The 144,179-nt window shown below is 44.5% G+C and overlaps 3 protein-coding genes and 1 long non-coding RNA gene across 4 annotated transcripts in view; 3 read left to right on the top strand and 1 right to left on the bottom strand.

Annotated features, from left to right (window-relative positions):
* The window catches only part of LOC139535424 (potassium voltage-gated channel subfamily A member 3-like), a 25,147-nt gene extending 2,820 nt beyond the window's left edge, over positions 1-22,327 (top strand). Inside the window, exons 2-3 of the mRNA XM_071334817.1 lie at positions 19,535-19,620; positions 19,803-22,327. The gene's annotated coding sequence lies outside the window, so the exon portion shown is untranslated. The remainder of the gene's footprint in view (positions 1-19,534; positions 19,621-19,802) is intronic.
* A 6,416-nt stretch (positions 22,328-28,743) lies between these two features.
* On the top strand, positions 28,744-38,936 carry LOC139535423 (potassium voltage-gated channel subfamily A member 2-like). The gene is made up of 2 exons (XM_071334816.1): positions 28,744-29,203; positions 31,595-38,936. The coding sequence occupies exon 2, from the start codon at positions 31,735-31,737 to the stop codon at positions 33,217-33,219; it is 1,485 nt and encodes a 494-aa protein (XP_071190917.1). The 5' UTR covers positions 28,744-29,203; positions 31,595-31,734; the 3' UTR covers positions 33,220-38,936.
* A 29,214-nt stretch (positions 38,937-68,150) lies between these two features.
* On the top strand, positions 68,151-75,403 carry LOC139535421 (potassium voltage-gated channel subfamily A member 10-like). The gene has a single exon (XM_071334815.1). The coding sequence runs from the start codon at positions 68,368-68,370 to the stop codon at positions 70,045-70,047; it is 1,680 nt and encodes a 559-aa protein (XP_071190916.1). The 5' UTR covers positions 68,151-68,367; the 3' UTR covers positions 70,048-75,403.
* Positions 75,404-77,707: 2,304 nt separating this feature from the next.
* LOC139535214 (uncharacterized) lies at positions 77,708-132,890 on the bottom strand. Its single transcript, XR_011667078.1, has 4 exons — positions 132,736-132,890; positions 132,443-132,657; positions 115,080-115,209; positions 77,708-78,372 (listed from the first exon to the last, which is right to left on the bottom strand). It is a non-coding gene; the product is annotated as an uncharacterized lncRNA (long non-coding RNA).
* Positions 132,891-144,179: the final 11,289 nt, after the last annotated feature.

Genomic DNA, 144,179 nt, shown 5'->3' with positions numbered 1-144,179 from the left:
ATTGTTTTTTTTTAATTATAGGAAAAAATGGTAGGCCTAGGTCACAGAATGAAGGGTACCCTAACAGCTTTCCATGGGCTAGGTTCATTTTAATCCTGCCCACAACTCGCAGCACGCTAGTAATCATCAATCATCAATTCGGAGTGCACATAATCATAATGCCCATGGTCAATTTGGTTTGACATTTGATATCCCTATGGGGGTAGTTAGGCACAATTGGTAAATTACACAATGTACATGGGACAATAGTTTTAAATGTCAATAGCTCCAAATTCCAATGACTTAAACACCTCAAACCAACGAAATTGTAGAAATTCATATACAAATATTGAACGCATTGAATGAGACAACTAAAATATGGGCAACATGAAAATATTGGCCCATTTACGTTGTGTTATATATTGACGTCCCTAACTATCCCCAGAGATAGGCTATCCAAAGTCAAACCAATTTTGCCACAGTTGCACGCCAGCCTGCTGAAGCTAATTGCCTAGATAATTTGGTTAACTCTTCCCACCTGCGAACACATACAAGATACACTCACATAAAACCACACCCTGAACGTGTTTCAATTCAGTCACGGTCGCTAGCATTTGTAAATGAACCAAATCTAAAATGAAGCCAAATCAGGAAGTGCAGTCACCCTTTAATGTTATCACTTTGCGACATGACCGTCGGGAAACGTGTGGCGAGGTGACTTGCGCCACAGCACTTTTGATTTAGTTTGATAAGATATATCGACGAAAAGGGTCCAAGTGTTGTTTTTTTAAAACTGATTTGCCTCATGATTTGTCAACTCGTGTACATTTTCTCTGTCCTTCACATCGGAGTGATGCTGCAGTTTTGCATGGAAACAAGACTATTTTTGAGTCTGATCAACTGTAGGCTACTAACAACAGCCGATGCATAGTTTAGCCTACTATGGGGAGTTTTTCCTAGCCACCGTGCCTCTACATCAGCATTGTTTGCTGTTTGGGGTTTTAGGCTGGGCTTCTGAATAAACACTTTGTGACATCTGCTGATGTACAAAGAGCTTTATAAATACATTTTATTTGAGTTTTTTTGGCCAATCCTCAAAAAGGGTTTTAGTTTTTGAGATACCTCTACCTACCCGAGGTAGAACAAAACACAACCACATTTTTTCACACATCTTACAGTATGTCTCCCATTTATGAAATGGATGGTTGTGTAAAAATATTTTACTTCAAAAGGGGTTAAAAACACAACATTTATTTTTGTCAGGCAGGACCATACAGAACTGACAGCCCAGCCTCACATTCAATTCGCGCATATATGTACAAAATGTATTTCAGCAGATTTCGTGCGTTTTTGTGCATTTTTGGGGTGGTTCAATTCGTTTGAAAATACACGAATTTCTGTGCTACTTAATTCGTGCGAAAATACACGAATTTCTGTGCTACTTAATTCGTGCGAAAAGACACGAATTTAACCAGTTGGCGACACATAAGCCGTTGCAACAACCATAGACGCGATCGCCTGTATTTATTTATTTTACGTTATGAATATATAGATATTTTGTCTTTTTTTTAACCATATAACCATAAGAGGTTATATATATATTGTCTTTATTTAATCACTATTAAAACATTGTGGTTTTATGCCTATATGTACTGTTTTCGATTTTTCTGAACAGACTTCAGTATAGAATGAATCATGCAATGCATGATGGCTAATGGTGTTTTATTCGGTTGTAGTTCCATGTATTTCTTAAAAAACAAACGTGTAAACCATTTTTATTGACCAGAATGTAACTGAAAATACAATGGCAGCCTTGCCATTGTCCATCAATAACAAAACAATTTTTTTTCGTATAACATTTGGGGAAACGTATGCAGTCATTGTAGTCTTACATTTTGTTGGCCAACCAAAATTACCAAAACGTTAACCCGTAATAAGGCTAGGGTGGCTGAGTGTAAATACATGGCTCTGAGTGTAAGCACCTTTTCACTAGAAACGTTCTTGTGTTCAAATTACCGTCAGTGCGAAATAGCTAGAAAGCTTTCGTATTTCCACTTGGCTGCACCTACGGTTACGATAACGATAAATCAAGTGCAATACCTGCGTCGACCTGTGTCGAGCAGCAAAACACCGGAAAGCTTCTAGCCTACCGGAAAGTTACAAGAAGAACAAGAATAGTTACCTCATCCGGTCATGTGACACTCTGGATGCCCCCTAAAAGCAATTTCAACCGTTTTGAAAAATGACGCCTGGTAACCCCCAAAAAATACCAGGTGCATGAAAAGTTTGGACTTAGAATATTTTTTGAAAACCTCCATAAATCACTCAGGCCATTGACTCGAGAAGAAAAAACATAAAATATTTTCCAGAAGAAAAAACAGAATATTTTTTGAAAACCTCCATAAATCACTCAGGCCAGCACCCATTGATTTGGGGCGGTAGTATAGTGCTCCCAGAGCGGGTATGGAAGTCTGGATCCCCCCTAAAAGCATTTAAGGCTCTGTGTGTCTTTAAGCACCATACTTTTTCACTCCGTCCTTGCTGTGTGTGTGTGTGTGTGTGTGTGTGTGTGTGTGTGTGTGTGTGTGTGTGTGTGTGAGAGAGAGCTTTTCTTTGACATCTGTTTAGCGAAATTACTGATTTACAGTTCATGAGGGTTGACCGATTCACACATTTAAAGTTTTGGAAAGATCTGACTTTTTTAAACCTTCGAAACAGCACCTATGACCCCATTTTAAGGCACTTCCGGTTGGCACAGGAAGCTATAAGTAAATACATATCCTGATCGGGGTATGCTTTTACAGAATCCTGAGTTTTAAGTCTATACGTTAAGAACTGACTGATTTACACAGGGTTGAATGCACTATATATCACAAACTGCTGGTTGGGTATGGCAAAACACTTTTAGGGTGATTTTATCACTTCCGGTTGCTCCAGGAAGCTTAGAATCAACACAGGTAGACCTCATAGTGGCTTGATGGATTGTCATTGAAGACAGGTTCATAAGACATTCATAACCCACATAGGCTTCAGGTTGAATTTAGGGGTGCAGGCAATGTGTTCCTATGGGGTGAGATGTCATTGTAAACTGTTTGATGTAAACACCTTCTTTTAACTGTTAAGGGTTAATGCCACACGGTCAAGGTTAGGCTTGCACAGAGACCTTAGGAACGTTCCTGAGGTCAAATTGTGCTTCTAAACCTTAACAGTTCTCTCTCTGTCTCCCAAAAGCAAAAGACTTGAAATGTAGGTCAAGGGTCATCTTCTTGTCACTGTCGCTGCGCTCAGACCGAGCAAGCTACGGTCAAGCGGGGCATCTCGTTGAACTCGGCACGGCTATGTTGATGTCATTTTTAGTGGTGATTTCAGAATGCTATTTTGGTGGTTTTTCACTGTTGAAACATATTGCAAATGCACAAAAGTCAACTAGCAAGTCAGTGTCCATCAGCCAATTAGATATTTTCAGACACCAAACTGATACCATCTGACTCCAAACTCACTTTTTCCAACTCGTTTAGAGCCAACTATCACATATTTCAGAGCAGGCCCAAAATTCACAGCGCCTTCCATTTAAACCATAATAAAACAAATAATACGTAGTTATGTTCTAGCTGCGGGTCCAGTTTTCACATTATGTTTAGCCCTATGTGAGGCGACCTCGAATCCCAAGTTTCGGCTCGATAGGTCATTCGGTGCCCGAGCAAAACCTTAATTGGTGCTGAAATTACACTTTTTTTCCATGCCTTGCTACGGGGTCCTTGAATGAGCTATCGGACAGAAATGTCGGGGTCCGTCTCTATGGGCCGAGCCGGTTTCAATGCACCTAGTCTTGCAACTCTGGGACTTTTCTAAATGTCACCATTTTGTAATGCTCAAAATGAATTGAAGTCAATGCAAATGCACCGAGGCTTTTTATCGGTCCGAGAACCTTCTAGAGCCACATAACTCACCGTGCTTAATCGACCTGAGCTCTAGAACAGGTTTGTAAAGTTTCAGAACTCTAGGTCTGACGGTTCTTTAAAAGTTCAAACAAAAGTAACTATTGCAGGCACTGTCTGCCTCTAAGCCCCTCAGTGTGTCACTCCATCCTTTCTGTGTGGGTGTGTAAATTTTTCCTTGAAATCTGATGGGATGAATGACTGATTTACAGTTCATGAGGGTTGCCTATTCACATATATTAAGTTTTGGAAAGATTTGACTTTTTTAACCCTTCGAAACAGCCCTTTTGACACCAATTATGGCACTTCCGGTTGGCACAGGAAGCTGAAAGTAAACACATATCCTCATTGGAGTGGGCTTTTTACAGAATCCTGAGTTTTAAGTCTATACGTTAAGAACTCACTGATTTACATAGGGTTGAATGCACTATTTCTCTCAAACTGCAGGTTGGGTATGGCAAACACTTTTAGGGTGATTTAACCACTTCCGGTTGCTCCAAGAAGCTTAGAATCGACACAGGTAGACCTCATAGTGGCCTGATGGACTGTCATCGAAGACAGGTTCATAAGGCATTATTAACCCACATAGGCTTCAGGTTGAATTTAGGGGAGCAGGCAATTACTTCCTGTGGGGAGACATGTCATTGTAAACTGTTTGATGTAAACACCTTCTTTTAACTATTAAGGGTTAATGCCACACGGTCAATGTTAGGCTTGTACAGATCGGAGGACCTTAGGAACGTTCCTGAGGTCAAATTGTGCTTCTAACCTTAACGGTTCTCTCTCTGTCTCCCAAAAGCAAAAAAATATGAAATTGAGGTCAAAGGGTCATTTGGGTCCTTCTTCTTGTCCCTGTCGCTGCACTCAGACCGAGCTAGCTACGGTCAAGCGGGGCATCTCGTTGAACTCGGCACGGCCTGGAGATAATGGCAATGCCATTGCAGGCTTTGTGTGTCTTTAAGCACCGTACTTTTTCACTCCATCCTTTTATCCCCTTTTCTTCGTGGTATCCAATCGCTAGTAATTACTATCTTGTCTCATCGCTACAACTCCCGTATGGGCTCAGGAGAGACGAAGGTCGAAAGCCACGTGTCCTCCGAAGCACAACCCAACCAAGCCGCACTGCTTCTTAACACAGCGCGCCTCCAACCCGGAAGCCAGCCGCACAAATGTGTCGGAGGAAACACCGTGCACATGGCCCCCTTGGCTAGCGCGCACTGACCCCGGCCCGCCACAGGAGTCGCTGGAGCGCGATGAGACAAGGATATCCCTACCGGCCAAACCCTCCCTAACCCGGACGACGCTAGGCCAACGGACCTCCCGGTCGCGGCCGGCTGCGGCAGAGCCTGGGCACGAACCCAGAGACTCTGGTGGCGCAGCTAGCACTGCGATGCAGTGCCCTAGACCACTGCGCCACCCGGGAGGCAGATCTGACCTTTTTAACCCTTCGAAACTGACCCTGTGGCACCATTTGAAGGTACTTCCGGTTGACATAGGAAGCTGAAAGTGAACACATATCCTCCTTGGGGTAGGCTCTTATATAATATTGAGTTTTAAGTCTTTATGTTAAGAACTGACTTATTTACAGAGGGTTAAATGAGTGTGTGTTATTTCATAAAATCACATAAAATCACAGAATTCTGGCAGAGCTTCGAGACCCACTTAAAAAATGTTCGTCTGAACACACTGCAACTGGATCTGTAATTTTTTTTTTTTTTACTCCTTTTTGTGAACATGACCAATTTGTCAATGTACGATTTCTCTTAAATTACGATAGATAAATGGCTGGTTCTTTTTTTCCTGACACCGTATGCTTATGTACTTTGACGTGAAGCGGTCAAATTAGCACCCTACTTTGCGTTTTTGACCTTTAATCCCAGAAAAATGGCCATAACTCAAAAAGCGTTGAGGCCTCGACGCCATCTTGTTCGGGGCCAACTGTCCATTACGTCTTCGAAATATTTTCCGTTTAGGAGAAAAGGCCACATGCATTTGCAATGTGCTTGTGCATTTGCAATATTATTTATTTTCCCTCTGGTGGGAATTTCCGAGACTGCGGAAAAATGACCAAAATGTGTTATTTTTATAAAACGGAAACCGAACGTCTGAGAGATTTAGTTTGATGACTTCCTGAAAGATCTCTCCCCCGCGCACGGCCCGACGCCGTCCACGAATTTTAGAAACGTTGCAGGACGTCTAGTAAGGGACCTTACATTTGCAATGTGGCGTTTCTCACTCACCATATGGTGAGTGCTAAAATGTTCCCTTAAGGTATGGAAAGGCCTTGGAAAGGCCATAAGTGTAAGCCAACACAATTCATTATTTTACATTAACATGTAATACATGCATTATGAAGAAAATTGTGTAATTTAGGCTTCACGAAATATGAAATGGGTTATGAAGAAAATCGTGTATGGTTGCCTACATGACAAAAAGGCGTTCTGATTACAAGTGCACCAGTATCCAAAGTATTAAGCAAAATCAAGCACAGAAAACAGCATTGGCATTAATAAAACAATATTTCCCACGAATTAAGTCGCACTTAAATGTGCGTCTTTTCTCAAAAATTCTGTTCAGCAAGTCTAAAACAGTACATATAGGCATACAACGACACATTTTAAAACATGGTTAAACAAAGACAACATTTCTGTATATTCATGACGTTGAATTAGCCATTAAGAAGAACAAAAATGAAATACAAATTATCGCGTCTATATGGTTGTTGCAAAGGCTTGTGTCGCCTACTGGTTAAATTCGTGTCTTTTCGCACTAATTAAGTAGCACAGAAATTCGTGTATTTTCGCACGAATTAAGTAGCACAGAAATTCGTGTATTTTCGCACGAATTGAACCACCCCAAAAATGCACAAAAAGGCACGAAATCTGCTGAAATACATTTTGTACATATATGCGCGAATTGAATGTGAGACTGTGTTGGAACTGAATGAGTGCAAATTCAACTTAGAAAGTTGGTTATTATTCAGCTACCAAGAGTTAATGCTTACATTCATCAGAAATACATCTATGGTTGCTAGCTAAGCCGCCTGGCCGTTCATTCTATCGTTTAGGTTGCCAGAGACGTGACCCAGTCTTTTTGTTCTATAGCTATGGACGCGACCCAGTCATTCTAAATGTTCCGTGCAACACTATTATCATTTAGATTTTAGTCATTTAGCAGACACTCTTATCCAGAGTGACTTACAGTAGTGAGTGCAGACATTTTTATACTTCTCCGTGGGAATCAAACCCACAACCCTGGTGTTGCAAGCACCATGCTCTACCATCTGAGCCACACAACCGAACACGGGACACACTTACTTGCTAGCTAGCCAAGCTAGAATAGCTGCATTTGATTTAGTTTGACCTGTTTTTCTATTAAACAAATGTGTATACATTGACATAACAATTATGCTGATTCATGATTTCAACTGGTTGAGAAAAGATGTCTTGTCCTGAAACGTTAATTCTCTATAGGACAGCGGAGATCGGATTTCAATATTGAAACAATGTTGCACATTTCGAGAGACAGAGAGCAATGTTTGTATAAACCGCGGTTGTTGCGAACCAAGTGTTAGGCTAGAAGCAAGGTGAAATAATGTCTAGATGCTTTTTACAGTGGAGATCAAGTTAATTAACTGTCCGGGTGAGCTGATGGGACACTGGATGCGCAGGGATTAGTCTGATGGAACAGAAAACAAAATTTTTGCATCATAGGCTTACCCGTGCTAAACTGATTTTTTTAGTGTGGCTTAGTGGTACTAACAATGCTTGTTTTGATCAACCCGTCGTAGAAAACCTGCGCAAAGTAAGCGCGGCCCTGTCAGTTTTATTGTCCAATCATGTTGCTTTCTCTGTGTCTGAGTATAGGAAACACCCCCTAGTCCATCTTTAAAATATAATGAATATGAACAAGTACAGGGTTTCTGTAGTTTGACAGAGTTTTCCCCCTCCCCAAGGCCAGGAGTATTTCCAGGAGTTTTTTGTGACCTGATTAGAAAAACTCTGGTCCCATCATAGCCTATATATAGCCTATATACGTCATACCATATAAGGTCCGGAGTTTTACCTTGTTAAGTTACCAGATCAGGAAAAAACTATGGCCCCCAGAAACGTTCTTTTCACCACACCACTCTGGGACCTCTGGTGCCACCTCTGCGTTGCGATCCCACAGATGGATTACCAGCCCGCCTTGAAGGAGAGAGCAAAGAGCCCTCCTTGAGCCTTAATGTGATAAATAGGTTGACCTATAGACTAATGAAACAAGCATTTACATAAAAATCTACTTTGTAGAATGGTTTCATAGTTTTTGTGTAGCCTATATCCGAGACAACAAATTGATGAGACACAATCAATTATGCATTCAACTAATAAACGTGTTTTTGGTTGTGTTATTGTGTAACGCGCTTCCTCCTTCTCCTCATCAGAAGAGGAGTAGCATGGATTTGACCAACGTGCAGCGGGTTTTGAATACATCATGAAACTTTATTTACAAGACAAAACTAAACACACGAAGAACACTTGAATATTTTACAAAACAACAAAACGAAGAAGACAGACCTGAACGAGAGTACTTACATAAAACACGAAGAACGCACGGACAGGGAAAACAGACTACACAAAAACCGAACAAACGCTACAGTCCCGTGTGGTACACCGACAAGGACACAGGAGACAATCACCCACACCCAAACAGTGAGAACAACCTACCTTAATATGACTCTCAATTAGAGGAAAATGCAAAACACCTGCCTCTAATTAAGAGCCATACCAGGCAACCCAAAACCAACATAGAAACAGCAAACATAGACTGCCCACCCAAAACTCACGCCCTGACCATCACACACATACAAAACAACAGAAAACAGGTCAGGAACGTGACAGAACCCCCCCCTCAAGGTGCGAACGCCGGGCGCACCAGCACAAAGTCCAGGGGAGGGTCTGGGTGGGCATCTGACCACGGTGGTGGCTCAGGCTCCGGACGCTGTCCCCACACCACCATAGTCACTCCCCGCTTCTGTATCCCCCTCCCAATGACCACCCTCCAACTAAAACCACCTAAATGAAGGGGCAGCACCGGGATAAGGGCCAGCACCGGGATAAGGGGCAGCACCGGGATAAGGGGCAGCTCCGGGCTGAGGGACTCTGGCAGGTCCTGGCTGAGAGACTCCGGCAGGTCCTGGCTGAGGGACTCCGGCAGGTCCTGGCTGAGGGACTCCGGCAGGTCCTGGCTGAGGGACTCCGGCAGGTCCTGGCTGGACGGCTCTGGCAGGTCCTGGCTGGACGGCTCTGGCAGGTCCTGGCTGGACGGCTCTGGCTGGTCCTGGCTGGACGGCTCTGGCTGATCCGGTCTGGCGGAAGGCTCTGGCTGATCCGGTCTGGCGGAAGGCTCTGGCTGATCCGGTCTGGCGGAAGGCTCTGGCTGATCCGGTCTGGCGGAAGGCTCTGGCTGATCCGGTCTGGCGGAAGGCTCTGGCTGATCCGGTCTGGCGGAAGGCTCTGGCTGATCCGGTCTGGCGGAAGGCTCTGGCTGATCCGGTCTGGCGGAAGGCTCTGTAGGCTCTTGGCAGACGGGCGGCTTTGCAGGCTCATGGCAGACGGGCAGCTTTGCAGGCTCATGGCAGACGGGCAGTTCAGGCGCCGTTGGGCAGACGGGCAGTTCAGGCGCCGCTGGGCAGACGGGCAGTTCAGGTGCCGCTGGGCAGACGGATGGCTCAGACGGCGCTGGGCAGACAGATGGCTCCGACGGCGCTGGGCAGACAGATGGCTCCGACGGCGCTGGGCAGACAGGCAGTGCAGAAGGCGTTGGGCAGACGGCCGACTCTGCCCTGCTGAGGCGCACAGTAGGCCTGGTGCGTGGTATAGGCACTGGCTGCGCTGGAGAGGAGGAAAGCTCTGACAGCGCTGGACAGGTGGGAGCAGCTGGAGAGAGAACCCGGAGAGACAGCCTGGTGCGGGGGGCTGCCACCGGTGGACTGGTACTTGGAGGTGGCACCGGGTATACCGGACCGTGAAGGAGGACACGTGCTCTTGAGCACCGAGCCTGCCCAACCTTACCAGGTTGAATGGTGCCCGTAGCCCTGCCAGTGCGGCGAGGTGGAATAGCCCGCACTGGGCTATGCTGGCGAACCGGGGACACCATTCGTAAGGCTGGTGCCATGTATGCCGGCCCGAGGAGACGTACTGGAGACCAGATACGTTGGGCCGGCTTCATGACATCTGGCTCGATGCCCAACCTAGCCCTCCCAGTGCGGCAAGGTGGAATAGCCCGCACTGGGCTAAGCACGCGTACTGGGGACACCGTGCGCTTTACCGCATAACACGGTGTCTGACCAGTACGACGCTCTCTCACTCCACGGTAAGCACGGGGAGTTGGCTCAGGTATCCTACCCGGCTTTGCCACACTCCTCGTGTTCTCCCCCCCAAGAAATTTTTGGGTCTGACTCTCGGGCTCCCAACCGCGTCGCCGCGCTGCCTCCTCATACCAGCGCTCCTGGGCTGTGGCTGCCTCCTTCTCCTCCCGAGAGCGGCGATTCTCTCCCACCTTAGCCCAGGGTCCTTCTCCGTTGAATACTTGCTCCCAAGACCATAAATCCTGCTTCGTGCGCTGTCGTTGCTGTCCATTAACCCGCTGCTTGATCTGGGTTTGGTGGGTGATTCTGTAACGCGCTTCCTCCTTCTCCTCATCAGAAGAGGAGTAGCATGGATTTGACCAACGTGCAGCGGGTTTTGAATACATCATGAAACTTTATTTACAAGACAAAACTAAACACACGAAGAACACTTGAATATTTTACAAAACAACAAAACGAAGAAGACAGACCTGAACGAGAGTACTTACATAAAACACGAAGAACGCACGGACAGGGAAAACAGACTACACAAAAACCGAACAAACGCTACAGTCCCGTGTGGTACACCGACAAGGACACAGGAGACAATCACCCACACCCAAACAGTGAGAACAACCTACCTTAATATGACTCTCAATTAGAGGAAAACGCAAAACACCTGCCTCTAATTAAGAGCCATACCAGGCAACCCAAAACCAACATAGAAACAGCAAACATAGACTGCCCACCCAAAACTCACGCCCTGACCATCACACACATACAAAACAACAGAAAACAGGTCAGGAACGTGACATACTCGTAAGAGTAGGGGTGTTAACCCCGGTGTCCTGGCTAAATTCCCAATCTGGCCCTCAACCATCACGGTCACCTAATAATCCCCAGTTTACAATTGGCTCATTCATCCCCCTCCTCTCCCCTGTAACTATTCCCCAGGTCGTTGCTGCAAATGAGAACGTGTTCTCAGTCAACTTACCTGGTAAAATAACGGTAAAATAAATAAATAAATAAAAAATATTGCATGCAAAAAGAGGATCAACATAGACCTAACACCAAAGAGCAGCAATAATATCAATATAGGTCTACTTCAACTGCCCGTTCAAAATATTAGCCATATTTTATTATCTGAAATCTTGCAGTCCTGAGTCGTTCATTACCATTCCTTCTCATTACTAGTAGGCCATGGGCCAGAGAGACAAATTTCATTTTTATTCCACTTAGGGGTGGCAAAGTCTAATGATGATTTTCATTAAGGTCCATGTCTGTAGGTTATATTTTGATCTGATACCCAGGTATCGGAGGTAGATAAATGTGGTTATCACTGCGTTATATGTTATGACCCCTATGCGTTAGCTGGACCAACAGGCTGGGGGGTATGAAATGTAATTTTGTATTATCATGGAACAATCTTTTCATACTAATATAATTGATGGACAGTATTATTAACCTCATAATACAACACCAATTAAGGTATGAAACAATTGAAATGGTAATGACATCTCTATGGGCCCACCTTGGGGGAATCAAAGGTCATACATGTAAGCATTTTGGGGTACATCGAGACAGAAAGGTCACTATTTAGATGTGCTCTATTATCACATGGCACCCTAGATGATAACTACATCACATTTCACACAGAACAAGGAGACCCATTGGGATTTTTGTTGTTGTTGTCATTATAGATTTCAGTCCCAGCAGCCTATTTTCAAGATGGCCACCATTCATTTCAATGGGGAGGGACTGCATTGATTTTTCATGGCGATAACTGAATACATAATTGGTGTAATATGAACAATAATGGCTTAAAATGTGTGTTACAACGAGGACAAGACAACATAATGGCCCAAGTATGTCAGTTATATGTATTTAGCCAAATATGACCAGAATAGTGGTAGAAAAAATGCCAGAAATACAGTGGGGAGAACAAGTATTTGATACACTGACGATTTTGCAGGTTTTCCTACTTAGAAAGCACGTAGAGGTCTGTAATTTTTATCATAGGTACACTTCAACTGTGAGAGACGGAATCTAAAAAAAATCCAGAAAATCACATTGTATGATTTTTAAGTAATTAATTTGCATTTTATTGCATGACATAATGTCACGAATATTACCGAAGGTGACTCCCCTTCCCGTTCGGGTGGCACTCGGCGGTCGTCGTCGCCGGTCTACTAGCTGCCACCGATCCCTTTTTCCTTTTCGTTTATGTCTGTCTAATTGTTTTCACCTGTTTCTTGTTGGGGTTTTGGGAGGTGTACTATTTAGGTTAGTTTCGCCCGCTAGTGTTTGTGCGGGCTTATTTTGTGTATCCATGTTGGACGTCGTGAGTGATTCTTTGATTGTGGGATTTTCGCTATTCAGCTTTATTTTAAACAGTGGACTGTGGGTTGTTTTACGCCTGTGTTTTGGCACCACCCGTTTGTACCTGTTCCTGTTTTCATGCTGTGGAATTAAAGCGTTTTTTCCCTGGAATACTTTTGCTCTCTCTGCGCCTGACTCTGCACCCATCATTCACCTGACGTTACAGAAGCCCGCACCACCTGATGGAGTCAGCAGGAGCAGCGACCACCCCTCTCCCCACGATGGAGGAGAGAGTCCTGCATCATACGTCCATCCTACATCACATTGGTTCGGCAATGGATCAGATGATGGAGAGGATGGATCGTTGGGAGAGGAGTGGTCTCCCTACTACCCCACCTACCCTCCCACCAGCAACATTACCATCTCCTCCAGCGGGAGCCGGTGCCAGCGTCCTGCGCATCACGCCTCCGAGGGAGTACGATGGAGCAGCGGCCGGTTGCCAGGGATTTCTGCTCCAACTTGATCTCTACCTGGCCACCATTCGGCCTGCTCCCTCGGACGAGGAGAGTGTGAGTGTCCTCGTTTCCTGCCTGTCGGGTAGGGCCCTGGAGTGGGCCAACGCCGTATGGAATGGACCCGACTCAGCGAGGGGTCACTACCTGGAGTTCACCCGCCGTTTCCGGGCTGTGTTTGATCATCCCCCGGATGGCAGAGCGGCGGGTGAGAGGTTGTTCCATCTCCGGCAGGGGACGAGGAGCGCGCAGGATTTTGCACTGGATTTCCGTACTTTGGCTGCTGGAGCAGGGTGGAACGACAGGGCCCTGATAGACCACTACAGGTGTAGCCTAAGGGAGGACGTCCGCAGAGAGCTGGCTTGTCGGGACACTACGCTCAGTTTGGATGAGCTGATCGACATGTCAATCCGGCTAGACCATCTGCTGGCTGCTCGCGGACGTTCTGAGAGGGTCCTGTCAGTTCCACCTCCTGCCCCCCCCGCTCCCATTCCTATGGAGCTAGGAGGGGCTGCGTCTAGGGAGACCGGAGGAGGAGGCTCCTCCTGCACCCATTGTGGCCGGAGAGGGCACACTTCCGGTCGGTGCTGGAGGAGTCCATCTGGGATTCGAGAGGGCAGGCAGAACACTCCTCGGTCACCTCAGGTGAGTCAGCACCACACTCTCCCAGAGCTTCCTGTTGGTCACATGTTTTTGTTAATCTATTTTCTAAGGTTTTTCCCATCTCTCCAGCATAAGGCGCTAGTCGATTCAGGCGCAGCGGGGAATTTTATTGATCGCGGACTCGCTAAGAGGTTGAGGATTCCGCTCGTTAAGGTAGACCCCCCTTTCCCCGTGCACTCCTTAGATAGTCGACCATTAGGGTCAGGGCCGGTCAGGGAGGCCACGATACCTCTGGATATGATGACGCAGGGTAATCATAAGGAGCGGATTAGTCTGTTCCTTATTGATTCCCCTGCTTTCCCGGTGGTGTTAGGGATTCCCTGGCTGGCTATTCACAATCCTACGATTTCGTGGAGACAGGGAGCTCTCCAGGGGTGGTCTGATGAGTGTTCAGGCAGGTGTTTAGGAGTTTCCATCGGTGCGACAACGGTGGAGAGTCCAGACCAGGTTTCCACCGTGCGCATTCCTGCTGAGTATGCCGATTTGGCTATCGCCTTCAGTAAAAAGAAGGCGACCCAATTACCACCCCATCGACAGGGGGATTGCGTGATAAACCTCCAGGTAAACGCTGCACTTCCCAGGAGTCACGTGTATCCGTTGTCCCAGGAGGAGACGTTGGCTATGGAGACATACATCACGGAGGCTCTGGGACAGGGGTACATTCGGCCCTCCATGTCACCCGCCTCCTCGAGTTTCTTTTTTGTGAAGAAAAAGGAGGGTCGTAGGTATGTGCCGCTCGCTGTTCGTGATCAATTGATTCGATGGGCTCATAGTCTACCCTCGTCAGGTCACCCGGGTATTTCAAGGACGGTGCGAAGTCTTAGAGGGAAGTACTGGTGGCCTACCTTGGTGAGAGACGTGCGATTCTATGTCTCCTCCTGTTCGGTGTGCGCCCAGAGTAAGGCTCCTAGACATTTGCCACGAGGGAAATTACAACCCCTCCCCGTTCCACAACGGCCGTGGTCCCATCTATCGGTGGATTTTCTTACTGATCTTCCCTTGTCTCAGGGGAACACCACTATCCTGGTCGTTGTGGATCGGTTCTCTAAGTCCTGCCGGCTTATCCCGTTGCCCGGTCTCCCTACGGCCCTGCAGACTGCGGAGGCACTATTTACCCATGTCTTCCGGCACTACGGGGTGCCCGAGGATATCGTTTCTGATCGGGGTCCCCAGTTCACGTCCAGAGTATGGAAGGCGTTTATGGAACATCTGGGGGTCTCGGTCAGCCTGACCTCGGGGTATCACCCGGAGAGTAATGGGCAGGTGGAGAGAGTGAACCAGGAGGTGGGTAGGTTTCTGCGGTCGTATTGCCAGGACCGGCCAGGGGAGTGGTCAAGATACATCCCCTGGGCAGAGATCGCCCAGAACTCACTAAGCCACTCCTCTACCAACATGTCACCATTTGAGTGTGTGTTGGGGTACCAGCCGGTTCTGGCACCATGGCATCAGAGCCAGACCGAAGCTCCTGCGGTGGAGGAGTGGGTGCAGCGCTCTAAGGAGACCTGGAGAGCCGTCCAGGAGTCTTTGCGTCAGGCGAGTGGACGGCAGAAGAAGAGCGCTGACCGTCACCGCAGTGAGGCCCCCGTGTTTGCACCGGGGGACAGGGTCTGGCTCTCGACCCGAAACCTGCCCCTCCGCCTGCCCTGCCGGAAGCTGGGTCCGCAGTGTGTAGGGCCATTTAAAGTCCTGAGGAGAATAAACGAGGTGTGTTATCGATTGTTACTTCCTTCGTATTATCGTATTAACCCCTCGTTTCATGTGTCTCTCCTCAGGCCGGTGGTAGCTGGTCCCATGCAGGAAGGTGAGGTTCCGGAGGTCCCTCCGCCCCCTCTGGATATAGAGGGGACCCCGGCGTACACGATAAAGTCCATACTGGATTCCAGACGCCGGGTGAGGGGCCTGCAGTACCTCGTGGACTGGGAGGGGTACGGGCCGGAGGAGAGGTGCTGGGTCCCGGTGGGGGATATATTGGATCCAAATCTACTAAGGGAATTCCATCGCCTCCATCCGGATCGCCCTGCGCCTCGCCCCCGGGGTCGTCCCCGAGGCCGGCGTCGGCGCGCTGCGGGGGCCGCGCGTCAGGAGGGGGGTACTGTCACGAATATTACCGAAGGTGACTCCCCTTCCCGTTCGGGTGGCACTCGGCGGTCGTCGTCGCCGGTCTACTAGCTGCCACCGATCCCTTTTTCCTTTTCGTTTATGTCTGTCTAATTGTTTTCACCTGTTTCTTGTTGGGGTTTTGGGAGGTGTACTATTTAGGTTAGTTTCGCCCGCTAGTGTTTGTGCGGGCTTATTTTGTGTATCCATGTTGGACGTCGTGAGTGATTCTTTGATTGTGGGATTTTTGCTATTCAGCTTTATTTTAAACAGTGGACTGTGGGTTGTTTTACGCCTGTGTTTTGGCACCACCCGTTTGTACCTGTTCCTGTTTTCATGCTGTGGAATTAAAGCGTTTTTTCCCTGGAATACTTTTGCTCTCTCTGCGCCTGACTCTGCACCCATCATTCACCTGACGTTACACATAAGTATTTGATACATCAGAAAAGCAGAACTTAATATTTGGTACAGAAACCTTTGTTTGCAATTACAGAGATCATACGTTTCCTGTAGTTCTTGACCAGGTTTGCACACACTGCAGCAGGGATTTTGGCCCACTCCTCCATACAGACCTTCTCCAGATCCTTCAGATTTCGGGGCTGTCGCTGGGCAATACGGACTTTCAGCTCCCCCCAAAGATTTTCTATTGGGTTCAGGTCTGGAGACTGGCTACGCCACTCCAGGACCTTGAGATGCTTCTTACGGAGCCACTCCTTAGTTGCCCTGGCTGTGTGTTTCGGGTCGTTGTCATGCTGGAAGACCCAGCCACGACCCATCTTCAATGCTCTTACTGAGGGAAGGAGGTTGTTGGCCAAGATCTCGCGATACATGGTCCCATTAATCCTCCCCTCAATATGGTGCAGTCGTCCTGTCCCCTTTGCAGAAAAGCATCCCCAAAGAATGATGTTTCCACCTCCATGCTTCACGGTTGGGATGGTGATCTTGGGGTTGTACTCATCCTTCTACTTCCTCCAAACACAGCGAGTGGAGTTTAGACCAAAAAGCTATATTTTTGTCTCATCAGACCACATGACATTCTCCCATTCCTCCTCTGGATCATACAGATGGTCATTGGCAAACTTCACACGGGCCTGGACATGCGCTGGCTTGAGCAGGGGGACCTTGCGTGCGCTGCAGGATTTTAATCCATGACGGCGTAGTGTGTTACTAATGGTTTTCTTTGAGACTGTGGTCCCAGCTCTCTTCAGGTCATTGACCAGGTCCTGCCGTGTAGTTCTGGGCTGATCGCTCACCTTCCTCATGATCATTGATGCCCCACGAGGTGAGATCTTGCATGGAGCCCCAGACCGAGGGTGATTGACCGTCATCTTGAACTTCTTCCATTTTCTAATAATTGCGCCAACAGTTGTTGCCTTCTCACCAAGCTGCTTGCCTATTGTCCTGTAGCCCATCCCAGCCTTGTGCAGTTCTACAATTTTATCCCTGATGTCCTTACACAGCTCTCTGGTCTTGGCCATTGTGGAGAGGTTGGAGTCTGTTTGATTGAGTGTGTGGACAGGTGTCTTTTATACAGGTAACGAGTTCAAACAGGTGCAGTTAATACAGGTAATGAGTGGAGAACAGGAGGGCTTCTTAAAGAAAAACTAACAGGTCTGTGAGAGCCGGAATTCTTACTGGTTGGTAGGTGATCAAATACTTATGTCATGCAATAAAATGCAAATTAATTACTTAAAAATCATACAATGTGATTTTCTGGATTTTTGTTTTAGATTCCGTCTCTCACAGTTGAAGTGTACCTATGATAAACATTACAGACCTCTACATGCTTTGTAAGTAGGAAAACCTGCAAAATCAGCAGTGTATCAAATACTTGTTCTCCCCACTGTAGCTGTCTGAATTGTTGAGTTTTGTAGCCATTTCAAATGTATCACATTAAAACACTTAGAAAATGTTTTATAGGCATTTACTGATGTCTATTGATGAAAATGATATGCAATATGATTCTATAAATTGTGTTATCAAGAAATGTGATGTGAAACCTGCACCGTACATTGCACCCTATATGAAATCCCATAGGAATGCATTACGTCCAGCAAAGAGGTACCTGTACCCCAAAATGCCTTCATAACGAGCACACCAAACTTAACATAAAGCTAGGAAAAGTCTAAACAATGATGCCTAGATATTGCTGATGTAACCACAGGGTACACATTTTCCAATATGGCCGCCAAACAGGCTCGATTGGATTTAATTGGATGGGCAGCACCTAGCCTAGCTGTTAAGAGCATTGGGCCAGTAACAGAAATGTCGCTGGTTCAAATTCCAGAGCCAACTAGGGGGAAAATCTACCGTTGTGCCTTTGAGCAAGTCGCCCTGGATAAGAGCTTCTGATAAATGACTAAAATGTAAATGTCTGACATTGCCACAACTCTTTCAATAATGATAATTCCAAAATGATTGTGATTATACAGATTACACATCCAATTTATCCAGGTTTGCAAAATAGATCATCTTTGTAAAATATTAGCAGAAATATGCCAAAAAGTATGTCTAAAACACAATTCATACCTGGTTTTGGTCAGTATTTGCATCCCTCATTCTATATTTTATTTTCAAACAATTAAAAAGTATCTTTAATATTCCTAAAATGATATTTCACTGGTTTGTAGTGATTTTAATGATATATAATGTTATGTCTTGAATCCACCGTTAACTGTTCCTCTCACAACAAACAGAAAGGCCATATAGGCCTAAAGGCCAAAAAAAGGAGATGGCAGTGGACATAGACAACCCATGCACACACACCAGCATACATAGAAACAAATGTGCCAAATGTGCCAAACGAATGTAATAACACATGAACAAATAAAAAAAATACATGAATTATTATTATTGTCAATCTCTGATAACTAATCACTTATAACAACAATGAAGATGAGTAGGCTAATTATACTGATTCATAATGAATCATGATAATTAGGTCACGTCTTTTGAAAGTAAAAATGTGAGAAGGACAGTACATGCACAATGTAATGTCAACAAAATAACGTAAACAACATATTGATTTGTTTTTTCACTCTCACCGTCTGGGGGCTGTAGGGCTGGTCATTTGCACCGTACTCCCGCGGGGTATTGTCCCTGTTCTGCTCTACAGTCTCCCTCTCCATCCCGCAGTAAGAGCAGCTGTTACGATGAATCATAGCCATCACCAGCCATGGTGCACCGTGCCCTTCCACCAAGGCTGATCAGACCCAATTCACCTAGATTTAATCAGTTACGCACAATTTAGATTTAGTTGAAATCTAAATGGACATAATAGGGCCTGACTATCTCTGTTAAAAACACATCATCCTAGTTGAGAAACCATTTGACATTTGAAAGTGATAGTGCTGAATGCAGGAGAAAATTGTAGTAGCCTAATTAATTGCTTGTTAAAATGGGCTAGAGCAGAATTAGCTTCACAGATCTCTTTTTATGTCCTTATAAATTTACCCACCACTACTTGAAAGGGCCATTAACAAAACAACGCTCAGCACTGCCCTCAAGTGAGATAACTTATGTAGGACAGAGAGGATAGTTCATTGTTACGTTCCACATTATGATAGTCTAGACTCTTTTATTCCCATATCGAACATGCATAATTCAATCAAAGATGAATGAACTGATAATGGCAGTATATGTAAGGATGTATGACTAGACAGAATCCTAAATCACATGTAATTTCCCCTTTTTCACAGGATGGAAATTTTCATCACCCCATCTCAACCTGCCAACAACCATCACCCAACAGACAATGCAGCAGCAAAACACCTACACTCTGGAGGTCATTTATCACTATATTTTTCTTCCTTATGTAATGTGGTGGATTATGATGTAAACGAATGAGAGAACTTATCGTCTTGGACATACTGTACAGTCATAAAAACTGCCTGAGTTTCAACCAAAGTATTTTGACTGACCCATAATAGACTTTAACGTCAGTGTCTCAAACTCTTACCTCCAAAGGCCTTACAGGAGGATTACCCTGACACATCACTATGGGATTCAAGCTCCACCAGCACAACCCTCCACCAGCACAAATCGTCCGCACATACACACTGTACTGTACTGGCCCGGAGAGAGAAGCCAGAGGCAAGGTGCCACGGACACAGTGCCTTCAGCTGAGACCTCACCTCCCCTCCAATGGACTGCCTGGGGGAAATGAGTGTGTGCTGCACTCTGTCTCTTCCCTAGTGTCTTAGTTCTGGAATAAGATCCCAGAGAGACCAGTACAAGAGGACACACTGTGTATGTTGCCGTTATGTATCTCCCTAGTCTTCAGCAGGCCTGTGTTTGGTCTATAGCTACCCCCAGTGGAGTAGAGTACTGAGGTCATGTTTTGTAGCATCACAATGTATTCATGGTGTGTTGTCGTTGTCCCAGGACAAATGTAAGCACATAAATGTGTCTGCAAATCAGACAGCGTTTGCATGTTGTTACTTAAGTGAAAATAATTTCAGGGTCACAAATTGGGATTGTTCATCTCAAGAGGTGAATGTCTTTGAGAAAATGTATTTAACACACTCACACACGCGCAAGCACACACACACATATTATTGCATTCCTCCACAGGAGGTTGGTGGCACCTTAATTGGGGAGGACGGCCTTGTGGTAATGGCTGGAGCGGAATTTGTGGAATGGTATCAAATACATCAAACACATGGTTGCCATGTTTTTGATGCCATTCCATTCGCTCTGTACCAGCCATTATTATGAGCCGTCCTCCCCTCAGCAGCCTCCACTGCATTCCTCCTCTTTTTTCCTTCCTCCTCCTCTCTCTTCCCATTCTACACTCTCATCTCCTCTTTCCAACATTTTATCTTCTTCACCAACAGCGATAATAATTGCATGGGGAAAGTCATCAGATTATCTACTCTCAGAAGCAGTGGCCAAATGACGTCACAGCTGCAGGTTGTTCCAGGTGGCTTATCAGAAGTGCTGAGTGGCTTTGTTCTCTCTGACTTCTTTCTCGAAACATGGTCCACTCTTCGCTTCTCCCCACTTCTTTTTTTGTATCGTTGGGGAAATTAAAACTTGTCTGTGAGTTATCCTAGCAATAGATCACTTGTCAGTAAAACTCACCATTACTGCTAATGTGGAAAACCTCAAGCTGCAGTTCAGTGCATCTCCCAAGATTCCTAAATGAGTCATGTGATTCCATTTCTATTTAGTCAACCCCGCACATACATTACATACATTACATACATTACATACATTACATACATTATATCTATGTAATGTAACATGTTTGTGAGTTTGAGTCTGTGTGTGTGTGTGACTGTGAAAGTGTGGGACAGTGTGTGTGTGTCGGTGGGAATGTGTGCAGCATGTACAGTACTGAATACATGTACGCTTGAGCCGATACCCAGCTGTAAAATGTAGATAGTCTCAGCTGGTACTGTACGCCTGGCTGACTGCACTCTAGAACCCTTGGCATCGGAGTGCTGAGAGACACTTCTCAGGAACGGCACTCTCTCTATTGCCAGGAATGAGGAACAACCCCCCTTCATACATCCACCCACACACAAACCACACACACACACGTCATCCATATCATAGACTAGTTGCACAAAACGAAGCCAAGCCCCCTTGTTCTCTGTGGCTCGGTTGGGGCTCTGGCTGCAGGCAGACGTATGTGCGTGTGCATGTTTGTGTCATGCTCATGCAGAGGAGGAGAGGAGACCCCGAGCATACTCCTTCCACTCTCAGGCAGACGACATCTGCCACATGAAAAGAGTGATGCTGTGATGCAGTAAGGAGTGATGCAGATGGGGCGGCCGGTAGCCTAGCGGAGTGTTGGGCCAATAACCGAAAGGTCGCTGGTTCAAATCCCCAAGGCGGCTAGGTGAAGAGCCCAATTGCTCCTCCTGTATGTCACTCTGGATAAGAGCTTCTGCTAAAATGCAGCAGAAAGCTATAATGATATAGGGGATGCAGTACATTCTGGGGAGAGTACTTTTATGGTAGTACTAACTTCAACTGTATTGATGATTGTTTATATCTGCAACACCCCCTTTTTCATGTTGTCTTAGCCCTAAAACTGATATAAAAAGGTACAGTATATGGCATCAGCCAGTAATAGCATGCTTCAGACTTAGTGCTGTTATTACTCTGGGTGCAAACTGCAAAGCATCCATCTACTCTTCAGAGGATGTCTAATGACAGACCGGGGGGGGGGTATTTATAAAGTTCACTCTTCTATATCATGACTCTGCGTTCGACGCTTTGAGTCAAGACAAAGGGAAGCCCACCAATCATATCATGAGGAGTGTACACATACACACTTTTCTCTCAATGGATATAAATACCAAGCCAGTCATTAAAGAACGGGTTTTAGTATAGAATGTTTATTGTATACTGTGCTTAGCTCTTTGGCTGTATGTAAAACGATGATCCACTATCCGATCAGTTGAAGGAGCTCGAACGGGACCAAGCATACCAGAGATTACGGAAAATGTATAAATAAATTCATCAATCATTTAAAGGGGAAAGAAGACTCATATTACTTTCATTGCTAAGTATGAATACCACAGTTGCAAAACTGTTTCAATTTCTAACATTGTCATTGCCCCCAAATATCCCAGTCAACAAAGTCAGACAAATTCTTATGGTATTACAAGGCCTGTTTCAATAAACTGCTTTAGTGTTGTACTGGACACTGTAAAATGCATTTGTCTCTAGAAAGAAATTCAAAGTGCTGTGTCACTGTGCTTTGACTTTACCTCTAATATCCTGGATGTGAGGAGAGAGAGAGACTCTCCAGGAGTGATGTAACGACAGGGCTTCCTCTCCTCTGCCTTATGAATCCCTAGGAGCAGTCACCATAGCAACAATATTAGACTAAGCACAAGGCTGTTCAATGGTAGAGGAATTGTAGGTTGGAATGTAACAATATAGTCCTATTAAACACACTGGTTATATATAATCATGTTATTAAAACCGTCATAATTTAACGGCTCTCCATCTCGACAGTCCTTAAAACACATTGATGGAAGAGACCAGAAACACAAATAGACTTCAGAATCAATAAGCCCACGCGGAAAGGAACTCACTATTAACAGTCACCAGGAATTCACTATCAACAGTCACCAGGAATTCACTATCAAAAGTCACCAGGAATTCACTATCAACAGTCACCAGGAATTCACTATCAAAAGTCACCAGGAATTAACTATCAACAGTCACCATTAAAACAACCAGATTCAGTTGCATTCTGTTTCATTGTCATTGCCCCCAAAATGTTGCCCCCATTCATTGACAGCTGCCCAAAACCTCCCAGCTCAGGGGACGACGTGACCTCTAGGGATGCCTCTGTAATCCCCCAGATGTCTACACTGAATGCCAGGTCCAGCTTCCTAGCCTCACATACGCACCATCTAGACACACGCTCTGTCTCAAACAGGGCTCCTCACTCCTGCTCCTGGAGTGCTGCAGTACTGCAGGCTCTTGTCCCAACTCTGCAGTGAAACACCTGATTTAGCTACTCAAGGTGTGGGAAATCATTTGGTTAGTTGGTGAATCAGGTGTTATTTCACACTAAGTTTGGACCCCCCCCCCAAAAAAAAAAACTATACTGCAGAAACAACTCCTCAACCACAAAATACCTGTTCAGATCCAAATATATCCAAAAGGGCTAGGGGCTAGGAGGTAGAGGATAGCCAGTTGTTTCTGGCCCATACCCCAGTAACACACATGGAAGTTCCGTCATGGCACACAGGGAATCCCCTGCTATCAGTAGCACTGATTCATCCCTGCCTCTCACTGACTGGGCCTGAGTCATGCAGCAGCAGAGCCAAACTAAACTTTACATGAGCTCATAGAAAATGTTTCCCTGCAGCAATGGGATAGTTTACTGGTTGGTGTCTTCATTTATCCACTGTTCGTGCGGTCGTCAGAAATGCACATTTTATGAATGTGACCTTTTGAGTGAAATGTCACATTTCCATGGACCATAATCTTTGACCTATGCAAACTTATGATCAATAAAATACTGTTTTTTTTAATACAAACTGTCCCTACTGACAGCTTGTTGGTCTATAGCGGTATATGTGTTCACCTCTATCTGAGGTGAACTAGTCTGCTAGGCTGAGAGGGAGGCTACTGCTGATGCTGCTGCTGCTGTTGCCGCAGTGATATGAATGCCCTTGTGGTTCTCTCTCCTGGTGTCCTGGCTCAGCTCCAGTGTCTGCTCCGTGGCCACGCCCTCCATGCTGCCTGCCCTGCTGTGGCTGTACGTTGTCCAGGCTGCAGCGTGACTGGATCTCTCTGGATCTCCTCTCTCCTGCCCTTGCACACTACAGCACAGGGACACAGAGAAGGACAAGAGAATGTTTGACTATTACAGCACTTAACCTTGGGTCTCTTTGAGAACTGTTCACTCAGGGTGTCTACATTGCCAACGCCGCTTGTCTAGCAGCACTCTACAGTATGTATAGGCTACCTTGTTTTCTTTCAGTATCCTGTATGGTAAGTATACCACGTCCCCTAGCTGCAGTCCTTATGGTACCTCAAGAGAGCCCAGTAATAGTCTCTCTCTCCAAAACAATTGTGTTGAAATGACTCACATCCCAAGGGGATTGAAAATGTATCGGAAAAACCTTTTGCTCCAGGGTGCACAATCGCTAGTTGTCCTAAGAAAAAGAATGTTGAACTTAATCTGTTGACATTATACAGACTACAGGAAGGTCATTTCAGTCCGAGTTGCCCATGAGACTGAAGACAGACCGACACTAATGAGGGTATTGTTCAAAGGTGGGAATTACATCATCGTATCCAGTAGCAAGAGAATGTGTTTTCATGCATTTAACAAATGCAGGGAAGTACATGATATCATCTGTGCCCTCTCCGCTGGGATTCTCCTGGATGTGCTACCTGATCTTGGCTGATAAGCTATTACTGTAATACAATTCAGTACGTCTTTGAATGAAGGTGTCCTTGAATCCCTCTTTGAACCAAAACTGTCATTGAATCATTCTAAAGATAAACATTTCAAAGTACATATTTGGTGTACTTCATCAACCAATTACTGGGATTCTCTCTTTGCATTACGAACAGTGACATTTGTTTATTCTTTATATGCCATTTAGCAGACACTTTCATACAAAGCGATGTGGGCATACATTTCACATAGGGGTGGTCCTGGGAATTGAACCCATTACTCTGGCATTCCAAGTGCCATGCTCTACCAACTGAGCTACAGGGTAACATGTTGATTTTGTGTGTGTTTGTGTGCGTGTGAGTGTGTGCGTGCGTGTGCGCGTGCGTGCGTGCGCGCATGTGTGTGTGTGCGTGCGCATGTGTGTGTGTGATTAAGCTGCTGAGACTGGGCAGTAATAAGGCTGGCGTCGTCTTATAAGAGGAGGCTGTCAAGCGTGTGGCTGGTGCATTGCAGTGTCAATAGTCCTCCGCCTGGAACACCCCACTCCCTGCTCTCTGCTACCTGCCGCACAAATAGACAGCCCTCCAGAGAATTATAACACTACTCAGGCTGCGAGAGACATAAACGTATACTGCCTATTCAATACGTCTAATTAAGCTAACACGAGCTGTATGCAAATGACAGGAAACAGATGCATCAAGAACATCCACTGGAGTTAATATTGAACGATAGCCACTAACTGCATCGCATTTTGTACTGCCATACATACATAAACTGTATGTCAATGGGACAAAGGTCAGAAAACTGGGTTGCGCTACCAGGCGTTATCCGAAGAAAAAGCGGCCATACTGTAAGTGTCAAAGACAAAAAAGCCTTCGTTTCACCACTCAAGGTTATTCTCTCAACTCTCCTTTCATGCTGCGCGGTGGTATTGACAGATCAGGAGAAGAGGACGGGTGGGGAGCGAACGGAAATCGATACCCTTTAGACTCCATTCACTGTCGTTGGCCCCCAGCCCCCTCCTCCACCACCATGTGATTAAAACACACACCGTTAGAACGCTAGGTGCCTTCACGTTTAATTCAAGTGACAGCTAATGCAACATGAATTGAGTTTCAGAGACTGCATTAACAGTTTTGTCATGGGCCCCTCGCTCATAAATAATGTCTACGCTGTCATGGGGAACCTGGGAATGCCTTTAAGAGACAGTGGGAAAGGTGTGAGCATGTGTGGCGGGTTTATGGACGGAGCTGCAGGGGCAGCCTGGACGGTCCTCCTCCTACAATAGGGGCTGTAGCCAGCAGTAACCTTGATGAAGCCAAGTCTTACAATAATCACCACCTGGTCCTTCCCTCCCTAACACAACCAGTCAAGATGTTTTTGTCTTATCGTCAAACAAATCACTTCAAAAAGTAGGCTATGTTCGTCCACTCCAAAATAATTCCAGCATCTAAACACTGCACTGCGCACTTGCGCCATTTGATGAGTGGATATCTATCACAAAACAGCCAAAAGTGTGTCATGACATTTGGTGATTTTCATTGGGTCTACACTTTTGTAGCCTGAATTAATTGCTGACAAAAATAAATTTTTCTGTAGAAAGAAAAGTTGGGACACCCGAAAAATGCCTGAGATACGGGACTGTCCTGGGATGACAAGCGCAGCCACATATTTACCACTGTATCAGTACAAATGGCATTTGAAACAAATAGGAGAATGGTTGAATGAGAATTATTTAGAGACCCCCCAACGTTTGACTTTGTTGCATTTAAGGGGACTCATGTCTCATTCAGGGGGTCTGAGACCCCCCTTGGGCTCCCCTGTAATTCGCACTCTGATCCTCCCCGTGCACAGCATGCATTGTTTTGTAAGATATGAACAAGCGTCATTCTATTGTATTCTATGCATCCTGGTATCTCTCTTAACTTTAACTCTCACAGTCACACAACAATAATGTTTAGTCAATACCACCTGCAAACATTTGTTCATAAACTTTTCACTTGACATCATGTAAAGTGTATTTGTGGGCTTGAAATTGTGGAATAAAGCAGACTACAACTTCCTATGAGTCATCACATCCCAATAGGGCAGAACCAGAGTATACAAGGCTAGTTCACAAGGCTGTGAAATTGCAAAAACTAAAAACAATCTCTATGCACTCTCTCAAGGAACACGTCTGCCTTGTAACTCATATTTTCATTTAAAAAACCTATTAGAGGTTCTGGAAGTCCCTGATTAAATCCTTGCACATGGAATCACAGTTATAGTGTCCTGGTCGTGTGAGTCCTTCACAGTAGCTGGCTCTGTGAGTGTTACAGTGTTATGACTCGGTGGCTGTATTGTTTTCTGCCAGTATAAACTGTGGCCATACATGTTCACTGCCTTCTGATGACTGGAAAAGTGCTCCACACGAGAATGAAAAACATAGTATTATTTAATTGAATCGTTGTTATGTGGCTCTCTTTCCTTGAATGAATACAAATGTATCTATTTTGAAATGCCTTAAATGTATGTTGGATGCCCCTATTGATGACAATATGATGGTGCAGAACAGAACAAAACCCTAAATTGCTGCTGTGTCAAATAAAATGATGAAATCCTCAAACAATTATGAAACCACTCTCCCTAGCTATCACCCTCATGTTAGAGAAGTGTCACAGTTTCATATGACAGAATACGTTTTGGTGTATTACTTTCATATCAGAAGCATTTTGAAGTCATGCATGGGACTATGTCAGATAACAAAAGTGTCGTTTACAGTGTTAGGCCTGCTGCGTAATAAAATCAGAGAGTTGCACATTTACATAGTACACACTGTTAACTGGGTCGTGCATAGGTAATGATAGCCTGCATTTCATATTAATATACAATGATTAGCTATCATTTAAATCCAAGACCCGTTCCCTTTAAAACCCACGCTGCAGATAAGTGATGAGTGGCAGAGCTACAGTGCGTTTTCTCGCCCATTCTCCATCCCTAGTCTCTTTGTATGCATATCACTGCACGACTGAAGGTTTGAAGCTTTAGGTTACTCCAGGCTAATGGCTACTACTGATCCTTAGAAATACTGAGACCTAGGGTAATTAAGCATGTTTTACCCCCAGCTAAACAGAGAACCAGGAAAGTGATGCCACTGATTCGGGTTGTGGCACTGAGGAATTGCATAATCTGGCTCTCAATCCAGGGTGATTCTTCATGCACGTCATCTCAAATCAATGTCGGGAAAATGCAGTTCTCTTTACAATGTATAACGAGGCTGCAATGCATGCATGGTTTTAAGAACGATCCTCTATTCATAGACAAGCACAGTCATAGCCCCCTGCATTTGTATATCTGTGAGCATTCTGCGTTTTAAACGCTGTAGCGTTTTCAATTAAGGAGAAAATAATGCACGGATTGTGATTTTCTTATTGAGCACTTGTCTCTTATTGAGCACTTGTTAATAGCCTACGCATGACTTGTAACCCACCGTGCAAAAACATAAATTCAACGTCTAGTTTTGATTTACATTTGGTTGAGTTGTCACCTAATGTGAATTCAACGTCACATTAACCAACATCTTCACCCTTTCATTTAGTTTAAAAGTTGGGAGAAAAAAATAGGAAATTCCCTTAAATTGCTGACTTTTTGCAAATACAATCAGTTCGTTGATTCAACGTCATCACATTGACATTTTTGGTTGAAATTACGTGGAAACAACATTGATTCAACCAGTTTTTCTCAGTGGGAATTTATTTAAAATTAATAGTCGACTTTTAATACTCAAACATGTAGTTAGTTGACTAGGTTTATAGTGATGAGTCATAGTCACAGATGGAGGTCTTTTAAAAATGAGAAAAATATCAGAAAACTGGTAGATTGTCCTTGCTTGGTTACTAAAACCGTATCCATCAACATCATTTATTAACCCCGTTAGGATTCTATCTTTCTCAGTGTTCGTCTGCATGTTGTCCTTATTTACATATTTTTTTTGTCATATCACACGATGTAATACAAATCCGCCTCTACGCCACCTCCCCTCGCTTTTTTCTTTGCAGATGTTGCCACTGAGCACCGTACGAGGACCATTACCTTTGCGCCTGTCTGATGCGGTCAACGTCATAGCGGCTAAGGACACTTAATGATGCATGGGATTCTGCTGATTTTAGCACATTTGGATATCACCAGAAGTACCAGTCCTCCGGTACGGAACCTATCTCCTCCGTTTTTGCCAGTCGCCACACTAACACAACCTGCGCGAAGAACTAAGACTGGGAGGTGGAGGCGAGGACACACCCGCATACTGTAGCTCTCCAACACCGGTGCACGCGTGGTGATGCTGCAGACAACAGGATAATCTGATTAACGGTCCCGAGTAGGACATATATTTTTCTTCTTCTCGGGAAATAAAACACACGAGGGATTTTTAGCCGCTGGCAATTTACCCCATTACATCAGGTGAAAAATGGGAACAGCAACTAACACCCAGTTTTGAACAAGGTGACTGCTGGTATGTATGGTTTTAAATATGTCTGTTTGTTTTGCTATAGGCTACATCACTTTCATTTAGTAAAGTATACTCGACCTCTGCAGTAAAGGGGATACAGTAACGTTAGATGACCATTGAACAAAATAGCGATTTGATGCTCAGTATTTATCAATTGAATAGTGTTTCTGGGATACTTCGGGATTTTGGCAATGAAGCCACGAATCTACTTCCCCAGAGCCATATTGACTCCTGGGTACCATTTTTATATCTCTGTGTGCAGTTTGATGGAATTTTCTAACTAGCCTCAGCGCAATTGCTATCTTGCCTTAGCGCAATGACTTGAAGTCTATGGTAAAAGCTAGCTGTTTAGCATTGTCTCGAAACTACTTCTAACTTCCTTCGTACTGGATGCAGAGACACGCAAACGGTAACGATGAGTTTATTTGACATTGTGGGAAGTAGATATAGCACTTTATTGCCAAAATCCCAAAGTATCCCTAACAAAACTATGCATCTTTATGGAAGATACAAGAGATGGTGTAGAGGGCAGAGACAGAAGAGATTTCTCTTGAAACCTATTTCCTACTGCAGTTGAATAATTTATGGGTGTTTTTGAATATTTCAGAGACATGCGCCATTTGAGACCAGTCTAAAATGCTTCAACAAAACTGTCTTAAAGTGAATGATGAATAAGTGACATTGAGGGTTTCTTGGAACATAAAAAATAGATGGTGCAAACTTTTCACTATTCAGTTATTGGTTTTCAGTGATCAAATCAAATGAAATTGTATTTGTTCCATGCGCCGAATACAACAGGTGTAGACCTTACAGTGAAATGCTTACTTACAAGCCCTTAACCAACAATGCAGTTTTAAGAAAATACCTAAAAAAAAGTCAGAGATAAGAATAACAAGTGATTAAAGAGCAGCAGTAAATAACAATTGCGGGGCTATATACATGGTGGTACAGAGTCAATGTGCGGGGGCACCGGTGCAAATAGTCTGGGTAGCCATTTGATTAGCTGTTCAGGAGTCTTATGGCTTGGGGACAGGAGCTATTTATGAGCCTCTTGGACCTAGACTTGGCGCTCCGGTACTGCTTGCCGTGCGGTAGCAAAGAGAACAGTCTATGACTAGGGTGGCTGGAGTCTGACAATTTTTAGGGCCTTCCTCTGACACCGCCTGGTATAGAGGTCCTGGTATAAAAGCTTGGCCCCGGTGATGTACTGGGCCGTACGCAATGATAAGCTTGATAAGGGCCATCTGTATAGAGTTGGTGCCTTTACTGCATAGACATATTCATGCATTATTTGACTGCAGAAGGTGAATTGATATTGTCCATGGCAGGGGATCAGAAAGACCACATGCACTGATTCATACGCTATAATATCTATGCGAGTTGTAAACTAGTTGGCTGCATTGCGCTCTGGGCATACAATACATTTTGTTTATGTGTGTTTTAGAGTGCTGAATACTTTGGTTGTAGCCTTCAGAAGTATATTTTATTTGATGTCAGTGTTCCATTACAGTATTAAACAGTGAGCTCCAAAAGTATTGGGACAGTTCTTTTGTTGTTGTAGTTGTTTTGGCTCTGCCCTCCTGCACTTTGCATTTGAAATGATACCATGACTGTGAGGTTAAAGTGCAGACAGACAGTTTCATTTTAGGTTATTTTCATCCATATTGGGTGAAACGTTTAGAAATTACATCGCTTTTTTTGTGCATTGTCCCCCCATTTTAGGGGACCAAAGTGTATTTGGACAAATTCAATTCTATGTGTATTAAAGTAGTCAAAAGTTTAATATTTGGACCCGGATTTCTGGCATTCAATGGTTACATCAAGCACGTGACTCTATAAACTTGTTGAATGCATTTGCTGTTTGTTTTGGTTGTTTCAGATAATTTTGTTCCCAATAGAATTTAATGGTAAATAATGTAATGTGTCATTCTGAAGTCACTTTTATTGTAAATAAGAATCTAATATGTTTCTAAACACTTCTACATGAATATGGATGCTACCATGATTACGGATAAACCTGAATGATGAGTGAAAATGATGAGTGAGAAAGTTACTGATGTACAAATATCATACCCCCCAAAACAATGCTGACCTCCCCTGTTATTGTAATGGTGAGAGGTTAGCATTTTTGGGGGGGTATGATATTTATGCCTCTTGTAACTTTCTCACTCAACATTATTCACGATTCATTCAGGATAATCCATAATCATGGTAGCATCCGCAGTGCCAAAACAAAACAAAAATGTGACACTGTCCCAAAACTTTTGGAGCTCACTCTATATGGCTTGAGGACAGACAGACAGACAGACTAACACAAATTCTATCAAATTAATTTCTTATGTTATACCATTATGTTATATTATTTAAATTATCTCTGCTATCTATCCCTTTCAGACGGATCAATCCATGAGGTGACATCCTGTGAGATCCTGTGGCCGTCCGGTCTTTACGGCATTGAATCCCCTCCCTCTCCTCCGTCCCCCTCCCAGCAGTTTCCTGGCTGAAAAGTGCAGGCTTCCTGCTCCCCCAGCAGAATGACTGTAGCCACTGGCGACCACTCTGACGAGGCGGCAGCGCACCCAGGGAACCCCGCAGAGTATGACCCTGACGCTGACCATGAGTGCTGCGAGAGAGTGGTCATCAACATCTCTGGACTGCGTTTCGAGACACAGCTTAAAACCCTCTCCCAGTTCCCTGATACTCTGCTGGGGGACCCTAAAAAGAGGATGCGGTACTTCGACCCACTGAGGAACGAGTATTTTTTCGACCGGAGCCGCACCAGCTTTGATGCCATTCTCTATTTTTACCAGTCAGGAGGGAGGCTACGGCGGCCGGCCAATGTGACCCTTGATATTTTCTCAGAGGAGATCCGTTTCTATGAGTTGGGCGATGAGGCCATTGAGCTCTTCAGAGAGGATGAGGGTTTCGTCAAGGAGGAAGAGAGGCCACTTCCTGACAATGAGTTTCAGAGACAAGTGTGGCTGCTCTTTGAGTACCCAGAGAGCTCGGGTCCCGCTAGGATTATCGCTATTATCTCCGTCATGGTCATCCTTATCTCTATCGTAAGCTTTTGTCTGGAAACCCTGCCCATCTTCCGCAACGACGACGACGAACCGCACAGTGTCTTTGACACCAACACCAACACCACAATCTATTTCACGTCCACCTATTTCACTGATCCTTTCTTCATCCTGGAGACACTCTGCATCATCTGGTTCTCCTTTGAGTTCCTGGTGCGCTTGTTCGCCTGCCCCAGCAAATCTGGCTTTTTTGGTAACGTCATGAACATCATTGACGTTGTTGCCATCATCCCTTACTTCATCACCCTGGCCACAGAGCTGGCTGAGAAACCAGAGGATGGCCAGGCGGGTCAGCAAGCCATGTCCCTGGCTATTCTCAGGGTCATCCGTCTAGTGCGAGTCTTCCGAATTTTCAAGCTCTCGCGACACTCCAAGGGGCTTCAGATCCTGGGCCAGACCCTGAAAGCTAGTATGAGGGAGCTCGGTCTGCTGATCTTCTTCCTCTTTATTGGAGTCATACTCTTCTCCAGTGCTGTCTACTTTGCGGAAGCTGATGAGCCCGAATCGCAGTTTGAAAGCATCCCAGACGCCTTCTGGTGGGCTGTTGTCTCCATGACGACAGTAGGGTATGGTGACATGGTCCCGACCACCATTGGTGGCAAGATTGTGGGCTCCCTCTGCGCCATTGCAGGTGTGCTGACAATTGCCTTGCCCGTGCCTGTCATTGTTTCCAACTTCAACTACTTCTACCATCGTGAGACAGAGGGCGAGGAGCAGGCCCAGTGCCTAGGCCCAGTCACCAAAGAGGACTCGAATGAAGAGCTGAAAAAGAGCCGGAGCGGCTCAACCATCAGTAAATCAGACTACATGGAGATCCAGGAAGGGGTGAACAACAGTATTGAGGACATCCCTGAAGAGAACCTCAAGACTCAGGCCAACTGCACGACGTTGGCCAACACAAACTATGTCAACATCACCAAAATGCTCACAGACGTGTAGCCAGCCGGCAGGCATTGTCCTCTCGGTGAGGTTGAGGGGTCAAAGGATAGGACAGGTGTGTAGCCTCCCTTTTCACATGTGCTGCTGGAATATCAAGGCAATAGATTCAGGACGTATACCTGTACTCGTCTTTTGTGAGTGATGAGAAACACCAGAGACCATGTACTCACTCCTCCCCTAACTCCCCGTAAGCTCGTCACACCTTGCCCTCAAACTGACCTTCTGTCAGATTTAAAATCTTATAATCCACATTTTGCTTGTTGATGTCTGCATGGAGTTGGCTTTGTCAGTGTGACTTTTTCAAATAACCTGTTCGCAACACTAGTACAAAAAAAGAGGAGAAATGTAGTTAAAAAAAGGGAATTTATAGTTTCCAGAATAACCACACCACCAACACTGCTTCAGCCCCCCTGTGCCAGGCCCTACCCTGGTCTCCCTTCATTGCTAAAGGCACACTGCGCTTCTGAAGAGTCTTGTTTGCGTGTTACAATATGCTGCTTCCTGGAGCAAACGAAACAAACCCCGTTCTGTGGTGAACTACTTGGAGGTTACAGCGCGTGTGAGCATTAAGCGGGCATGCTGCGTTGCTGAGGCCTGTCATGACCTGAGTCTGAGGAGTGTGTTACTGTAGTAGCAATCCACACGATTTACGGGATATCAGCTCCATAAGCTTACGATGGTTTGACATATTTTCTTCAGTAGACATCAGTATCTGATGAATGACTGAGAATGTCCATGACTTTTCACTGCTTTAGTCTTACATGATATATGTGTTTACTGTACGTTGCAATGCAAGCATCCCTCCTCCACTCACCTGCATCAGTCTGAACCAGTCTTACTGCAGCTTTGAGGACAAAGTGAATGTCTCTTCCTCTTTCATAAAAAAAAAAAAGTGTACTCATTTACATACAGATAGGTAAGTAGTTGTGACTGTAACCGATACTGTAGCTAGATACTGTAGGTACTGTAGGTAGTAACCGTAGCCAGTTGATTGTTGCATGGAGTTCTTAACTGAATGAGTATTCTCACTCACACAACTATCATTGCTCCAAAGACACAGTGTATGGTCTTGCTCTCTATAACCTTCTATCACACATGTGAAGGGGTGACTATAAAGGTGGTATCATACATGTAAGTATTCACCCCCCCCATGGATTTTCTCACGTTTTGTTGCCTTACAAAGTGGGATTGAAATATAATTCATTGTGATTTTTAGCCAATGATCTATATAAAATACTCCGGAATGTCCGAGTAAAAAAACATGTAAACACAATTTGACAAAGTATTCACTCCTTTGGTTTACTCAAGCCTAAATTAGTTCAGGTTTAAAATTTGGCTTAACAAATCACATAAACATTTACATGGACTTACTCTGTGTGAAATTATAGGGGTTGACATGATTTTTGAATAACTACCCCTTCCTCTGTCCCCCATATATACAACATCTGTAACTTCCCTCAGTCAAGTATTGAACCTCGAGCACAGATTCAACTACAAAGACCAGGGAGATTTCCAAAAGCCTCATAAAGAAGGACAGGGATTGGTAGATAGGTAACAATAACAAAGTAGACATTGAATATCTCTGTAAGCGTGGTCAAGTTAATAATTATGCTGTTAGATTATGTATTCAATCACCTAGACACGTCAAGCATACAGTCGTCCTTCTAGACTGAGCTGCAGGGTAGGAAGGAAACTGCTCAGGGATGTCACCCTGAAGCCATTGGTGATTTTAAAACAGCTACGGAGTTCAATGGCTGTGATGGGAGAAAACTGAGGATGGATCAACAACATTGTAGTGACTGCACAATAATGACTTAAAAAGAAGAATCCACATTTTCAGAATATAAACATTCCAAAACATGCATCATGTATGCGACAAGGCACTACATTAATACAGAAAGAAAAAAAAGTTTGGGGAAAATCCAACAGAACACATCACTAAGTAATTTACTCCTTATTTTCAAGCATGGTGGTGGCTGCATCACGGTATGGGTATGCTTGAAATAGGCAAAGACTGCTGAGTTTTTCAGGATAAAAAGAAACGGGATGGAGCTAATCACTGGCAAAATCCTAGAGGAAAACCTGCTTCAGTCTGCTTTACACCAGACACCGGGAGATGAATTCACCTTTCAGCAGGACAATAAACAACAACACAAGTGCAAATCTACACGGGAGTTGCTTACCAAGAAGACAGTGAATGTTCTTAGTGGCCAAGTTACAGTTCTGACTTAAATCTGCTTGAAAATCTATGGCTGTAACATGTATTGACTCGGGGTGAATACTTGTCTAATCAAAGTACTGTATATTAGTGCTTTATTTTTTATTAATCTTTAAAACATTTTGGAACTTTTCTTCCACTTTGACATTACAGAGTATTTTGTGTAGATCGTTGACCCAAAAAATATACAATTACATCTATTTTATTCCCACTTTGTAACACAATCAAATGTGAAGAAATCCAAGGGGGTGAATACTTATGATAGGCACTGTAGTTTATTATCTAACAAGCTACACGAGTGTCTAAAAGGATACCATGCCCCAAACCAGCCCTATAGTTTGGAGGATATTGTGCTCCTGACATTTGACCCAAATGTAACATTACAGACACACCGCTGAGTTGAAAACATAGAGGTGTTTATATACAGCAGTCATTGCAGCTGAGCTTTAATTTGAGGCAAAATGCATTAGTTAATTACTTACAGTACGCATGCAGTCTAGTTGCAGCATTAATCTCAGTTACAGACAGACTTGTGTAGCCTCGCCTCACGGCTGTCTTGTACAACTGTGTCCATCGTGTCTTCATGATGAGCTATTGGGACAGCTAATGGGACATGTATAAAATGATGCTTCCTCCCTAAACTGCGATCATAACAAGAAGGCTAACTGAATGCTACTCTCCTAGTGTTGCATGACCTCAATACATTCGTAGAAGCACGTATTTAAATTCAAGGAAACCTATGAAAAAGCCTATGGAAACTATTTAATAGGATACCTATATTTATCTCAATATATACTTACATACTTTTAAATGTGATAACAAAGCAATCTGGAACGTATACGAAGGGGAATTGACGTTCAGCTGACGATTTAGAGATGAGGATGACCATGACGGAGATGATAGCGTTAATCCGATAATCCTTGAAGATATGCAGATCGTTGCTGTGTTTGTTTTACGATATGAACAATGACACTTGTTTATTTTGAGCACTGTTGGGGTAGCCCCATTTCAGGGACTGTCTGTTGGACAGAGTGCCAAAGACATGCATGCGCGTAATAACCTAGCCATTTCGCAGGACAAATGGAGGTACAGTAGTATATCTATAGTAGATGCATCCCTCAATCCCAAAATATGATATCCCAAAATATGAGCATTATCTAAAGTCTGTCCGTCTCTCGACGGAGAGATGGTTTATATATTGCCAACAGCTGAAGTATGTAGCTGTACAGCAGCTCTTAACTACACAGTTCTAGGTCTCTCATGACATTGCTGAGCCTGCTGCCTTTCTACATCGTTTCATAGTGGTCTTTAGGGCACATGAGAGTAATAGCAGAGCAGGGGATGTTTCGCCAGTGCAAATTCAATTGTAAATGGATTCAGTCTTATTTACCCTTTGGTAAATATTGGTTTGACTCTAATGTCTAAGGTGTTTCTAATGTGTCTGATCTGTTGGCGGGGATGAGAAAGACCAGTTTACGTTTCTAGGCCTAAATGTCTACTACCATATCCGCAGTTTGCACTCAGGGTGCCTCGCTAGATAGACAGACGTGAGGTTCTTATCTCCTGGTCCCTCCCTCTGCCCTAACCATGTTCCTGTCCTGTCTTGTGTCTTCAATTGAAATGAAACGTGTTGGAAAGGAACTTGACTCTGACAATAATCTGGGTCTGGAACCCTGCTTGTTGATGCTTCCATTTACATTATAACGACATTATGTTATTGTGTTCTTACTGTAACACACTTCCCCTCTAATGCACCACCTTGTCCACAACACACATCATGTGACTATGTAGGTACACAATTATGTGGTGTTTATTTGTACGTGTGTGTGTGTGTGTGTGTGTGTGTGTGTGTGTGTGTCTGTGTGTGTCTGTGTGTATGTAGAGCCCACCTCTGAATGTCAGTGTCTTAGCTTGGTTGTACGGCTGCATTAGTGACAGTGTGCAACCATTCATGCATGTGTGCATACCATTTATATTTATTTTTTATTGCTCACAGTGTGACCAAAAATGACCAAATTGTCTATGCATGCAAATGCATTGTATGTTTTGTATTATTTTTCTATTTATTTATTTTTCCACACACACTGTCAAATTTAGCAACATATCGAAATAGAAGCACTGTTGTTGAGTGTCAATGATTTGTTTTTTAGATGCTCTAAGCACTTGCGCAAATGGAGTATACCCATTTGTATCACTGTGCTTGCAGATTTACTATGTATGTCAAATGTTTATTTGCAAAATGGAGTGTCGCAAAATTGAAAATGTATATTTTGCTTTATAGTAAGCATCTCTATACTATTTTAACTCAAAGTGTACAGAGGGTTTCACCAGCAAAATCACAGTCAGAAGGACTCAGAAAATGCACTGCAAAGTCTATCCAGAGAAGCACTGTAGATTGGAAATATAGACACACATAGGCCAGGGTGTAGAATGGAAGGTGAACTCACAATGCAGTTCAATGGAAGGTGAACTCACAATGCAGTTCAATGGAAGGTGAACTCACAATGCAGTTCAATGGAAGGTGAACTCACAATGCAGTTCAATGGAAGGTGAACTCACAATGCAGTTCAATGGAAGGTGAACTCACAATGCAGTTCAATGGAAGGTGAACTCACAATGCAGTTCAACGGAAGGTGAACTCCCGATGTGATTCAAACAAAGTAGAGTTTCGGCCGTGGGAATTTTTTTCTCCAGATTCTGGGTTTGTTTGAAATGTAATAGTGAGCGTTTTAATCGATGATGAGGGCCCCTCCACTTATACAGAGAAATACAGGCCTCAATTGATTCGATAAATAAAAATACCGGAAAACTGCACTGCAGGTTCAAAAATGCTATGCTGTATTGGAGGTCGTAAGTAACTGGGTTAACGGTGAATGCTCCTGCAAGCTATTCCTCTCACCAACGTTGTCATTGAATATGAGTGTGAAACTTTCTGAGTGAAACCGCAGCGGGATTTTCCTTCTATCTGTAATTGTTTGAATTTGGGCCACAGTGAAAGCCTTGTATTGCACTGTACGCTTTCCGTCACCAAGACAGTAAACATGCAAGTAGCTAAACAAGTAGTAGCTATACACTTGACTGTATATGCATGTGTTTTTAGAACAAGAGAGTGTGTTTCTGTGGTCTCAAAGTGAATGATACTGTGGCAACACGGATACAGTATGCACAGTACAGCTCCTTCATCTTCAAACCTCCCACACATCATGGTGGCCTGACTACTACTATCAACTTTGGTCCATATGGACAATCTTTTTTTTTCTGTGAAAAGAAATGTGTGGGAAATACTGTGCACAACAATAATGGATTAAGAAGACGAGAAACAATGCTATAATGCTCTGCGAAGTCTGGATTGAAAGTAGTATGAGCTGCACTTTACAGGAACAAAAAGACAATCTGCAGACAAAATGTGTCAAACTAGAATGCATATAATCCTTCCAAATGACCATAACCATGATAACAAAGTAATATCAGTAATGAAGACAATAATAATTCAACCAAACTGTTTTGTGTGTTTTTTTTCTTATCCATACATGGTGGTGGACTAGCTATGATTTTTGTGTTTTTATGCCAGTGGCCTTGTGCAATTTCAACATGAATTGTTGTATTTGATGCATTGCACCATAATTAGCACAATTTCACTTGCAGTCTTTGGCTACATGATCAAACAATAACACAATGTCAAAGAGATCTAATGAACCTCAAAACCTGGAAATAAAGAATAGAAAGACATGCATAGAGATAAAATATAAACTAAATGGAAGTATATATATACAGTACCAGTCAACAGTTTGGACACGCCTACTCATTCAAGGGCTTTTCTTTAATTTGACTATTTTCTACATTGTAGAACAATAGTGAAGACATCAACACTATGAAATAACACATATGGAATCATGTAGCAACCAAAACGTGTCTTCAAAGTAGCCATGAAACATGGAGGAGATGGGGAGGGGGTGCTTTGCTGGTGATACTGTCGTGATTTATTTAGAATTCAAGGTAGACTTAACCAGCATGGCTACCACAACATTCTGGAGCGATACGCCATCCCATCTGGTTTGCGCTTAGTGGGACTATAATTTTTTTTCAACAGGACAAACACCTCCAGGCTGTGTAAGGGCTATTTGACCAAGAAGGAAAGTGATGCAGTGCTGCATCAGATGACCTGGTCTGGCCTCCACAATCAACCGACCTCAACCCAATTGAGATGGTTTGGGACCTCGGAGTGAAGGAAAAACAGCCAAAAAGTGCTCAGCATATATGGGAACTCCTTCATGACTTTTGAAAAAGCATTCCAGGTGAAGCTGGTTGAAAGAATCCCAAGTGTGTGCAAAGCTGTCATCAAGGCAAAGGGTGGCTGGTTTGAAGAATCTGTTTCACACTTTTGTGGTTACTACATGATTCCACATGTTATTTCATAGTTTTGATGTCTTCACTATTATTCTACAATGTAGAAAATAGTACAAATAAAGAAAAACCCTGGAATGAGTAGGTGTGTCCAAACTTTTGACTGGTACTGTATATACTGTAACACATTTGAAATCACATACCTTAGGCTACAATAATTGTTAATGCATATGTATTTGATTATACTTAAGCAATAAGGCCCGAGGGGGTGTGATACAGTATATTGCCAATTTACCACGGCTAACCATGTCGGTTTGTGGTATATGACCAATATACCACGGCTAAGGGCTGTATCCTGGCACTCCGTGTTGCGTCGTGCATAAGAACAGCCCTTAGCCGTGGTATATTGGTCATATACCACAAACCGCCATGGTGCCTTATTGCTATTATAAACTGGTTAACAAGGTAATTAGAACATTAAAACAAATGTTTTATCACACCTGTGGTATACAGTCTGGAATACCATGGCTTTCACCCAATCAGCATTCAGGGCTCAAACCACCCAGTTTATCATTAATTTTATAACACATCAATTCAATTAGACATGCATCCAAATGTTAAATGGCTCTCCCTGAGAGTGATGGTTTGTATATTTCATTGTTTGAGAGTGAGAATAATTTGACATTGTATTGAACATCTTTCCCTACATCTTATTAATGCTAACGATTTGAAGGAAAATCTTAGCAGAACCATTGCTAGCTGTTTGTGACGATACAAAGGGCTGTGAATCGATCAAAGAACGCTTTGGTGTTATTCTTAGTACATTCAGCCCAGAGTCTTTGTAGCCTTCGGCTGTGTGGGGGACATTTTAAATGCCTCCTGGCATTTTGGTTGCTTCATCCTTTAAGTGCACCGTATATGCTCTTTGCAATTTAGAGAGAGAGAGCAAGGAATGTACTATTAATAGTCCTTTTGTTGTAGAGAGAGATTGGGGGAAAGAGAGAGGGAGGGGATAGGAGAGAGAAAAAGAGATATGGGAGCGAAAGATAGGGGAGTGGGCGGGAGAGAGACTCGAGCAGGAGAGAAGCGTGAGAGAGGGAGGAGAAGGAGGAGGGGTACATTCTTTAAGGAATCTTTCACAGTGGACTTTCTGACACTTGTCCCAGTCCACCATCGCTTGATAATTAGGGAGGAGACTGAGACGGGCTACAGTAGATGTTTGCATTCATCCATTTCCAGGACTCCTTCTCCAAAGGGAAATAGAGGCGAGAGAGAGCATTCGCTGTCAGGCTCGTAAATTCTTCCATGGCAGTATCGAGAGAAGCTCTGTTTGCTGCAACCAGCTGGCAATCAATCACAGCTATACATCTGGGGTGCTGTTATAGTCTATTCATACTCTACTTCCCTGTCCTAATTCTATTCCATCTATGGTGGGTTGGGTTTCTGTGTCCTCTATGGGATTTCTTACTGTCGTCCAAGTATTATAATGTGCCATGACATTTAAGATGGTTTCCTGTGACAGAAGTGGTCAGATCCAAATTCAGATTTTATATGAAACATAATGTTTTAGTCCTGCACTGCTCGTGCTTGGCACTGTGCATTGGAACTGCAGGCCTATGTCTCTCTGCTGTAGCTATTACAGTAGTTACTTTGATCCTGAATTGCAGTGCAGTGCTGTGCAGCTCTGCAGCTATGCACCGCGGCTAAAAGGAGAGACAGGAGAAAGAGGGTGTCAGTGAGAGACGGGGAGACAAAGAGAGGAGAACGGTACAGAACAGAGAGAGACGGAGATAAGGAGAGTATTTGTATTTATTATGGATCCCCTACTCTTCCTGGGATCCAGCAAAATCAAGGCAGTTATATACGATTAAAAACATTACATTACATTTTACAATATACTGTATCTACATGACAAAATCTATGTGTACGTGTGTGTTTAGTGTGAATGTTGTTGTTGTGTGTGTGTATGCGTGTGTCTCTTCACAGTCCCCGCTGTTCTATAAGGTGTATTTTTATCTGTTTTTTTATCAGATCTTACTGCTTGCATGAGTTACTTGATGTGGAATAGAGTTCCATGTAGTCATGGCTCTATGTAGTACTGTGTGCTTCCCATGTTCTGTTATGGACTTGGGGACTGTGAAGAGACCTCTGGTGGCATGTCTTGAGAGGTGTGCATGGGTGTCTGAGCTGTGTGCTAGTAGTTTAAACAGACAGCTTGGTGCATTCAACATGGCAATACTTCTCACAAGTACAAGTAGTGAGCGGCAGGTAGTGTAGTGGTTAGAGTGTTGGGCCAATAACTGAAAGGTAGCTGGTTCGAGTCCCTGAGCTGACAAGGTAAGAATCTGTGGTTTTACCCCTGAACAAGGCAGTTAACCCACTGTTCCCCGGGTAGGCTGTCTTTGTAAATAAGAATTTGTTCTTAACTGACTTGTCTAGTAAATTGAAGAAAAAAAATAGTGATGAAGTCAATCTCTCCTCTACTTTGAGCCAGGAGAGATTGACATGCATATTATTAACTTATTATTATTATATTATTAACTAGCTCTCAGTGTACATTTAAGGGCCAACCGTGCTGCCCTGTTCTGGGCTAATTGTAATTTCCCTAAGTGTCTCTTTGTGGCACCTGACCACCAGTGGAGGCTGCTGAGGGGAGGATGGCTCATAATAATGGCTGGAACGGCGCTAATGGAATGGTGCCATTTCGTTCCACTGTTTCTGCTCCAGCCATTACCATGAGCCCGTCCTCCCCAATTAAGGTGCCACCAACCTTCTGTGCTGACTACAGGACTGGACAGTAGTCCAGGTGCTACAAAATTAGAGTCTGTAGGACCTGCCTTGTCAGCCTGGTCTCATAGACTAGACGTAACATAGTAAATGTTAATCCGGGACACTGAAATTGTTATGATATGTTATGTTCGGTATGCTTACGTAAGACAATGGTTACTTTAGGCATGATGGATGGGTGGGCGTATAACGCGAACCTCTAGCAAACCCAAGTGTTGCATGTTCGAATCTCATCACAGACAACTTTAATATTTTAGCAACTTTTCAACTACTTACTACTTTTGAGCTACTTTGGCAATGACTTAACAAGTTAGCTAACCCTGCCATTAACCTTAATCCTTTAAACTAACTCCTAACCTTAACCCTAACCCGTAGTCTAGCTAACATTAGCCAGCTAGCTAACATTAGCATTAGCTGCCTAGCCACCTAGCTAATGTTAGCCACAACAATTTGGAATTCGTAACATATCATACATTTTTCAGATTCATAACAAATAATACTTTTTCAAAATTCGTTTCATATTGTAGGTTTTGCAAATTCGTAACATATCATATGCATTGTAATTTGTAACATTATACATATCATCCAGAAATTAATACATACCATACGAAACTTAAAATATCATACAAAATGTAGTCCTTTATCATGAACAGACCTCTCCTCATCTTAGCTGCTGCTGCATCAATATATTTTGACCATGACAGTTCACAATCCAGTGTTACTCCATAAAGTTTTGTCTGCTCAACTTGCTCAATATACACATATTTAATTGCAATATTTTGTTAGGGTTTAGGGTTTAATGAATGATTTGTCCCAAATACAATGCTTTAAGTTTTTTAAATATTTAGGACAAAATTATTTCTTGCACCCATTCTGAAACTGACTGCAGTTTTTTGTTAAGTGTTGCAGTCATTTCACTTGCTGTGGTAGCTGACAGGTATAGTTTTAAGTCATCAGCATACATAGACACACAGGCTTTACATAGAGATAGTGGCAGGTCATTGGTAAAGTTTGAAAAAAGAGAATGACTTAATCAACTACCCTGGGGAATGCCTGGCTCTACCAGGATTATGTCGGTGAGGCTACCATTAAAGAACCCCCTCCGTGTTTTGTTAGACCGGTAACTCTCAATTCACAATATAGTAGGGGATGTAAAGCCATAACACATAAGTCTTTCCAACAGCAGATTATTATTGATCATGTCAAAGGCTTCAGTGAAGTATAACAAAACAGCTCCCACAGTCTTTTTATAATCAATTTCTCTCAGCCAATCAGCCATCAGTCATTTCTGTTAGTGCCATACATGTTGAATTCCCTTCCCTATAAGTGGCTGTTTGAGCCAGAAAAGAAGAGTGCTTTGCTATTCTTGGCTAGCAGAATTACTTTTGCTTCCCTCCAGGCCTGAAGGCACTCACTTTCGTCTAGGCTTAGATTGAAGAGATGGCAAATAGGAGTGGCAATATCGTCCACTATCATCCTCATTAATTTTCTATCCAAGTTGTCAGACCAGGTGATTTGTCATTGTTGATAGACAACAATCATTTTTTCACCCCTTCCACACTCACTTTACGGAATTCAAAATTACAATGCTTGTCTTTCGTAATTTGGTGCATGGATGTGTAGTTTAAGAATTTGTTATTGGCATATCATGCCTAAATTTTCTAATCTTGCCAATGAAAAAAGTAATTAAAGTAGTTGGCAGTATCAGTTGGTTTTGTGATGAATAAGCCATCTGTTTCAATGAATGATGGAGCCGAGTTCGCTTTTTTGCCCCAAATTTCATTTAAGGTGCTCCAAAGCTTTTTAATATAATTCATTATATAATTTATTGTTGTTTCATAGTACAATTTCTTCTTCTTTTTGTTCAGTTTAGTCACATGATTTCTAAATTTACAGTACGTCGGCTGTGCAGCTAGACTTATGTGCCATTCCTTTCGCCTCATTCCTCTCAACCATAACCTTTTTCAATTCCTCATCAATCCACAAGGATTTAACAGTTTTTACAGTCATTTTCTTAATGGGTACAAGCTTATTAGTAACTGGAATAAGCAATTTCATAAATGTGTCGAGTTTAGCACATGGTTGCTCCTCATTACACACCACAGACCAGCAAGCATTATTTACATATTCAACATAGGAATCACTACAAAACTTGTTGTATGACTTCTCATACACTATATTAGTCCCAGCCTTTGGAACTTTGGTTTTCCTAGATATGGCTACTATATTATGATCACTACATCCGATGGATTTGGATACTGCTCTAGAGCAGATTTCTGCAGCATTAGTAAAGATGTGATCAATACATGTGGATGATTTCATTCCTGTACTGTTTGTAAATACCCTGGTAGGTTGACTGATAGCCTGAACCAGGTTGCAGGCACTGGTTACAGTTTGAAGGGCAGCATGATGAGAGCCAGTCAATATTTAGGTCCCCCAGAAAATATACCTCTCCGTTGATATCACATACATTATCAAGCATTTCACACATATTATCCAGATACTGACTGTTAACACTTGGAGTTCTATAGCAGCTTCCGACAAGCATGGGCTTTAGGTGAGGCAGGTGAACCTCAACGAGGGAAATACTGTAGTTCGCAATCGTTAGCTAACATATTCCATTTGTCTTGTGTTAGCGAACGGTCTGAGAAGGCAATGTGCAGTGAACGTGAGTATCTGTTTCGGGTCTAAACTGCCACTGCAATTAATCAAGTGACCATGTAGGCTTTCTATTACATGTAGTAGGAATAGCTCAATTATTGCAGCTAAAATTTCACATTAAGCCTTACCAAAAAATATCTGTTTGACGTTTCTCCGTAACATTTTGGAATGTTCATTCAAACCGTTCAACTGACATCGTTACGAAGTAACAATGTCGAACTGAAGCTGTGTTGAACTCAACTCTGTAGCCATGTTACTTCAAAAAGCATTTGACATGAGGTCCTTTCGAAGCGTTACAGGAGTATCCCCCCGAACATAAACGGGAACACCACCATTGGCATTCCTGTCTCTTCGGAAAACGTTGAAACCATGTATTGCTGCCACTGAATCATCAAAGGTATTATCTAATTGAGTTTCAGAGATTGCCAGTATATGAATTTGATCTGTTACTAGCAAGTTATCGATTTCATGAACCTTGTTTCTTAGACTACATATGTTAATGTTGGCTATTTTTAGCACTTTTCTGGTATTCTCGATTGTTTTTATTGCTTTACTGGGAGGCTCATCAGAGGTAGACATGACAGTGATATTTATGTGTGAGCTGATAGTGCAGAGTGAGCTGCACACAGTGTACTTCCTACGAGGGCCGCAGTGCTCACAGTATAACTCAGGTTCACAGGCACCTGATAACTGCACACATTAGCTGTAGGATTGACAGATGCATTCCGTGGAGTTAGAGGGACATAAATTAGGTTACTTACATTATGATTGCCAACGCCCCTGGGACAATGGACATTTGCAGCAGCACTACTACAACAGTGACACAATGGTAGGAATTATCTGAGCAGGGCATGGGTCACTGTTAAGTCAGTGTCTCAACGCAGCCTTGAAATGCGCTGACAGGGTTCAGGAGAGAAGATGATTTGGATGGACTCCATCATTACTGTAGAGCATATTCTGTTTCCAAAAGGTGTCAAAGTTATCTATAAAAGTTATACCAACAGAGCTACAGTAGTATTTTAACCAGGTGTGTAATGCCAGTAGACTGCTGAATCTTTCACACCCATGGCCCAGTGATGGTACCGGGCCTGAAATAACTGGCCACCTTTTGGAATCTTTCAGCGCTAGGATCAGTTCTTTAAAATCCATTAGGGCAGGGAGAGACAGGGAGAAAGAGAGAAAAGAGAGGAGGGAGAGACAGGGAAACAAGGAGAGGAGGGCAGGGAGAGATAGAGAAAGGAGAGACAGGTGGGCAGGGAGAGACAGGAAACAAGGAGAGGAGGGCAGGGAGAGATAGAGAAAGGAGACATGTGGGCAGGGAGAGACAGGAAACAAGGAGAGAAGGGTAGGGAGAGACAGAGAAAGGAGGGCAGGGAGAGACCGGTGGGAGGGGAGCAGCGAAAGGTGTGGTGAAACAGCCTGTGCTCTCTGGCATCTCTCCCCAGGATAGGGGATCCCACGACTGGGGCAGGTGGCCACACATGATTTGCCCTAGTGTCAGGAAGAATCGTGTTATGCAGTTGCATGTGTTTCTCTGTGTGTGTGCGCCAATATGCCAGTGTGTGTGTGTGTGCCAGTGGTAGAAGCACGACTGAGCAATCGCAAAGGCAGCCATTTTGCTCAGCAGCTCGTAATTAGGAATACAACGCTGTGCCTCTGAACCAACAGGAACCCATATCTGTAGCTAGCACACTGTAACAAAGGGGACTTCTTCCTCACTTATATGTTTGCTCTCGGCTGCAGAATATTTTTATTTAGGCAAAAATAAGTTAAACTTCCTGCAATGGCAGGGTTGGTTATTAAATCATCCAACTTCAAAAGTTGGAGGTTAGTTGAGGTCACTCCAGCAGCAACCTCACAGCAATTGTTGGTTTAAAAACAGTGGTTGGGTAGAAATATAACTATACTAAAATGTTCCCCCTCATGCTGAAGGAGACTTGCCTCCTCATTCAAGGTGAAAACTAAGCAGAACACATTACTGCCCTCTAGAGGATTTTCCTTACACCGTGACATCTCCCTCATTCGCTCCTACATTTTCTTTTGCCTGCACGTGGACTGCAGATCACACCATCCACATTGCGTGGCTGAGGCAGTGTTGTGTAGCCTGTCCACACATTACACACTTTGGCCTGTGAGGAGGTAACAAATAGGGAGAAGTAATTGAAGAGAGTTGTAGCAGAGGCATCGCAATGAGATTTCAATGTACATAATATGTACATAAACTTTTACATTTATATTAGCAATGGAATGTCAGGTGCCTAGACAGGGATCGGGGGCTTGGCAACGGACATTCTTGCTTCGCAGCTTAAATTTAACGTAAATGTCCCAGTTTAGCCACCAGCCAAGCCAGTAAGCAAGCTTTTAGCAAACTATTCAACTTTGCAAGCATCTTTTCAATCAAAGGGTTTATTTTCTCGTCCGTACACTCATTACATTTTAGCTTCAAGACAACACAGTTACTGCTAGCTAGCTAGCTTGCTAAAGCTAACAACATGCTTCATCAAGTAACGTTAGCCTATTAAAAATGAACAATTACCCCTCTTTGACGAATATAAAAGTACAGTAGGCCTATCTTACAACTTTAGCTTATCAAAGTTACCTTCAAACAAACTAGGCTTTTTTTATCAGTATAATGCAAATCATTACATGTGGTAAAAGAAAGTTGCGACTGAAAACGTTTGTAATTCACCGGGGAGTTGAGATCAGTAGGTGCAGTGCAGCCAAGCACCGTTGACCTTTTTTTAAGCTAGTGCGACAATTTCAGAATGTAACAGGCTATTACTGCAATTTCAGGTAAAAACTCAATAGAATAATTATTCAAAGGAATACATTTCAGCTGTTTTACAATCCATGCTCTGCTATTATATATTTTTTACTGTAGGAGCAGTTCGTTTGCAGAGACAATTCCTGTTTACATCTGAATGCTCGGAGGGGGGTACTCTCGGCCCGAGTCTCGCCTGTGACGTCCGGAAAGCGGCGTTGGCGACGCGAGCGTTGCATTTCACATGTTTACACTACAGTAAAAGGTCTCGAAACCTCTAAAGAGTCTATCGTTGTGTAAAACGCCCTATGCTCAGCCAGCCATTTGGCAGTGTCCCTCCCCTGGGAAAGTCAACCTGTCAGGCCCAACAGGAGAGCAAGAGAGAGCTAACTCCCACACAACAGCACACAGCATGATATGATAGGACAGCATGACGCCTGGCTGATGTTGATACTGTGGGAAATTCTCTATTTCACAAGACAATGAGGGCTGAGTGAACAACATTGGACAGCTGAGGAGACGATGATGTTTGGATGTAGGCTATTTGTATCGTCATTGTGTACGTATACAGTACCAGCTGATACAGGACTAATTTAAAGGCATAGTTCACCCAAACACACAATGATACCTCAGGAGTTCAGACACCATGTAGCAGTATAACTTCAATTAATGAAGACCAAGCTGTTTAGGTTTTATTCATCTGATACGGTATCAAGCTTAACATGTGCTGCATTTCCTAATTGTCATACATGTATTACGAGGCTATAAATACTGTAAAGACTAACCTTTCATCCACAGAGACGTTTAGAGAAAGAGAAAGAGCGAATCATCAGTCTAATCAGTCACTGACCTCACCTTGATCACGATCACTTCTCGTTGGGGTCAGGCTGTACAGTACTTTGCCTCACTGATGGGTGTTGCTTCGTTCCATCTTGTAAGATATTGATGTTGTATGGAGCCATTTCCAACATACCAACCAGAATAAGAATGTCAGAGTCCTAAAATATCCCATATGAGTTAATATTTCATAGCCATTTAGGTCCTTAGGCATCTTCTCCCCCCTTCATATCCCACTTCTACAGTAGCTCCTGGCTCAGAGATGGGAGATTGTACAGAGAGCAGCGCAGAGGAAACCAAGAAGGCTCTCCCAATCCACTGAAGATAGATCATAGCAAGGTGTTCCACTTCCTCTTGCCTTTGCTAGTCTCAACTAATGCATGTTGATGATGCAATTTACTTTCAACATGAAATGTTCATTAAACGGTTAACATTTAGGGATTTAATGGAGTTGGACTGTGTGGTCAAGTGGTTAGTACCACTGACCCCAGCACACATGTAAACCAGAATACACTCTTAGGGGAAAAAAAAGTGCTATCTAGAACCTTTGGCTGTCCCCATAGGAGATCCCTTTGAATAACTATTTTTGGTTCCATGAAAAATCTTTGGAACCCCAAATAGTTCTACCTGGAACCAAAACTGGTTCTACCTACCTCCTATGGAGACAGTCGAATAACATTTTTTTCTAAGAGTGTAGGCATGGGTTCGAATCCGATCCATGCCTTTGTGACTCACAATTTCTCCTACCTGTCCTGTCTACTCTTCACTCTCCTATCTCAATAAATACATAAGGCCCTGAAAAAATCTGTAAATAAAAATATTTATTTATATCATGTACGCTTTCTTGATACTAGTGTATTTTTTCCCATATTGATACATGGAACTTTGGTGCATGATTTGACCAAATCATTTTGGGACAAATATCATTTTTTAAATCTACGACTGGAAAAATTCAGGTTTAAAATGCATGATCAGGGAAATACAACTCTAATGGCTATTTAGAATTCCTGTCCCAGCCAGACATTGAATCAATGTAGAGCACAAAATGGCCCCCAGTGTCTGTGAGGGAGGGATATTTTCAGAATGTGTGACACTCTGGAACTGCCATAAATTGTGTATGCTGCTCTTTCTTGAAGAAGACGAGGAGGAGTGTACCCTGGATGACGCTGTTCATCCTCTTCCACCATTAAACTAGCCTATAGAGGAGGGGGTAAAAACCGGGGGAAGAGGAGAAGAAGGGGGTAGGGGACTCCTCTTAAGCACCAGAATTATATTTTAGTCATTTATTAGACGCTCTTATCCAGAGCGACTTACAGGATAATTAGGGTTAAGCACCTTCCTCAAGGGGACATCGACAGATTTTTCACCCTAGTCATGTCAGGGATTCAGAAACACGACCTTTCGGTTATTAATCCAACACTCTTAACCGCTAGGCTACCTGCCGCCCCAAATAACACACATGCCTGGATGTAGTGCACTCAGTCTCACATACTGCACACACACACACACACACTGTCATTGGGGGGGTTACATAGGGAGTGGAGATATTGAGGTAAGCAGGGCTTCTGGTGCTCTTTTTGATTCAATATTTATCTGCCATCTAAGACAGTGATCCAGTAGTATCATGGCCTGAAGGAACACAGTGGAGGCTTGGATACTTAGAGGCTTGGATACCAGTTTTTAGTACCATTTCAAGGGTATGCAGTATAAACAAATATATGATGTGAGGGATCTGACGGTTCTTGCAAGTTATAAAATGCATTTGTTCCACAAAAGGGAGAACAAACGTGGACGGGACTCTTGAGATGGGTAAAACACCATATGTTGCTATTCAGAGTCTTGGATGGAAGGTATGCAGGTTAGTCTTCTAAATAGGGAGATGCAAGCCAAAATTACACAATAGTCTAAATACCGATATAGTTTATTTCATCACAGGAAGCTAGCAACACACACTGAGACGGTGAAGCACTGCAACTAATGCAAAAGTGAGGCATACAATTGAAATGACACCATACCTCATTACACCATACCAACCTAAGGTGGGGTGTGTTCAGTCAGTGATGTGATAGAACACCTATTGCGACGGTACGGACAGGACAGGAGTTTCCGTGTGTTGTCGGGAACATGGAGACTGCAGCTTTTCAGCACCTACGGTACACCGTTCGATGCCAGGAAATGAATATCACGTTATCAACACCCCGCAGGCAGGCTCCAGCTGCAGTGTGGAACTAAAGTCCTCACCAGGGACACACAAAGTGATTAGAGCAGAAATATTTTATAAGCCAAGAAGAATCAGTGGGGATAGTAGGAGCAGGGAGATGTGGGAATACTTCATCTTTGTGTTGCAGTCTGAGAGATGCCACCTTGCTGGATTTGATTTGAACGGCCGTTGTTCATCGCTAACTAGCATAGAGTTGTAGAGGATCAGGGATATGCTGACGAAGATCTATATGTGACCGTAACGTTTCACTTCAATATGTTTACAGTATTTGCAAATACATTGTGTGCAGGATAATCCCTTCAATCATGTCTCTCTCAACCACTTCCTATCCAGTGTAGAGATAGTGTCAATGAGGGGAATGAGGCCATGAAGGTGAGGGTAGAGCTGAAAAATGGCATAGGACGAACCAACAAGGCCTAAGCGTGTGTATGTGAAATATGATAGAGACCCAATGGCACCTGGCAGACAGACAGGTAGGTAAGTCACTTACAGGACTTTACTAGCATTGGGAAAAATGAGCCCCTCGCTGCACCAACACTGGCGTTTGGCAAAATATCATCCCGACAAGCAGAAAGACAGCCAGATAGGCAGAAATACAGATAGAGATAAATAGTACCTTCAGAAGTATTCCTAGTATTGGAACTTTCCCCAGTAATCCTGTAGTATTCTCAGTACCAGTATACAGTAAGTAGTGCAAGAAGCAATGCAATTAGCAATGCTACTGTAGTATTAGTAGTATTACTATAATCTTGCCAGACACAGTGCTGTCTGTCTAGAATGTGAAAGCAACACCAAGCGCCTGATGGACCACATGTGGATTTTTTTTTTCTCTCAGGGAAATTGGCCAGATTAATTGTAATCGTGTTGTTGTTGTTATATCAGAACACATCTGTACCGCCTATTGACCTCCCAAACTGTAACTGCCCCGCCGTCTGTCCACGCCAGGCTACGTGCTAGGGAGAGAGCTTTACCACGGTTCATTCTGAATTAAGACATTGCCTGGGCATGGACGGGATCTAAACCCATTCTAATAGGATATGGTAGCAGCTCCACGTGGATATGCATCTTATTCCGCTTAAGGACAAGGTACCTGTAACGGCGGTCCTCCTCCTCTTCATCCGAAGAGGAGGAGCAAGGATTGAACCAAAATGCAGCGGAGTTTGAAGACATAATGATTTATTAAATAAACAAAATAGACAAAGACGAAAACGAACTATACTGGATATAACTAACAAAATAACAAAACGATGTAGACAGACCTGAACAAACGAACTTACATATACACGAAGCACGCTGACACAGGAACAGACTACATAAACGCACGAAACAAACCGAAACAATCCCGTATGGTGTAACATCGACACAGACACAGGAGACAACCACCCACAAACAAACACTGTGAACAGCCTACCTAAATATGACTCTCAATTAGAGGAACGCAAAACACCTGCCTCCAATTGAGAGCCATACCAGGCAACCCTAAACCAACATAGAAACAGATAACATAGAATGCCCACCCAAACTCACGTCCTGACCAACTAACACACAAAACTAAACAGAAAACAGGTCAGGAACGTGACATAACCCCCCCCTCAAGATGCGTACTCCGAACGCATCACCAAAAAGTCCAGGGGAGGGTCTGGGTGGGCATCTGACCACGGTGGTGGCTTAGGCTCCGGGCGTGGTTCCCACCCCACCATAATCAATCCCCGCTTCCTTAGCCTCCCCACAATGACCACCCTCCAAATAACCCCACCTAAATTTAGGGGCAACACCAGAATCAAGGACAGCTCTGGGACAAGGTAGCTCAGGACATAGGGATAGCTCAGGACAGAGGGAGAGCTTAGGAGAGAGAGGTAGCTCAGGAGAGAGAGGTAGCTCAGGATAGAGGGGCAACTCCGGACTGAAGGGCAGCTCCGGACAGAGAGACAGCTCTGGACTGAGGGGCAGTTCAGGATTACTAGCCGCTTCTGGCTGAGGGACAGCTCATGGCTGACTGACGGCTCTGGACGCTCATGGCAGGCTGACGGCTCTGGACGCTCATGGCAGGCTGACGGCTCTGGACGCTCATGGCAGGCTGACGGCTCTGGACGCTCATGGCAGGCTGACGGCTCTGGACGCTCATGGCAGGCTGACGGCTCTGGACGCTCATGGCAGGCTGACGGCTCTGGACGCTCATGGCAGGCTGACGGCTCTGGCTGCTCATGGCTCTCTGACGGCTCTGGCTGCTCATGGCTCTCTGACGGCTCTGGCTGCTCATGGCTCTCTGACGGCTCTGGCTGCTCATGGCTCTCTGACGGCTCTGGCTGCTCATGGCTCTCTGACGGCTCTGGCTGCTCATGGCTCTCTGACGGCTCTGGCTGCTCATGGCTCGCTGACGGCTCTGGCAGATCCTGTCTGGCTGGCGGCTCTGGCAGATCCTGTCTGGTTGGCGGCTCTGGCAGATCCTGTCTGGTTGGCGGCTCTGGCAGATCCTGTCTGGCGGACGGCTCTAGCGGCTCCTGTCTGGCGGACGGCTCTGTAGGCTCATGGCAGACGGGCGGCTTTGCAGGCTCATGGCAGACGGGCGGCTTTGCAGGCTCATTGCAGACGGATGGCTCAGACGGCGCTGGGGAGACGGATGGCTCAGATGGCGCTGGGGAGACGGATGGCTCAGATGGCGCTGGGTAGACGGATGGCTCAGACGGCGCTGGGGAGACGGATGGCTCAGATGGCGCTCGGGAGACGGATGGCTCAGATGGCGCTCGGGAGACGGATGGCTCAGATAGCGCTCGGGAGACGGATGGCTCTGGCCGGATAAGGCGCACTGTAGACCTGGTGCGTGGTGCCGGAACTGGAGGCACGGGGCTAAGGACACGCACCTTCATACTAGTGCGGGGAGCAGGGACAGGGCACACTGAACTCTCAAAGCGTACTCTATACCTGGTGCGTGGTACCGGCACTGGTGGCACCGGGCTGAGGGCACGCGCCTCAGGACTAGTACGGGGAGAAGTGACAGTGTGTACAGGACTTAGGAGACGCACAGGTGGCTTAGTGCGTGGGGCCGGAACTGGAGGCACCGAACTGGATACACGCACTATAGGGAGAGTGCGTGGAGGAGGAACAGGGCTCTGGAAATGCACTGGTAGCCTAGTGCGTAGTGTAGGCACTGTAGGTACTAGGCTGGGGCGGGGAGGTGGCGCTGGAAATACCAGACCGTGCAGGCGTACTGGCTCTCTTGAGCATTGAGCCTGCCCAACCTTACCTGGTTGAATGCTCCCGGTCGCCCGACCAGTGCGGGGAGGTGGAATAACCCGCACCGGGCTGTGTAGGCGAACCGGGGAAACCATGCGTAAGGCAGGTGCCATGTATGCCGGCCCGAGGAGACGCACTGGAGACCAGACGCGTTGAGCCGGCCTCATGACACCTGGCTCAATGCCCAATCTAGCCCTACCAGTGCGGGGAGGTGGAATAACCCGCACCGGGCTATGCACACGTACAGGAGACACCGTGCGCTCTACTGCGTAACACGGTGTCTGCCCGTACTCCCGCTCTCCACGGTTAGCCTGGGAAGTGGGCGCAGGTCTCCTACCTGCCCTTGGCCCACAACCCCTTAGCCCCCCCCAAGAAATTTTTGGGAGTTACTCACGGGCTTTTCGGGCTTCCGTGCAAGACGCGTCCCCTCATAACGCCGGTTCCCTTCTCCGGTTGCCTCTGTTCTCCTCAGTGCCTCCACCTGTTCCCATGGGAGGCGATCCCTTCCAGCCAGGATCTCCTCCCATGTGTAGCAACCTTTACCGTCCAATACATCGTCCCAAGTCCATTCCTCCTTCTTTCGCTGTCCCTTACTCCGTTTACACCGCTGCTTGGCTCTGGATTGGTGGGTGGTTCTGTAACGGCGGTCCTCCTCCTCTTCATCCGAAGAGGAGGAGCAAGGATTGAACCAAAATGCAGCGGAGTTTGAAGACATAATGATTTATTAAATAAACAAAATAGACAAAGACGAAAACGAACTATACTGGATATAACTAACAAAATAACAAAACGATGTAGACAGACCTGAACAAACGAACTTACATATACACGAAGCACGCTGACACAGGAACAGACTACATAAACGCACGAAACAAACCGAAACAATCCCGTATGGTGTAACATCGACACAGACACAGGAGACAACCACCCACAAACAAACACTGTGAACAGCCTACCTAAATATGACTCTCAATTAGAGGAACGCAAAACACCTGCCTCCAATTGAGAGCCATACCAGGCAACCCTAAACCAACATAGAAACAGATAACATAGAATGCCCACCCAAACTCACGTCCTGACCAACTAACACACAAAACTAAACAGAAAACAGGTCAGGAACGTGACAGTACCAGGTCTTTTTTTCTAACCTTTTTAGCTGTAATATTTTGTAATATTAAGGGCTAAGGACATGGAAACCCAGTGTTATTATGAGTAATACTGGGCAGATTACTGTGTGATGTACAATGAACTCATGAGTATCATCTACATGTAAAACTAAATAGAGGTAGCTAGTGCTACAGATGTCATTTTGGGTTGGCTTTTGGTTAATTAAGACCAAGTTGAGAGGAACCGTTTTTTGAAAGACAATTTCCTGTATTGATAGCACGTAGGCCTATTCACATTAGGTCATGTTAATTGAATGTTGGTTGACCGTTTTTGTCATATCAATTCACTTTATCTTCTAAAAGAAGAATTGCATAAATATGTAAGAGTTGATGAAGAAAATGTGCAACATGGTGTGGATGTTGTCCAAAAAACAAATGACCCTACCATGACCTTGTACACATGTTTCACAGCTTTAATTTGGTTGAAAAGGGTGGAACGCTCATGCAATAACTGCTGTATAGTGACTACCTCTCACCTAGCCCTCACGGATTTTGTCTCAGGGCAGAAGATCACAACCAAAATGGAGTCTGTATAGCTACTTGAATCCATCCAACCTGTGTCTAGTAACCCATGGTATTGCAGGTCCATTTGAATTATAGAACGAAGATACTATAGATGGCGGAATGAGCGAGAGTGAGAATGTGACGCCAGAGGTATTGTAAGAAATCACACTACCTGTGACCATAGATTGTGTTACCCGCGTGGGGAGGAATGTTGATTAGAAATAGTAGGTGGTGGATGACATCTCTCCTCTCTACAGGGTTGTTGGCGTGTTTTTTATTTCTCTATGTCTGTGATGGAGAGGAATTTGATCATCTGTCTTCTAAGGATGTGTCTCCTGTGCACCACATTTGTAATCAATCTTCCCTGTTTATGTTGAATATTTGGGTTTATTAAATCAGAATGTGAATGGAATAGTCTTGTCACAGAATGACTGGACATGCACTGCTAAATTGCGGTGGTTCGTTGGTCTTAAGGCTGTATGAGATTTGACTTTCTCATCCCGGTAGTTGGCCTAGACATGCAGAACACCCTCCATTCCATTGTATTAGTGAGCTGGAAACAATCCAGACATTTCCATTAAGTCTGCAATCTTTAGTCACTAGTGTTCATCTATGAGAGTGATCCCCAGGGCTTTATATCCCTGATCTGCTACACGTTGCATAATCTCCGTAATGGGGTAGAATCCACACAGCAACACACTGGCCAAACACCTCCTTGTCCCTGATGAGTTAGGACTGTCTAAATATAACAGCGAGGGTCACACTGGAACCTGGCAGTTTTTGCACATCAAATAACGGTGCACAGCCCAAGGTTTCTTTCCCCTGTGGTTTGCCCAACAAATTGCAATCACATACATTTTGTAACTGAAACAAAACAAAGAGCATCTCCCTCCAAAACAATAACAAAATGGTCACATGAAACTTAAAGCTGGCAGGTAATTTGAGTGGTTAGGGGTTAGTTACTGGGTTAAGGTGAGGTGTTAGGAGTTAGTAAGTGGGTTAGGGTGAAGAGATAGAAGTTAGTAAGTATTAACAAAAATAGGGCTAGATTAGAAAAACTAAAACACACCAAAAACAACGGTACGGCTGGATTCGACCGATGCAACTTGCAGATTGTGAGCTCAGGGTATTTGCATCCACTGCCATCCCCCAACATACCTCATTCCACGTCACATTGTCTTTTCACTCAATCTGCACTTTCATCCCACTGCATGACCACAGTGGTCAAATACCACTAGCAAACAAATTCTCTATTAGCAAGAGAACAGGCTGCTTATTATTATCTCACAATGATCCTGGACAACTTCTCTTATGGGTGGAAATGCATTCGGATTGCCTGAAGGCCTCACTCTGACCTCTGACCTCACTCGGACCCAAAGCTGTTCACCTCTGAAGGGGGCAGGACCTAGGACAGCTCTCCTACCCTCCTGGCCCTGGCCAAACATTTCTCCCGTGTTTGATGTCGCCACTGAGATAGGTGTCTTCTGAGCTATAGGATTACTTGACTGATAAAACTAGGGGCATAGTATTACACACGTAGATTGGAATAACCAGAGGAGCGTTCTACCTGACGTACACTTTGAAATCCTTCCGGGCCTAATGGATGAGCGTATTATGGAACGTTTAGATAGAATGTCTAGATCATGTGTTCTGGATGATGAGACACACGCGCCTCAATGACATATCATGTTCAACCTGGCTGTCTGCTGAACCCCCCAAAAAAACAGTTTGTGGATACTGTATACCCTGTGCGGAGTTTCCTGCAACTCTGGACCTATCAACATTCATGAATGGAAAGCTGATTGATTTCACCTTCCCATTTCAACTAGATTTCTTTAACATGTTTCCATGTCATGCTACATGCATTTTACATTTACATTTAAGTCATTTAGCTGACGCTCTTATCCAGAGCGACTTACAAATTGGAAAGTTCATACATATTCATCCTGGTCCCCCCGTGGGGAATGAACCCACAACCCTGGCGTTGCAAGCGCCATGCTCTACCAACTGAGCCACACGGGACCGGCGTAGGCAATTGCATGATCGGCGTAGGCAATTAGGCATGCAGTGTGCTGGCAGACACACACAGTACAAGCAGCCCCAGCATATTCATTACACGCATGGGTGACTGAAAAAGTGCTACGTAAACAGTGTCCATGTTCACAGTTAAGGGGATAGTGTCACTGAGAGGGGGATCAGATGAGCAACGCTGGGATAATGATACCAGGGAGAGAGTGACACTGCAGTAGCTAGAGACCTGCGAACAGGAAAAGAGTGGCACTTTTTTTTATTTTACCCAGTAAGCTGAATAAGAGCACATTCTCATTTACAGCAACAACCTGGGGAACAATTACAGGGAAGTGGATGAATGAGCCAAATGAAAGCTGGGGGTGACTACTGTAGGTGGCCAAGATTGTATGAGGGCCAGAATGGGAATTTAGACAGGACTCCAGGGTTAACACCCCTACTTTTACAATAAGTGCTATGGGATCTTTAGTTACCACTTAGAGTCACAACACCAATTTAACAGCACCCTACACAGGGCAATGTCCCCAATCACTGCCCTGGGCCATTAGGATATATCTTTTTTTGACTAAAGGAAATATCGCTTCCTACTGGCCCTCCAACATCACTTCTAGCAGCATCTGGTCTCCCATTCAGGGATGACCAGAACCAGCCCTGCTTAGCTTCCATGAGAAGCCAGCAGTGGTATGCTGCCACAGTAGCTAAAGACCAGGGAGAGAGTAGCACAGTGACACTGTAGTAGCTAGCTGCTGTATGCTGCCTCCCTGATCATCTCCCTTCTGTCCCCTTCTTTCACTCTGCCCTGTCTTTCTAGTTCACTCTCACCCCCTCTTTTTACCTCTTTCCCTCTCGCTCTGTCTCTCTCACTCTTTCCTTCTCTCTCACCCTCTTCTCCTCTTGCTTTCTCTATCTCACAGTCACAAATCACTATGCAGGGAATGCATTGATTAGACTCAGACAAGTGTTTCTCACTCACTCCGTCTCCTCTGTTTATGTGTGCAGTGTTTAACTGGCAGCCGCTGCTTCAACAGCCCGCCTGCCTGCCTCAATGACATAGTAAAAGCGCATCCCTGTGGAAAAGTGTGATGCCTCAGCTCTCTGTGTGTGTGTGTGTGTGTGTGTGTGTGTGCGTGCGTGCGTGCGTGCGTGCGTGTGGTGGGCATGGAGAAAGCCCAAGAGGAATTGGCGGGCCTTGAAGGTTTGCTTGACCTTGGGAACCACTCTCCACTCCTCTATTCCCGCAGAGTTTTTTGTTGCAAACAACCGCAACGAGACAGAAATCCCCGGCTGAACCAAGCTGACAGGTAGACTAGATGGGGGAATCTATTCCGACTATATGGATCATCGGCTCTCTGTGTAACACAATAGCCTTGTGGTGTTGCCAAGTTGGCCGTCCTTCTCCGGGAGCACTTGATTAACTTTGATTGGAAGCCTTTTTTCTTTCTTTCTAAGGAATCTGCAGTTCAGCATGGAGACGGATGTAGCCGTGCTGTAGATTTAATGTCCTTTTTGCTTTGGCTCGCTGCAGAGCGTTGTGACAGAGCAGCCATTTTGTTCAGTTGACATGGCCTTGCTCGCTGGCATGCAGCGTGGACGTGCTAAAATGAAATCAAAGTTTTATTGGTCGCGTACACAGTTTAGCGGACGTTATAGCGGGTGCAGCAAAATGCTTATATTACTAGCTCCTAACAATGCAGTATAAGGTCAAACAAGAACACAAATAATACAAAATAAAATAAAAAAACAAGAAATCAAGACATGAACTAATCCAAATTCCAACCAAAATAGCACTGTAACAGTAATCCAATTAACAACCAAATAGCACTGTAACAGTAATCCAATTAACAACCAAATAGCACTGTAACAGTAATCCAATTAACAACCCAATAGCACTGTAACAGTAATCCAATTAACAACCCAAATAGCACTGTAACAGTAATCCAATTAACAACCCAAATAGCACTGTAACAGTAATCCAATTAGCAACCCAAATAGCACTGTAACAGTAATCCAATTAACAACCCAAATAGCACTGTAACCGTAATCCAATTAACAACCCAAATAGCACTGTAACAGTAATCCAATTAACAACCCAAATAGCACTGTAACAGTAATCCAATTAACAACACAAATAGCACTGTAACAGTAATCCAATTAACAACCCAAATAGCACTGTAACAGTAATCCAATTAACAACCCAAATAGCACTGCAATAGTATTCCAATTAACAACCCAAATAGCACTGTAACAGTAATCCAATTAACAACCCAAATAGCACTGTAACAGTAATCCAATTAACAACCCAAATAGCACTGTAACAGTAATCCAATTAACAACCCAAATAGCACTGTAACAGTAATCCAATTAACAACCCAAATAGCACCGTAACAGTAATCCAATTATTAACAACCCAAATAGCACTGTAACAGTAATCCAATTAACAACCCAAATAGCACCGTAACAGTAATCCAATTAACAACCCAAATAGCACTGTAACAGTAATCCAATTAACAACCCAAATAGCACTGTAACAGTAATCCAAATGCAATCTATAAGTATATACACCAGATTGATTTACACAATATACTGTATATTAAGAATGATATGTACAACAGTAGATAGAGAGAGCTATGTCAAGAAGTACAATATGAATATATTAGAATGAGCTATGTCAAGAATACAGTATTTAAATACAGGAGTACAAATCCCCATGGCAAAATGGATAGGATTTTAGGAAATTAGCTTCCTAAGGGGCAGCCGTCTCTAAGGTGCAGGTTAGAGTACCGGGTGGTAGCTGGCTAGTGACAGTGTCTGAGGTTCAGGGCAGGGTACTGGGCATAGGGCTGCTAGTGGTGACTGTTTAACAGTCTGATGGCCCGGAGATAGAAGCTGTTTATCAGTCTCTCAGTTCCATCTTTGATGCACCTGTGCTGTCTCCACCTTCTAGATGGTAGTGGGGTGAACAAAATCAAATCAAATCAAATTTTATTTGTCACATACACATGGTTAGCAGATGTTAATGCGAGTGTAGCGAAATGCTTGTGCTTCTAGTTCCGACAATGCAGTAATAACCAACAAGTAATCTAACCTAACAATTCCACAACTACTACCTTATACACACAAGTGTAAAGGGATAAAGAATATGTACATAAAGATATATGAATGAGTGATGGTACAGAACGGCATAGGCAAGATGCAGTAGATGGTATAGAGTACAGTATATACATATGAGATGAGTAATGTAGGGTATATAAACATAAAGTGGCATAGTTTAAAGTGGCTAGTGATACATGTATTACATAAAGATGGCAAGATGCAGTAGATGATATAGAGTACAGTATATACATATACATTTGAGATGAGTAATGTAGGGTATGTAAACATTATATTAAGTGGCATTGTTTAAAGTGGCTAGTGATACATTTTTACATAATTTCCATCAATTCCCATTATTAAAGTGGCTGGAGTTGAGTCAGTATGTTGGCAGTGGCCACTAAATGTTAGTGGTGGCTGTTTAACAGTCTGATGGCCTTGAGATAGAAGCTGTATTTTAGTCTCTCGGTCCCTGCTTTGATGCACCTTTACTGACCTCGCCTTCTGGATGATAGCGGGGTGAACAGGCAGTGGCTCGGGTGGTTGTTGTCCTTGATGATCTTTATGGCCTTCCTGTGACATCGGGTGGTGTAGGTGTCCTGGAGGGCAGGTAGTTTGCCACCGGTGATGCGTTGTGCAGACCTCACTACCCTCTGGAGAGCCTTACAGTTCAGGGCGGAGCAGTTGCCGTACCAGGCGGTGATACAGCCCGACAGGATGCTCTCGATTGTGCATCTGTAGAAGTTCGTGAGTGCTTTTGGTGACAAGCCGAATTTCTTCAGCCTCCTGAGGTTGAAGAGGCGTTGCTGCTCCTTCTTCACAACGCTGTCTGTGTGGGTGGACCAATTCAGTTTGTCCGTGATGTGTACACCGAGGAACTTAAAACTTTCCACCTTCTCCACTACTGTCCCGTCGATGTGGATAGGGGGGTGCTCCCTCTGCTGTTTCCTGAAGTCCACAATCATCTCCTTTGTTTTGTTGACGTTGAGTGTGAGGTTGTTTTACTGACACCACACTCCGAGGGCCCTCACCTCCTCCCTGTAGGCCGTCTCGTCGTTGTTGGTAATCAAGCCTACCACTGTAGTGTCGTCCGCAAACTTGATGATTGAGTTGGAAGCGTGCATGGCCACGCAGTCGTGGGTGAACAGGGAGTACAGGAGAGGGCTCAGAACGCACCCTTGTGAGGTCCCAGTGTTGAGGATCAGCGGGGTGGAGATGTTGTTACCTATCCTCACCACCTGGGGGCGGCCCGTCAGGAAGTACAGGACCAAGTTGCACAGGGCGGGGTCGAGACCCAGGATCTCGAGCTTGATGACGAGTTTGGAGGGTACTATGGTGTTAAATGCTGAGCTGTAGTCGATGAACAGCATTCTCACATAGGTATTCATTTTGTCCAGATGGGTTAGGGCAGTGTGCAGTGTGGTTGCGATTGCGTCGTCTGTGGACCTATTGGGTCGGTAAGCAAATTGGAGTGGGTCTAGGGTGTCCGGTAGGGTGGAGGTGATATGGTCCATGTCTAGTCTCTCAAAGCACTTCATAATGACGGAAGTGAGTGCTACGGGGCGGTAGTCGTTTAGCTCAGTTACCTTAGCTTTCTTGGGAACAGGAACAATGGTGGCCCTCTTGAAGCATGTGGGAACAGCAGACTGGGATAAGGATTGATTGAATATGTCCTTAAACACACCAGTCAGCTGGTCTGCGCATGCTCTGAGGACGCGGCTGGGAATGCCGTCTGGGCCTGCAGCCTTGCGAGGGTTAACACGTTTAAATGTTTTACTCACCTCGGCTGCAGTGAAGGAGAGCCCGCAGGTTTTGGTAGCGGGCCATGTCAGTGGCTCTGTATTGTCCTCAAAGCGAGCAAAAAAGTTATTTAGTCTGTCTGGGAGCAAGACAACCTGGTCCGCGACGGGGCTGGTTTTCTTTTTGTAATCCGTGATTGACTGTAGACCCTGCCACATACCTCTTGTGTCTGAGCTGTTGAATTGCGACTCTACTTTGTCTCTATACTGGCACTTAGCTTGTTTGATTGCCTTGCGGAGGGAATAGCTACACTGTTTGTATTCGGTAATGTTTCCGGTCACCTTGCCCTGGTTAAAAGCAGTGGTTCGCGCTTTCAGTTTCACGCGAATGCTGCCATCAATCCACGGTTTCTGGTTTGGGAATGTTTTAATCGTTGCTGTGGGTACGACATCGTCAATGCACTTTCTAATGAACTCGCTCACCGAATCAGCGTATTCGTCAATGTTGTTGTTGGATGCAATGCGGAACATATCCCAATCCACGTGATCGAAGCAGTCTTGAAGCGTGGAATCAGATTGGTCGGACCAGCGTTGAACAGACCTGAGCGTGGGAGCTTGCTGTTTTAGTTTCTGTCTGTAGGCTGGAAGCAACAAAATGGAGTTGTGGTCAGCTTTTCCGAAAGGAGGGCGGGGGAGGGCCATGATCCAAGGTTTTACCAGCCCTGGTAGCACAATCGATATGCTGATAGAATTTAGGGAGTTTTGTTTTCAGATTAGCATTGTTAAAATCCCCAGCTACGATGAATGCAGCCTCAGGGTGTGTGGTTTCCAGTTTACATAGAGTCAGATAAAGTTCGTTCAGGGCCATCGATGTGTCTGCTTGGGGGGGAATATATACGGCTGTGATTATAATCGAAGAGAATTCCTTTGGTAGATAATGCGGTCGACATTTGATTGTGAGGAATTCTAAATCAGGTGAACAGAATGACTTGAGTTCCTGTATGTTGTTATGATCACACCAAGTCTCGTTAATCATAAGGCATACACCCCCGCCCCTCTTCTTACCAGAAAGATGTTTGTTTCTGTCGGCGCGATGCGTGAAGAAACCAGCTGGCTGCACCGACTCCGTTAGCGTCTCTTGAATGAGCCATGTTTCCGTGAAGCAAAGAACGTTACAGTCTCTGATGTCTCTCTGGAATGTTACTGTGGTCCTGTGGTTGCGGGCGGTGCAATTGCCGCACCATGTGGTAATATAGCCCAACAGGATGCTCTTGGTGGTGCATCTGTAGAAGTTTGTGAGGGTCTTAGGGGCCAAGCCAAATTTCTTCAGCCTCCTGAGAAGCTTTTGACCATCTCCACTGCAGCCCGTCAAAGTGGATGGGGGCATACGCTCTCTGCTGTCTTTTGTAGTCCAAGATCAGCTCCTTCGTTTTGTTGACGTTTAGGGTGAGGTTATTGGTTGTTGTTGTTGTTGTTGGTAATCAGGCCTATCATTGTTGTGCCGTCAGAAAGGAGGGGGCTGAGCACGCACCCCTGTGGAGCACCCATGTTGAGGATCAGCGTGGTGGAGGGGTTGTTGCCTACCTTCACCACCTGAGGTTGGCCCGTCAGGAAGTCTAGGACCCAGTTGTACAAGGAGGGGTTCAGACACAGGGCCCTGAACTTAGTGATGAGCTTGAAAGGCTGATCTGTAGTCAATGAACAGCATTCTTACGTATTCTTATTGTCCAGGTGGGGGGCAGTGTGCAGTGAAATGGTGATTGCGGTGTCCGTGGATCTGTTGGGGCGGTATTTAAATTGTAGTGGGTCTAAGGTATCAGGTAAGCTGGAGGTGATATGATCCTAACTAGCATCTCAAAGCACTTTATGATTACAGAAGTGATTACCTTCACTTTCTTGGCAACAGGAACAATGGTAGACATTTTGAAGCAAGTGGGGACAACAGACAGGGATAGGGAGAGATTGAATATGTCCGTAAACACTCGTCATTTTGCCTCTTTGATTGCCTTATGGAGGTCATAGCTCGTCTGTTTGTACACGTCCATGTTCCCAGTCACCTTGCAGTGGTTAAATATGGTGGGGGTGGGGGGGGGGGGGGGGGGGGGTATATAAGGCAGTGACAATAACCAAAGAAAAATATCTTGGGAGGTAATGCAGTTCACATTTGGCGCTGAGGTATTCCAGATCGGGAGAACAAAAGGCCATGAGTTCAGCAGTCTCAACGTCAACAGTGAAGAGGCGACTCCAGGATGCTGGCCTTCTAGGCAGTTGCAAAGAAAAAGCCATATCTCAGACTGGCCAATAAAAAGAAAAGATTAATATGGGCAAAAGAACACAGACACTGGACAGAGGAACTCTGCCTAGAAGGCCAGCATCCCGGAGTCGCCTCTTCACTGTTGACATTGAGACTGGTGTTTTGCGAGTAATATTTAATGAGGACTTGTGAGGCGTCTGTTTCTCAAACTAGACACTCTAATGTACTGGTTAGAGCCAGTTTGCGCTGTTCTGTGAAGGGAGTAGTACACAGCGTTGTACAAGATCTTCAGTTTCTTGGCAATTTCTCACATGGAATAGCCGTCATTTCTCAGAACAAGAATAGACTGACGAGTTTCAGAAGAAAGTTCTTTGTTTCTGGCCATTTTGAGCCTGTAATCGAACCCACAATGCTCATACTCCAGATACTGAACTAGTCTAAAGAAGGCCAGTTTTATTGCTTCTTCAATCAGGAAAACTGTTTTCAGGGGTGCTAACATAATTGCAAAAGGGTTTTCTAATGATCAATTAGACTTTTAAAATGATAAACTTGGATTAGCTAACACAACGTGCCATTGGAACACAGGAGTGATGGCTGCTGATAATGGGCCTCTGTACGCCTATGTAGATATTTCCAGCTACAATAGTCATTTACAACATTAACAATGTCTACACTGTATTTCTGATCAATTTGATGTTATTTTAATGGACAAAAAAATGCTTTTCTTCCAAAAACAAGGACATTTCTTAGTGACCCCAATCTTTTGAACGGAAGTGTGTGTGTGTGTGTGTGTGTGTGTGTGTGTGTGTGTGTGTGTGTGTGTGTGTGTGTGTGTGTGTGTGTGTGTGTGTGTGTATGCGCGTGTGTGTGCGTGCGTGTGTGCAGAGATGGGGGATAGAGTCCTCAGGTACACAATGGAAGTGTATGGAGGGTGTATGACAGGATGATCTAATCCTTAGAGTGAGGTTGGATTGGATGTGCGCCCCTGAGGTGTTATGGTGTCTGCTTAGTCTGCAGGAGCTGTGGTAAGATCAGGATCTACCGTCCCTAGCCACGTCAGACTGATCTCTGTTGACTCCACAACAGTGGGAATATACTAGGGCTCCCTAGCTACCTTCAGTATCACAATACCCCACTGACTGAGGAGGGTGACCCCCGCAACATTCACACCACTACAGTGTGTGTGTGTGTGTGTGTGTGTGTGTGTGTGTGTGTGTGTGTGTGTGTGTGTGTGTGTGTGTGTGTGTGTGTGTGTGTGTGTGTGTGTGTGTGTGTGTGTGTGTGTGTGTGTGTGTGCGTGCGCGTGTGTGTGTGCGTGCGCGCGTGTGCGTGCGTGCGTGCGTGTGTGTGTGTGTGGGTGTCCGTAATGGAGTCTCTAGTTTCGTATTGGGTGTATGATTACCAAATGCAAGGCTTTACTAGAGCCCAAGACAGTCTGATATCCTGACTGTCATGCTGTATGAGCAGAGGAGAAGGAGCACAGGAGCACAGATACCTGGAGAGGAAAGAGAGAGCGCGGTCAAAAGAACTTCAGGCTCAGACCTGGGGACCCTGGTGAGTGCTCCAGACTTCTGTACACAGTTGCTTCAAACTTGTTAATGGTGTGTGTGTTCCTCTTTACCTGTGGTGTTAATGGGGATGGAGTTAGTAGTGGGATGGGGTCCTGTTATCTGATTTGCTAACACTTTTTATAGTGATTTTTAAACTGTGTCTGTTTTACACATGATGCATACTTGTGACCAGCAAAGCTTGTTTTGTGAGCAAAAACCTTTTAATTCTAATCAAGGATTGAATGGTGTTTGATTTAGTGTTTTGTGTGCTTTTGGTTTGGAAAACTCATTAAACTGCATCTGAGATTAAGGTGGTCTGGACCCCCATAATCCACACAGACAGACATGCACGCTAACACACACATGCGCGCACAAACACGCACATGTCGATAGGGAATATCTGACATGTCTCTGAGCTTTCATATCTTCAGAATTTTCTCTATAATGTTTTGTAGCACAAGCTATTCACCTCTGTCTACTATTCTCTCCGATCCCTTTTCATCAAAGTGAAAATAGCTACTCTGAACAATAGGAAATTAATTTAGAAATACAGTTAAGGTCTGCCGTAGGCCATCCATGGTACTATATACATGTAAATGGTAGCTTTTTGGTATGTTTTCAACAGTAACATACAGTATATTCAAAATGAGTAGATTCACACTAACTTCAGCAAACGCTCATAAAATTCAAGGTATATTTAAAATGTAAAAAAAATGATTTCACCTTTATTTAACCAGGTAGGCTAGTTGAGAACAAGTTCTCATTTACAACTGCGATCTGGCCAAGATAAAGCAAAGCAGTGAGACACAAACAACAACACAGAGTTACACATGGAATAAGCAAACACAGTCAATAATACAATAGGAAAAAGTCTATATACAGTGTGTGCAAATGAGGTAGGATAAGGGAGGTAAGGAAATAAATAGGCCAAAGTGGCGAAATAATTACAATATAGCAGTTAAACACTGGAGTGATGTGCAGAAGATGAGTGTGCAAGTAGAGATACTGGGGTGCAAAGGAGCAAAATAAATAAAGTAATATTTACCTGGTTCTTGCAAACTTGCTGACCCCTGAGAAATGTGGAAACGATATGACCTCAAGTTTCATCAAGATCAATGTGATATCAAGTGCAGTTTATAACCTGCTGCCAAAGCCTGCAGTGCTACTGTATCTGTAAGTGAGCCAACAGTTTCTCTCTGCATGTGCAAGGCCCTAGGTGTCAAGTAGAGACAGCGGTCGCCATTTAAAAGCTTGCGTCAGGATATGTTTACCTGTCTTAACCTGACAAGTGGAAAGATAAATGTCTTAACACCACTAGTCCATCCCAAGTTGCTTTTCTGTAATGTTTGATTGACATGAAAAGTAATCAAGACTATGTAAATGTACCATCCAGGGATAACTCTGACGATCAAAATACATGTTGTTTTTTGAGTTGTGAGTCATTTATGACTGAAGTGCGATGGAGCGCTGATTTTCTGTTTAAGGAGATTGAGCTGAGAGATGATGATACAGAGTGATGTCTTGTTTACGGTCACACACAAACAGAGCCAGAGGATGGAAAATAAGCAGACTTTTATTTCATTTTTTCAGATTACAAGGAGATGGCATCTTAAATCAGACCACCCTGTTGAATACACCTGTCTGAATGCTCTTCGGGAATAAGGAGACCGTGGCAGGATCATCAGACTGGTTGTGGCGTCGCCCCAGTCCCATCTCACTGAGGAACAGAGGAGTGCCCTGAGAAACGCACAGTGATGGAGGTGCCACTGGTGAACTTTGAGAACATGGATGATATCAGCATCAACATGGGCGACCCCAGTGACTCGAGGTACCCCACTTCACCCACCTCAGAGGCGGTGCCTGATCAAAACCTAGTCACCAATTGTGTGACGTCACCACATTCGGCGCAGCACCGTGGGCACCAGATCAGGCCTGAGGGGTTTTCTCCCTCTACACCACCTACACTGACTGCTAACAGTCTGCTGTCCAACTTCAAACTCCTGATGAACAGTGAGGGCTCACCGATTGACAGCATCTTCAATCAGCTGGTTCAGGAGTGCCGTGACAATGAAGAAGACCTGTTTGGGGAGAAGCTGGAAGTGAAGGATGGGAATCAGAAATTGGTCATCAATATTTCAGGCATGATGTTCGAGACACAACTCAAAACTTTATCACAGTTTCCAGACACCCTGCTAGGAGACCCCGCGAAACGGATGTACTACTTCGACCCAATGAAGAACGAGTACTTTTTCGACAGGAATCGTCCAAGCTTCGATGGGATCTTGTACTTCTATCAGTCAGGGGGAAAAATTCGAAGACCTGCCAATGTCTCCTTGGAGATTTTCGCAAAAGAGATTGTTTTCTACAAATTAGGAAAAGAAGCTATGGAACAGTTCCGTGAAATTGAGGGGTTCATAACAGAACCCGAGCCGCTGTTGCCCACTAATGAGGTCCACAAGCAGTTTTGGCTCCTTTTTGAGTATCCAGAGAGTTCCAGTGCAGCTAGGTCAGTGGCCCTGGTGTCTGTCTTTGTCATTGTCATCTCCATCTTCATTTTCTGCCTGGAAACTCTTCCAGAGTTCCGTGATGACGTAGACTTTACCGCCACCCTTTCCCTGGGTGTCAATGGAACCCAGGAAGGACTTGCTTCCGTCCAAAACAACTTATTTGCCTATTTCACAGACCCCTTTTTCATTGTGGAAACTATCTGCATAATTTGGTTCTGCTTTGAGCTTGGCGTACGCTTTGTGGTCTGCCCGAGCAAAAGTGACTTCTTCCATAACATTATGAACACCATTGACATTGTCTCGATAATCCCCTATTTTGTAACCATGGTGACAGAGCTGTGGACCACGCCAGATGAAGACATCAACTCCAGCCAGAACATGTCACTGGCCATCTTACGCATCATCCGTCTAGTGCGAGTCTTCCGAATCTTCAAGCTCTCGCGACACTCCAAGGGGCTTCAGATCCTGGGCCAGACCCTGAAAGCTAGTATGAGGGAGCTCGGTCTGCTGATCTTCTTCCTCTTTATTGGAGTCATACTCTTCTCCAGTGCCATCTACTTTGCTGAGGTGGACGAGCCCCACACACAGTTTGTCAGTATCCCTGACGGGTTCTGGTGGGCTGTGGTGACAATGACCACTGTGGGATACGGGGACATGTGTCCTACTACTCTGGGAGGCAAAATGGTGGGGACTCTCTGCGCCATTGCCGGCGTGTTGACCATCGCCTTACCCGTCCCTGTTATCGTCTCCAACTTTAACTATTTCTACCACCGGGAGACAGAGCAAGCAGAGAAACAGGTGATTGACGATGTGACAGAGACTGCTCAGAAATTATCTGACGCAAACAGATATGAGTATGGTGGTACAACCTCTCCTAACATGAGCAAAATCAATGGTAGCGCGCAGGATGACATGGATGACATGTAATGTGTTTATCATTGAAGTTATTATAACCAACGGCATGACAATCTAAGAAATCAAACATATCTGAATACTGAAATGCACTGATATCATTTTTGTTTCTGTATTTTACATTCTATTCATAGCAGCGTTTGTGCACATAGTATAGTATTCATCTCTCACAATATTCAAAATAAGAAGCTAATATTAGTTATCAGCCTGACTGATCTGCATGTGGATGTGTCAAAATGCAATTAAGATTATATATAAACAGTTACAGCATTAAACATTTACAGTTTGAACTTGAGTATATGTGGCATTATCAGCTTACAAATCCCGCGGTTGTATTTGGTATGAAGTGATGATACATTAGCATCAGGCAATTGTGTTCATTAAATTGTTTTCATGAAAAATATAAATTACACTGTGAACGACATTTCATTTTCAAAGACATGAGCAAGAAAAACACCCTTGGATCAGGGCTCATGTTACACCACATGTTCATGGTATACTTTCATGGTATACTTTCATGGTATACTTTCATGGTATACACCAGTAAGTGCAAAACATGCTGTCGGCAACTCTAGTTTTTGACACTATTACGCTCCAGTAGTTTTATCACACAATCTATGTAGACACTAACTAGACCCTTTAGGGCAGCACTTTATAATAACACCTCTTAACGAAGCATTTATAATGGATTAGTCAATAGTTTATTAATGTATTATTTCAAATGTTAGTAAGCTAGTTATTAACAGTGTCATAAACAACTATTAAAGTATTTTTTAGAATGATTCATTAGGTCATTAATAATATGTTTAATATAGGTACTAATCATTAGTTAAGTCTTTTTGCGTTGCCTAATGTAAAAGTGAGTGCTAAAATGTTAGACAATATTAAAGTGAGTACTGCTGGATTGGTAGCTCCTTAAAAGGGGCAATCAGCAGTTGGTAGATCCATTTTCGGACTTATAAATTAATGATAGGTACCCATTGATTCTTGAAGAATATAATTTATAAATTCCTCATGAGCTTACAGTAATTCAACGGTCGTACCCCCATCACACCCAAAATATAAGTTTGTTTAACTTCAGTGTTTGTAAACAAAGTAAATGTAAACAAATTAAATAGCCTCAAAACATGTTTAAAACTATAAAACTGTTTTATTAAAACAGTCCTTGCATCCATAGCTCTGTCTGTGAATTTGAGAGTGGTTACAATTCTCCAGACCCATCTCTCAGCTTTTTACCGAACCAGGTGGGGGACTACGCTTTGCTATTGTTTCAATTGCTGATTGCCACTTTAACGTCTCAAAATAGCCGAAAACATATCAATGGTAAAATAATAAGCACACAACACAGGATGTTTAAGGAATGATATTTACCATTTTATTCATAAAAACTGTTGTAAAACAACTGTTGCAAGGACGTGAGGAAGAGTTGTAACGCAAATGTTTTGCTAATGTTGTCAACTTCGCAAACGCAACCTAATCATAAAACAGGGAGATGTAGCCTACACACAACAGCTGGCCGTACCAGACAGTTTATCTCTAGTGGATTTGAATTCCTTCGTTACTACTGATATGTGATTGAGGTAGAAATGTTACATGTATGATTTGCAGGAAGACATGTTAAATGTATAACCTTTAAATGCTTACAGTGCTTCAGACTTTTAACCACAGACTACTTTCAAGCTTTGCTTTGTTTGGCGACACTTTGACTGGGCCGTTAAAGGTAGTACGTTTTAAACGTAATGGGATAGTTCAGCCAAATGATGTATTCCGATATTTGTTTCCTCGTAAGCAATCTATAGAATGCGCTAAGGAGTTACTGCACACTTTTTATTTTGATTGATTTATTGATTTTGAAAATTATAATCAGGGGTTGGATCAGCATTAATATTGCAAATAGATTGTGGCTTCTGTCAATGTAATTGTCTGCATCATTTCCAATCCCCCATAAATATGTTTTTATAAATATATACTGTATATTATTTTAAATATATACATGTATAAAAAAAAATATATACGTATAATTTCCCTTATTATTTTCCCCTAACACCCCTCACCTAATTGGAGTAAACTAAAGGAGAACAAAAATGAGGCTTCTGCTTACAGTTTATACATACTACACACATTTACGGACACAGTATATTTTACATTCGTTATCTTTTGTTTGTTTTAGTCCCATTGTTCAGCTACCCTCATCCCCTCCCATCTATCTCTAAAGACCACACAGATTTGATTTCTATTTGCCATATATTTCTCAACTGTGCTGTGATGGTTCACAAAAGTTCTGAACCTATTTTACGGACACAGTATATTTTACATTAGTTATCTTTGTTTTTTTTGTTTTTTTTGGTCCCACCCTTCAGCACACTTTGGTTTTGGCTTAAAAGTCACTGCCAAGAAACGCTAATGTTAGCATTTTCGGACGAAAAACGTTACGTTACTCAACATTGAGCGGGTCTGAAGTTACACATTACACCGTTACAATAGTGTGACTGTTTCGGGTTCAAATGTTCAGTATAAATCTTAAACATCCTCTCTATTATGTGCTTATTGTTTAACCATCGATATGTTCTAGGTGCCACTTGAGACCTTAATTAAGGTACATCAGGTACTGCTGGCATGTCTACCAATGGCATATCCATATTTTTTATGAGAAATAACACTGGTCACTCATGTGTGAATGGTTAGCTTACTATCATTTACAAAGGTGGGAGTAATGTAGAGTACCAGTCAAAAGTTTGGACATTCAAGGGTTTTTCTTTTTTTAAATTCTAATTTCTACATTGTAGAAAAATGAAAAAACTATGAAATATCACAAATGGAATCATGTAGTAACCAAAAAAGTGTTAAACAATATATTTTAGAATCTTCAAAGTAGCCACCCTTTGCCTTGATGACAGCTTTGCACACTCTTGGCATTCTCTCAACCAGCTTCACGAGGAAAGTATTTCCAACAGTCTTGAAGGAGTTCCCACATATGCTGAGCACTTGTTGGCTGCTTTTCTTTCACTCTGCAGTCAAACTCATCCCAAACCATCTCAATCGGGTTGAGGTTGGGTGATTGCTGAGGCCAGGTCATCTGATGCAGCACTCCATCACTCTCCATGGTCAAATAGCCCTTACACAGCCTGGAGGTGTGTGTTGGGTCATTGTCCTGTTGAAAAACAAATGATAGTCCCACTAAGCACAAACCAGATGGGATGGTGTAAAGCTGCAGAATGCTGTGGTAGCCATGCTGGTTAAGTGTGCCTTGAATTCTAAATAAATCACTGACAATGTCACCAGCAAAGCACCCCCACACCATCACACCTCCTCCGTGCTTCACGTTGGGAACCACACATGCAGAGATCATTCGTTCACCTACTCTGCGTCTCACAAAGACACTGCGGTTGGAACCAAAATTCTCATATTTCGACACACATCAGACCAAAGGACAGATTTCCACCAGTCTAATGTCCATTGCTCGTGTTTCTTGCCCCAAGCAAGTCTTTTTTTTCATATTGGTGTCCTTTAGTAATGATTTCTTTGCAGCAATTCGACCATGAAGGCGTGATTCACGTAGTCTCATCTGAACAGTTGATGTTGAGATGTGTCTGTTACTTGAACTCTGTGAAGCATTTATTTGGACTGCAATCTGAGGTGCAGTTAACTCTAATAAATGTATCCTCTGCAGCAGAGGTAACTCTGAATCTTCCTTTCCTGTGGCGATCCTCATGAGAGCCAGTTTCATCATAGCGCTTGATGTTTTTTAAGACTGCACTTGAAGAAACTTTAAAAGTTCTTGAAATTTTCTGGATTGACTGACCTTCATGTCTGAAAGTAATGATTGGCTGTCGTTTCTCTTTGCTTATTTGAGCTGTTCTTGCCATAATAGGGCTATATTCTGTATACCACCCCTACCTTGACACAACCCAACTGATTGGCTCAAATGCGTTAAGAAGGAAAGAAATTCCACAAATGTACTTTTAACAGGGCACACCTGTTAATTGAAATGCATTCCAGGTGACTACCTCATGAAGCTGGTTGAGAGAATGCCAAGAGTGTGCCAAGCTGTCATGAAGGCGAAGGGTGACTACTTTGAAAATTATCAAATATCAAATACGTTTTGATTTGTACTAATCCATTATGAGTCCTTTATTACAAGGTGTTATTTATAAAGCACTACCACCTTTTGCAGGTTACCTACATTGCCTGTGACTTAAATCTTCAATGCATGTAGAAAAGCCTACACGGCACAAGGTTAGAGACTAATTGTATGCATCACAAACAAAGTGCAGGAATGAAACCTAAGTAATGGCATCAAGTCAAAATGTCAAGATATGTTGGCCTTCATGCATCTTCATTTCTACATCGCTATGAATTTCAGGAAAACAATCCCACCCTGTTATTTGTACGCACAAAGAAGTAACAGTAGTTTCCTTTTAAGCTCGCATAATTTATAACATCATAGGGAAATATGTTGACTCTCATGAAGACGCTAATTAATAGAAAACTATCAAAAGAGGAGAGAACAAAGACTCATGCCTCTTTGCACTCCAGTTGATTGAGGCGTTATTGTAATAATTGCTGTCATTGGCCTTGTAGGGCCCAGTGTGCCGAAACAACGAAACACTGGAATCGTGTATTGAACACATGTAAGTGTGATAGTCCTAGTGACTTTCTCCGACATTTCACTCGTACTGCATTTACCTTCATTCCCTACCATGTATTTGAGATGGATATGGAATACCTCAATTGGCTTTAGGAATGGGAATTTTTCAGAATCGTTTTTTTGTGAATGATATCAATTCATTCAGAAATGAACCATTGCTTTTACAAACTTTGGATATTGCTTAGTCCTGTGATATGCATGGCACCAAATCATGGCAACCCATATGCATGCTAAATACTACTACAAAATACTACATACTATACTTGAACATTCATATTGTTGTCAGTTACACGAACAATGACATTGCAGAAATGGCGTTGGATATATTGAGTTGCTCGGTTCAACAGTGCAATGGACTATTTTTTCGTGAGATATGATTACATATTCCGGTATGGGATTGGTGTATGAACCATAGTATTGAGTGTGTTCACAAAGGACCTACGAATTTGCAATGACAATAGACAGAGAGAAGAAAACATATCAGGGCCTGTACAGTATATTTTTTCATTTTGATTATCAAAACATCAATACTTGCCATCCTGAAAAAAAGTTGTAATAAGATGGATGACTATGATATCAGTCAGTTAGTTACTTAAGCACTTTACAAAAGTATATAAAGACTGATTATGTATTAATAGTGTACAATATACAGTATGTTTAATTACATATATGTGCTGTGCATTATTTATGAAATTGAGTGCCTTTAATTAAACATGTACCCTACTTAACTACACTGAGCGTTTTCCTTTTGATTTCTAGTCATTCACAGAGACATCAAAGACATACAATAATTTCGGAAAGCATTCATACCCTTTGACTTTTTCCACATTTTGTTACGTTACAGCCTTATTATAAAATAGATTACATCATAAGGCACTGCATCGCAGTGCTAGCTGTGCCACCAGAGACTCTGGGTTCGTGCCCAGGCTCTGTCGCAGCCGGCCGCGTCCGGGAGGTCCATGGGGCGACGCACAATTGGCCCAGCGTCGTCCGGGTTAGGGAGGGTTTGGCCTGTAGGGATATCCTTGTCTCATCGCGCACTAGCGACTCCTGTGGCGGGCCGGGCGCAGTGCGCGCTGACCAGGTTGCTAGGTGTACGGTGTTTCCTCCGACACATTGGTGCGGCTGGCTTCCGGGTTGGATGCGCGCTGTGTTAAGAAGCAGTGCGGCTTGGTTGGGTTGTGTTTTGGAGGACGCATGGCTCTCGACCTTCGTCTCTCCCGAGCCCGTACGGGAGTTGTAGCGATGAGACAAGACAGTAACTACTAACAATTGGATACCACGAAAAAGGGGGTAAAAAAAAAGATGAAATAGTTTTTTTCCCTCATCAACCTACACACAATATCCCATAATGACAAAGCAAATAAAATTCAGAAATTTATAACAGAAAAAACCTTGAAATATCACATTTACATGAGTATTCAGACCCTTTACTCAGTACATTGCTGAAGCACCTTTGGCGATTACAGCCTCAAGTCCTCTTGGGTATCACGCTACAAGCTTGGCACACCTGTATTTGGGAAGTTTTTCTTGTTCTTCTCTGCAGATCCTCACAAGCTCTGTATAGCACTGAATAGCACAGCTATTTTCAGGTCTCTCCAGAGATGTTCGATCGGGTTCATTTCTGGGCTCTGGCTTGGCCACTCAAGGATATTCAGAGACTTGTCCCGAAGCCACTCCTGCATTGTCTTGGCTCTGTGCTTAGGTTCATTGTCCTGTTGGAAGGTGAACCTTCCCCTCGGTCTGAGGACCTGAGTGCTCTGGAGCAGGTTTTCATCAAGGATCTTTCTGTACTTTGCTCCGTTAATCTTTCCCTCGATCCTGACTATTCTCCCAGTCCCTGCTGCTGAAAAACATCCCCACAGCATGATGCTGCTGCCACCACCATGCCTCACCATAGGAATGGTGCCAGGTTTCCTCCAGACATGACACTTGACAATCAGGCCAAAGAGTTAAATCTTGGTTTCATCAGACCAGAAAATCTTGTTTCTCATGGTCTGAGAGTTCTTTAAGTGCCTTTTGGCAAACTACAAGTGGGGCTCATGTGCCTTTTACACTGGAGGTACTTCCGTCTGGGCACCCTACCATAAAGGCCTGATTGGTTGAGTGCTACAAAGATGGTTGTCCTTCTGGAAGGTTCTCCCATCTCTACAGAGGAACTCTGGAGCTCTGTCAGAGTGACCATCAGGTTCTTGGTCATCTCCTTAATCAAGGCCCTTCTCCCCCGATTGCTCAGTTTGGCCGGGAAGCCAGCTCTAGGAAGAGTCTTGGTGGTTCCAAACTTCTTCCATTTAAGAATGATGGATGCCACTGTGTTCTTGGGGACCTTCAATCTTGCAACATTTTTTGATACCCTTCCCAAGATCTGTGCCTCGACACAATCCTTTCTCGGAGCTCTAATATGAATATGAAAAACTCTGAGACCAGGTTGCCATGCCAACATGCTCTTTGGAAGGGTTTCCAGAAAAACAGCTTTAATTGAGAGCAAGCAACAAATATAAATGCCTGGAGTTTGCAAAATGGCTTTGGAACCTTGATTTGAACCGGTGCTATGGTCAGGTGAGCCAAAAATAGAGCTCTTTGGCCCTGCACACCAGTGGTAGGTTTGGAGTCAAAGGGGATGCATCTGCAAAAATGTATGTCATACCTACTGTAAAATATGGTTGTGGATCTTTGATGTATAGGGCTGTTTTGCTTCCACTAGTCCTGGGGCTCTTGTTAGGATCAAAAGCATCATGAACTCTACCAAATGGTTCATTTACCCCAAAATCTACATTTTGCAATGGTCCTCTCTGAACTTAAACCTCGTTGGAAACATGTCGTTTGAATGAAGGAGGGCAGTCCATAAGCAAAGGATATCAAGGATCTGGAAAGATTTTGTATGGAGAACTGTTCTAAGATCCCTCCCAATGTGTTCTTCAATCTCATAGAACATTTTAGAAAAAGGCTCAGTGTTATTATCGTCACAAGGGGAAGGTGCCGGAGTATTGAAAACAGGGGTACCAAATAATTTTCAAGACTATTTTATTACTTGTTAAACAAAATCGCTTTCACTGAGCAATTGTATTATTATAAAATAATATAATATAAACAAATTGCATACAATATAGCTCAATTTGAAATATTATCAATCAATCAAATGTATTTATAAAGCCAGCTTATATCACAAAGTGTTTTACAGAAACCCAGGCTAAAACCCCAAACAGCAAGCAATGCAGATGTAGAAACACGGTGTCTATTAAAAACTCCCTACAAAGGCAGGTACCTAGGAAGAAACCTAGAGAGGAACCAAGCTCTGAGGGGTGGCCAGTCCTCTACTGGCTGTGCCGAGTGGAGATTATAAGAGTACATGACCATTAAGGACAGATTGTTCTTCAAGACTTTCAAATGTTCATAGATGACCAGCAGGGTCAAATAATAATCACAGTGGTTGTAAAGGGTGCAACGGTTCGGTACCTCAAAAATAAATAATACATGTCAATAAATGTTCAAGAAAGTAGGTACGGTAGAGAGAGAGAGAGTTGAAAACAGCAGGTCCGGGACAAGGTAGCACATCTGGTGAACAGGTCAGGGTTCCATAGCCGTAGGCAGAACAGTTTAAACTGGAGCAGCAGCACGACCACGTGGACTGGGGACAGCCAGGAATCATCAGGCCAGGTGGTCCTGAGGCATGGTCCTAGGGCTCAGGTCCTCTGGGAGGAAGAGAGGGAGAGAGAGAGAATTCGAGGAAGCATACTTAAATTCGCACAGGACACCAGATAAGACAGGAGAATTACACCAGATATAACAGACTGACTCTAGCCCCCCGGCACATAGACACATGCAGTATACATACTGGAGACTGAGACGGGGGAGGTCGGGGGACACTGTGGCCCCGTCCGGCGATACCCAAGGACAGGGCCAACCAGGCAGGATATAACCCCACCCACTTTGCCAAAGCATAGCCCCCACACCACCAGAGGGATATCTTCAACCACCAACTTACTACCCTGAGACAAGGCTGAGTACAGCCCACGAAGATCTCCTCCACCGCACAAGCCCGAGGGGGGCGCAAAACCGGACAGAAAGATCACGTCTGTGACTCAACCCACTCAAGTGACGCACCCTCCTAGGGACGGCATGGAAGAGCACTAGTGTACAGTCTTTTTTGCTCATTTTTATAAAACGTGCCAATAATTTTGGATGTGCAGAATGGTAGATTTTGGACTGTAGAATGGTGCTATAAAAAAAACTCAACCTGAACCAATGCTGTAGGCAGAGGTGTCATGCCTATTGTAACTGAGGGTGGTAACAATTAATGCAAATACACTGTATATAGCTCGGCCATCAGAGTCCCCTCAAAAATGTCTGATGCATGACATCACTGGCTGTAGGCCTATACCTCTACAGACCAGCAGAGACATGAGGTGGTGAGAGGACTGGTAGTCAGCATGTGGCACCAGGCCTGGTTTCTTGTTAACACTTTGTGTTAACTGTTATTAATGCCTTCAGTGCTGCAGTCAGTCAGTGTGATGATGGCATTTCTCTCACCACTCTCTAACCTTTTCTCAACAACACAAGGGACTCCCTCGTGTGTGACTGCCTGAGAATGTGTCATGTCACAGGGGGATGGGTTCTTTTTATATCTGATACATGGCAGAGAAAGAGGATGCCAAGTGCTTGTGTCCTCAAACACTGGGTTTCAAATCAAAAGAGTGTGTGGGACGGAGATTGTTTGAAGATAGGGGTTGTCTATTCTATATGAAGGGCCTTATCAATGAAAGGAAAAGCACAACATAGCATTTAAAAAGATCAGAGATGGCTATTTTTAGAATCCCCGCCAGCTGGTAAAGGATATAAAGTGCGAAATACTCCAGGGATGTGAAATAGAGGAGAGATTGCTGGCTTAACTTAGAACTGAGAAACTATTACCATAGTTATTACCATAATTCTACATGCTAGATGTAGAATATAAGGGTATGCGCTTGACAACGGCTTTGAAAGACATTGCTTCAAAGCAAAAGCAGCAAATTAAATACAAAACAAATTAATTTTTTTATGAGATTATCTGTCTTGGCTTCCTACGGTAAGCGCAGATATGAGACTGTCACACAGTGCACATGAAATATACTGTAGGTTAATATGCACGTGTGACACACAGCACAGATAACAGATTGACGCACATACATTGTTTCTGTGTTTTCTATGTTTGTCAGTTTAGATTAGATCATATGGGTGGCTGTGTCATTATTGCCGGTTCAATTCATCAGACCTGCTACTTGACTTTGGCCATTGTCATGTCAGTCAGTGTCAGTGGGGTCTGTTTGGAGTCTGTTGTGATCAGATTTCTGCTACTCATGCGAGAAGTTAGTGCCTAGCCATATGGCCTGCCCTTCCGCCCCACTGATCACTGATGGTGAGTAGTTGTATCTTCAACTGACTGACCAGCTTGATAGTGTTGTGCCATTTAACAGACAGGTGGCAGGCACAAGGTCGAACACAAAGTGAAGCAGCCTTCATTATTCATCAGGTAGTCCACAAAGAGATCAAATCCATCCTGCCTTGATACCCCTGAAAAAATCCATTCAAACGTCCAACGAATGGCTGACGCTATGACATTACACACTATAATTTACCACTAATGGTTCGATAATTATCAGTTTTACTCATTTCTGTCCTTCCACTAATTTCTTTAGTGACATGCTTTTCCGATGCTTTACTAATACAGTGGATGGTCCCGTGCCAAACCACAGACAGTGAATCTTATATCGGTGTGGCTCGTGTTACTGTTTTGTCAGCAGACACTCAATAAGCCAATTTTAGAGCTTCTCAGCTAGCAGTTTGTGTACCAAAGTGTCCTCTGGAAGACAGAGTCCCTGGAGTTCAACGTAAAGGCTAGGCACAGGCTGGCTGCTCAAAACCTCCAAAGACTCCTCTATCTTGATTTTCTCCTCTGAATGTAACATACTGGAGGGAAACAGTGGCATCAGCCTTAAACGTACCATTACCTTGACAACAGGAATTTGACTAGCAACGGTCATCAAAATGGATAAAAAGGCCAATAATACAGTTCTGATGAATGTAACAGATGCATAATGGAGTAAGATACTCAACACTTTTTGTGTTTCATATTCATCAAATATTCAATTAATTATAGCACATAAACAAAGCACTCTGAAACTGACCAACTGTAACGGCAGCCTTCCCTCTCTTCACTAGAAGAGAAGGTGTAGCAGGGATCGGACCAACACGCAGCGTAGCCAGTGCTCAACATGTTTAATAGAAGAAAAACAGTGAACACTTACAATAATACAAAATAACAAAAATGTGGCAAACCGTCACAGTCCTAGCTGGTGCAGACAAAACACAGAGACAGGAAACAACCACCCACAATCCCCAACACAAAACAAGCCACCTATATATGATTCTCAATCAGGGACAACGATTGACAGCTGCCTCTGATTGAGAACCATATTAGGCTGGACACAGAAACAGACAAACTAGACACACAACATAGAATTCCCACCCAGCTCACGTCCTGACCAACACTAAACAAGCAAAACACATAAGAACTATGGTCAGGACGTGACAGTACCCCCCTCCTGAGGTGCGGACTCCGAACGCACCCCTAAAACTCAAGGGGAGGGTCTGGGTGGGCATCTGTCCGCGGTGGCGGCGGACACCACTCCACCACTGTCTTTGTCCCCCTCCTTAGCGTCCTTTGAGTGGCGACCCTCGCCCCGGACCTTGGCCTAGGAATCCTCCCCAAGGCCCCCACATGATTTAGGAGACAGCTCAGGACAGAGAGGTAGCTCAGGACAGAGAGGTAGCTCAGGACAGAGAGGTGGCTCAGGACAGAGGGGCGGCTCCGGGCTGAGGGGCGGCTCCGGGCTGAGGGGCGGCTGAGGGGCGGCTCCGGGCTGAGGGGCGGCTCCGGGCTGAGGGGCGGCGGCTCATGACTGGGGGGCGGCTCATGACTGGAGGGCGGCTCATGACTGGCGGGCGGCTCCTGACTGGAGGGCGGCTCCTGACTGGCTGGCGGCTCTGGCGGCTCCTGACTGGCTGGCGGCTCTGGCGGCTCCTGACTGGCTGGCGGCTCTGGCGGCTCCTGACTGGCTGGCGGCTCCTGACTAGCTGGCGGCTCCTGACTGGCTGGCGGCTCTGGCGGCTCCTGACTGGCTGGCGGCTCTGGCGGCTCCTGACTGGCTGGCGGCTCTGGCGGCTCCTGACTGACTGGCGGCTCTGGCGGCTCCTGACTGGCTGGCGGCTCCTGACTGGCTGGCGGCTCCTGAATGGCTGGCGGCTCTGGCGGCTTCTGACTGGCTGGCGGCTCTGGCGGCTCCTGACTGGCTGGCGGTTCTGGCGGCTCCTGACTGGCTGGCGGCTCTGGCGGCTCCTGACTGGCTGGCGGCTCTGGCGGCTCCTGACTGGCTGGCGGCTCCTGACTGGCTGGCGGCTCTGGCGGCTCCTGACTGACGGACGGCTCTAGCGGCTCCTGACTGACGGGCGGCTCTAGCGGCTCCTGACTGACGGGCGGCTCTGACGGCTCGGGGCAGACGGGCGGCTCTGACGGCTCGGGGCAGGCGGGCGGCTCTGACGGCGCTGGGCAGGCGGGCGGCTCAGACGGCGCTGGGCAGGCGGGCGGCTCAGACGGCGCTGGGCAGGCGGGCGGCTCAGACGGCGCTGGGCAGGCGGGCGGCTCAGACGGCGCTGGGCAGGCGGGCGGCTCAGACGGCGCTGGGCAGGCGGGCCGCTCAGACGGCGCTGGGCAGGCGGGCCGCTCAGACGGCGCTGGGCAGGCGGGCCGCTCAGACGGCGCTGGGCAGGCTGGCCGCTCAGACGGCGCTGGGCAGACGGATGGCTCAGACGGCGCTGGGCAGACGGATGGCTCAGACGGCGCTGGGCAGACGGATGGCTCAGACGGCGCTGGGCAGACGGATGGCTCAGACGGCGCTGGGCAGACGGATGGCTCAGACGGCGCTGGGCAGACGGATGGCTCAGACGGCGCTGGGCAGACGGATGGCTCAGACGGCGCTGGGCAGACGGATGGCTCAGACGGCGCTGGGCAGACGGATGGCTCAGACGGCGCTGGGCAGACGGATGGCTCAGACGGCGCTGGGCAGACGGATGGCTCAGACGGCGCTGGGCAGACGGATGGCTCAGACGGCGCTGGGCAGGCAGGCAGCTCAGACGGTGCTGGGCAGGCAGGCAGCTCAGACGGCGCTGGGCAGGCAGGCCGCTCAGACGGCGCTGGGCAGACGGATGGCTCAGACGGTGCTGGGCAGGCAGGCAGCTCAGACGGCGCTGGGCAGGCAGGCAGTACAGACGGTGCTGGGCAGACGAGCAGTGCAGGCGGCGTTGGGCAGACGGCCGACTCTGACCTGCTGAGGCGCACAGTAGGCCTGGTGCGTGGTGCCGGAACTGGTGGTACCGGACTGGAGACACGCACCTCAGGGCGAGTGCGGGGAGAAGGAACAGTGCGTACAGGGCTCTGGAGATGCACAGGAGGCTTGGTGCGTGGTGCCGGAACTGGAGGTACTGGGCTGCAGACACGCACCACAGGGAGAGTGCGTGGAGGAGGAACAGGGCTCTGGAGACGCACTGGAAGCCTGGTGCGTGGTGTAGGCACTGGTGGTACTGGGCTGGTGCGGGATATACCGGACCGTGCAGGCGTACTGGCTCCCTTGAGCACCGAGCCTGCCCAACCTTACCTGGTTGAATGCTCCCCGTAGCCCGTCCAGTGCGGGGAGGTGGAATAATCCGCACTGGGCTGTGTTGGCGAACCGGGGACACCATGCGTAAGGCTGGTGCCATGTACACCGACCCGAGGAGACGTACTGGAGGCCAGATATGTTGAGCCGGCTTCATGGCACTTGGCTCAATGCTCAATCTAGCCCGGCCAGTGCGGGGAGGTGGAATAACCCGCACCGGGCTATGCACACGTACAGGAGACACCGTGCGCTCTTCCGCATAACACGGTGTCTGCCCGTACTCCCGCTCTCCACGGTAAGCATGGGAAGTGGGCGCAGGTCTCCTACCTGACTTCGCCACACTATCCTTTAACCTCCCCCCCCAAGAATTTTTTGGGGTTTCTTCACGGGCTTCTTACCGCGCCGTCGTGCTAACCTCATTCGCCGGTATCCCTCCGCACATTGCTCCATCGAATCCCAGGCGGGCTCCGGCACTCTCCCTGGGTCAACCGACCACCTGTCTATTTCCTCCCAAGTGGTGTAACCCAGATCCGGCTCCTGCTGCCGAGCTAGCTCCTCGAAACGCCGCCTCTCTGCTTTTGCTGCCTCCAGCTCTGCTTTGGGGGGGCGATACTCCTCTGGCTCTGCCCAGGGTCCTTTTCCGTCCAGCTCGTCCTCCCATGTCCATTTCTCCTGGTCCCGCTGCTGCTGCTGCCCGTTGCTACGCTGCTTGGTCCGAGTTTGGTGGGTGGTTCTGTAACGGCAGCCTTCCCTCTCTTCACTAGAAGAGAAGGTGTAGCAGGGATCGGACCAACACGCAGCGTAGCCAGTGCTCAACATGTTTAATAGAAGAAAAACAGTGAACACTTACAATAATACAAAATAACAAAAATGTGGCAAACCGTCACAGTCCTAGCTGGTGCAGACAAAACACAGAGTCAGGAAACAACCACCCACAATCCCCAACACAAAACAAGCCACCTACAGTGGGGAGAACAAGTATTTGATACACTGCCGATTTTGCAGGTTTTCCTACTTACAAAGCATGTAGAGGTCTGTAATTTTTATCATAGGTACACTTCAACTGTGAGAGACGGAATCTAAAACAAAAATCCAGAAAATTACATTGTATGATTTTTAAGTAATTCATTTGCATTTTATTGCATGACGTAAGTATTTGATCACCTACCAACCAGTAAGAATTCCGGCTCTCACAGACCTGTTAGTTTTTCTTTAAGAAGCCCTCCTGTTCTCCACTCATTACCTGTATTAACTGCACCTGTTTGAACTCGTTACCAGTATAAAAGACACCTGTCCACACACTCAATCAAACAGACTCCAACCTCTCCACAATGGCCATGACCAGAGAGCTGTGTAAGGACATCAGGGATAGAATTGTAGACCTGCACAAGGCTGGGATGGGCTACAGGACAATAGGCAAGCAGCTTGGTGAGAAGGCAACAACTGTTGGCGCAATTATTAGAAAATGGAAGAAGTTCAAGATGACGGTCAATCACCCTCGGTCTGGGGCTCCATGCAAGATCTCACCTCGTGGGGCATCAATGATCATGAGGAAGGTGAGGGATCAGCCCAGAACTACACGGCAGGACCTGGTCAATGACCTGAAGAGAGCTGGGACCACAGTCTCAAAGAAAACCATTAGTAACACACTACGCCGTCATGGATTAAAATCCTGCAGCGCACGCAAGGTCCCCCTGCTCAAGCCAGCGCATGTCCAGGCCCGTCTGAAGTTTGCCAATGACCATCTGGATGATCCAGAGGAGGAATGGGAGAAGGTCATGTGGTCTGATGAGACAAAAATAGAGCTTTTTGGTCTAAACTCCACTCACCGTGTTTGGAGGAAGAAGAAGGATGAGTACAACCCCAAGAACACCATCCCAACCGTGAAGCATGGTGGTGGAAACATCATTCTTTGGGGATGCTTTTCTGCAAAGGGGACAGGACGACTGCACCGTATTGAGGGGAGGATGGATGGGGCCATGTATCGCGAGATCTTGGCCAACAACCTCCTTCCCTCAGTAAGAGCATTGAAGATGGGTCATGGCTGGGTCTTCCAGCATGACAACGACCCAAAACACACAGCCAGGGCAACTAAGGAGTGGCTCCGTAAGAAGCATCTCAAGGTCCTGGAGTGGCCTAGCCAGTCTCCAGACCTGAACCCAATAGAAAATCTTTGGAGGGAGCTGAAAGTCCGTATTGCCCAGCGACAGCCCTGAAACCTGAAGGATCTGGAGATGATCTGTAGGGAGGAGTGGGCCAAAATCCCTGCTGCAGTGTGTGCAAACCTAGTCAAGAACTACAGGAAACGTATGATCTCTGTAATTGCAAACAAAGGTTTCTCTACCAAATATTAAGTTCTGCTTTTCTGATGTATCAAATACTTATGTCATGCAATAAAATGCAAATTAATTACTTAAAAATCATACAATGTGATTTTCTGGATTTTTGTTTTAGATTCCGTCTCTCATAGTTGAAGTGTACCTATGATAAAAATTACAGACCTCTACATGCTTTGTAAGTAGGAAAACCTGCAAAATCGGCAGTGTATCAAATACTTGTTCTCCCCACTGTATATATGATTCTCAATCAGGGACAACGATAGACAGCTGCCTCTGATTGAGAACCATATTAGGCTGGACACAGAAACAGACAAACTAGACACACAACATAGAATTCCCACCCAGCTCACGTCCTGACCAACACTAAACCAGCAAAACACATAAGAACTATGGTCAGGACGTGACACCAACAAAAAAATATATTTTTAAAAAATCGATGGATTACAGAAGTTTTGATAGGAATTCAGGTGTTTAATTGAATGTCAACAATCAAAAAATGTCATATTTGAAACAACAAATGAAATGACAAATGCCAAAATGTGTCACGTCCTGACCATAGTTCTTATGTGTTTTGCTTGTTTTAGTGTTGGTCAGGACGTGAGCTGGGTGGGCATTCTATGTTGTGTGTCTAGTTTGTCTGTTTCTGTGTTCGGCCTAATATGGTTGTCAATCGTTGTCCCTGATTGAGAATCATATATAGGTGGCTTGTTTTGTGTTGGGGATTTGTGGGTGGTTGTTTCCTGTCTCTGTGTTTTCTCTGCACCAGATAGGGCTGTATCGGTAAGCCACGTTTGTTATTTTGTATAAATCATGTTGAACACGAGCTACGCTGCGTCTTGGTCTGATCCCTGCTACACCTCCTCTTCAGACGAAGAGGAGGAAGGCTGCCGTTACAAAATGGCCTATTTATATGTGTTTGTATTATATTGCTAGAATAATAATGTTTGAAAATAACATCTCATTTGCATATATACAGTACTTGTGCAAAATGTAATACATTTGCATGAAATTATTCTCAGCATCTTTTTAAAGGTACCCCCCCACCCCCAATCTCCAGTAGTTTTCAACATGGATTTCACTCATATTCATGATTGTTTTTGTCAAATCCTCTTGCATATTCAACATTAGGTGGAGACTATGTTCAGGAAAATTATGCTGCGTTCATATCAAGTGGGAAACAAAAAAAATACTATTTGTAAAACTGGGAGCAACCAGCTGTGTGTGTTCACATGCTTTGAACTCATTGTCAACACCGATTGGCTAATGGCAAACAAGCTGAATCAACCACACGCTAAAAGTAAAGCTATCATCCTCGCAAACAAACTACTGTGTTCAAAAACCATACTAATTCGTTTTTCAAAAATAATGTTTTGTTGTTGCATTTAATTGTTGAAAAGTCCGTGATCGAGGTCGTTTCCTTAGTTTGTGAGTTCAGCATGCGGGAGCTCATGCCAAGTTCACGTGCCAGTCAGAAGAAGGAAACTGACGTTTCCGACATGCTAACTCGTTTTAGACAGATAATCTCGAGTTTCCCACTTGGGAAGTATCTGAATCAACCAATGGGAAGCTCCACGCAAATAACTTACGGTCATTTTAACTCGGAGGTTCCGAGTTTCCGAGAGCACGCGAATACGACGAGTTTCCCAAAAGTAAATACCAGTTGAAAGGGCGTTCAAGTGGATTTTCCCAGAGATGTGATGAACGCAGCATGATACCCCCCTGTTTTATAATCTAAACGTGCTGCTCTATAATTTACCAGCACACAAGTGTACGTTGTGTGCAAGATCCAAACCCTATATACGAGATTTGATTGTTCCTTTTCGAGAGTGGCTTCCCTTGCAGTTGAGGTACTTTGTAAACATTTGTGGTATAAATATTACCTTGGTGCATTAATCCCCATCCAAGGGTCGGCTTTGAAATAGATGCGAATCAGAAACCAAACTCCACTCTTTGACATTTTGAAGGGGACTGGGGTTTGTTTGACTGGTCATAAGTGACATTTCCACGATCGTAAAAAAAAAACTGGAAAATGTGCTTCGTACAACCAACAGTTGGAATGTGCATTGCTTTTCTTTTTAACCCTTGTGTTGTCTTAAGGGTGAAACATGACCCGCCACTATGTTTAACAGCAGAGAAACCCCCCAAAAGTATATTTTTTCAACTTGAAATTTGATGACTTTTCCTAGAGTGACCCCAACATTAGAAAAAGTGAAACATCGCCTTTGTTCATATTTACATGAAAGCTGTACACCACCAGGGTACAACGATTGACATAGGGTCAGTTATAAAATCATTTACACACCACAAAAACCACACACACACACAGAAATTGAGATTGTGTGCTACTGATTGAACTCAGACAAAACTAAAACTGTCTTGTGAGTGTGCAGCATCTTCCCTCCACGATCCCTCCACGACCCCTGCACGACCCCTCCACAACCCCACACATGACCCAAGTTCACAGACAAAACAAAAACAATTTCAGACAAAATAAACCAAATTTGAAAGCATTGTTTACTAACGGGGAATGCAGTCAGAGGCTATAAAGGTGCTGCAGATGACAGTCCCCCCAGTTCTCTCTATGCTGAAGCTATGAGTGCACGTTTCAGTGCCCAACAGGTGGCAGATCGGATTTTTTCAGATGTCCAGGAGGAACAAGAGAACAATGATTTAGAAGGACATATCTGAAGAAAAAGAAGATGGCGAAGAATACAACCCAGAGCCCGATGCATCATCTTCAGATGAAGAAGAAATCCCCCAAGCTGAAAGAGACATTTTTGTCAAAGAACAGCAAAATAATATGGTCCTTGTCACCATGTGACAACTGGGGCAGGATGGCAGCACAACATGTCATACTGATGACCCCAGGGCCAACAAGACAGGCAGTTGCCCATGCCCCAGACATCGCCTCAACATTCTAAACTCAGCAAAAAAATAAATGTCATCTCACTGTCAACTGCGTTTATTTTCAGCAAACTTAACATGTGTAAATATTTGTATGAACATAACAAGATTCAACAACTGAGACAAAAATTGAACAAGTTCCACAGACATGTGACAAACAGAAATGGAATAATGTGTCCCTGAACAAAGAGGGGTCAAAATCAAAAGTAACAGTTAGTATCTGGTGTGGCCACCAGCTGCATTAAGTACTGCAGTGCATCTCCTCCTCATGGACTGCACCAGATTTGTCAGTTCTTGCTGTGAGATGTTACCCCACTCTTCCACCAAGGCACCTGCAAGTTCCCGGACATTTCTGGGGGGAATGGCCCTAGCCCTCACCCTCCGATCCAACAGGTCCCAGACGTGCTCAATGGGATTGTGATCCGGGCTCTTCGCTGGCCATGGCAGAACACTGACATTCCTGTTTTGCAGGAAATCACGCACAGAACGAGCAGTATGGCTGGTGGCATTGTCATGCTGGAGGGTCACGTCAGGATGAGCCTGCAGGAAGGGTACCACAAGAGGGAGGAGGATGTCTTCCCTGTAACGCACAGCAATGAGATTGCCTGCAATGACAACAAGCTCAGTCCGATGATGCTGTGACACACCGCCCCAGATCATGACAGATCCCGCTCCAGAGTACAGGCCTCGGTGTAACGCTCATTCCTTCGATGATAAACACGAATCCGACCATCACCCCTGGTGAAACAAGACCGTGACTCATCAGTGAAGAGCACTTTTTGCCATACCTGTCTGGTCCAGCGACGGTGGGTTTGTGCCCATAGGCGACGCTGTTGCCGGTAATGTCTGGTGAGGACCTGCCTTACAACAGGCCTACAAGCCCTCAGTCCAGCCTATTGCGGACAGTCTGAGCACTGATGGAGGTATTGTGCGTTCCTGGTGTAACTCGGGCAGTTGTTGTTGCCATCCTGTACCTGTCCCGCAGGTATGATGTTCAGATGTACCGATCCTGTGCAGGGGTTGTTACACGTGGTCTGCCACTGCGAGGATGATCAGCAGTCTGTGCTGTCTCCCTGTAGCGCTGTCTTAGGTGTCTCACAGTACGGACATTGCAATCTATTGCCCTGGCCACATCTGCAGGGGGCACAATGTCACGTGTGACAATTTCTTCACCACTTATGAACTCAGCCAGCAGCTCCTGAATAGGAAGATCACCATGGTTGGCACAGTCAGAAAGAACAAGCCTGAGCTCCCCCCCTGCACTCCTCGCAACAATGGGGAGAGACGTCTTCTCATCAAAGTTTGCCTTCACCCCCACCACCACTCTAGTTTCTTACCTCCTAAAGAGGAACAAGAATGTGGTCCTCCTGAGCACACTGCATAAAACGGCTGAGATCAATGATCGTGATGACAGGAAGCCAGCCATCATCCTGGACTACAACCACAACAAAGGAGGCGTGGAAAACCTGGTCAAGGTTATTGGAACTTACAGCTGCAGGAGGATGACTGCCCGCTGGCCCCTGGTCATCTTCCATAACATCGTTGATGTGTCCTCATACAATGCCTTCGTGATTTGGAACAAGAACAACCCTACCTGGATGCCTGATAAGCGGAACAAGATGGGGGTGTTCCTGGAGCAGCTGGGAAAGGCACTTGTAACCCCACACATTCAAAGAAAGGTGCGCCTTCTTCGCACAGCAGCCTCTGCTGCACTTGTTAAAGCTGTTCAGGAGGCTGAATCTTGTCCTGATCCACCTGAGGCTGCAGCTGGGGCAGGCAAGAGGAGAAGATGCCAATTCTGCCCCCCAAAGAAGGACTGTAAAACAAATACTATGTGTTGCACATGTGAGAAATACATCTACAAAGTCCATGCACACACATAAGCATACTGTCCAACGTGCTATTCAGAGTTGATTGATTTATGTTCTTCACGTTTTGTATCTAGTATCTTATTTCATTCTTATTTGTTGTTGTTGTTTATGCAATTGTTAAAAAAACGGGAGAAGACTAGTATTTTGCAGTTGAATTCCTCATTGTACAGTTGAAGTCAGAAGTTTACATACACATCAGTCAAATACATTTATACACAGTTTTTCATAATTCCTGACATTTAATCCTAGTAAAAATTCCCTGTCTCAGGTCAGTTAGGATCACCACTTTTTTTTAAGAATGTGAAATGACAGAATAATAGTAGAGATAATGATTTATTTCAGCTTTTATTTCTTTCATCGCATTCCCAGTGGGTCAGAAGTTTACATACACTCAATTAGTATTTGGTAGCATTTGCCTTTAAATTGTTTAACTTGGGTCAAATGTTTCAGGTAGCCTTTCACAAGCTTTCCACAATAAGTTGGGTGAATTTTGGCCCATTTCTCATGACAGAGCTGGTGTAACTGAGTCAGGTTTGTAGGCCTCCTTGCTTGCACTCTCTTTTTCAGTTCTGCCCACAATTTTTCTATAGGATTGAGGTCAAGATTTTGTGATGGCCACTCCAATACCTTGACTTTGTTGTCCTTAAGCCATTTTGTCACAACTTTGGAAGTATGCTTGGGGTCATTGTCCATTTGGAAGACCCATTTGCGACCAAGCTTCAACTTCCTGACTGATGTCTTGAGATGTTGCTTCAATATATCCACATCATTTTCCTTCTCATGATGCCATATATTTTGTGAAGTGCACCAGTCCCTCCTGCAGAAAAGCACCCCCACAACATGATGCTGCCACCCTCGTGCTTCACGATTGGGATGGTGTTCTTCGGCTTGCAAGCCTCCCCCTTTTTCCTCCAAACATAACGATGGTCATTATGGCCAAACAGTTCTATATTTGTTTCATCAGACCAGAGGACATTTCTCCAAAAAGTACCATCTTTGTCCCAATGTGCAGTTGCAAACCGTAGTCTGGCTTTTTTAATGGAGGTTTTGGAGCAGTGGCTTCATCCTTGCTGAGCGCGCCTTTCAGGTTATGTCGATATAGGACTCGTTTTACTGTGGATATAGATACTTTTGTACCTGTTTCCTCCAGCATCTTCACAAGGTCCTTTGCTGTTGTTCTGGGATTGATTTGCACTTTTCACACCAAAGTACGTTCATCTCTAGGAGACAGAACTCATCTCCTTCCTGAGTGGTATGATGGCTGCGTGGTCCCATGGTGTTTATACTTGCGTACTATTGTTTGTAGAGATGAATGTGGTACCTTCAGGCGTTTGGAAATTGCTCCCAAGGATGAACCAGGTCTACAATTTTTGGCTGATTTCTTTAGATTTTCCCATGATGTCAAGCAAAGAGGCAGTGAGTTTGAAGGTAGGCCTTGAAATACATCCACAGGTACACCTCCAATTGACTCAAATTATGTCATTTAGCCTATCAGAAGCTTCTAAAGCCATGACATAATTTTCTGGAATTTTCCAAGTTGTTTAAAAGGCACAGTCAACTTAGTGTATGTAAACTTCTGACACACTGGAATTGTGATACAGTGAATTATAAGTTAAATAATCTGTCTGTAAAAAAGTGTTGAAAAATTATTTGTGTCATGCACAAAGTAGATGCCCTAACCGACTTGCCAAAACTATAGAGTCTTAGGGCTAGGCATTCCACTAGCGGGACACCTGTCGACAACTTCTGGTGAAATTGGAGGCCGTGCAGTTCAATAAATAATCATAGAAATTATGGATATTAAACATTTAGGTACATACAAGTGTCTTATATCGGGTAAATGTTCAAATTCTTGTTAATCTAACTGCACTGTCTGATATACAATAGGCTTTACAGCGAAAGCATGCCATGCGATTGTTCGAGGGCGGCGCCCCACATCAAAATATTTATCCACCAGCACAGGTTTCATAAATTCACAAATAGCGATTAAATATTCACTTACTTTTTGAAAATCTTCCTCTGATTTGTCATCCAAAGAGTCCCAGCTACAACATGTAGTGTCATTTTGTTAGATAAAATCCTTCTTTATATCCTAAAAAGTCTGTTTAGTTGGCGCAATCGATTTGAGTAATCCACGGATTCAACGTGCAGAGAAAGGAATCCAACAATGCTAAATTTTGTTAAAACAAGTCAAAATAAGTCTCTATTTAATCCTCAAATACCCTAAAATGTAATTAAACTCTAATATTTAATGCGGAAAGAAGTATGTTCAATAGGAAAGGGATATTAGCAGGTGTGCGTCCTCTTCGTTGCTCGCGCATACACTAATTTCCATACCTGTATCCCAGTACTAATAGTCATTATTCTTTCTCATTTGGGAAGAAACAAGCCTGAAACCGGGAACAAAGACTGTTGACATCTAGTGGAAGCCATAGCAATTGCAATCTGGGAGATTGATTTGGTTATGCTCATATACTTTCCATTGTAAGAGCATAGGCTCTCAAAAAAAAGAATATTCTGGTTGGTTTTTCTTTGGATTTTCTCCTACCATATCTATTGTGTTATAGTCTCCTACATTAATTTTATATTTCTACAAACTTCCAAGTGTCTCCTTTCCAATGGTACAAATGATATGCACATCCTGGCTTCAGGGCCTGAGCAACAGGCAGTTTACTTTGGGCACGTCAGTCAGACAGGAAGTGGAGAAAATAGACCCTAGCCTGAAGTTAAGACATTTTTGGAGTGGTTGAAAAACGAGTTTTAATGACTCCAACCTAAGTGTATGTAAACTTCCGACTTCAACTGTAAGAATATATCACTATTTTGCCAAAAAAGTTCAGGAATGTTGTTTTTTCCCTTCAATAAAATGCATTCAAAACTACTTCCTGCACATTTCTGCTACTTTCTTAGGCTATACAAGTGCTATCTCTTGCTAAAAAAAAGTTGTTTACACCTATGCAGTACCTTTAGCAATAATAATAAGAAACCTCTACTTTACTAAAGAAAACAATTATGACAGGTGTGTTGTAATAGAAATTAGTGGTGTCCACTGATTAAATTCAGTCTTTCTCCATTGTGAAGAGGGAAAACCTAGATATTCACAAAGTTTGTGATGAATGACAGGTTGTTTCTTCATGCAAAATAGATTTGGAGTTTAAAATTAAAATAAGCTGCTTTATATTAGGGGTTTCGTGAAGGTGGGTCATTTTTTACAGAATGTTAAGACTACACAAGGGTTAAATAAATCAATACAGAAACAAGTATGTGGCAAGTGAATTTACACCCCACCCAATCAGGGAAATAATGTCTGGAAAGAAAGGAATCCTGAGGTGGGTGGGCCATGAGGATTGCTACCAAATTTTACTGGCTGCTAATATGAATTATAAAACAGCACCAAATTTGGTATACAGCATCTATGGACCAACATCTTTAAAAAGTATTTCAATATTTTCCAAGACTCTAACTCAAACAACATGGCCGCTATATGTGATGAGCTTGCATTAATGAGTTTTCCTATGCAACAGTGCCGCCATGCGGACAAACATAACCATGCTCTACAGGTTAGCTAGACCCACCTCCCTGAGCATGTCTGCCAAATTCCATGTCTCTGAGTCAAACCTATCAAGAGATATAAATATGTGCCTGTTATAGCACAAAATCCATCATGGCGGACCTTATGGGTCGTTAAGGCAAATTCTCCTGACAAGGAACAAATAATGTGTTCCTTGTCAGGAGAGGGACCTATGTACCGAAGTTCAGGACTGCAGGTCACACGGGGTGAGGGGCGTGACCTTTCAATGTTTTAAATTGTAATCACATGGTAAGGCTGAGAAGGTTGCAACTTGTCATGTGCCCAATTGACATGTCATTGCATGAGACGATGCGGACCTTGGGCCGTTACCATTATTCCAAGTTGCAACCTCCTCAGCCTTACCATTGCACAGGAATTTGCATGTTAATTTTCCCCTTTTTGTGTAAGAGCTGTTTGAAAAAAATTACTGGAATTTCAGCCTGTTCAGTTTGGATGGATTTTTTGGCCCACCGCATAACGTCTCAAGGCGAGTAAACCAATGAACGTTCATCATTTATTTACATATTCCCTCCTAGTCTTGGTGCTGGTCCTGCCCAAAAGCAAGAGAAATTGTGCAGTATGGATGTCTTTGCACTTTCTTCCGTCTGAACAATCACTTTGTCTGATTTGGCTTTTAACCTCCGCATATGCACAGCACACTCCACATCAGACTACATTGCAAATAAGGCTAGGTACACACGTGGATTTCCCAGGAGCTACATCAAGGTGGTTTTACATGTATCTTTAAACCGGCAGCAGAGGCAACCCTTCATGAAGAAAATGTCTAGATAGTTGCATGCTTCGTCTGTATATTGTTTTGAACGATCTATTGATGCCTGATGCCCGAATGAACGTTCTACTACTCAGATCATTCTCTGAGCCATGTGCTGATGAAGATTTAGTATAAATAGCATCATAGTCAGTGGTGTAGTGGTGCCTGGAGAAGTGGGTTTATTCAAATCGTCTCGCTCGGCGAGTGACAAACAGTACACTCTGAATTACCTAAAATGATAAATCCCATATTGGTCTTTCACGGTTAGGCCAACCCAAGGTGTACTGTGCAAGTAGGCCAATAGTAGGCCTACTATTGAAATAGATCAATTAGACTTTCAACTGAGTTTATGCAACACAACACAACACACAGGTGAACATCGACTGGCACAGAAGCAGCTGAACTGGTTGCTCCCTAACTCGCCAAGGTTGATGCTGGTGGAGGTAGCTGCTGAACAAACCAAGCTGGTGGTGCAGATGGTAGAATTTCCCTAACCTGGTCCCAGATCTGTTTTTGTTGTATTACTAACTCCTAATAGTTGACATGCCATATTACCATAGGAGTTGGTATACATAGGAGTTGGCTATAATAGCACAAATCGATCAAAGACCAAGCTAACATTTGGCTGATTGTCAGAACAGAAAGAGTGACATTTCAATGTACTTGAGGTCTACTCAAGAAATTGTTTGCTTTCTTACAGGAAAGACCTTTTATTGTTGAGTGCTCCAACTCCTTTTTACCTCGATTTAGTCATTTTGGAAGTTTTTCTTGGTAAGATATTCACATGCTTTCTGTCATTTGTTTTGGTGCAGATATTTCAGATAAGAAAGTAAGTGATCACGGAAAATTCCATGTCCTTTTTTAAAAGTACCAACAGTCACTAAAACAGGTGTTGCTTATTTTGTAAGGATCAAATAGAAATACATTTTACTGTGAGTTATACAGTGCCTTGCAAAAGTATTCACTCTCTTGGCATTTTTCCTATTTTGTTGCATTACATCCTGCAATTTAAATTGATTTTTAATTTGGATTTCATGTAATGGACATACACAAAATAGTCCAAATTGGTGAAGTGAAATGAAAAAAATAACTTGTCTAAAAGTTGGTGAGTGCATATGTATTCAACCCCTTTGCTATGAAGCCCCTAAATAAGATCCTGTGAAACCAATTACCTACAGAAGTCACATAATTAGTTAAATAAAGTCCACCTGTGTGCAATCTAAGTGTCACATGAGCTGTCACATGATCTCAGTACATATACACCTGTTCTGAAAGGCCCCAGAGTCTGCAACACCACTTAGCAAGGGGAACCACCAAGCAAGCGGCACCATGAAGACCATGGAGCTCTCCAAACAGGTCAGGGACAAAGTTGTGGAGAAGTATAAATCAGGGTTGGGTTATAAAAAAATATTCGAAACTTTGAACATCCCACCATTAAATATATCATTAAAAAATGTAAAGAATATGGCACCACAAAAAACCTGCCAAAACTCACGGACCAGGCATGGAGGGCATTAATCTGAGAGGCAAAGAGACCAAAGATAACCCTGAAGGAGCTCCAAAGCTCCACAGTGGAGATTGGAGTATCTGTCCATAGGACCACTTTAAGCCGTACACTCCACAGAGCTGGGCTTTACAGAAGAGTGGCCAGAAAAAAGCCATTGCAAAATAAGCAAACACGTTTGGTGTTCGCTAAAAGGCATGTGGGAGACTCCCCCAAACATATGGAAGAAGGGACTCTGGTTAGATGAGACAAAAAAAATAGCTTTTTGGCCATCAAGGAAAACACTAAACCCAACCCCTCTCATCACCCCGAGAACACTATTCCCAGCATGGTGGTGGCAGCATCATGCTGTGGGTATGTTTTTCACCGGCAGGGACTCGGAAACTAGTCAGAATTGAAGGAATGGTGGATGGTGCTAAATACAGGGAAATTCTTGAGGGAAACCTGTTTCAGTCTTCCAGAGATTTGAGACTGGGACGGAGGTTCACCTTCCAGCAGGACAATGACCCTAAGCATACTGCTAAAGCAACACTTGAGTGGTTTAAGGGGACACATTTAAATGTCTTGGAATGGCCAAGTCAAAGCTCAGACCTCAATCCAATTGAGAATCTGTGGTATGACTTAAAGATTGCTGTACAGCAGCGGAACCCATCCAACTTGAAGGAACTGGAGTAGTTTTGCCTTGAAGATTGGGAAAAAATCCCAGTGGCAAAATGTGCTAACCTTGTAGAGACATACCCCAAGAGACTTGCAGCTGTAATTGCTGCAAATTGTGGCTCTACAAAATATTGACTTGGGGGGTGGGAGGTGAATAGTTATGCACGCTCAAGTTTTCCATTTTTTTGTCTTATTTCTTGTTTGTTTCACAAGAAAAATATTTTGCATCTTCAAAGTGGTAGGCATGTTGTGTAAATCAAACGATACAAATCCCCAAAGAATCTATTTTAATTCCAGGTTGTAAGGCAACGAAATAGGAACAATACCAAGGGGGTGAATACTTTCGCAAGCCACCATTCCTTCCAGAGTTTGAATTATAAAACAATAACTTGAAAATACACTTGGCATGATTGACTTTCATTATAACGGTGTTCACAATCTGTTGATTATATTATGTAAATAACTGACAAGAGAATGTATGAAGAATGACAACAACCTTTCATTGCAGTCGGGTTTCTTTATTAACTTTCAACAACAGAAAATTAAAATGTGTAATTGAAGAGTGTTTACTCATTTGAAAAGTTAAATTCTCCTGTATCATCACAGTCTATTTAGCAAAGTGATTAAATTGATTTTGTGATGATACTGAAGATTATACCATGGGCCCCTGTACTAATTATTATTTACTGTGTTTGGCCTCTGAGATGCAGAGGCCTATAGTCTGCCCTGTAGATAATCATGGCATTCTGCAATGAATAGATGGCAGACAGGATATCAAATCAAATTTATTTGGTCACCTACAAATGGTTACCAGATTTTATTGCGAGAGTAGCGAAATGCTTATGCTTCTAGATCTGACAGTGCAGCAGTATCCAACAGGTAATATTTACCAATTCCACAACAAAACCTAATATCTAACAAAGTCCACAACAAAACCTAATAAACACAATCTAATAAAGGAATGGGATGAGAATATATCAGTATAAAATATATGGATGAGCAGTGACAGAGTGGCTAAGATGCAATAGATAGTAAAGAATAGATAGTGTAGGATACAGATTCTTTTTTCACCTTTATTTAATTTAACCAGGTCGGCCAGTTGAGAACAAGTTCTCATTTACAACTGCAACCTGGCCAATATAAAGCAAAGCAGTGCGACACAAACAACAACACAGAGTTACACATGGAATGAACAAACGTACAGTCAATAACACAATGGGAAAAAATATATATTAAGTGTGTGCAAATGAGGTAAGATTAGGGAGGTAAGGCAATAAATAGGCCGTAGTGACAAAGTAATTACAATTTAGCAATTAAACACTGGAGTAATAAATGTGCAGAAGATGAATGTGCAAGTAGAGATACTGGGGTGCAAAGGAGTAAAAATAAATCAATAACAATATGGGGATGAGGTAGTTGGATGGGCTATTTCAAATCAAATGTTATTTGTCACATGATTAGCAGATGTTAATGCGAGTGTAGCGAAATGCTTGTGCTTCTAGTTCCGACAATGCAGTAATAACCAACGAGTAATCTAACCTAACAATTTCACGACAACTACCTTATACACACACAAGTGTAAAGGGATGAAGAATATGTACATAAAAATATATGAATGAGTGATGGTACAGAACGGCATAGGCAAGATACAGTAGATGGTATCGAGTACAGTATATACTGTACATATGAGATAAGTAATGTAGGGTATGTAAACATATAAAAGTGGCTAGTGATACATGTATTACATCAAGATGGCAAGATGCAGTAGATGGTATAGAGTACAGTATATACATATGAGATGAGTAATGTAGGGTATGTAAACATTATATTAAGTGGCATTGTTTAAAGTGGCTAGTGATACATTTTTTACATACATTTTTCCATTATTAAAGTGGCTGGAGTTGAGTCAGTATGTTGGCAGCAGCCACTCAATATTAGTGGTGGCTGTTTAACAGTCTGATGGCCTTGAGATAGAAGCTGTTTTTCAGTCTCTCGGTTCCTGCTTTGATGCACCTGTACTGACCTCGCCTTCTGGATGATAGCGGGGTGAACAGGCAGTGGCTCGGGTGGTTGTTGTCCTTGATGAACTTTATGGCCTTCCTGTGACATCGGGTGGTGTAGGTGTCCTGGAGGGCAGGTAGTTTGCCCCCGGTGATGCGTTGTGCAGACCTCACTACCCTCTGGAGAGCCTTAGGTTGTGGGCGGAGCAGTTGCCGTACCAGGCGGTGATACAGCCCGACAGGATGCTCTCGATTGTGCATCTGTAAAAGTTTGTGAGTGCTTTTGGTAACGAGACAAATTTTTGCTGCTGCGCCTTCTTCACCACGCTGTCTGTGTGGGTGGACCAATTCAGTTTGTCCGTGATGTGTACGCCGAGGGACTTAAAACTTTCCACCTTCTCCACTACTGTCCCGTCGATGTGGATAGGGGGGTGCTCCCTCAGCTCTTTCCTGAAGTCCCCGATCATCTCCTTTGTTTTGTTGACGTTGAGTGTAAGGTTATTTTCCTGACACCACACTCCAAGGGCCCTCACCTCCTCCCTGTAGGCCGTCTCGTCGTTGTTGGTAATCAAGCCTACCACTGTAGTGTCGTCTGCAAACTTGATGATTGAGTTGGAGGCGTGCATGGCAACGCAGTCGTGGGTGAACAGGGAGTACAGGAGAGGGCTCAGAACGCACGCTTGTGTGGCCCCAGGGTTGAGGATCAGCGGGGTGGAGATGTTGTTACCTACCCTCACCACCTGGGGGCGGCCCGTCAGGAAGTCCAGCACCCAGTTGCACAGGGCGGGGTCGAGACCCAGGGTCTCGAGCTTGATGACGAGTTTGGAGGGTACTATGGTGTTAAATGCTGAGCTGTAGTCGATGAACAGCATTCTCACATAGGTATTCCTCTTGTCCAGATGGGTTAGGGCAGTGTGCAATTGTGGTTGCGTTTGCGTCGTCTGTGGACCTATTGGGTCGGTAAGCAAATTGGAGTGGGTCTAGGGTGTCAGGTAGGGTGGAGGTGATATGATCCTTGACTAGTCTCTCAAAGCACTTCATGATGACAAAAGTGAGTGCTACGGGGCGGTCGTGGTTTAGCTCAGTTACTTTAGCTTTCTTGGGAACAGGAACAACGGTGGCCCTCTTGAAGCATGTGGGAACAGCAGACTGGGATAAGGATTGATTGAATATGTCCGTAAACACACCAGCCAGCTGGTCTGCGCATGCTCTGAGGACGCGGCTGGGAATGCCGTCTGGGCCTGCAGCCTTGCGAGGGTTAACACGTTTAAATGTTTTACTCACCTCGGCTGCAGTGAAGGAGAGCCCGCAGGTTTTGGTAGCGGGCCGTGTCAGTGGCACTGTATTGTCCTCAAAGCGAGCAAAAAAGTTATTTAGCCTGTCTGGGAGCAAGACATCCTGGTCCGCGACGGGGCTGGTTTTCTTTTTGTAATCCGTGATTGACTGTAGACCCTGCCACATACCTCTTGTGTCTGAGCTGTTGAATTGCGACTCTACTTTGTCTCTATACTGGCACTTAGCTTGTTTGATTGCCTTGCGGAGAGAATAGCTACACTGTTTGTATTCGGTCATGTTTCCGGTCACCTTGCCATGGTTAAAAGCAGTGGTTCGCGCTTTCAGTTTCACATGAATGCTGCCGTCAATCCACGGTTTCTGGTTTGGGAATGTTTTAATCGTTGCTGTGGGTACGACATCGTCAATGCACTTTCTAATGAACTCGCTCACCGAATCAGCATATTCGTCAATGTTGTTGTTGGACGCAATGCGGAACATATTCCAATCCGCGTGATCGAAGCAGTCTTGAAGCGTGGAATCAGATTGGTCGGACCAGCGTTGAACAGACCTGAGCGCGGGAGCTTGTTGTTTTAGTTTCTGTTTGTAGGCTGGAAGCAACAAAATGGAGTCGTGGTCAGCTTTTCCGAAAGGAGGGCGGGGGAGGGCCTTATATGCGTCGCGGAAGTTAGTATAACAATGATCCAAGGTTTTACCAGCCCTGGTAGCACAATCGATATGCTGATAGAATTTAGGGAGTTTTGTTTTTAGATTAGCCTTGTTAAAATCCCCAGCTACGATGAATGCAGCCTCAGGGTGTGTGGTTTCCAGTTTACAAAGAGTCAGATAAAGTTCGTTCAGGGCCATCGATGTGTCTGCTTGGGGGGGAATATATACGGCTGTGATTATAATCGAAGAGAATTCCCTTGGTAGATAATGCGGTCGACATTTGATTGTGAGGAGTTCTAGATCAGGTGAACAGAATGACTTGAGTTCCTGTATGTTGTTATGATCACACCACGTCTCGTTAATCATAAGGCATACACCCCCACCCCTCTTCTTACCAGAAAGATGTATGTTTCTGTCGGCGCGATGCGTGAAGAAACCAGCTGGCTGCACCGACTCCGTTAGCGTCTCTTGAGTTAGCCATGTTTCCGTGAAGCAGAGAACGTCACAATCCCTGATGTCTCTCTGGAATGTTACCCGTGCTCGGATTTCATCAACCTTATTGTCAAGAGACTGGACATTGGCGAGTAGTATGCTAGGGAGTGGAGCGTGATGTGCCCGTCTCCGAAGCCTGACCAGAAGACCGCTACGTTTGCCCCTTTTACGGCGTCGCATAGGGTCGCCGGCTGGGATCAGATCCATTGTATTGGGTGGAAGGCAAAACACTGGATCCGTTTCGGGAAAGTCATATTACTGGTTGGAACGATGGTGAGTTGACGTTAATCTTATATTCAGTAGTTCCTCCCGACTGTATGTAATGAAACCTAAGATTACCTGGGGTACCAATGTAAGGAATAACACATTAAAAAAACACTACTGCATATTTTCCAAGGAACGCGAAGCGAGGCGGCCATCTCGGTCGGCGCCGGAAGTGTATGATATTGTTTAGGATTGTTTAGTATACAGTATATACATATGAGTAATGCGAGATATGTAAACATTCTTAAAGTAGCATTATTAAAGTGACTAGTGTTCCATTTATTAAAGTGGCCAAAGATATCAAGTCTGTAGATAGGCAGCTGCCTCTCTGTGCTAATGGTGACTGTTTAACAATCTGATGGTCTTGAGACAGAGAGATTGAATCTGAATCTGTCTCAGCTTTGATGCACCTGTATTGACCTCGCCATCTGGATGGAAGCAGGTAGTGGCTCGGGTGGTTATTGTCCTTGATGATCTTTTTGGCCTTCCTGTGACATCGGGTGCTGTAGGTGTCCTGGAGGGCAGGTAGTTTGCCCCCGGCGATGTTGCCGGGGGCAACGCATCGCGTGGGGGCGGTATGCAAAGGCAGGTAAGATGGAGGTGATACGATCCTTGACTAGTCTCTCAAAGCACTTCATGATGACAGAAGTGAGTGCTACGGGGTGATAGACATTTAGTTCAGTTACCTTTGCCTTCTTGGGTACAGGAACAATGGTGGCCATCTTGAAGCATGTGGGGACAGCAGACTGGGATAGGGAGAGATTGAACATGTCCGTAAACACACCAGCCAGCTGGTCTGCGCATGCTCTGAGAACGCGGCTAGGGATGCCGTCTGGGCCGGCAGCATTGCGAGGGTTAACTCACATCGGCCATGGCGAAGGTGAGGGAGAGCTCGCAGTCCTTGGTAGCAGGCCGCATCGGTGGCACTGTCTTACCCTCAATGTGGGCAATGAAGGTGTTTTAGTTTGTCTGGAAGCAAGATGTCAGTGTCCGTGACAAGGTTGGTTTTCTTTTTGTAGTCCGTGATTGCCTGTAGACCCTGCCACATACGTGTCTGTGTCTGAGCCGTTGAATTGCGACTCCACTTTGTCTCTATACTGACATTTCACTTGTTTGATTGCTTTGCGAAGGGAAAAACTACGCTGTTTGTATTCAGCCATATTCCCAGTCATCTTTCCATGGTTAAATGCAGTGGTTTGCGCTTTCAATATTGTGCGAATGCCGCCATCTATCCATGGTTTCTGGTTAGGTTAGGTTTTAATTGCCACAGTGGGTACAACTTCCAATGCACTTCCTTATAAACTCCCTCACCGAATCATCGGAACATTTCCCAGTCCGCGCGATCAAAACAATCTTGAAGCGTAAATTCCGATTGGTCAGACCAGCATTGAATAGTTCTTGTCACAGGTACATCCTGTTTTGAGTTTCTGCCTATAGCAAATTAAGATGTGTAATGTATGCCTTTTGTTTTGATGACAAAACATAGTAGCCTACATACCTGTCGAAGTTTGTCGCTTTCAGGATCCAACTGCAATCTCCAACTGATCGACTGAATACCATGTGCGTTTGCTGTTGTTTTTTGAAGGGGTAAGAGGATCAGAAATCAGGGCTGTATGTAAATATATTAAAATTAGTATCCCACTCCCACACAGTCTGACTGAGCATTTCAGATGCCCAAGGAGGCTCAGGAAAATAAATGATATAAAATATATTTTGGGTTCGGTGATTTATTAGATATTAATCAAATCAAATCAAAATGTATTTGTCACATGCGCCGAATACAACTTTATTTAACTCGGCAAGTCAGTTAAGAACAAATTATTATTTACAATGACAGCCTACCCCACCCAAACCCTAACCCGGACGACGCTGGGCTGATTGTGGGCCGCGCTACGGGACTCCCAATCACAGCCAGTTGTGAAAAAGCCTGGAATCAAACCAGGTTCTGTAGTCATGCCACTAGCACTGAGATGCAGTGCCTTAGACCACTGCGCCACTCAGGAGCCCAAAGTGACTATGCATAGATAAAACAGTGAGTAGCAAAAGTGGGAAAAAAAGGGGGGAGGGTCAATGTAAATAGTGGCCATTTGATTAATTGTTCAGCAGTCTCATAGCTTGGGGGTCGAAGCTGTTAAGAAGCCTTTTGGACACAGACTTGGCCCTCCGGTACCGCTTGCCATGCGGTAGCAAAGAGAACAGTCTATGACTTGGGTGACTGGAGTCTTTGACACCGCTTAGTATATAGGTCCTGGATGGCAGGAAGCTTGGTCCCAGTGATGTATTGGGCCATACTCACTACCCTCTGTAGCGCCTTATGGTTGGACGCCGAGCAGTTGCCATACCAAGCGCCGATGCAACCAGTCAGGATGCTCTCAATGGTGCAGCTGTAGAACTTTTTGAGGATCTGGGGACCAATGCCAAATATTTTAAGTCTCCTGAGGGGAAAAAGTGTTTGTGTTTGGACCATGATAGTTTGTTAGTAATGTGAACTCCAAGGAACTTGAAACTCTCGTCCCGATCCACTACAGCCTCGTCGATATTAGTGGGGGCCTGTTCAGCCTTCCTTTTCCTGTAGGCCACGATCATCTCCTTTGTCTTGCTCACGTTGAGGGTGAGGTTATTGTCCTGGCATCACACTGTGTCACGTTCCTGACCTGTTTTCTATTGTTTTGTATGTGTTTAGTTGGTCAGGGCGTGAGTTGGGATGGGCAGTCTGTGTTGTTTGTTCTATGTGGGAGTGTGTTGGTTAATTAGCCTTATATGGTTCTCAATCAGGGACAGGTGTTATTCATTTCCTCTGATTGAGAATCATATATAGGTTGGCTGTTCTCACTGTTTGTTTGTGGGTGATTGTCTTCCGTGTCTGTGTCTGTGCACCACACGGGACTGTTTTCGGTTTGTTCGTTTTATGTAGTCTATTCCTGTTCGTGAGTTCTTTCGTGTCTTTATGTAAGTTCCATGTTCAGGTTTCGTCTATGTCGTTTTCTTATTTTATAAGTTATTCAAGTGTTCTTCGTGTTTCGTCTTTATTTAATAAATTCATTATGTCATCATACCTCGCTGCGTATTGGTCCACCGATCCTTCTCTCCTCTCCTCGTCCGAGGAGGAGGAAGAGCTAGAGCACTGTTACAGAATCACCCACCAACCTAGGACCAAGCGACGGGGGAGAGCGCAACAAGGAAACCAGGACTCGTGGACATGGGAGGAAATATTGAACGGAAAAGGACCCTGGGCTCAGACAGGGGCATATCGCCGCTCCATTGAAGAGAGGGAGGCAGCTAAAGCCCAGGAGCGGTGGTTTGAGGAGGCAGCAAGGAGACGTGGCTGGAAACCCGAAAAGCCTGTGAGTAAACCCCAAAAATTTCTTGGGGGGGGGCTTAAAGGGAGAGTGGCGAAGTCAGGTAGGAAACCTGCGCCTACTCCCTGTACTTACCGTGGAGAGCGAGAGTACGGGCAGACACCGTGTTACGCAGTAGAGCGCACGGTGTCTCCTGTACGTGTGCATAGCCCGGTGCGGGTTATTCCACCTCCCCGCACTGGTAGGGCTAGAAGGAGCATTGAGCCAAGTGCCATGAAGCCGGCTCTACATATCTGGCCACCAGTGCGTCTCCTCGGGCCGGCTTACATGGCACCAGCCTTACGCATGGTGTCCCCGGTTCGCCTACATAGCCCGGTGCGGGTTATTCCACCTCCCCGCACTGGTCGGGCGACGGGGAGTATTCAACCAGGTAAGGTTGGGCAGGCTCAATGCTCAAGGGAGCCAGTACGCCTGCACGGTCCGGTATTTCCGGCGCCACCTCCCCGCTCCAGCCCAGTACCACCAGTGCCTACAACACGCACCAGGCTTCCTGTGCGTCTCCAGAGCCCAGTTCCTCCTCCACGCACTCTTCCTGTGGTGTGTGTCTTCGGCCCGGTGCCTCCAGTTCCGGCACCACGCACTAAGCCACCTGTGTGTCTCCAGAGCCCTGTATGCACTGTTCCTTCTCCCCGCACTCGTCCTGAGGTGCGTGCCCTCAGCCCGGTACCTCCAGTTCCGGTACCACGCACCAGGCCTATAGTGCGCATCGAGAGTCCAGTGTGCCCTGTTGTTGTTCCCCGCACTAGCCTAAAGGTGCGTGTCCTTAGCCCGGTACCTCCAGTTCCGGAGCCACGCACCAGGCCTATAGTGCGTCTCAGTCGGCCAGAGTCTGCCGTCTGCCAAGCGGCGCCTGAACTGCCCGTCTGCCAAGCGGCGCCTGAACTGCCCGTCTGCCAAGCGGCGCCTGAACTGCCCGTCTGCCAAGCGGCGCCTGAACTGCCCGTCTGCCCAACGGCGCCTGAACTGCCCGTCTGCCCAACGCTGTCTGAACTGTCCGTCTGCCAAGCGCCGCATGAACTGCCCGTCTGTATTGAGCCTTCAAAGCCGCCCGTCTGCCATGAGCCTGCAAAGCCGCCCGTCTGCCATGAGCCTACAGAGCCGTCCGCCAGACAGGAGCCGCTAGAGCCTTCCGCCAGACCGGATCAGCCAGAGCCTTCCGCCAGACCGGATCAGCCAGAGCCTTCCGCCAGACCGGATCAGCCAGAGCCTTCCGCCAGACCGGATCAGCCAGAGCCGTCAGCGAGCCATGACCAGCCAGAGCCGTCAGCGAGCCATGACCAGCCAGAGCCGTCAGCGAGCCATGACCAGCCAGAGCCGTCATCCAGCCATGACCAGCCAGAGCCGTCATCCAGCCAGGATCCGCCAGAGCCGTCATCCAGCCAGGATCCGCCAGAGCCGTCATCCAGCCAGGATCCGCCAGAGCCGTCATCCAGTCAGGATCCGCCAGAGCCGTCATCCAGCCAGGATCCGCCAGAGCCAGCCAACCAGGATCCGCCAGAGCCAGCCAGCCAGGATCCGCCAGCCAGCCAGGATCCGCCAGCCAGCCAGGATCCGCCATCCCTCAGTCCGGAGCTGCCGTCCCTCAGTCCGGAGCTGCCGTCCCTCAGTCCGGAGCTGCCCCTTATCCTGGTGCTGCCCCTTATCCTGGTGCTGCCCCTTATCCTGGTGCTGCCCCTTATCCTGGTGCTGCCCCTTAGTCCGGTGCTGCCCCTTAGTCCGGTGCTGCCCCTTAGTCCGGTGCTGCCCCTTAGTCCGGTGCTGCCCCTTAGTCCGGTGCTGCCCCTTAGTCCGGTGCTGCCCCTTAATCCAGTGGGGTTAATTTGGAGGGTGGCCATTTGGAGGAGGCTACGAAAGCGGGTAGTGACTATGGTGGGGTGGGAACCACGCCCAGAGCCTGAGCCGCCACCGTGGATTGATGCCCACCCAGACCCTCCCCTAGACTTTTTGGTGGTGTGTCCGGAGTTCGCACCTTGAGGGGGGGGTTATGTCACGTTCCTGACCTGTTTTCTATTGTTTTGTATGTGTTTAGTTGGTCAGGGCGTGAGTTGGGATGGGCAGTCTGTGTTGTTTGTTCTATGTGGGAGTGTGTTGGTTAATTAGCCTTATATGGTTCTCAATCAGGGACAGGTGTTATTCATTTCCTCTGATTGAGAATCATATATAGGTTGGCTGTTCTCACTGTTTGTTTGTGGGTGATTGTCTTCCGTGTCTGTGTCTGTGCACCACACGGGACTGTTTTCGGTTTGTTCGTTTTATGTAGTCTATTCCTGTTCGTGAGTTCTTTCGTGTCTTTATGTAAGTTCCATGTTCAGGTTTCGTCTATGTCGTTTTCTTATTTTATAAGTTATTCAAGTGTTCTTCGTGTTTCGTCTTTATTTAATAAATTCATTATGTCATCATACCTCGCTGCGTATTGGTCCACCGATCCTTCTCTCCTCTCCTCGTCCGAGGAGGAGGAAGAGCTAGAGCACCGTTACACACTGCCAGCTCTCTTACCTCCCCTCTATAGGCTGTCTCATCATTGTCAGTGATCAGGCCTACCAATGTTGTGTCGTCATCAAACTTAATGATGGTGTTGGAGTCGTGTTTGGCCAATCAGTCGTTGGTGAAAAGGGAGTACAGGAGGGGACTAAGCACACACTCCTGAGGGAACCCTGTGTTAAGGATCAGCATTGCAGTTGTGGTGTTGACTACCCTCACCACCTGGGGGTGGCCCGTCACGAAGTCCAGGATCCAGTTGCAGAAGGATGTGTTTAGTCCCAGGGTCCATAGCTTAGTGATGAGCTTCGTGGGCACTATGGTGTTGAAAGCTGAGCTGTAGTCAATGAACAGCATTTTCACATAGGTGTTCCTTTTGTCCAGGTGGGAAAGGGCAGTGTGGGGTGCAATTGAGATTGTGTCACCTGTAGATCTGTTGGTGGGGCGGTATGCAAATTGGAAAGGGTCTAGCAGGATTTCTTATAAGCGTCCGGATTAGTGTCCCGCTCCTTGAAAGCAGCAGCTCTAGCCTTTAGCTCGGTGCGGATGTTGCCTGTAATCCATGGCTTCTGATTGGGATATGTAGTCCTGTAGCGTAGCATCCGCGTCATCTGACCACTTCCTTATAGAGCAAGTCACTGGTACTTCCTGCTTCAGTTTTTGCTTGTAAACAGGAATCAGGAGGATCAATTTATGGTCAGATTTGACAAATGGAGGGCAAGGGAGAGCTTTGTATGTATCTCTGTAGTGTGGAGTAAAGGTGGTCTCAAGTTTTTTTTCCTCTGGTTGCACATGTGACATGCCGGTAGAAATTAAGTAAAATGGATTTAGGTTTGGACTGATAAATAAAGTTCCGATTTAAACATTTAATTAAAAAGACGGCATGGGGGATTTGAGGAGAACATGGCCTGGCTAATCATTAGTGAAAGTAAAATTTTTATGGATTAGAGTTTGATTAGAATTCAGGCGTCATGCTCCACTATTTCTTGGCATTGATTGCATGTCTCCGACTTTGCTGACCAAGAACATTCTGACTAGGGTTGCATTACTTTTATGGCTACTTCATTGATTGACTGCCAGTTTGTTATGATGAAATCACTTTATCACTGATTTTGCAAAAGACACACACCCCCTTTAAACGGCACCCTGTTACCACAACACTACTCCCGGTAGCCTATATTTTTCGCGTCAGTTTCATCAAGGCAAACCTACTATATTAAAGTTTAGACTAGGACCTCTTGTCATGACTTCCGCCGAAGTCGGCTCCTCTCCTTGTTCGGGCGGCGTTCGGCGATCGACGTCACCGGCTTTCTAGCCATCGCCGCTCCATTTTTCATATATCCATTTGTCTTGTCTTGTTTCCATACACACCTGGTTTTCATTTCCCCAATTAAGCTACTTGTATTTAACCCTCTGTTTCCCATCATGTTTTGTGTGTAATTGTTTCATGTTGCTGTGGTGTCTTTTTACGCGCTTTACTTTTGCTATGTTCCGTGTTTTTGAGCGCATTTTATTTATGTTGTGCTCTCGTTTTGGAACTTTAATAAAGTGCGCCTGTTTATATCACGCTACTCTCCTGCACCTGACTTCGCCTCTTTTACACACGCTGACACCTCTATAAGATAAGATTATGTTTGACTTTGAGGTTAGCTAGCATAAAGTACCTAGGAGTATGGCATGAAGAACCTGACACTTGGATAATGGGACCTATAAAGGAGAGAGGAGCAAAACAAGCTGACATAATACCTAAAGACCTTGCCCTGAACCATATCTCATATAACTGTATTTAACTTAACTTTCAATGTGTTGACTCTTTACCCAGACATCCCTTAGTAATGCACAGTGCCTTCAGAACATATTCACACCCTTTGACTTTTTCCACATTTTGCTGTATTACAGTCAATGATGTATATAAACCCTGGATTGCTGATGCTATGTATTGGCCATTGAGGGGCTTTGTAGTCACCTGTCGGCCATATTGGCACTCCCCAGTAGGAGCAGTCCTCCATAGGAATGAATGCAACTCTACAGTATTTCAATTAAACATTTCAAGGACAAAATTAGATGTATTTAAGTATTTGTATTGTTGTAGTGGGGACAGTAGCATTAGTAATCTCCCACAATTATACTTTAAGGAAAATGTTTTTATATATTTCTCTGTTTTTATGGTTAGTTCACATAATTTTAATAATAGAATAAAACATTTCTGTAATAGAATAAAAAAGTGGCAAAAACAAACATTAGACATTAATAAATGCATTTACATAGCTTCCAAAATATTTTTACAATGATGGGCGAGTGCCTAGATGGAGTCATGGTGGCTGCAACTGTCACGTTCCTGACCTTATTTCCTTTGTTTTGTCTTTGTTTAGTTGGTCAGGACGTGAGCTGGGTGGGCATTCTATGTTATGTGTTTCTATTTTGGGTTCATGTTCAATTAGCCTGATATGGTTCTCAATCAGGGGCAGGTGTTTTACGTTTCCTCTGATTGAGAACCATATTAAGGTAGGCTGTTCTCACTGTTTGTTTGTGGGTATTGTTCCTGTGTCAGTGTTTGTGCCACACGGGACTGTTTTCGTTCGTTCGTTTCGTTCATTTCATTCGTGTGTTCTTTCCTGTTCGTGCGTTCATGTTATTATGTTCACAAGTTCAGGTCTGTTTACGTCGTTTATTGTTTTGTAGTTTGTTTAAGAGTTTTTCCGTCTTCGGGTGTCTTAAATAAACAAATATGTATTCAACCCACGCTGCGTTTTGGTCCGATCCATGCTCCTCTTCAGACGAGGAGGAAAACGACCGTGACAGCAACACAGCACCCTCTATCAGTAGTTGGTTACAACCTGAATTTAAAATGGATTCAATTGAAATGTTTGGTCACTGGCCTACACGCAATACCCAATAATGTCAAAGTGGAATTATGTTTTTTGAAATCTTTACAAATGAATAAAAAATGAAAAGCTGTAATGTCTTGAGTCAATAAGTATTTAAGCCCTTTGTTTTGGCAAGCCTAAATACGTTCAGGAGTAAAACATTTGCTTAACAAGTCACATAATAAGTTGCATGGACTTGAAAATGATTTTCGAATGACTACCTCATCTCTGCACCCCATACACACAATTATCTGTAAGGTCCCTCAGTCGAGCAGTGAATTTCAAACACAGATTCAACCACAAAGACCAGGGAGGCACCTATTGGTTAAAAAAAAGCAGACACTGAGCATGGTGAAGTTAGTAATTACACTTTGGATGGTGTATCAATACACCCAGTCACTACAAAGATACATGCGTCCTTCCTAACTCAGTTGCCGGAGAAGAAGGAAAACGCTCAGGGATTTCACCATGAGGCCAACAGTTACAGAGTTTAATGGCTGTGACAGGAGAAAACTGAGGATGGATCAACAACATTGTAGTTACCCCACAATACTAACCTAATTGGCAGACTGAAAAGTAGGAAGCATGTACAGAATAAAAACAGTGCCTGTTTCCAACAAGGCACTAAAGTTATACTGCAAGAAAATGTGGCAAAGCAATGTACGTTTTGTCCTGAATACAAAGTGTTATGTTATGGGCAAATCTAATACATTACTTAGTACCACTCTCCATATTTTCAAGCATAGTGGTGGTTGCATCATGTTATGGGTATGCTTATACAGTGGCTTGCGAAAGTATTCACCCCCTTGGCATTTTTCCTGTTTCGTTGCCTTACAACCTGAAATTAAAATAGATTTTCTGGGGGGGGTTGTATCAATTGATTTACACAACATGTCTACCACTTTGAAGATGCAAAATAAAATAAAAAGTGAAACAAACAAGAAATAAGACATTAAAACTGAAAACTGAAACCTCCCCCAAAGTCAATACTTTGTAGAGCCACCTTTTGCAGAAATTACAGCTGCAAGTCTCTTGGGGTATGTCTCTAAAAGCTTGGCACATCTAGCCACTCGGATTTTTTCCCATTCTTCAAGGCAAAACTGCTCCAGCTCTTTCAAGTTGGATGGGTTCCGCTGGTGTACAGCAATCTTTAAGTCATACCACAGATTCTCAATTGGATTAAGGTCTGGGCTTTGACTTGGCCATTCCAAGACATTTAAATGTGTCCCCTTAAACCACTCAAGTGTTGCTTTAGCAGTATGCTTAGGGTCATTGTCCTGCTGGAAGGTGAACCCCCGTCCCGGTCTCAAATCTCTGGAAGACTGAAACAGGTTTCCCTCAAGAATTTCCCTGTATTTAGCACCATCCACCATTCCTTCAATTCTGACTAGTTTCCGAGTCCCTGCCGGTGAAAAACATACCCACAGCATGATGCTGCCACCACCATGCTGGGAATAGTGTTCTCGGGGTGATGAGAGGGGTTGGGTTTAGTGTTTTCCTTGATGGCCAAAAAGCTATTTTTTTTGTCTCATCTAACCAGAGTCCCTTCTTCCATATGTTTGGGGGAGTCTCCCACATGCCTTTTAGCGAACACCAAACGTGTTTGCTTATTTTGCAATGGCTTTTTTCTGGCCACTCTTCTGTAAAGCCCAGCTCTGTGGAGTGTACGGCTTAAAGTGGTCCTATGGACAGATACTCCAATCTCCACTGTGGAGCTTTGGAGCTCCTTCAGGGTTATCTTTGGTCTCTTTGCCTCTCAGATTAATGCCCTCCATGCCTGGTCCGTGAGTTTTGGCATGTTTTTTGTGGTGCCATATTCTTTACATCATACCCACAGCATGATGCTGCCACCACCATGCTGGGAATAGTGTTCTCGGGGTGATGAGAGGGGTTGGGTTTAGTGTTTTCCTTGATGGCCAAAAAGCTATTTTTTTTGTCTCATCTGACCAGAGTACGTTCTTCCATATGTTTGGGGGAGTCTCCCAAATGCATTTTGGCAAACACCAAACGTGTTTGCTTATTTTTTTCTTTAATCAATGACTTTTTTCTGGACACTCTTCCGCAAAGCCCAGCTCTGTGGAGTGTACCGCTTAAAGTGGTCCTATGGACAGATACTCCAATCTCCACTGTGGAGCTTTGGAGCTCCTTCAGGGTTATCTTTGGTCTATTTGTTGCCTCTCTGATTAATGCCCTCCTTGCCTGGTCTGTGAGTTTTGATGAGCGGCCATCTCTAAGCAGGTTTGTTGTGGTGGCATATTCTTTCCATTTTTAATAATGGATTTAATGGTGCTCTGTGGGATGTTCAAAGTTTCAGATATTTTTTTATAACCCAACCCTGATCTGTACTTCTCCACAACTTTGTTCCTGACCTGTTTGGAGAGCTCCTTGGTCTTCATGGTGCCGCTTGCTTGGTGGTGTTGCAGACACTGGGGCCTTTCAAAACAGGTGTATATATACTGAGATCATTTGACAGAACATGTGACACTTAGATTGCACACAGGTGGACTTTATTTAACTAATTACGTGACGTCTGAAGGTAATTGGTTGCACCAGATCTAATTTAGAGGCTTCATAGCAAAGTGGGTGAATACATATGCACACAACTTTTCAGTTAATAAATAAATAAATAAATAAATTAAACAAGATTTTTTTTTAATTTTACATCAACAATTTAGACTATTTTGTGTATGTCCATTACATGAAATCCAAATAAAAATAAATGTAACTTCTTATGGGCAGGTGGGATGGTAGCGTCCCAACTGGCCAACATCTGGTGAAATTGCAGAGTGCGAATTTCAAATTACAGAAATATAAATATTTAACATTCATGAAAATACAAGTATTATACATCAAAATAGCTTAACTGCTGTGTCAGATTTCAAAAAGGCTTTACGGCGAAAGCACACCATGCGATTATCTGAGGACAGCACCCCGCATTCAAAAACATGAAGAAAACGAATTCAACCAGGCAGGAGCAACACGAAAGTCAGAAATAGCGATATAATAAATGCCTTATCTTTGAAGATCTTCTTCTGTTGGTACTCCAAAAGGTCCCAGTTACATCACAAGCTGTCCTTTTGTTCGATAAAGTTCTTCTTTATATCCATAAAAACTCAGTTTAGCTGGCGCGCTTCATTCAATAATCCACCGGTTTCCCTCCTTCAAAATGCATACAAAATGAATCCCAAACGTTACCAATAAACTTATCCAAACAAGTCAAACAATGTTTATAATCAAACCTCAGGTACCCTAATACGTAAATAAACGATAAAATTGAAGACAGAGTATGTTCATTACCAGAGATAAATAACAAAGAACGCGCTTTCACCCACGCGCATGGAAACACTACAGCCAAAATGGGAGCCACTTAGAAAAACTACAACTTCTAGCTCATTTTTCCAAAAACGAGCCTGAAACTCTTTCTAAAGACTGTTGACATCTATTGGAAGCGCTAGGAACTGCAATCTGGGAGGACTTCGCCTCATAATAGACATGAAAGCCATTGGAAACAGTGGAAGGCTGACATTTTGGGGGGGATGGTTTGTCCTCTGGGTTTCGCCTGCCATATCAGTTCTGTTATACTCACAGACATCATTTTAACCGTTTTAGGAACTTTAGAGCGTTTTCTATCTAAATCTACCAATTATATGCATATCCTAGCTTGTGGGCCTGAGTAACAAGGCAGTTTACTTTGGGCACGCTTTTCATCCAGACGTGAAAATACTGCCACCCAAAAGAGGTTAAATTACAGATTGTAATACAACAAAAAAGGGAAAACGCCAAGGGGGATGAATACTTTTGCAAGGCACTGTAATCGTTATGGACTGGAGAGTTTTTCAGGATAAAAAATATGTGTAATGGAACTAAACACAGGCAAAATCCTAGAGGAAAACCTGATTCAGTCTGCTTTCCACCAGAGACTGGGAGATGAATTCACCTTTCAGCAGGACAATAACCAAAAACACAAGGCCAAATCTACACTAGAGTTGCTTACTAAGAAGACAGTGAATGTTTCTGGGTGGCCGGGTTACAGTTTTGACTTAAATCTGCTTGAAAGTCTTTGGCAAGACTTGAAAATGATTGTCTCGCAATGATCAACAACCACTTTGACAGAGCTTGAGGAATTTTGGAAAGAATAATGGGCAAATATTGAACAATCCAGGTGTGCCAAAGCTTTTAGAGACTTACCCAGAAAGACACAGCTTAATCGCTGCCAAAGGTGATTCTATGTATTGACTCAGGGGTATGAATACTTATGTAAATGAGATTTTTCTGTTTTTAATTTTCAATAAATGTGCTAAAATGTCTAAAAACATGTTTTCACTTTGTCATTAGGGGTTATTGTGTGTAGATGGGTGAGATGTTTTTTTTTTTTTTCATTTTGTCTTCAGGCTGTATCACAACAAAATGTGGAATAAGTCAAGGGGTATGAATACTGAAGGCATTGTATATGTTGAAATATCTGTTGAAATATCTGATATCTACAGCAGATAGATCATTTGTTGTGTGCGTGCGCGTGTGTGTGTGTGTGTGTGTGTGTGTGTGTGTGTGTGTGTGTGTGTGTGTGTGTGTGTGTGTGTGTGTGTGTGTGTGTGTGTGTGTGTGTGTGTGTGTGTGTGTGTGTGTGTGTGTGTGTGTGTGTGTGTGTGTGTGTGTGTGTGTGTGTGTGTGCCAGCATGTGTATACGTACCTTCTATCTGCTCGTTAAGCATCAGTTGATATGGAGGACAAACAGATGGACACACCCTGCATCTTGGTGGGGAAGGCAGAGACTTGGGCCTGGTGACATGCAGTGAAACGACCTTCTTAGGAGGCCAGGCCTGTTCAGAAAGAAGGTTATGCTCCTGTTAGGGACAACAGGCTTCTTATGCAACATTCATCCTCGGCTCTCTGGAAACCAAACCCTGGTTTCTGTAATACATAGGAGATCCGAAAGGAGCAGTCTGAAAGATCGTACCTGGCTAAGTTCATGGAAATTGTACTCTGACACCAGGGTCTCTTGAGTTGACTTATTCAAGTCAAAGTCTCCCTGAATGTTTTTGTTGGTTTTAGTGTTTAGTTGTGAAAATACTTAAAACATGTGTTATTATATATTCATTTTTTTTAATCTCTATAAAAATCTCAGTGAGTATAATGTGTGTGGAGGAAAATCTTTGAATGTGTTTTTAAATGTCTATTTAAATAGGAGTCTTTGTTACATTATTTTAAAATCCTCTGTGAAAGATACCACAAGGTCAAAGGTTTACATTACCTTCGACTGTGATGCCATGGGGGAACACCCCCAGCCCTTTCCTGACCTAGAATTCTCCACCGCCAGACTTTGTTACTGCAAGCTTCTAAATAATGCAACTGACATTTTGGTCTTCTTCAATAATTCAGAGTGGTTTAAGAGATTAGTTTGTGATGACCTGTCATCCATCAGTAACGAGTAAACCTTATATAATGACTCTCAATCGGGTGATCTAATCTTCACAATGTGAACCCTAACAAGGAAATTACTGGGATATATATGATCCATAGGCAAATTGGGGATTTTTTTTGTCTGTCACTTAAAGTGATTTCACATTGCTGCTTTTTCAACTGATGTGTATTCTTTTTGAATGGTACTGATTTCTTTGAAGTCAGACTGAGGTTACTGCAGTCTCTAACTTATAAATCTCTGCAGCAGACTAAATGGGTTGGAGTCCAGCAAAAGCAGGTAATGACCCAAGAGATAAAGATTGATGACTGATTACAGAGTGGTGACTCCTGCTGCGCTGCAGTATGCTGTCCCTCAAGGTTAATGACCAGACCATGTGAGGAAACCTAAGCCCGACATCTGTCCTGCTTAAGACCAGGCACCAAAGGCTGAAATGAAATTTTTCTATCCATTTTCAGATTTGTTTGTATATCGGTCCATTAATATTAGTATTTTCAATAAGTTAAAATTAAAATGTGAAAAAAATATAATCATTTGTTTATCATACCACGGTCATCAACTTTTTAATGAATTTTAACACCTAAAATGGACATACATCAATAATTTCAAAGCTTACGACATTAAATTACAAAAATGGAAAAGTGTTAAAAACTGGACGATGTTTAGTAACTTACTTGGAGAGATGGTGATTGGGTCTAAACAGGCATTTGATATTTGGTAGTCTAAATTCAGTGTACTTGTTTTAACTGCCAACTCTTCACACACCCCAACTTATTTTTGTAAGCTTCAGAAGCACCTGCATTCACAAAAGTTTATGTGGTTATCTTTAGATATGTTCTCTAGACTTGCCCAGAGGAAAATGTTGGTACACTACATCACCAAAGGTTTGTGGACATCTGCTCGTCAAACATCTCATCCCAGAGGTGTTTGATGGGGTTGAGGTCAGGGCTCTGTGCAGGCCAGTCAAGTTCTTCAAACACTGATCTCAACAAACCGGGGCATGTGACAAGTAAAATTAGATTTGATTTGAGGGGAAGACCGGTTTGCCACGGTACCCAAGTCTGCGGTGCAGGTGGTGGCAAGGCCAGCCTTTACGTAGTAGCTGACCTGTTTTTTTTGTCTCTTGGACCGGAAAACCTAATAGAAGGGGCCGGTTAGGTTAGTAAGCACAAAAACAACTGAATGTTATGTGAACTATGCAAGGGACCTAAGCTAGCGGTGTGCTAGCTGAGGTAGGCCATGTGCACATTTCACCTAGGTTAGCAGTGGAACAGCCAGCCTTGCCGCATCTCATGGACCGGATCACTGCATGGTGGGACAGGTTCAGTTACTAGGCACTACGCAACTTAATGCTAGTTGAACTAAATACGAGAGCCAAGCTAGCAATATCTAGACAGTGGTTAGCCAGGTAGCATTCGCCGTGAGGGCTTGGCTTGTAGCGTAGCTTAAGCTAGCCCCGGTCAATACTTGGTAAACCTTACAAAACTTGCAGGAGTTGTTTGAGAGCTGCCTGAGAGCTGCTTGTTTCCTATGGGGTACCGGGCCCATAATAACTCCTGAAGAAAAGTATTGCTAACCGTGTTATGCATGTGCTAGTCGATGCTTAGCCATGAGGCCTTTGTGTTAGCTACTCTGCTGAAAAAAACAGCAAACATCAGCATAGGCTGGTCAGCCATCCTAACCAGCTAGACCATGCTGGTTAGACCGGCACTGACCAACATGGACCAGCTTGAAATTTAGGCTAGTCTATGCTGTTTTTTTCAGCAGGGTAGCTAGGGTTCACCCAGTGGGCTAATATTCTCGCAATAGCTAGCATCGTGTTCGCCGAAGAAATAGCATTGCTTCTTAGGTCTTGATAGTCTCTTTTGACCATAGCACGCGAGGTGTAAACCAGTCAGTTTAGCCAACGAAACTAGTAAATGTTAGATGTACTAAATGAGAGAACAAGCTGGCAATTCCTCCGTAGGTGGAAGAGCCTGTAGCAGCTGGATTCTCAGCATCATTGAGCTGCCAGCCCAAAAGCAAGGGGGTACGAGTGCCTACCTCAGGCGGAGTAGCAGTGGCTATTATTAGTTATTATTATTAGAACCGGGGGAGTCAAGTTGGGCCACAGTCAAGCCACTGTTACCCTTCCTTAGTCCCCAATTTGTGGAAAAAGACCTGTTAACCCAGTAGTACATGCTGTGAATTAGCCTTGACAGGTGTGTGCCAGCTTATTAGATGCCTCACGACTAATGGCTAGCTGAAGTGAGAACTGTATATAAACACTATAGCTGTGGTGGGCTAGTGTAGGTGTTAGCTAGCTAGCAACCAGCTTGTGGGCTACAGTTGTTATAGCTAGCATAGTGCTAGCCGAAAAGAGAACCGCGTGGGTATTCGTCTTCAGGTAGAACATCTCCCACGACCGTAATGCCGAGAGGCTAAACCCGTCAGTCTAGTCAACACAAACGAGTGAAAGTAGGTTGTACTACACAAGGGGCAATGGTACTGCCTGATTAGGTATGGAACTCGTTCCGAGTTAGCTAGCAATGCTTATGCTAATGTATGTGTTGGTAAGAACCAGGTAAAAACACAGGGAGAGGTGCATGCGTGTACCGATAGGACGCTTGGGGAGAGAGTAGCTCTATTTTGTACCGTCAAGACTGAGGTTATAAAGAAACCAGACATAGTTTAAATGAAGCCTTTAAAATCTACATATCAATACAGTGGGGAGAACAAGTATTTGATACACTGACAATTTTGCAGGTTTTCCTACTTACAAAGCATGTAGAGGTCTGTAATTTTTATCATAGGTACACTTCAACTGTGAGAGACGGAATCTAAAACAAAAATCCAGAAAATCACATTGTATGATTTTTAAGTAATTAATTTGCATTTTAAGGCATGACATAAGTATTTGATACATCAGAAAAGCAGAACTGAATATTTGGTACAGAAACCTTAGTTTGCAATTACAGAGATCATACGTTTCCTGTAGTTCTTGACCAGGTTTGCACACACTGCAGCAGGGATTTTGGCCCACTCCTCCATACAGACCTTCTCCAGATCCTTCAGGTTTCGGGGCTGTCGCTGGGCAATACGGACTTTCGGCTCCCAAAGATTTTCTATTGGGTTCAGGTCTGGAGACTGGCTAGGCCACTCCAGGACCTTGAGATGCTTCTTACGGAGCCACTCCTTAGTTGCCCTGGCTGTGTGTTTCGGGTCGTTGTCATGCTGGAAGACCCAGCCACGACCCATCTTCAATGCTCTTACTGAGGGAAGGAGGTTGTTGGTCAAGATCTCGCGATACATGGCCCCATCCATCCTCCCCTCAATACGATGCAGTCGTCCTGTCCCCTTTGCAGAAAAGCATCCCCAAAGAATGATGTTTCCACCTCCATGCTTCACGGTTGGGATGGTGTTCTTGGGGTTGTACTCATCCTTCTATTCCTCCAAACACGGCGAGTGGAGTTTAGAGCAAAAGGCTCTATTTTTGTCTCATCAGACCACATGACCTTCTCCCATTCCTCCTCTGGATCATCCAGATGGTCATTGGCAAACTTCAGACGGGCCTGGACATGCGCTGGCTTGAGCAGGGGGACCTTGCGTGCGCTGCAGGATTTTAATCCATGACGGCGTAGTGTGTTACTAATGGTTTTCTTTGAGACTGTGGTCCCAGCTCTCTTCAGGTCATTGACCAGGTCCTGCCGTGTAGTTCTGGGCTGATCCCTCACATTCCTCATGATCATTGATGCCCCACGAGGTGAGATCTTGCATGGAGCCCCAGACCGAGGGTGATTGACCGTCATCTTGAACTTCTTCCATTTTCTAATAATTGTGCCAACAGTTGTTGCCTTCTCACCAAGCTGCTTGGCTATTGTCCTGTAGCCCATCCCAGCCTTGTACAGGTCTACAATTTATCCCTGATGTCCTTACACAGCTCTCTGGTCTTGGCCATTGTGGAGAGGTTGGAGTCTGTTTGATTGAGTGTGTGGACAGGTGTCTTTTATACAGGTAACGAGTTCAAACAGGTGCAGTTAATACAGGTAATGAGTGGAGAACAGGAGGGCTTCTTAAAGAAAAACTAACAGGTCTGTGAGAGCCGGAATTCTTACTGGTTGGTAGGTGATCAAATACTTATGTCATGCAATAAAATGCAAATTAATTACTTAAAAATCATACAATGTGATTTTCTGGATTTTTGTTTTAGATTCCGTCTCTCACAGTTGAAGTGTACCTATGATAAAAATGACAGACCTCTACATGCTTTGTAAGTAGGAAAACCTGCAAAATCGGCAGTGTATCAAATACTTGTTCTCCCCACTGTATATCACTAAGTAACCAGGAGAGAGTGAGCCAATCTGAGTCCATCTGTGAGTAAAGAGACCCTGAGACTCGAGCCCAACATGCCATGGCTTCCCTTATAAGAAAAGACAAAGAACAACTTGGAGAAGCAAATAAGAGCAGCGAACAGCTCAAGGATATCCAGGAAAACATAGCTAAAATGCTCTCAAAGCCAAAATAAACAAACTGTTACAATCTGTTGTTAAAAAAGTTGATTTGGTCGAAAGGAAAGTAGAGTCTACCGAGTCAGATATGCATATACAGTACCGGCGAGTGGATGAGCAAGACAACAAAATTGGCCTTCTGGAAACAAAGGTGCAAACTGTAGAAGATGAACTGGATCAGCTAGAAAGACCGGGACAAAATAATTGTCCTTGGCATGGATGTGTCGCAGGAAGAACTGGAGTGATGCCATCGGATCGGCGTGAAGCAGAAGAACACTAAATACCCTTGCGTGGTAATCTTTAAGCCATGGAACTATCAGACCAAAGTCAACATTCTGAGGGCACAGATCCAGGGCCAGTACATTCGATTTGTCCAGGATCTATCTGCTAGACTGAGGAAAAAACTCCAGCCATTCATTCCTATCAGACAGTCACTGGAGGAAAAAGTCTGAACTCCGATTCCCAGCAGTACTATGGGTATAAAAGGGAACACAGAAAATGGCGTTCACAAGCGCCGATAAAGCCGTGAACCGGATGCAGGAAACCTTTCCATTTGAAAGAGAGCCCAGTGCCCTGAGGAGTGGCAGAAGCAGAAAAAATAGACAAGCACACCAGGCTACATACAGTGATACCCAAGACCAGCTGATCATAAGTTCAGACAATATTCCTTCCCCCAATACAATGTAGACTCTATTGTCCCCAAGTATCCGTTCTTCTCTAGGAAGTAACGATAGAATTAACCGATGTCAATGAGATACATGGACACTGAAAGGACAATGTAATAGAGTATAAGTAGCATGGACTGTAAGTCAATAATTGTCAATAATGGTTCTATAGATGTGAGGGTCTGTGGGCGAGAAGGTGTGAGTGGCTGTATGTGTGGGTATGTGTCTGTGCATATGAATGGGAGAGTGAGGGAGGGTGAATGACGACGTGTGTGGCATTCTCTCAACCAGCTTCATGAGGTATCAAATCAAATCAAATTTTATTTGTCACATACACATGGTTAGCAGATGTTAATGCGAGTGTAGCGAAATGCTTGTGCTTCTAGTTCCGACAATGCAGTAATATCCAACGAGTAATTTAACCTAACAATTTCACAACAATTACCTTATACACACAAGTGTAAAGGAATGAATAAGAATATGTACATAAAAATATATGAATGAGTGATGGTATAGAACGGCATAGGCAAGATGCAGTAGATGGAATAGAGTACAGTATGTACATATGAGATGAGTAATGTAGGGTATGTAAACATATAAAGTGGCATTGTTTAAAGTGGCTAGTGATACATTACATCAAGATGTCACCTGGAATGCATTTAAATTAGCAGGTGTGCCTTGTTAAAAGTTAATTTGTGGAATTTCTTTCCTTCTTAATGCATTTGAGCCAATCACTTGTGTTCTTCAAGTGCAGTCGCAAAAAACATTAAGCGCTATGATGAAACTGTCTCTCATGAGGACCGCCACAGGAAAGACCCAGAGTTACCTCTGCAGCAGAGGATAAGTTCATTATATTTACCAGCCTCAGAAATTGCAGCCAAAATAAATGCTTCACAGAGTTCAACTAACAGACACATCTCAACATCAACTGCTCAGAGGAGACTGCATGAATCAGGCCTTCGTGGTCGATTTGCTGCAAAGAAACCACTACTAAAAGGATACCAATAAGAAGAAGAGACTTGCTTGGGCCAAGAAACACAAACAATGGACATTAGACCAGTGGAAATCTATCCTTTGGTCTGATTAGTCCAAATTTGAGATTTTTGGTTCCAATCGCCATGTCTTTGTGAAATGCAGAGTAGGGGAACGGATGATCTCCGCATGTTTGGTTCCCAACGTGAAGCATGGAGGAGGAGGTGTGATGTTGTGGGGGTGCTTTGCTGATGACAGTCAGTGAGTTATTTAGAATTCATGGCACACTTAACTAGCATGGCTACCACAGTATTCTGCAGCGATACACAATCCCATCTGGTTTGAGCTTAGTGGCACTATAATATAATCAACTTCCGGCGCCGAAAAGAGATGGCCGCCTCGCTTCGCGTTCCTTGGAAAATATGCAGTATTTTGTTTTTTTATGTGTTATTTCTTACATCGGTACCCCAGGTAATCTTAGGTTTCATTACATACAGTCGGGAGGAACTACTGAATATACGATTAACGTCAACTCATCATCGTTCCTACCAGGAATATGACTTTCCCGAAACGGATCCAGTGTTTTGCCTTCCACCCAATACAATGGATCTGATCCCAGCCGGCGACCCTGTGCGACGCCGTAAAAGGGGCAAACGAGGCGGTCTCGTGGTCAGGCTTCGGAGACGGGCACATCGCGGTCCACTCCCTAGCATACTACTCGCCAATGTCCAGTCTCTTGACAATAAGGTTGATGAAATCCGAGCACGGGTAGCATTCCAGAGAGACATCAGGGATTGCAACGTGCTCTGCTTCACGGAAACATGGCTAACTCAAGAGACGCTAACGGAGTCGGTGCAGCCAGCTGGTTTCTTCATGCATCGCGCCGACAGAAACAAACATCTTTCTGGTAAGAAGAGGGGCGGGGGGGTATGCCTTATGATTAACGAGACGTGGTGTGATCATCATAACAACATACAGGAACTCAAGTCATTCTGTTCACCTGATCTAGAACTCCTCACAATCAAATGTCGACCGCATTATCTACCAAGGGAATTCTCTTCAATCATAATCACAGCCGTATATATTCCCCCCCAAGCAGACACATCGATGGCCCTGAACGAACTTTATCTGACTCTTTGTAAACTGGAAACCACACACCCTGAGGCTGCATTCATCGTAGCTGGGGATTTTAACAAGGCTAATCTAAAAACAAAACTCCCTAAATTCTATCAGCATATCGATTGTGCTACCAGGGCTGGAAAAACCCTAGATCATTGTTATACTAATTTCCGCGACGCATATAAGGCCCTCCCCCGCCCCCCTTTCGGAAAAGCTGACCACGACTCCATTTTGTTGATTCCAGCCTACAAACAGAAACTAAAACAACAAGCTCCCGCGCTCAGGTCTGTTCAACGCTGGTCCGACCAATCTGAATCCACGCTTCAAGACTGCTTCGATCACGCGGATTGGAATATGTTCCGCATTGCGTCCAACAACAATATTGACGAATATGCTGATTCGGTGAGCGAGTTCATTAGGAAGTGCATTGACGATGTCGTACCCACAGCAACGATTAAAACATTCCCAAACCAGAAACCGTGGATTGACGGCAGCATTCGCGTGAAACTGAAAGCGCGAACCACTGCTTTTAACCAGGGCAAGGTGACCGGAAGCATGACCGAATACAAACAGTGTAGCTATTCTCTCCGCAAGGCAATCAAACAGGCTAAGTCCCAGTACAGAGACAAAATCGAGTCGCAATTCAACAGCTCAGACACAAGAGGTATGTGGCAGGGTCTACAGTCAATCACGGATTACAAAAAGAAAACCAGCCCCGTCGCGGACCAGGATGTCTTGCTCCCAGACAGGCTAAACAACTTTTTTGCCCGCTTTGAGGACAATACAGTGCCACTGACACGGCCCCCTACCAAAACCTGCGGGCTCTCCTTCACTGCAGCCGAGGTGAGTAAAACATTTAAACGTGTTAACCCTCGCAAGGCTGCAGGCCCAGACGGCATTCCCAGCCGCGTCCTCAGAGCATGCGCAGACCAGCTGGCTGGTGTGTTTACGGACATATTCAATCAATCCTTATCCCAGTCTGCTGTTCCCACATGCTTCAAGAGGGCCACCATTGTTCCTGTTCCCAAGAAAGCTAAGGTAACTGAGCTAAACGACTACCGCCCCGTAGCACTCACTTCCGTCATCATGAAGTGCTTTGAGAGACTAGTCAAGGACCATATCACCTCCACCCTACCGGACACCCTAGACCCACTCCAATTTGCTTACCGACCCAATAGGTCCACAGACGACGCAATCGCAACCACACTGCACACTGCCCTAACCCATCTGGACAAGAGGAATACCCATGTGAGAATGCTGTTCATCGATTACAGCTCAGCATTTAACACCATAGTACCCTCCAAACTCGTCATCAAGCTCGAGACCCTGGGTCTCGACCCCGCCCTGTGCAACTGGGTGCTGGACTTCCTGACGGGCCGCCCCCAGGTGGTGAGGGTAGGTAACAACATCTCCACCCCGCTGATCCTCAACACTGGGGCCCCACAAGGGTGCGTTCTGAGCCCTCTCCTGTACTCCCTGTTCACCCACGACTGCGTGGCCATGCACGCCTCCAACTCAATCATCAAGTTTGCGGATGACACTACAGTGGTAGGCTTGATTACCAACAACGACGAGACGGCCTACAGGGAGGAGGTGAGGGCCCTCGGAGTGTGGTGTCAGGAAAATAACCTCACACTCAACGTCAACAAAACAAAGGAGATGATTGTGGACTTCAGGAAACAGCAGAGGGAGCACCCCCCTATCCACATCGACGGGTCAGTAGTGGAGAAGGTGGAAAGTTTTAAGTTCCTCGGTGTACACATCACGGACAAACTGAATTGGTCCACCCACACAGACAGCGTTGTGAAGAAGGCGCAGCAGCGCCTCTTCAACCTCAGGAGGCTGAAGAAATTCGGCTTGTCACCAAAAGCACTCACAAACTTCTACAGATGCACAATCGAGAGCATCCTGTCGGGCTGTATCACCGCCTGGTACGGCAACTGCTCCGCCCACAACCGTAAGGCTCTCCAGAGGGTAGTGAGGTCTGCAGAACGCATCACCGGGGGCAAACTACCTGCCCTCCAGGACACCTACACCACCCGATGTCACAGGAAGGCCATAAAGATCATCAAGGACAACAACCACCCAAGCCACTGCCTGTTCACCCCGCTATCATCCAGAAGGCGAGGTCAGTACAGGTGCATCAAAGCAGGGACCGAGAGACTGAAAAACAGCTTCTATCTCAAGGCCATCAGACTGTTAAACAGCCACCACTAACATTTAGCGGCCGCTGCCAACATACTGACTCAACTCCAGCCACTTTAAAAATGGGAATTGATGGAAATTATGTAAAAATGTACCACTAGCCACTTTAAACAATGCCACTTAATATAATGTTTACATACCCTACATTACCCATCTCATATGTATATACTGTACTCTATATCATCTACTGCATCTTGCCATCTTTATGTAATACATGTACCACTAGCCACTTTAAACTATGCCACTTTATGTTTACATACCCTACAGTACTCATCTCATATGTATATACCGTACTCTATACCATCTACTGCATCTTGCCATGCCGTTCTGTACCACCACTCATTCATATATCTTTATGTACATATTCTTTATCCCTTTACACTTGTGTGTGTGTATAAGGTAGTAGTTGTGGAATTGTTAGGTTAGATTACTTGTTGGTTATTACTGCATTGTCGGAACTAGAAGCACAAGCATTTCGCTACACTCGCATTAACATCTGCTAACCATGTGTATGTGACTAATAAAATTTGATTTGATTTGATTAGTTTTTCAACAGGACAATGACCCAAAACACACCACCAGGCTGTGTAAGGGCTATTTGACCAATAATTAGAATGGAGTGCTGCATAAGATGACCTGGCCTCCACAAGGTAAGAAAAGTTATTCAAGAATTGATTACATTTTTATTTCCAAAAGTGCACTCAATAATTTACTGGATTCAACATTTTATGAAATAGTGATATCAGATCATTCTCTGATATCATGCTTAATTACACCAATAGAAAATATGTTTAGAGACAGAATTTGGGGAATGAACAGACCACATTTTTTGGAGCCAAATTTTATTAAATATATATACCAAATTGTTGTAATCTTTACCATTAAAAATGTAGACAGAGGACAGAGAAAAGCTGACCCCGGTTAATTTGGGATACCTTTTGTCACACCCTGATCTGTTTCACCTTTCCTCATTATTGTCTCCACCCCCTCCAGGTGTCGCTTGTTTTCCCCAGTGTATTTATCCCTGTGTTTCCTGTCTCTCTGTGCCAGTTCGTCTTGTATGTTCCAAGTCAACCAGCGGTTTTCCCGTACGCCTGCCTTTGCTATTCTCCTTTTTCTAGTCCTCTCGGTTTTGACCCTTGTCTGTTCTGGACTCTGTACCCGCCTGTCTGACCATTCTGCCTGCCTTGACCTCGAGCCTGCCTGCCACTCTGTACCTTTTCCTCCACAAGGAAGAGAGGAGAGAATTACCAGAGTATGGGCGAATGGCTCCTTATAAGAAGGGAGGGGCTCACATCATTCACCACTCGACCCGTTTGTCACCGACAGGCATTGTGTGATTGGTTCTTCGTGCACTGATCCGCCTGGAGCTAATCCCCATAGTGAGATATTGAAACGTGTATTTGAAAGATAACTGATTAAACAAATACCCTTTCAACTGAGCATCCCAGCACAAATAGTGTTTGTGAATCATTACTCTGTCACACTTTTTCATTGGGAACATAATTATCTCCAGGTTTTTCATTCACACCTTATTTACCTTAATTCTGGTGTGCATCATATGAAGGCCAACCTGTCACTTCAGAGACCATACAATAAGAGATCACGTTCAAGGTCCTTTCTGAAATGACTATTGATCTTAACGTAGACCAACGTAAAGGCATTGCTCCATTGGACAGTTGGTGTGTCTTGCACAAATGTTGCATTCACTATCAAGCTATGTGATCACTTAGCCATCACGATGAGAATCTCTATTAGTGTGCTCAGTGTTTTGAGGTGACATCCGGTGGAATTTAATGTTTACTCTAAAGGCTCAATTTATGTATGTCACAGCTAAAGGTTTGTATAAAGGTATGAGCTTGCGGCTTCTGTCTTCAGTGGAACGTAGTACGTAGGGTGGTTGCATGAGGAAGTTAGCAAACAAGGGCTTATGGAGCCTGTGACAAGGAAGCTTGAGCCACTTCCTGGCAAGGTTACCTGGATAACGTAAGATAGAAATATACTGTGTAGAAACGACATGAACCAGTCATGAACCAGTCATGCAGTAATGCTTCAATGCCTCAGGATGTCACCCCAAACACTGTGAAACACAATAAGAGAGTTGTGTGATCACATAGATTGATCGTCAACCCAACATTTATGCAAAACACACCAACTCATAGAGCTGACAAAGTCATTTAGAAAAGGGAATGTCAGGTTTATGAGTTGGTGTGTTTTGCATAAATGTTGGGTTGACGATCAATCTATGTGATCACACAACTCTCTTATTGTGTTTCACAGTGTTTGGGGTGACATCCTGAGGCATTGAAGCATTACTGCATGACTGGTTCATTTCAGTTTCAATAAATAGTACATAATACTGTGGAATATAAATGTCAAATTGATTTGACACTGAGGATGTCCATTTTTTTGTTGTTGAAAGGTACAATAAATTAAATATTCCCTAAACATAATCCAGTTACGAGAGCCCTTCATAATCCTTTCATAATTTCATGATCTGACTGATGGTCAAACATCAGGGATCAGCCCTACAACGGCCAGATTTAGAGGCTGGCTAAGGTCCACGCCACTCTGTCTGCCGCTGTATGAGTTTCCGGGTTGGTATTTCAGGAGATAAATAACTGAACATCCCTTACATGAGACAGCCAGCTGTTTACTAGCTCTGTAACCTTTCTATAAGGTCAGCCCGTGTACAGAATTTACTGAGCCTGGGTACAGAATATAATAAAATATACCGTAATATTACTTTATTAGTCCATGTCCACAGAGATGTAAATTCACAAAGATGTGTGAAAGTGCCTTCCACAAACATGAAGGTGTCTCTAAAACTTAACCTAATGGTTTTAGTGCTTTACATAAAATGAGACCAGTGAAAATGAAACTTCAGCCATGCATAATTCAAGGATTTCGAGAGGCAACAAAGGTTCGATTCACTTCCCTTTTTTCCAGTTACCGTATATGCATTGAAAAGCAGAAGAGTGGGTGTATCCGGGGCACACAGGGTGAATGGTGCAGCACGTACTCACTCAGAGGAAGCTATTGAGAGGCTTTTACACACCATCCCCAGTGTTCACAGAGAATGTGGATACGACAGTGAGTCAGCAGCCACACTCAATATGCAGGTCAAGACCATGCCATTTAAATCCCCAGTGATAAGAGAAACAACATAATAGTATGTGCACATTGTTCAGTCTGTGTGCAAGCGCTTTGTGAAAACTGATGATGATGCTGCAGTTGTGAAGCTAAAAAAGGGGTTCTGAACACATTTGATTGATTGATTGGATTGATTGAGGCCTGTATTTTTTGCTTGTATGTGTAGCCTGCTGATTTTGTGAGTGCTATGGTGTGTAAGAAATTAAAAGATGACTGGTATGTGTGCAATATACAGTAAGCTACAAAATGTGGGCAAGCCTGTACTGTAAATCAACATTGTAGCTGGTTTTTGACTATACTGATTAGACTGCATTGCATTACATGGTGCACTGAGAATTCAACAGAACCCCTTTTTGTATTAGTTAGTGTTCTGCCAGCTTAATCTAAATTCTGGCCATATAACTACAGTATGGCTCGCTAACCTTGACTGGAGCAAATGGATTACCAGGCTGGTAATTGAAAATGAAAATCACAGCCACAATATTAACAGTCACAATTCATTTCAGATCAAATTAAGTATGAAGTAATCATCTCCACATCTCACATTCATCTCAGGTCTCAATTATAAACTGTAGTCAGTTTCATGATTCATGTGATACCTTTGTAATGGAAAAGGATTACATTTCAAATCATGCAGCTTTGAATGAGGAGTGCAGCATATCTTTTCAATGGACTCTAGCAGTGTATGCCACTACAGACAAGTTTATCGATACAGTGCATTCGGAAAGTATTAAGACCCCTTGACTTTTTCCTCATTGTTATATTACAGCCTTATTCTAAAATGGATTAAATAAAAATCATTCCTCATCAATTTATACACAATACCCCATAATGGCAAAGCGAAAACAGTTTAGATTTTTTTTGCAAATTTATTACAAATAAAAAACAGAAATACCTTATTTACACAAGTTTTCAGACCCTTTGCTAAGAGACTCAAAATTGAGCTCAGGTGCATCCTGTTTCCATTGATCATCCTTGAGATGTTTCTACAACTTGATTGGAGTCCACCTGTGGTAAATTCAATTGATTAGACATGATTTGGAAAGGCACACACATGTCTATATAAGGTCCCACAGTTGACAGTGCATGTCAGAGCAAAAACCAAGCCATGAGGTCGAAGGAATTGTCCGTAGAACTCCGAGACAGAATTGTGTCGAGGCACAGATCTGGGGAAGGGTACTAAACATTTCTGCAGCATTGAAGGTCCCCAAGAACACAGTGGCCTCCATCATTCTTAAGTAGAAGAAGTTTGTAACCACCAAGACTCTTCCTAGAGTTGGCCGCTCTGCCAAATTGAGCAATCGGGGGAGAAGGGCCTTGGTCAGGGAGGTGACCAAGAACCTGATGGTCACTCTGACAGAGCTCCAGAGCTCCTCTGTGGAGAAGGGAGAACCTTCCAAAAGGACAACCATCTCTGCAGCACTCCACCAATCAGGACTTTATGGTAGAGTGGCCAGATGGAAGCCACTCTTCATTAAAAGGCACATGACAGCCCGCTTGGAGTTTACCAAAAGGCAACTGAAGGACTCTCAGACCATGAGAAACAATATTCTCTGGTCTGATGAAACCAAGATTGAACTATTTGGCCTGCATGCGAAGCGTCACATCTGGAGGAAACCTGACACCATTCCTACGGTGAAGCATGGTGGTGGCAGCCTCATGCTGTGGGGATGATGTTCAGCGGCAGGGACTGGGAGACTAGTCAGGATTGAGGGCAAGATGAACTGAGCGAAGTACAGACCGATCACTTGATGAAAACCTGCTCCAGAGCGCTCAGGACTTCAGACTTGGGAAAAGGTTCACCTTCCAACAGGACAAAGACCCTAAGCACACAGCCAAGACAACACAGGAGTGCCTTCAGGACAAGTCTCTGAATGTCCTTGAGTGGCCCAGCCAGAGCCCGGATTTGAACCCAATCGATCATCTCTGGAGAGACCTTAAAATAGCTGTGCAGCGATGCTCCCCATCCAACCTGACAGAGCTTGAGAGGATCTGCAGAGAAGAATGGGAGAAACTCCCTAAATACAGGTGTGCCAAGCTCGTAGCGACTTACATCAGAAGACTCGAGGGTGTAATCGCTGCCAAAGGTGCTTCAACAAAGTACTGAGTAAAGGGTCTGAATACTTGTGTAAATGTGATATTTCAGTTAATACATTTGCAAAAATGTCTAAAAAACTGTTTTGCTTTGTCATTATGAGGGTATTGTGTGTAGATTTGAGGAGGAAAAAAATATTTTATAATTTTTAAAATAAGGCTGTAAAGTAACAAAATGTGGAAAAAGTCAAGGGGTCTGAATAATTTCTGAATGCACTGTATTGCCATCCAATACTTTCTTTGGAAATATATAGTAGTCACAATAATTATCATTGAATAGCTCTTGGCTTTCAGAGAATATACAGTGGGGAGAACAAGTATTTGATACACTGCCGATTTTGCAGGTTTTCCTACTTACAAAGCATGTAGAGGTCTGTCATTTTTATCATAGGTACACTTCAACTGTGAGAGACGGAATCTAAAACAAAAATCCAGAAAATCACATTGTATGATTTTTAAATAATTAATTTGCATTTTATTGCATGACATAAGTATTTGATCACCTACCAACCAGTAAGAATTCCGGCTCTCACAGACCTGTTAGTTTTTCTTTAAGAAGCCCTCCTGTTCTCCACTCATTACCTGTATTAACTGCACCTGTTTGAACTCGTTACCTGTATAAAAGACACCTGTCCACACACTCAATCAAACAGATTCCAACCTCTCCACAATGGCCAAGACCAGAGAGCTGTGTAAGGACATCAGGGATAAAATTGTAGACCTGCACAAGGCTGGGATGGGCTACAGGACAATAGGCAAGCAGCTTGGTGAGAAGGAAACAACTGTTGGCGCAATTATTAGAAAATGGAAGAAGTTCAAGATGACGGTCAATCACCCTCGGTCTGGGGCTCCATGCAAGATTTCACCTCGTGGGGCATCAATGATCATGAGGAAGGTGAGGGATCAGCCCAGAACTACACGGCAGGACCTGGTCAATGACCTGAAGAGAGCTGGGACCACAGTCTCAAAGAAAACCATTAGTAACACACTACGCCGTCATGGATTAAAATCCTGCAGCGCACGCAAGGTCCCCCTGCTTAAGCCAGTGCATGTCCAGGCCCGTCTGAAGTTTGCCAATGACCATCTGGATGATCCAGAGGAGGAATGGGAGAAGGTCATGTGGTCTGATGAGACAAAAATAGAGCTTTTTGGTCTAACTCCACTCGCCGTGTTTGGAGGAAGAAGAAGTATGAGTACAACCCCAAGAACACCATCCCAACCGTGAAGCATGGAGGTGGAAACATCATTCTTTGGGGATGCTTTTCTGCAAAGGGGACAGGACGACTGCACCGTATTGAGGGGAGGATGGATGGGGCCATGTATCGCGAGATCTTGGCCAACAACCTCCTTCCCTCAGTAAGAGCATTGAAGATGGGTCGTGGCTGGGTCTTCCAGCATGACAACGACACGAAGCACACAGCCATGGCAACTAAGGAGTGGCTCCGTAAGAAGCATCTCAAGGTCCTGGAGTGGCCTAGCCAGTCTCCAGACCTGAACCCAATAGAAAATCTTTGGAGGGAGCTGAAAGTCCGTATTGCCCAGCGACAGCCCCGAAACCTGAAGGATCTGGAGAAGATCTGTAGGGAAGAGTGGGCCAAAATCCCTGCTGCAGTGTGTGCAAACCTAGTCAAGAACTACAGGAAACGTATGATCTCTGTAATTGCAAACAAAGGTTTCTGTACCAAATATTAAGTTCTGCTTTTCTGATGTATCAAATACTTATGTCATGCAATAAAATGCAAATTAATTACTTAAAAATCATACAATGTGATTTTCTGGATTTTTGTTTTAGATTCCGTCTCTCATAGTTGAAGTGTTCCTATGATAAAAATTACAGACCTCTACATGCTTTGTAAGTAGGAAAACCTGCAAAATCGGCAGTGTATCAAATACTTGTTCTCCCCACTGTAGGTCACTTTAGGATGGTGTAAAGACTTACTTGACTTAACCTTGGCGCCTATAAGAAGCATTGGCCGTTGACAAATGTTCTCCATCTCTCTCAGTTAGGGGCAAGTTTTTTCCAGGTCACAGGTCACGGTTGAGGCCGTTGTCAGACATTTCTGCCTAGAAGTCTCTCTTCCTCTTGGTGTGGAATTTCCTCAGTTGCACTCAGACCTGGTTGCACAGCATTGCGTGGGAACATGCAAAATTGCCCTGAGGACAGGTTGGGACATGTTGCATCATCTCATCATAAAGACCGTACCCAAAATGAGCATATTCAATGAAAAATACCTGTTTTTCGTTTCTTCAGCCCTAACGGTTTAGGCTTAGCCTATATGGAAGGCCTAATTCATTATGTCCTGAAGTGAAAGTCCAAATGCCACACGAAAGTAGTCACTCAGTTTCCCTGCAGTCATTAAACTCTTATCAGTAGACTAAAGTGTAACCACTTTAGGTCCAAAGATTCAGGTCCAAAGATTCAGATGGAATCCTTTATTGCTTTGACAGCAATACAACTCTAATCAGGGTTTACTTGTATTTCCCCATATTGCAATTGCAGTAAAAAGTATGGCCAATCAAAAAACAACAGAAAATACCCTTAGGGTGAGGCTTCTGCTTTTGTTTCTGGTTGCATATGCCACTAAACCATCATTATGATACAGGCCTTATCAATGTTATTTTCTTCATGGAGTAGCCTATTTATAGCCTTATTTTCATTCAGGTTAACTAAAACCCAACTCCGTAATTTCCCCTCTTAGACCAGCAGGACAACATCAAAACCGTAAACAAGCCCTAGGATGGGCCTACTAAAGAAAATGGATTAACATGTAAACTAGTGGGCTGTTGTGGTGACCATATTACCACCACACCAGCGGTCGTGACCACAGTAAAATTGTACTTGAACAAAGAGGTTCAAGAACAGGTTGAGCGGTAAACATGGTCATTGTGGATGTTGTGTCAAAGCCTCACAACAAAATGGACAGCTCATTCTAAGGTGATGATTAATTCAAGACACCCACATGCATATTAGAGCTTCTGCATAGGCATATACTGTGTTTGAGACCAAGCCTGAAAAAAAACCTGAATTCAAAATAATGATTGTGCCGTCATACAATGCATAGCCTCCCACATATTACACATGGCAGAAAAACATTTTTAAAATACTGATTTTAGATATCTTGGTACATAATTGGTTTTGCCTAAATTAAACAAATTCAGAGTTAGTCTACAAGTACAGTGTATTTGATTTTGAATAGCCTAGTTATAGGGCATTTTTTATAATTAGTAGGTTGACATTAGCCTACCTTTTAGATACAGAATATCTCCTCCCCTCTCTCCTTCATTCCTTTTTCCAGCATGCAGAGAGAGGGGCTGTCAACAGTTTAATGAAATATGTTTTGTTGTGGAAACATGTTACTATCAATGTCCTCGAACAGACTTCACTTGGTTTCCCAAATTAAGCACTGGGTAGCTGCCGGGACAGGGTTGGAGAGCCCATGGCATACAGAGTTTGGGCCGAAAAATCACCTGTCACGCTGCGAAATAAAGGAGTAACCTACCCCAAAAAAAACGAACAGGCAGGAAGTCGTGGCTGTCACGACTTCCTCCGAAGTCGGTCCCTCTCCTTGTTCGGGCGACGTTCGGCGGTCGACGTCACCGGTCTTCTAGCCATCACCGATCCACCTTTCATTTTCCATTTGTTTTGTCTTGTCTTCCCACACACCTGGTTTCAATCCCATTAATTGCATGTTGTGTATTTAACCCTCTGTTCCCCCCATGCCCTTGTCCGGTATTGTTTATTGTATGTGCTTGTGCACGTTATGTCTGGTGTGCGTCGGGTTGTGTACCCATTTATGATTGTTCTGTTTTCCGGTGGTTTTTATTATTAAAATGCGCTGTTGGAAACAGTTTTTGCTCTCCTGTGTCAGACTTCTCTGCCGCCAGTACGCACCCTTTACAGAATACCGGACCAAACTTATGGATTCAGCAGAAGCAGGTACCCCGGGTATAGGGGTGGAGGAGCGCGTCCGGGAGCACACAGCAATGCTCCACCATCTTGGCACCGCCATGGACTGCGTTGTCCAGACAATGGACCGGTGGGAGAGACAGGGAGTTCTTCCAGCGCCTCCACCAGCACAACCGGGGTCTCCACTACGCGCCCCTCCTTCTCCTGGTCCCAGTGGGATTCGTCTCTCCCTTCCCCAGGATTACAATGGGACGGCTGCTAACTGCCAGGGGTTCCTCTTACAGCTGGACTTATACCTGGCAACCGTCCACCTGGCTCCTTTGGGCCGTTAGAGGGTGTCCGCCCTCGTCTCGTGCATCATCGGGAAAGCCCTGGAGAGGGCCAACGCCATGTGGAGAGAGGGAGATGCGGCGTTGGACCAGTTTGAGGAGTTCGGCGGGTGAACGCCTGTTTCATCTGAGGCTAGGTACGAGGAGCGCCCAGGAGTTTCGGACCCTGGCTGCCGGCGCGGGATGGAACGACAGGGCCCTGATCGACCATTATCGCTGCAGTTTGCGCGAGGACGTCCGTCGGAACGTGGCCTGCAGAGACACCACCCTCACGTTCAACCAGCTGGTGGACCTGTCCATCCGGCTGGGTAACCTGCTGGCTGCCCGCGGACGTTCAGATCGGGGTCTGTTGGTTCCATCCCCCCGCACCCCCTCTCCGATACCCATGGAGCTGGGAGGGGCGGTGCACAGGGAGACCGGAGGGGGTTCCAGCTCGTGCGCCATCTGTGGCCGCAGAGGTCACACTGCTGGTCGGTGCCGGGTTGGTTCCTCTGGGCATCGAGGCAGCAGGCAGGACGCTCTGGCGTCACCCCAGGTGAGCCGGCACCATTCTCACCCAGAGCCCTCTGTCGCACATATGTTTGTATGTCACTTTTTCTGAGTTTCCCCACATTCCCAGCATAAGGCGCTCGTCGATTCAGGCACAGCTGTGAATTTTATAGATAGATCGTTCCACCATGCGCATTCCCTTTGAATATGCCAATTTGGCTCTCGCCATCTCCAAAAAGAAGGCGACTCAATTACCACCCCATCGACGGGGCGATTGCATGATAAATCTCCTGGTAGACGCTGCACTTCAAAGGAGTCACGTGTATCCCCTCTCACAGGCGGAGATGGAGGCTATGGAAACATATGTGTCCGAATCCCTGCGTCAGGGGTACATTCAGTCATCCACTTCACCCGCCTCCTCAAGTTTCTTTTTTGTGAAGAAGAAGGAGGGAGGTCTGCGCCCGTGTATTGACTATCGGGGTCTGAACCAGATCACGGTGAGGTATAGTTACCCGCTACCGCTCATAGCCACAGCGATTGAGTCAATGCACGGGGCGCGCTTCTTCACCAAACTAGATCTCAGGAGCGCTTACAACCTGGTGCATATCCGGGAGGGAGACGAGTGGAAGACGGCTTTCAGTACCACCTCAGGGCACTATGAGTACCTCGTTATGCCGTATGAGTTGGTGAATGCGCCATCAGTCTTCCAGGCCTTTGTAGATGAGATTTTCAGGGACCTGCACAGGCAGGGTGTAGTGGTGTATATTGATGTCATTCTGATATACTCCGCTACACGCGCCGAGCATGTGTCCCTGGTGCGCAGGGTGTTTGGTCGCCTGTTGGAGCATGATTTGTACATCAAGGCTGAGAAGTGCCTGTTCTTCCAGCAGTCTGTCTCCTTCCTACGGTACCGCATTTCCACCTCAGGGGTGGAGAGTGACCTCATTTCAGCCATGCGTAATTGGCCGACTCCCACCACGGTAAAGGAGGTGCAGCAGTTTTTAGGGTTTGCCAACTGCTACCGGAGGTTCATCCGGGGTCTTGGTCAGGTAGCGGCTCCCATTACCTCACTGCTGAAGGGGGGCCCGGTGTGTTTGCAGTGGTCGGCTGAGGCGGACGGGGCTTTTGGTCACCTGAGGGCTCTGTTAACCTCGGCTCACGTGCTGGCCCATCCGGATCCCTCTTTAGCGTTCATAGTGGAGTTGGATGCGTCCGAGGCTGGGATAGGAGCTGTGCTCTCTCAGCGCTCAGGTACACCACTGAAGCTCCTTCCCTGTGCCTTCTTCTCAAAGAAGCTCAGCCCGGCGGAGCGAAACTATGATGTGGGGGACTGGGAGCTGTTGGCTGTCGTCAAGGCTTTGAAGGCGTGGAGACATTGGCTTGAGGGGGCTAAACCCCTTTCCTCATCTGGACTAACCACCGCAATCTGGAGTACATCCGAGCAGTGAGGAGATTGAACCCTCGCCAGGCAAGGTGGGCCATGTTTTTCACCCGTTTTGTGTTTACCCTTTCCTACAGACCAGGCTCCCAGAACGTGAAGGCAGACGCATTGTCCCGGCTGTATGACACAGAGGGGCGGCCCATGGATCCAACTCCCATACTCCCCGCCTCCTGCCTGGTGGCGCCGGTAGTGTGGGAGCTGGTTGCTGACATTGAGCAGGCGTTACGTGCAGAGCCCTCTCCCGTCCAGTGTCCCGCTGGGCGTCTGTACGTCCCGTCTGCTGTTCATGACCAGTTGATCTATTGGACCCACACGTCACCCTCCTCTGGTCATCCTGGGATCGGTCGGACAGTGCGCTGTTTGAGCAGGAGGTACTGGTGGCCTACCTTGGCTAAGGACGTGAGGGTTTATGTTTCATCCTGCCCGTTGTGCGCCCAGTGTATGGCTCCTAGGCACCTGCCCAGAGGGAAGCTACACCCCTTACCCGTTCCACAACGGCCTTGGTCGCACCTGTCGGTGGATTTTCTAACCGATCTCCCCCTCACAGGGTAACACGGCGATCCTGGTCGTTGTGGATCGGTTCTCGAAGTCCTGTCATCTCCTCCCTCTGCCCGGTCTCCCTACGGCCCTACAGACAGCGGAGGCCTTGTTTACGCATGTCTTCCGGCACTATGGGGTGCCTGAGGATATAGGGTCTGATTGAGGTCCCCAATTTAGGTCTAGAGTCTGGAAGGCATTCATGCAACGTCTGGGGGTCTCGATGATCCTTACTTCAGGGTTTCACCCCGAGAGTAATGGGCAGGTGGAGAGAGTAAACCAGGATGTGGGCAGGGTTCTGCGGTCCTATTGCCAGGACCGGCCGGGGGAGTGGGCGGCGTTCGTGCCCTGGGCCGAGATGGCACAGAACTCGCTTCGCCACTCCTCCTTTAACCTCTCTCCCTTCCAGTGCGTAGTGGGGTACCAGCCGGTTCTGGCACCTTGGCATCAGAGTCAGACCGAGGCTCCTGCAGTGGACGACTGGTTCAGGCGCGCAGAGGAGACATGGGAAGCTGTCCGTATTCACCTTCAGCGAGCCGTGCTGCGTCAAAAGGAGAACACAGACCACCACCGCAGTGAGGCCCCGGTGCTCTCGACCCGAAGCCTGCCCTGCCGGAAGCTGGGTCCGTGGTTTGTGGAGCCATTTAAAGTCCTGAGGAGAGTGAACGAGGTTTGTTATAGGTTACAGCTTCTCCCTGATTACCGTATTAACCCCTCATTCCATGTGTCTCTTCTCAGGCCGGTGGTGGCTGGCCCGCTCCAGGAGTCTGAGGTGCGGGAGGTTCCTCCGCCCCCTCTGGACATCGAGGGGGCCCCGGCGTACTCCATTCGCTCCATACTGGATTCGAGGCGTTGGATGAGGGGCCTGTTGGACCCTTTAATGCTGTTGGACCCTTTAATGCTGCAGGAGTTCCACCGTCTTCGTCCGGATCGCCCTGCGCCTCGCACTCCGGGTCGTCCCCGAGGCCGGTGTCGACGCACTGCTGGAGCCGCGCGTCAAGGGGGGTACTGTCACGACTTCCGTAGTCGGTCCCTCTCCTTGTTCGGGCGACGTTCGGCGGTCGACGTCACCGGTCTTCTAGACATCACCGATCCACCTTTCATGTTCCATTTGTTTTGTCTTGTCTTCCCACACACCTGGTTTCAATCCCATCAATTGCATGTTGTGTATTTAACCCTCTGTTCCCCCCATGTCCTTGTCCGGTATTGTTAACTGTAAGTGCTTGTGCACGTTATGTCTGGTGTGCGTCGGGTTGTATACCCATTCATTGATTGTTCTGTTTTCCGGTGGTTTTTATTATTAAACTGCGCCGTTGGAAACACAGTTTTTGCTCTCCTGCGTCTGACTTCTCTGCCGCCAGTACGCACCCTTTACAGTGGCCTCCATTCACTATTCGAGTACATATGGATGATGTCTTTTTTCTCCTGCCCCCGTTCCTGCCCATTTCATAATGGGCCATTCTAAATCTAAACAAATGTTACATATTGGTAAAGACAAGATTCAATTGAGAATAGTCTGATGGGTGAAAATATGATCACTTGATGAAAGAACAGCATGTGCAGCCTGAGGCAAAGAACAGAGCGCAAACTTTTTTTGCAACTTTCTCAAATCATCACCTCTAGTCACATCTGGCCACATCTAGTCACATATGTATTTTTATTTCTAAGGCATTCTACGGTTTGAATCAATCACAACTAAAGTTGTCAAATAGATTCAGTTGTTTCAAATGATCCCTTTTACGTTCAACATAGCCACTTCATATGCACGCTCTTGCTCTGCAAAAGGAACAAATATAGATTTTATTCCGCTAAGTTCAATTATATTCTTCTTACTATAAAATCATATAATATAATGGCATGGGACTTGTAAGCATATCTTGTCTGCTAAACAAACAATCCTACAGCCTATAGCATGGTGCATATTCAGATAACTTATCATAGGCCAACACATATTCTGTTCTTTTGAAATACATTTAATTCATATCATAATGTTTCTTTAGACCTGCCTAAAATAAATAATGGTGTTATTGTGATGGTGATTTATTCTACTTTTTTGTTTTAATGTAGATATTCCAAAGGCGTGCATCAGCGTCTTGTATGTGTGGAGGCCTGGAGATGCCAAAAGTGTTTACGTTAATTAACGGTCAATTACCATGAGACTGTCAGTCTTTTGCATGACAATAACCAGATGACAAAATTTCACGACCGTCACAGCCCTAGTGGCAAGACCCCCAAAACACAACCATGTTTTTCCATATCCTTAAGGTCTCCCATATATGAAATGGATGATTGTGTAAAAATAGTTCACTGCAAAAGTGGTTAAATTGATAGATATGGTGACACCCACTTAACTCAAAGAGTGCAGAATAATGAATGCCTGCCTAGGGGGCACATAAGCTCATGATACCCAATATGGAAAACTCTGTTATTGCTCAAATGTGGAATACAAGTAGTCAATTGTCTGCCCTACATACTGAAACATCCTAATGCTGTTTATCTTAAATCAGTTGGGAAATATAGACCTGTAAACACACAGATACAATAGACAGAATAATCAACTATTAAAAATGGAACTATTTGGTAGCTTTTCAATAAACTACTTCCCAATTCAAATTTGCTCTCATTCAGGGCCTGACAAAAATACATACAGTAACAGATATTTTTGGATACTGTGGCTATTGTAATCCGTTCTAAGGAAAACACCACCTAAACTCAAAAAGTGCAGAATAATGCTTGGCTGGATGGGGGGTGGGCGACTTAAGTAACTCATGTAACCCAAAATTGCAAGTTCTGATATTGCTGACATTTGGAATACAAGTAGTCAGTTGTCTGCCCTGCACACACAAACAAACAGCATTAGGATATCTTGCATCTTGGAAATGTAGACTTTAAACATACAGATACAATATGCGGAAATATCAACTATGAATATGTAAGATAAATGTAAAATGTACTTTTTGGTAGCTGTTCAAATAGACAACTTTAGACAAAAGTCGATAGACAACAATAGACAAAAGTCGAATTTGCTCTCATTCAGTGCTGTATGGTCCTGCCTGACAAAAATGCATACAGCATTTTTATTTAATTTTTTATGTTATGGCTATTGTTATTGGCTCTAAGGAAAACCAGTGGGCTCAGATGTCTAAATTACATTTTTGGGGGTCCAAGGTTCCTTAAAGGATTTTATCTTTAGCCCCTAGTCTTGCAATTAAGTCAAAGGGGCCATCACAGTTTATCTTTATATTTTGGCTCAAATCCAATATGGCATCCAATCAACTATGGGTGCCATAACAACATTTAATGGAGGTTAAATCACCTGTAAATATACATTTTGCAAATGAGGCATTTTTTCAGAATTGTGTTCAACACACTAGCCTTTAAACACTGTTGGTGTGAATACATTTTATTCTGAATCCAATAGGGCCAACATGATTACACTCAAACAGCCTGCATATACGTAGCCCTTGTTCATTTGTATTGTGGTATGTCTTTAAAATGGTTTCATAAGGCTCTTGGTATACCTAGGATTATCAGAGGCACTGACATGTCTCTGTTCGAAAAGCCGAAGCCAACTAGTTTTTCAATGTGTGTTCATGTTTTAATTACATTCACACACTTACAGCATATTGTCGTGTCTTTGGCATCATTTAAAGGGGAAGACTTTTATTTTATCAAATCATTTCTCTGTAGATATTATTACGGGATTAAACTATTCATGTAAATTTAATTAACTAGGAAGTCGGGGCACCATGGAAAATCTTCAGATTACAAAGTTATAATTTTCTGATTATAATTCTTCAGATATTTTAATAACTGGTCAATTAGTCTTCTATTAATTAATGATTCTTTACCTCACGTCAGTCTCATCTGAATGTCGTAAATTGTTGGTTATCTGCACGAACCCAGCCTTTACTATAAATCATCCATACACCAATTGGCTTAATCATTTATTTACAAACTAACGAAATAATCACAGAAATGCATAAACAAACAAACAGTAGATATTGATATGACAGCTTGGTGGACAAAGGGAAGGGGGTGTGGACTGAGAAAGAGAGGGAAATAAATAATTGCAAGTACATATTTACGCCCGTATGTCATTGTTGTCTTCTCTGTTGGAATCCGGTCCGTCTGCTGGAGAGTTCATCGGAGTCTCTCTCTCGCTTTCTGTTTCCCTGAAGATCAAAGTATTTCGTGGTTAGAATTGATACTTCAGAGTACCATTCAGAAATGTTCTCCTAGTATAGATGTTTTGGCGGTTGTATGTATTATCGTCCTCGGTTTAAGTCATTTATAGCTGCAGACTAGTACTTTGCATCTAAGATTTGCTCTTATTCTGTAGGGATCGATAGTCTCAGAGTTGAAGCATTTCCAGACGTGTAGCCAATACTCCACGTGGTATAGTTAGGAATTCGACAACCATTGCAACCTTAGCGGACACTGGGGTTTGCGTGGTCTAAAGAGGATATCCTCAGGAGTAGGTTTTATTTGTAACAGTAGAAAAGGGCGATTCCATGACGCCTGATCATGTCTGTGCTCAAGGGGGCTTGGCCGCTGACTAGTGAAACTTTACAGGGAATTCAACTCTCTCAAAGTAATTGGTTAACATCACATTACATAATTTCACAAATAGTTTCCTCTTTACTCATTCATTTTATTACCTGAATTAAATGCTAACCCCATAATTGAGAAATGTACACATTCAGAGATATAGTTATGTGTGTTTCCTGTCCTTCATGAGGTCACCAAATGAAACACACTCAACATACCCATCCCTTAAGTGTCCATGGACCCATCCCACACTCTCAAAGGTGGACATATTGTTTAAAACTCCCATTTTGGGGATTTAGGAGTTTGGCCAAGTGAAATATCTTGTTCTCTCTGTGGTCTCTTTCTCTCTGCATGACCAGGAGGAGAGTGTCTCCGCCAGGAATTTATGGCCTGAGATAACAGAACCTGGGTGTAGGAGAGAGTGAGAGAGAGGGGGAAGCCACGATCTACACCCAGAAAGGGCCACGTCATGACAATATCAACAATGAGAAATTGCACAAAATATTATTATGAGCCTTTCACGACACAAACACATGGTTGTGTAACCAAGTGACAGGAAAGCAACTGTAATACAACAGTCAGCTACTCTAGTAGTGTATATGTACAGCCCTCTTTACCCCACTAAAACTAAGTGTGCAAGGTTGATTCAAAGTCTTTGGGGTGACAAAGACATGAGTGTGTTAAAGGATGCAGAGCACAGAAGGTTGGTGGCACCTTAATTGGGGCGGATGGGTTTGTGGTAATAGCTGTAGTAGAATAGGTGGAATGGTATCAAATACATCAAACACATGGTCTCCATGTGTTTGATGCCACTCGATTAGCTCCATTCTGGCCATTATTATGAGCCAGTGGGGGTTGTAGTTCTGGGGCCTGACCAGCTTGCACTACTTATTGGTCATTCTGGGCAAGCTGCAGTGACAAGCGTGGTGTCCATCCTGTATGACTGGGGCTCTGGGGTGATCAGTTTCCATTTTTACAGCTCTCTATAAGCAGTCAGCAGATACAGCTTGCATACCAAAGAGACCTATTGACTAACTGGAATGTTATCCCAGCCTGAACGATGCTGGGGCTACTCCAGTAGTGGAATGGTTGTCTGGTTGTGAAGGAAAGTCTGTGAAAGGGCTGTCAAAAACAGACCTTTAGATCTTTCCAACACCTACAGTGCCTTAAAACCTCTAACGAGTCACAAACCCGGATCCGGGATCCCCCCCATCAAAAAAGCTGACTAGCATAGCCTAGCCTAACGCCACAGGGATATCATATAACATAATTTTCATGAAATCACAAGTCCAATACAGCAAATGAAAGATAAACATCTTGTGAATCCAGCCATCATTTCCGATTTTTTTAATGTTTTACAGCGAAAACACAATATGTATTTCTATTAGCTAACCACAATAGCAAAAGACTCAACCGCATATTTTCACAATTTTTCTACCGCATAGGTAGCTATCACAAAACCGACCAAATAGAGATATAATTAGTCACTAACCAAGAAACAACTTCATCAGATGACAGTCTTATAACATGTTATACAATAAATCTATGTTTTGTTCGAAAATGTGCATATTTGAGGTATAAATCATAGTTTTACATTGCAGCTACCATCAAAAATATCACCAAAGCAGCCAGAATAATTACAGAGAGCAACGTGAAATACCTAAATACTCATCATAAAACATTTATGAAAAATACATGGTGTACAGCAAATGAAAGATAAACATCTTGTGAATCCAGCCAATATTTCCGATTTTTTAAAGTGTTTTACAGCAAAAACACAATATAGCATTATATTAGCTTACCACAATAGCCAAACACACAACCGCATTCATTCACCGCAAAGATAGCATTCGCAAAAACCAGCAAAAGATATAAAATGAATCACTAACCTTGACCAACTTCATCAGATGACAGTCTTATAACATCATGTTACACAATACATATATGTTTTGTTCGAAAATGTGCATATTTAGAGGTACAAATCTTGGTTTTACATTGTGAATACGTAGCCAAAATGCACAAAATTCTCCGGAGATATTTTGGACAGTCACCTAATCTAATCAAAGAACTCATCATAAACTTTACTAAAAAATACATGTTGTACAGCAAATGAAAGATACACTGGTTCTTAATGCAACCGCCGTGTTAGATTTTTATAAATAACTTTACCATAACAAACAGCTTACGTTATAGCGAGACAGCGCCCCCAAAATGGGCGGAAAATAGGACTAAACATTTTCCACAGAAATACGAAATAACATCATAAATGGTTCCTACTTTTGCTGAGCTTCCATCAGAATCTTGTACAAGGAGTCCTTTGTCCAGAATAAATCGTTGTTTGGTTTTAGAATGTCCTCTTCTCCTGTCGAATTAGCAACCTTAGCCAGCCATGTGGCGCGAACATGTCCAAATTCTCCTGACG

This window comes from Salvelinus alpinus, chromosome 12, assembly GCF_045679555.1.
Source record: "Salvelinus alpinus chromosome 12, SLU_Salpinus.1, whole genome shotgun sequence".
NCBI classification, from domain to species: Eukaryota; Metazoa; Chordata; class Actinopteri; order Salmoniformes; family Salmonidae; genus Salvelinus; species Salvelinus alpinus.
Note: the sequence above shows the minus strand (reverse complement) of the source record. Positions and strands in the feature narration are given on the sequence as shown.

What these genes read in the sequence shown, in the direction of transcription:
- LOC139535423 (XM_071334816.1), top strand. Translation starts at nt 31,735, where the DNA reads ATGACTGTAGCCACTGGCGACCACTCTGACGAGGCGGCAGCGCACCCA.
- LOC139535421 (XM_071334815.1), top strand. Translation starts at nt 68,368, where the DNA reads ATGGAGGTGCCACTGGTGAACTTTGAGAACATGGATGATATCAGCATC.